The 102278-nt window shown below is 42.1% G+C and overlaps 8 protein-coding genes across 20 annotated transcripts in view; 5 read left to right on the top strand and 3 right to left on the bottom strand.

The window, feature by feature from the left end:
• Positions 1–891: 891 nt before the first annotated feature.
• habp2 (hyaluronan binding protein 2) lies at positions 892–7729 on the top strand (the record flags this gene model as incomplete). The annotated part of the gene is made up of 13 exons (XM_080479544.1): positions 892–942; positions 1060–1072; positions 1957–2043; positions 2120–2230; positions 2308–2427; positions 2608–2724; positions 3328–3496; positions 3767–3858; positions 4532–4763; positions 4842–4984; positions 5091–5228; positions 5351–5493; positions 6962–7729. 13 exons carry the CDS (start codon positions 892–894, stop codon positions 7115–7117), a joined length of 1572 nt encoding a protein of 523 aa, XP_080335670.1. The 3' UTR covers positions 7118–7729.
• nrap (nebulin-related anchoring protein) lies at positions 7225–25536 on the bottom strand. 2 transcript variants are annotated; one of them, XM_080475832.1, is made up of 43 exons: positions 25226–25465; positions 24805–24899; positions 24577–24664; positions 23260–23364; positions 22580–22687; positions 22340–22447; positions 22154–22258; positions 21965–22072; positions 21783–21890; positions 21071–21178; positions 19969–20085; positions 19263–19367; positions 18972–19079; positions 18672–18776; positions 18384–18482; positions 18148–18252; positions 17960–18067; positions 17769–17876; positions 17473–17670; positions 16620–16724; positions 16426–16524; positions 16208–16312; positions 16019–16126; positions 15780–15937; positions 15147–15300; positions 14939–15043; positions 12801–12899; positions 12516–12620; positions 12319–12426; positions 12100–12213; positions 11743–11940; positions 11461–11565; positions 11151–11249; positions 10926–11030; positions 10730–10837; positions 10337–10648; positions 10139–10243; positions 9827–9925; positions 9610–9714; positions 9386–9493; positions 8950–9261; positions 8412–8567; positions 7225–8330 (listed from the first exon to the last, which is right to left on the bottom strand). In XM_080475832.1, the coding sequence occupies exons 1-43, from the start codon at positions 25289–25291 to the stop codon at positions 8028–8030; spliced, it is 5427 nt and encodes a 1808-aa protein (XP_080331958.1). In that variant the 5' UTR covers positions 25292–25465; the 3' UTR covers positions 7225–8027. The 2 variants fall into 2 exon arrangements, with proteins under 2 accessions (XP_080331958.1, XP_080331959.1); XM_080475833.1 differs by lacking the exon at positions 23260–23364 and having other exon boundaries at positions 25226–25536.
• A 1820-nt stretch (positions 25537–27356) lies between these two features.
• On the top strand, positions 27357–34920 carry casp7 (caspase 7, apoptosis-related cysteine peptidase). Of its 5 annotated transcripts, none has more exons than XM_080484858.1 (7): positions 27357–27499; positions 27835–27947; positions 30536–30687; positions 30779–30907; positions 31866–32041; positions 32230–32368; positions 33238–34920. In XM_080484858.1, exons 2-7 carry the CDS (start codon positions 27835–27837, stop codon positions 33462–33464), a joined length of 936 nt encoding a protein of 311 aa, XP_080340984.1. In that variant the 5' UTR covers positions 27357–27499; the 3' UTR covers positions 33465–34920. The 5 variants fall into 5 exon arrangements, with proteins under 5 accessions (XP_080340984.1, XP_080340982.1, XP_080340983.1 ...); XM_080484856.1 differs by having other exon boundaries at positions 27357–27505; XM_080484857.1 differs by having other exon boundaries at positions 27381–27505; positions 27835–27951; positions 30540–30687.
• Positions 34921–36761: 1841 nt separating this feature from the next.
• Positions 36762–40466, bottom strand: LOC308119498 (putative E3 ubiquitin-protein ligase TRIML1; the record flags this gene model as incomplete). Its single annotated transcript, XM_080479533.1, has 6 exons — positions 36762–37752; positions 37916–38058; positions 38626–38645; positions 38742–38942; positions 40129–40242; positions 40314–40466. 6 exons carry the CDS (start codon positions 40464–40466, stop codon positions 37169–37171), a joined length of 1215 nt encoding a protein of 404 aa, XP_080335659.1. The 3' UTR covers positions 36762–37168.
• Positions 40467–42394: 1928 nt separating this feature from the next.
• Positions 42395–55589, top strand: LOC308117314 (pleckstrin homology domain-containing family S member 1-like). 8 transcript variants are annotated; one of them, XM_080476094.1, is made up of 16 exons: positions 42395–42427; positions 42697–42734; positions 42998–43092; positions 43167–43285; positions 48616–48750; positions 49164–49239; positions 49607–49657; positions 49944–50012; positions 50090–50167; positions 50768–50811; positions 50922–50960; positions 51044–51169; positions 52123–52215; positions 53166–53261; positions 54000–54135; positions 54239–55589. In XM_080476094.1, the coding sequence occupies exons 2-16, from the start codon at positions 42710–42712 to the stop codon at positions 54314–54316; spliced, it is 1260 nt and encodes a 419-aa protein (XP_080332220.1). In that variant the 5' UTR covers positions 42395–42427; positions 42697–42709; the 3' UTR covers positions 54317–55589. The 8 variants fall into 8 exon arrangements, with proteins under 8 accessions (XP_080332220.1, XP_080332222.1, XP_080332226.1 ...); XM_080476096.1 differs by having other exon boundaries at positions 42399–42427; positions 52126–52215; XM_080476100.1 differs by having other exon boundaries at positions 42399–42427; positions 42819–43092; positions 52126–52215.
• A 1889-nt stretch (positions 55590–57478) lies between these two features.
• dclre1a (DNA cross-link repair 1A (PSO2 homolog, S. cerevisiae)) lies at positions 57479–68030 on the bottom strand. Its single transcript, XM_080472493.1, has 9 exons — positions 67408–68030; positions 63934–65226; positions 63713–63846; positions 62442–62560; positions 61929–62072; positions 61695–61840; positions 60393–60547; positions 59709–59850; positions 57479–57859 (listed from the first exon to the last, which is right to left on the bottom strand). Exons 1-9 carry the CDS (start codon positions 67748–67750, stop codon positions 57687–57689), a joined length of 2649 nt encoding a protein of 882 aa, XP_080328619.1. The 5' UTR covers positions 67751–68030; the 3' UTR covers positions 57479–57686.
• A 220-nt stretch (positions 68031–68250) lies between these two features.
• nhlrc2 (NHL repeat containing 2) lies at positions 68251–95024 on the top strand. The gene is made up of 12 exons (XM_080472481.1): positions 68251–68433; positions 71282–71434; positions 75724–75773; positions 76835–77240; positions 78737–78858; positions 78939–79068; positions 84160–84253; positions 84623–84854; positions 89001–89123; positions 89224–89433; positions 89514–89727; positions 93458–95024. Exons 1-12 carry the CDS (start codon positions 68271–68273, stop codon positions 93721–93723), a joined length of 2163 nt encoding a protein of 720 aa, XP_080328607.1. The 5' UTR covers positions 68251–68270; the 3' UTR covers positions 93724–95024.
• Positions 95025–100862: 5838 nt separating this feature from the next.
• Positions 100863–102278, top strand: part of adrb1 (adrenoceptor beta 1) — a 2883-nt gene continuing 1467 nt past the window's right edge. Inside the window, exon 1 of the mRNA XM_080485146.1 lies at positions 100863–102278. This exon is cut by the window's right edge and continues 1467 nt beyond it. Coding sequence (XP_080341272.1) covers positions 100992–102191 — 1200 coding nt within the window. The 5' untranslated portion in view covers positions 100863–100991 and the 3' untranslated portion in view covers positions 102192–102278.

The raw sequence follows: 102278 nt of genomic DNA, 5'->3' as shown, positions 1-102278 counted from the left end.
CCCAAAACCACAGTAATTTTTATAATCAATATATATATAGAGAGAAATTATATATCAATATATATGATTATAACATTATATACATTATATATGCTGCTTGCTTTTAATTTGAGATATCTTATTTTCTGTTTGTATTAAAGTTGTATTGCCAGAAAAATGTTTTTAAAAATTTTTAAACCTTTTTTGTAGAAGTAAATATATATGGCTCAAAATTGACCTGAAACTTCATAGATGTTACGAGAGTTATACATTAATACATTAACATGAAAATAATAGTAATACTAAAACATTCCTTTAAGAGAAGTGTTCTAATACCCCTCGGTAATAGTAGATTAACACAACAACCTTTAAATGATCCATCTGACTCCAGTGTTTTCATTGAAATCGAGCACAGGAGGAGGATTAGTTGAGGACAGGTTTCAGTCCGCGCGCCGTTGACGTGACCTCTGGAGCTGCTGGGGTCAAAGTGCACGTGTCCACATCAAAAAGAGATTTCACAAACTTGAGCCGATTGATGAAACACACACTCTTTGAAAACTGACCATGTTATTGCAAAAAATATATATTCCTGCAACTTGAATCCTTGTTTGTAGTTCTTGTTTGTCATCCGCTCTGAGGCGAGTGCAAAGCCCAGCACTTGACGTTGGCCTCCGGAGTTTCAAGTTAGACTTTAATTTAATGGTAAACAAGACGAGGTTAAGTAAATGAAACTGGGGTGACGGAAGAAAAAAAAAAAAAAAGGAAGCACAGGCCAAAAAAAATACTCCCACAAAATCGATGCAGCTGGCTAAAGATTGACCGGTGAGTGGGGTGTCTTGAGCTTTTCGGGGTTTAAAAGTGAACAGTGGACCTTGGGATGTCTAAGTTGTGTTGAGAATCCCTCTCTGCACCATGTTGGCTGCCGGAGCTCTGCTGCTTCTCCTCAGCGTGCAAACTGCTCATGTAAGTCTGCTTCGCCCTGGAAAGTCTTTCTCAGGAACATTTCATGCAGGTTTTTACTCATAAGCGACGAGTTTTTGTTGCCTGATTTGTTCTTGGTTGCGATTTTTGTCATTTCAGCTCTTTGATTACTGTAAGAGTTCCTCCTCCGCTCATCGCTGCCGACACGCTCCGCTTCAGTATTTGTGCCACTTTTGCTGAGTATGATTGTGATGTTAAGAAGTGTGATGGAGAAGCAGGAACATTTCATGTGAGGCAAACGAGTGGGTGTGATTTCAGCGCTAAAGACAAAATCGTATTTATTTGCATAATTCTGATGAAGGTTAACGACGGGAAAAAACCCCAAATATAATATCTTTCTGAATTTAGGTTCATTAACTTGCTTGTATTTCTGTATTTTTTTTATTAGATTTTTTTTTTTTTTTTTTTTTTTCTGATTTCTTTTTCCGTTCTTTTTTTAAACTTTCATTTAATCATCATTATTTTGTGAATATCTTAAAAGATATTAAAACAATTTTCTTAATACAAAACTTTTTAAATTAAGCCATCACGCTTTACATTTATAATTGTAAATTTTTCATTTTTTTGCAAATTTGGAATTTTCTTTTAAGCATTGCCATTTTTCCTATATGTTTTATATATATATATATATGTATGTCAGCCTCTCCAGTCTGGTAAATACAATAATCCGGTGAGAGGTCAGTTGTTGTGACGTTTTGTAATGTGTCTGGCATGAAAACTCGCCGAGTCCACAGTGCAAGTGGCATTGATTTGCTGTGGCGACTCCAATAACAGGAAGCAGCCAGTCAGACAACAGGAGAAGGAAGGGCAGGTTGAATCATAAACACAACAGCAGAACCCGGAGACGTCAGAAGTTACTAACTCAAAAGAGCTTGTCGAAAGATGGGAGACTCACTACTGACACCAAAGAGGCCAAACATGCAAATATTCCCCTCCTCACCTGGAATGAGAACAGACCGTCAGGTTGCAAAACTCCTGTTGTGAAACTGTTCACAGATGATTACGGCGCCCTCCCCACCGAGACCTCCACCGTCTTTACGTGGGACTTAAACGACTGGCTCTTTGACCTCCTGGACCTGGCCAGTAAGTTTCCAGACTTTGCGCCATTGGGCCACCTGTAAGATCTCTCTGATTGTTTTTTTTTTTTTTTTGTCCTCAGATGCTTGTGATCCGAACCCTTGCTTCAATGGGGCTTCTTGCGTGACGAAGTCTCCTACAGACTTCACATGCGTCTGTCCCGAGCCTTATATGGGCAAAAGGTGCCAGAAAGGTTAGACGCCCCCGTCCGTCGACTGTCGTGAATCTTAAGCTGGGCTCAGTCTCAACATGTCGTCTTTTGTTCCGCAGTGAGAAACGTGTGTGAGAACGTGAGTTGTGGCGCTGGCGACTGCATGGTCAACATGAACAAACCTCCATATTACGAGTGCAAGTGCAAACCCCCTTTCCAGGGTCCACAGTGCAACACGCGTGAGTTTTTTACACTTCCTGACGCCTCATATTTGAAGAAAACTACAGTGAAAATATTATGAGACTTTGGATTTATTTATTTTTTTTATCTACAAAATGTTGAAAACAGAATTCTCTGCGCCACAAGCTTTCAGTGAGTGATTCTGAGCGGCGGCCGGGTGTTTGTGTTGTGTCCATCAGTGCCAGAATCTCCCTGTGAACCCAACCCTTGCAAAAATGGAGGCTCCTGCGTCAAAGGAAACCGCCGCTTCCGTTGTGCCTGTGCCAACGGGTTCACTGGGAAGTTATGTGGAATTGGTAAAAGTCTTACGCGCGATTGAAATATCATAGGTTTTTTTTTTTTTCTTAATAAGAATATGCAAGCAAAATGTTCACTTTGCAATTTTTGTGTGTGTGTGTGTGTGTGTTTCTCCTGCTTCGTATATACATTTCTTTTATAAAAAAAAAGAAAGAAACCCAGCTACAGTAGTATAATTTTCATATTCTTCAATGTACTTCAAATAAATGTCACATCAAGATATTTTTATAAAATTTTAATTGAACGTCTCTTATTGATTTTGTAATTTCATGTGATCTAAGAGTAGCTGTACTTCACTACAAACATTTGAATATATTTGACTCTGGACACTTTTGGATTAGAAAAAACAACAAACTGTCTTAGTGTTTTTTATGTGTATTAAATTCTATATTGTTGCTAAACAACACATTTTTGCACACGTTTTCTACTCCACTGTAGGATCTGCTCCTCTGAATAATATTTGTACACTTTAATTTCACGTAAACTAAAACCTAAAAAAGCTCCTGAGTGTTATCCCTGTGAGCAGGAGTGAAACATATTATTGTTATTGTGTCTGATGTCCAGTTAGATTCCTGTTGAACATGAACTTTAATATGTTCCAGCTCCAACTGACTGCTACGATGGGAACGGAGAGACGTACAGAGGTATGGTCGGTACGACAGAGGAAGGGCAGGACTGTCTGGACTGGCATTCATTTTTCATTACTCAAAACGGGGAGGATCCTTTCGTTACCTATTCAGACTTTGATGGTCTGAAGGAGAACTACTGCAGGTATCTGCCTGGTTACTAATCACATTTGTACATTTCATTTTCAATACAAGTCGTGTATTATTCAGTCTCCGGATTCAATTTTATTTATAAAAGTGAGCAAAGTCAGAGAAAGTCTATCGGTTGGGTTTTTTATTTTTTCTTTTCTTTTCAAAGCATATAGACTTAAACTGTATATAACATTAGCGTGACAATATCATATACAGGCTTTATTCAGTTCTTAATATTTTTTTTATTTTTTTTTTTCATGAGAAATGTCTGTTTTCTTTCCAGGAATCCCGATGGTGATGAAAGGCCTTGGTGCTTCATTAAAAAGGATGGCCAGCTGAGCTGGGACCACTGCAGTGTCAGGAAATGCTCCACAGGTGATCGCTTTCAGGACTCTGAATTGTCTGAGTATTTTCAGAATTCATGACTTCTAAACACCGTCTCCCTCCACAGACCGTGTTTCTTTACTCCACCAAGTCTATTACTGTTCTTTACCAAACTGGAGACTTACTGAATAATAAATGTCTACACGTGTGCAGCCTTATATGACATATTGCAGGGAAATATAGGGAAATATATATCAAACTAACTTGCTCTAATAATCAAATTGCAGAAAAGAGCGATTAGGATCCTAAATGGAGCAGGATACCGGGATTCCACCAATCAGCTTTTCATACAATCATTCACATTAAAACTTTTGGAAATGATGTATTTAAAAACATTAGAAATGATGTATTTAAAAACATTAGAAATTAAGTGAGGCGTTAATGTTTGAAACCTGTAAAGTAAGGAACTGTGTGTTTTCCAAAAGAGTTTAAGATGTAAACTAATTAAAGTTATGCTGTGACTTGTTAGTTTGATATTTACTTATTATCCAAAAACTGACTTCTAACTTAAACTGTCATTTCGTTTTGTATTTGATGACTGATCTTTGCTTGCAGTCCTTTGATGGTACAAAATCGGCAACATTTTAGTAATGATGTCCTTGTTTGCCGCTTTGATTGAAAACACAACCGAAATAAAACTAACTAACTATCTGACCTACGGCAGCTCCAGTCCCTACCCCCGCGCCCGTCAATCCAGGCACCCAGTTCTCCCAGTGCGGCAAATCCCAGCCTGTCCGTACCTCCAGGATTCACGGGGGCAGCAAGTCTTTTCCAGGCGCCCACCCCTGGCAAGTGTCACTGCAGGACAGAATCAGGGGCTCCAACGGACTCTACGGACACGTATGCGGCGGCATCCTCATCGCTTCCTGCTGGGTTCTCACCGCCGCCCACTGCATGTGGGTTTGCCACTTTCATGATGTTCCAATGTCGTCGTGCTTTACGCTCACGCCGTGGATCCGTGCCTGTTGTTTCAGTCTTCCAAGCAAGGAATACCAGGTGGTGCTGGGAGGGGTGAACATTCAGAAGCAGGAGGAAATGGACCAGACCATCCCGGTGATTCAGACGATTGTTCATGAGAACTACAGGTCGACTCCCTCTGCGGTTTACAATGATGTTGGTACGTCACGTGTATCAGACGTGTTTGGCTTTTCTTCTGTGATTAAACTATTTGTTGGCTACTAATATCAATAAATCAATAAAAAAGTTGCTGATTTTCTTTGCAGCTCTGCTGAAGCTCCAGGTCACAGACAGTCCGTACTGCGCGAAGGAAACTCGCTTTGTGAGGACAGCCTGTCTGCCGGAGCGGCCTTTCCCCGCAGGGAAGGAATGCGTGATCTCTGGATGGGGAGCAACTGAAAGCAGTAATGCTTTTCATGCTTTCTCCACTAAACACTTGTCACACGTTGTTTGATACCCCCCCCCCCCCCCCAAAAAAAAAAAAACGTGCGCGTCTTCATATTTTCATCACCTTCCCACTTTTCAGAGAGCTACAGCCCACAGCTGTTGAACGCTCGCGTTTTCCTGATCGCTGAAGACCGATGCAAATCCTCTCAGATCTACGGGAGTGTGGTGGACGGCAGCATGTTGTGTGCAGGCATCTTACAGGGGGGGGTCGACTCCTGCCAGGTGAGTGTGTTTTTACTGTTTTCGCCAGCAAAGGCAGTTAATACATCAGCTCCTGGAAGGCTAAGATAAATCCAGCATGGAGGGAAGCCTGGCGGCTGAACGGGAACCTGATGAGTGTAAACTTGAAACTAATAAACAGACGCTAATGGCTGCAGCCACTTGGTAAAGAGAAAAGCGGTAGAAGTGAGGTTCACCTTCAACGGCAGCAGGTCAGACTCACCAAGTGCTGAGATGGAAACATACTGGAAACTTGTATGGGAAAGAGAAGCAGCCTACAACAGTAATGCCAATGGAGTGTGAACCTGAGAACCGTAACCTCCGAGTGCAAGTTCAACGAGTGAACGTCCCTGTGGCTGATATCCAAGAAACAGTGTCAACCGCCCGGCCCGATATGATCCGTACATACTGGCTGAAGAAGCTGACTTCACACAGTGGTGAACCCAGGCCAGAACAGTCATGAGAGGAACCATCTCATCCAAAAACCAACCAATAACCTGTCTCTGTCCAACACAGACGCTCCTGTCAAGCACCATAGCAGCTAAGTTCAACCGGCGTAAGGCCCAACAGATGAGTGGGGCACTGAAAGGAATTGGTACTCACACTAGAAGAGCCAAACGTCAACTACTGGTTGACAGAGACTGCAAGAATAGACCGACCAAACTGTACACCGCCTGGATTGAGTACATTACACATCGCAACGACATTACAAGGTCACGGGATTGTGGAAGACGACCTTGGAAGCCAACTCAAGTTGACATCAAGTGTGTCACGTACCAAGGAGATGTAATGTCATCACTGCTGCATCAGGCTGAACCCCCTCAGTCAGATCGTCACACTGTGGATGTTAGTTCCAGAGTGAATCAACAATCAGCCACATTCTCTACATGGATGACATCAAGCTGTACGCCAAGAAAGAGCCTGAAATTAGCTCAATATGTCCACAACACCAACTTAGGGACGTTATTCAGGCTGGACCAGTGTGTGGTTGGATGGTATCAAAGAGAGGCAGGATAATCAGAACCGAGTCAACCTACCAAGGGGCAACATGGGAAACATCCAGGAAACCGTGGGGGAGGCCGCAAGGAAGTGGACCACAACCTCCAAAGAGTGCGACACGTCCTGGGATTAGTTGAATGGTACGAACAAGGTCCAGGCCGTCAACGTGTCCACACTGCCTGTCATCAGACACCCAGCTGGGATCATAAGCTGGAGAAGGAGGAGATGGAAGCCACAGACATCTCCATGTTGAAGGTTAACCCAACAGCTCCAGGTTGATTTTATTTGCTGTCAAGTGGGAATAACCTGCTTTTTGGTCAACGAATGTTGCAGATCCCTGAACTAGAGGAAGTCGTCCACACTTAAACAAATTATTATTATTTTTTTTAATCGCTGTATTGGAGCAAACAAATGGCCACTTTCACTGACAAATGTATTGTGATTTAGTCTTTTGTTGTCTGTGATCCTGCAGGGTGATTCCGGTGGTCCACTGGTATGTGAGCAGGACGAGACGCACTACGTCAGCGGGGTGGTGAGCTGGGGCCAGGGCTGTGGTCAGAGGAATAAGCCCGGGGTCTATGCCAATATTCATACGTTCCTCAACTGGATCAAAACCAAGATGAACTGAATGTCTGCCAACTGAGATGCAATCGAGTCCTACGTGTGGTGGCCTTTTGTACTTAGATATCAGGGTTTTGTTTTTCTTTGTAGGGTAAGAACGGAGGACGACAGCTTAGCGTGCTTTGAAAAAAAAAAAAAAAAAAAATCAACAAAAAAGTTTATTTTATCAGCAATGAAATCAAGCATTTACTCCCAGCCCAGCTTTGAGTCACAAGAGGCACCGTCACAAACTGACAAAGCTGAACCTGCCAGACAAAAGTAGATCACACATCATTTCAGTTTCTCCCACTGAGCCTGGCTCAGCGTGAACGAGACGATCAGACCCGTTCGGCCGCAACACGGTTTTGCTTGTTCCTTGTTTGTTTTAACCGCATCGTGTTGTTCAGTAAAAATTAAAAAAAGAAGTGAAAATTATTTGCATCTGGCATTGCTGGTCATCTTATGAACACACCCAGTATACAGATTAAAAAAACCAAACAACAGCAGGTAACTTTCATTTTCAGTATTTGTTTTCCTCACTGTCATCAAATCGATGTTATTTCTTGAACTGCGGTTGAAACTGGTCCTTCACTGGCGCATCAACCCGCTCACAAGTGATAAAATCTACGTATGAAAATAACATTCTTCTGGAGTCCCTTCTTTTTAGCACATGCACATACCTCAGCAGTCCCTCAAACAAATACTCCCATCCTCGTTCAACATACTTTATCCCCTCCTCGATCAAACCAACGTCACATCATAGCTCATTACTGCAACAGCGGCCACTCACTCAGACTGTGGCGTTCCACATAACTACACGATAGCTTCAAAGTAGTAAAATAAATCTCTCGGTAAAAGTTAACCACACTTTCCAAAAGTGCCCGTCTTTGTGTCTAAACAGCGTCGTTTCTAAAAACAAAAACAAAAAGCCCCCTTGTCTATGCGTCTTCTATCGCGGCGGCTTTATTCGACAGAGACATTTTAACGGAGTTCTGCAGCGCGGAGGACGAGGAGGATGAGGTGCTGCTGGACTTCTTCTCCATCGACGTGAACGAAGTCGTGGTGGTGGAGGATTTCTTCTGGACGGTCTGGGAGGTCTTCTTCCTCTTCACGTGGAGGACCTCCATGGCGTCCATGTTGACGCCTCGCTGGATCTCCTCGGTGGTCTCCACCTGTTCAGACGCCTGCTGCTGCTGCTGCTGCTGCTGCTGCTGCTGCTCCATCCGCTGCTGGTGATGCAGCTGAGAGATGACAGGAGAAGATTGCAATTGAAAGATCAGGGATATTTGTAGGTATGAATCTAGTTTTCTGTATCCTCTTACCATCATCATGTGTTGATACTTTGCAATGGCCTCCTCGGTGCTGACACCCTCCGCCAGACCCAACTCTGCAGCCCGACGGGCGAGCTCGGCCTTATGGGAGCCAGGAGGGGTCCAGCCCACTCCTCTGATCCAGTTCAGGTCCGACTTGTAGTTCACCTGCAATAATTCACAGTGATTCACTATCTTCTCTGCGTAGCTCAACAACAACATGTATTGTGCAGCGTTAACGACATTTAATTTGAAGGTTAAATGTTAAATGGAAAAACAATATTCTTGGTAACAGTAGAAAATCCTCCTTAAAGCATAAAATTACATTTGAATATAGTGATTTATTTATCATTTGTCTTTACATGTAATATTATCATATGTATGTGTGCGTGTTATTATTTTTTATCATTATTGCTATTATTATTATTAGTATTAGTTTTTGTGTTTATTTCTTTTTTGTTGTTACGTATTATTTTATATTTGATTTAATAAAATTTTATTATTATTAAAACCTCTGTTGTTGACACTCTAGAAATCCAAGTAGACTCACATCACTCTGCAGCTTGTAGGCTTGCTTGGCGTGCTTGACGTTGAGCTGCTCGGGGTCGCAGGTGTAATCGTGGAGCTTGTGTCGGTAGCTGAGGTCGCTGGCCTGGGCCTGGCTCTTCTTGGCCTGCAGGAACTCCGGCTGGTCGGCGTGCATCTTGTAGTGGCCGTGATCCTCCTTGGATTGCCGTTTGTATTCCAGGCTGCTCTGGAGTTTGGAGGCCGCCAGCGAGTGCACCATCTTGGGATCGTCCTCCACACAGCGCAGCCCCACCTGCTGGCCTTTCTCCTTCAGGTGCGACTCCTTATAGCGGACCTGTCAGAGCGAGGAAGAGGTTTTATTTTTTTTTTTTATAGGCGCTTTCATTTGACAGTACAAAAGATGATGTGCTTGCTTGAAAAAAACAAAACAAACTACGACATAACAAACATGAACTCACATCACTGGCTATTTCTCTGGAGGCCTTGGCCGTCTGGAAGGGAATAGCGTCCAGCCTCAGGTCATAGCCGGATGACTTCACCTGCTCCCCGGAGGCCTTGTAAACTTTCTTCATGGGAAAACAGGGTTGAAGATGAAAATATTACCAAAATGACATTTAAAAAAATAAAAATAAAAAATGTACTCAACATAAGTTTTGCAAGAAACGTTTGATCTGAGTCTTACGTCGCTGATCTGCAGGGCGTTAACCTTGGCTCTCACGAAGTCAGGATCGTCTGGGTGTAAGGTGTACTTGTGCATGTCGTCATTCTTTCCGGATTTGTAGAGCCTCTGACGTTGACGAAAGACAAAAAAACGTGTGCATGATTTCCCTGTCAAGCCTTGTGTGGGGAGGGAGTAACAATCCAATTACTTCTTCAGCAGATTTCATTCTGGATCTTACCTCGCTGCACTGCTGGTAGCTCGTCTTAGCATGGATGATATCGGGAGAGTCCGTGACTGAGGTGAACTTCAGGCTATCTGGCAGCTGGCGATACTTTTTCTGCACGGAGAGGGAGAGCAACGTAGGCTTCAACACAAGTGTCTTGAGAGTTGCAAACCAAAAACCAGAACTTAGCTCAGCAGAATGGAACCGCATTAGAAACACGAGACTAAGTTGTGGTGACCTGCAAAAGATTTGACCTGAACTGACCTGTGGATAAATTGATGAAACCTGAATAAACCATGTGCTCAGTTTTGACTAACATCCACTCACATCGCTCAGTAGTTGTCCAGCCTTCATTGCAGACTCCAGCTGCGGAGCACCGACTCCATCCCAGGCCGCGCCTCTCATGTAATTCAGATCTGACTTGTACAGTTTCTAGACATTGATTAAAAAAACAAAAAAAAACATGTCGGTTAAGCTGCATCATTTCACACTTTCCGGTCACTTCATCCCCCCTCCTCCTCTCACCTCGCTCTGCAGGTTATAAGCCTTCTTGGCCCACTTGACCTTCATGTCATCGGGGAGCACGGTGTACTCGTGCAGCTTCTTCCTGTAGTCCTGCTCGCTGGCCAGCGCCTGGGCCTTCTTCGCCTCCACCAGGTGAATCATGTCTTGGGTGAGGTGGTACTGCCCACTGGCCATCAGCGCGTCCTTGCGGTACTCCTGGTTGCTGGCGAGCCGGCCGGCTTGCAGGCAGTGTAGGAGACGCGGGTCCTCCGAAACACTCTTGACCCCGATGTGTTTGCCCTTGTCCAGCAGATGGTTGTGTTTGTACTTGTACTGTGGAGACAGCGGAGGCCAGTTAGTTCACTGTCATGATGTCTTCGGGGAAGCGTTTGCTTTTCTCCATTATGATCTTACGTCGCTGGCGATGCCTGTGGAGCTCTTGGCGGCCTGGAAGGGGATGTCCTGCATGGTGAGCTTGTAGCCCTGAGCCCTCAGAGTGTGCCAGGATTCTTTGTATTTGATCTGCAGCAGAAAGCATGAAAATCTCCCTCAGAACGACACACAAAATATATCATTTCTTTCTTTTTGCACAGGGCATGGATTACATTACCTCACTGAAGTTAGCCGCGTTGATCTTCGCTTGCGTGATCTCGGGCCTCTCGGCCGTGATGGTGTAGTTGTGTTGGTCATGCACTCCTTTCTCTTTGTACAGGCGCTGGATGAGAGAGATCGATGGAATCGATCAGCGAAGTTTCATGTAGATGGTGAACGCGCAGTAATGGCACATGTGCCAAACGATGACAGGGGAATTACTGCGTTCATTACCAGCGCTCACCTCATTTGTGATCTGTCCACTGAGTCTGGCGTGGACGATATCTGGAGAGTCGGCGACAGACGTGTGTCTGAAGTTGTACGGCTGCTGACGGTACTTTTTCTGCAGAAGAGGTAAAAAACATTGTGCGTGAGAGTTTGACAGTGATATCAAATCAAGTATAAAGCATGATAAATACACTGTTTTGTCCGCAAAAGACCTCAAAGATACAAGAAATAAGCTCAGAAAAATATTTCTATGTATCCCTGTGTGGACATGTTATGTTACCCACAATCGAAATGAAATAAAAACGAATGAAACAAGAATAACGTACATCGCTGATGAGGTCCGTGGCCCTCTTGGAGCCTTCAATCTGCAGAGCTCCAGTGGCGATCCAGGCTGCGCCGCGCAGGTAGTTCAAGTCAGAGCGGTACACTTTCTATCAGCAGAGAGAGAAAACGGGAATTTATTTTTGAATTCTTCAACACATTCTTATTTGGACAAACATTTACAGACGTGTTTGTTGGGTGTTTTGCATTTCACATCAGTCTCGATTTCAAATGTCACAGCAAAGTAAAAACTGGTATAAAGTGACTGTAAGAAGTGTCCCTGTCACCTCGCTCTGCAGAGCGTACGCCCTCTTGGCCGCCTGCACCTTCATGTCGTCGGGCAGCGAGGTGTACTGATGCAGGGACAGTCTGTAGTCCTGGTCACTGACCAGCAGCTGGGCCTTCTTAGCGTGTGCCACCTCCATCATGTCCATGGGAAGATGGAACTTGGAGAGCTGCTTTGCAGAATCCTTCTTATACTTAATCTGGAAGGAAATACGTGGATTTAAATAATAAAAAAGGTAGTGTTACAGTGTTTTTTGCAGGTTTGATGGGATATAAACCGTCTTTGGTTTACACAAACTCCTTTTAAACTCAATCGATTACTCTTGTCAAATTTCTCATCAACGCTGGGAATCACTCACGTCGCTCTGAAGCTTGCTGGCGTTCACCGAGTGGGCGATGTTCATGTCGTCCTGCAGGCCCTTCAGCCCGATCATCTTCCCTTTGGTCTTCTCAAATTCTTCCTTGTACTTTTGCTGAAAATGGCACAGCAGAAGCGGCGCTGAGTGACGCAACAAGTTCAATTATCAAAGCTGTCACCGCGGTGGCGTGTGTGTCAATGCGAAGTCGTGCATTCTCACATCGCTGAGGATGTCTGCAGAGGCCTTGGCGGACTGGAAGGGAATGGCGTCCAGTCGCAGTTTGTATCCTCCGTCGCGGACTTTCGTCCAAGATTCTTTGTAGCGGCTCTGGAAATACACAAGGGGTAAATCTGAACTCCACACGAGAAAGAGTCTGCTGAATGGGAAGTCTGATCAGCATTTCTTTTTGTTTTTACCTCGCTGATGTTGAAGGCGTTGAGCTTGGCCTGCACCAGCTCTGGAAGCTCTCCGCTCAGCGTGAAGTTGTGCTTCATGTTTTCACCTTTCTCTCTGTACAACCTCTGCAAAGGAGAGCGAGCGGCATCGAGACGATCAACTAATGCAAGGATTTTAAAGGCTTAGTGCATGAACGTCTGCCCCAGCTCATATATGTCTCACTTTACCTGCAAGTTCAACCTATTATACACATATTGAGTGAAAATGAATTAACCCTGCTTTCCTAATGGCAGGTGTTTACTTACATCAATAGCCAGTTTGTTGCTTTGTTTGGCCTGCATCATTTCTGGAGTGTCCTCGACACTGGTGAACTTCAGAGAGCTCACATCCTGCCGGTACTTTTTCTAGAGAGAAAGACACAAAGCCGACGTTACTATGAACCGTGAGAAGACGGAGACGCTGGCACATTGCTTCCAAGTAGGTTTCACTCGTTATTCCCTTTTCTGATCTGAAGAAAATCAGCAAGAAATGGTGGAACTGCTTCAGCTCAGCTTTAAAACGACAAGGTTTTCACGTCTTATTAATTCTAATCAGGGTTTTTTTCATCTTTCATCAAGTTCTTTTGTGTTAGAATTTTTAACGTTTTATTCCTCTTATCACATTGGACCTTTAATAACATGTTCTTTCCATTTTTAAACGTAGTTTTATCCCCGTTCTCTGGATTTTAAATAAAATTATTATTATTGTTATTATTATTATTAGTAGCAGTAGTAGTAGTAGTAGTAGTAGTAGTAGTAGTAGTATAAGTATTAGTATTATTAGTATTAGTATTATTTTCTGTTCTTTATTTTTATTTATTGTCTATTTTTTTGTAACTTTTTTCATTATTATTATATGGCTATACAGCGCTACCTAAAAACTTCATTCATGCCAAATCAACGGTTTCACTCTCTGATGTACACCAAACCCCACTGCACCACGTTACTACATGCACAGGTGTATATATATTTATATATAAATAATAAAGCAGGAAATAAAGCAGGCAAAATTAAAACGAAAACACAAACGAAAACACATAAAAAAGTAAAGCCCAGCTCAGATGGAGCTTGTGTCTATTTGCGTTAAGTATTCCATTTCATAGTCTAACGTTGGCCCCGCTGAATGGAATGACCCTTTAAATATGTGGCTGCTTATCGTGTGGTTATGAATAGAGTACAGAGATTCCAGTCTGCAGTAAATGTGACTCATCAAGACTTTAATATCTCTTATGATTGTACCTCCTCACTGTAGAACGTTTCAGTCAGTCTTCCACACAACTACACCTAAATAGCAATGGGGGTCTGGTTAAATTAGTTATAATAAACGTTTCATGCAGGGAATTTACTCCATATTGAGGGTAAAATGCCTGTCCCCTACAGGCTAAAGCCCACGTGTATAAATAGAAAACAAACAATAAAATGTGGAGCCCTGGTTTGTGTATCTGGATACACTTGACATGTAATGGGTCCGGTTACTATACGCAAACAGCGGCCCAGTATAGTCCGCGTACTTAACCCAGTTTGTAGGGCGCAGCAATGATCCGCCGCTCTTTAAATATGTTCTGACCTCAGCCTTAAACCCAGTTATGTGCCTTCCAGTCACAAGTTGCACAATCACAGTTACAACTTTCCCATGCACTGTGCTCGCTCACCAACATACTTCACACATATACACTGATAGCAGTTAGAAATGGTTAAACACCATGAGAGGGAATAAAACTGGCTTCATGAGCTAAACCAGGGGTCTGCAACCTGCGGCTCTGGATCAGCTCCTCTATAGCGGCTCCATGAAGCTTTCAGAAAATTTGTTGTAAATAAATGTTCTCTTATCATTTCTATTTTATTTGCATTCCAAATTGTCAAATAGTAGAAAAGCTAAAACAGCCAGGATAAACAGAACGAATGAAAAAAATACCTAAAACTACGACAATAATACAGGAGAAAATGATAAAAAATAAATGAATAAACTTATTGTTATGGCTTTTTTTGAAGAAAAGAAAAAAGGGGGAAAAGGAAGAAAAAAGATAGAAAACCAGAAAAGATAAGAAAAGGGGAAAATTAAAATAAGGAAAAACAAAAAAATAAAAATTTATATTTTAATTATAAGAAGAAAAAATAATTAAAAATGCTCCTATTGCAAAAATTGCTCTACTCATTAAGAAACTCACAGTGGCTATAAATAGCTAAAGCAGCTAAAATGGCCCAGATATATAAAACGCCTAAAGCGGGTATATCCATGCAAAAAATATATATATATATATATTTTTCTGAATTTGAGATAATAAACATATGACAAATGTTTAATTTGTGGAAAAACGTTTCTTTTGGTAATAAAAGCTGCAGACCCCTGATCTAAATGTTTGTTTGTTTTAAATCTCTTGCTGAATCTGGTTTGCAGACGTTACCTCGCTGACGAGGTCTCCGGCTCTTTTGGCCTGTTGAACATCCAGAGACTTGGACGCCTCCCAGCCGACCCCCTTCATCCAGTTCAGATCGGACCTGTACTGCTTCTACAATTCAACGCACATACAAACACGTATTTCAATATCAAATCACATCCCCTCCACGTTGCTGCTGTCTTAATCACATCAGTGAATACAAGCTGGGCCGTACGTCACTCTGCAGCCCGTAGGCCTTCTTGGCCCAGGCCACCTTCATGTCGGTTGGAAGGGTGGTGTATGCGTGGAGGAAAGTCCTGTAGTTGGTGTCTGTTGCCAGGTCTTGAGCCTTCTTAGCGTGGCTGATGTTCAGCATGTCCAGAGAAACGCTGCGGGCAAGATTCATTTCAAGGAGTTAGAAAGGAGAAACACCAGGGTGCTGTTTAACAGTCCATCATATTAAATTCGGTCAATAATTACCTCTCATAATGAGCCTAAATATAATACTATCTGACTCTTATTGATAAATTCTGATGCATGATTATCACAAAAAAACTCTCAGCACAGCTGTTTAATCCACAACATGAGCTGCATGTCATCTGTTATCAGCTTGTCCTTCACAGTAAATGATTTAAAGAGAACATGGTCGAGGCTGTGGTGAATAAATTCTTAAACCTTCCAGCTACACAACTACACACAACTCCCTTCCTATGACTTGGTCATTTAACACATCAAACACGAGGGCCCAAAAGCTCGGCCACATACAGTCATATGGAAATACAGACCTTCTCACTTTTGTGATATCATTCGAATCCTTTTAGTAAAAAAAAAAAGAATTGATGATTTTGATGAAAGTAGACGCCCTCACCTGTATTTGGCCTTGTTGTCCTCGTACTTCTTCTTGTAGTGGCGGTCACTCTGCAGCTTGGTGGCCAGGGCCGAATGGGCCATCTGAGAGTCGTCGCTGACCGATTTGATGCCGATCACCTTGCCTTTGTTTTTCTCGTAACTCTCTCTGTATTTGACCTGCACAAGAACAAGAAGTAACAACTCAGTATTCGGTCGGGAGTGTTGAGGCTGCTGCTCTAACGCCATTCGCTGACTCACGTCGCTGGCCAGGTCTCTCTTGGCTTTGGCTGTGAGGATAGATAAAGAGTCCAAACGGAGCTCGAAGCCCTTCTCCCTCTGCTTCTCCCAGTTACTCTTATACACTTTCTGCAGAAACAAATGAAGAAACAAACATGACATCCGTGTCAAGAGAAATAAAAGCCAGGTGGGTTCGGTCAGTGAACTCACCGCGCTGAGGAGGTCGGCGTTGGCCTTCGCTTGTCTGAACAGCGGCTCATCCTTGGTCATGGTGTACCGGTGTATCATCTGCTCCGTGTTTGCTTTGTACGTCAACTGGATCATCAAACACAAGCAATATATGTGTATAAATATATATATATATATATATGTATACTGTAAGACTCACGACACTGAATCGTCTCCTGCTTCACAAGTGATAATCTTACGTCACTCTGCAGTTCCTGGCTTTTCTTGGCGTGTTTGATGGAGAGATCGTCCGCCACCTGCGTGAACTTCATCCTGTCTGCTTTCTGACGGTATTTGTTCTGAAATTGAAAAAAAAAAAAAAAAAAAAGATAATAAAGTACAACAGTTTAAACCGTGTGCTGAGTTTTCCCCGTGTTTGTATGTTTCCACTGACGTCACTGAGCAGCTCTCCAGCCTTCTTGGCCTGCGTCATGTTGAGGCATCCTTCAGCCTCCCAGCCGACTCCCTTCATCCAGTTCAGGTCCGAGCGATACTGGTTCTGTGCAGCCGAGGACAAAAATGGACCAAAGCGTTATTTCATATCGTTTCTATTTCTGTGCATTTGAATTGAGACTCTAAACCTGAAGCCCTGGAGCCACTTCAACTTCTCTCTGTTGAAGCCTTCAGACAATTCTTCGTAAATAGACGTTCTCTTTTTAATTTTATTTTTGTTTGCATTCCACAAGGATTTTCAAATATGGTTTAATCTTCAGACTGTGAAATAAAGTTAAACAGCTAAAATAGACCGAATATTTGGCAAAAAAAAAAAGAGGATAAAATACATGAAACTGAACAAAGTGAAATGATACAGGGGAAAAACTAAAGTGATTAAAATTGTTAGAATAGGTAAGAAAAAAAGAAAAATAAGGAAAGGGAAAGACAAGAATAAAATTGAAAAAGTCCATTCATCTTCTCCCACTTATCCGTGTCCGGGGGTGGCAGTCTGAGCACTGTCACCCAGGTCACATTGGAAAATGAAAAAGGAAAAATATATTTTTTTAAGAAGAAAAATTATCTTTTTAAAAATTGCTGATTTAGCTAAAACTGCTCTCACCATTAGGAAACTCACAGTGGCTATAAATAGCTGAATCAGCTAAAATAGCCCAGATGCGTCAAATATCTTAAGTGAGAAAGTGCATTTATAAAATTTAAAAAAACAAAAAAACGATTATTTTGGTCATGAAAACTGCAGACGCCTGATCTAAACCCTCCATCGAAGGTGTTTTTTTTTAGTTTTTCCTCCTCACCTCACTCTGCAGGGAGTACGCCTTCTTGGCCTGCTGGACCTTGATGTCGTCAGGCATGACGGTGTAGTCGTGGAGCTTGGTGCGATACTCCAGGTCGCTGGCGAGCGCCTGAGCCTTCTTGGCGTGGCTCAGGTTGATCATGTCCAGAGGAAGGCTGAACTGGGCCTGCTTCTCCTTGGAGCCCTTCCTGTACTCAATCTGAAGATGTAAATAAACAAGAAGCGTGTATTCATGTGATCGGAATCCTCATTCTAAATAACTTAGATTTCTTTAATAGAGAACTCATTTCTGCTCACGTCGCTGCTCATCTTGGCCACTTGAAGCGAGTGCAGCGTCTTGGAGTCGCTCACGTTCATGCCCACCGCCTTCTCCTTGTTTTTCAAGTAATTCTCCTTGTATTTAATCTGAAACACACGGGCGACCGCTTGCATTAGGTTTGCAGACCCTGCAGCCAGTTGTGGAGGATTTTTATCCTGGGTTTGCTCACGTCACTCGCAAGGTCCCGGGAAGCTTTGGCTGCTTTAACACTCAGGTCGTTCACGCCGATGTCGCATGCTTTAGACTTGGTCTTTTCCCACTCCTCTTTATATTTAATCTGGAGCAATGGATAAAATGGTGGAATATTACCTAAAGATAAAAAAAAAAAAAAAGCTCAGTGTTTATGTGTAAACTTACATCACTACACAAGGTGGCGTTCTCTTTGGCTTTTTGGATCTGGGGCAGGTCCTGGGACAGTGTGTACTGATGCTTCGTCTTTTCATAGCCAGATTTGTAATTCAACTGAGAGGGACACATGGAAAACACGAATCAGGAAACTTTTCATTCAATCATTCAGTGATCATAAGTCCAACTTGTGGCCATGAAGTCCAGATGAAGTGAATCAAAGTGCCGTGTTTGTGCTGTTTACTCACATTGCTGACAAGCTGAGCGTTTTTCTTGGCCAAAAGGATCTCGGGTGTGTCGGTCACCGACTTGTACTTGACCTGGTCGATGTGCTGCCTGTAGTTTTTCTGCAGCCAGAAAAAAAAAAGTCATTTTGAATAAATAATAATAAGAGGACATTGTATAATCATGAGTGTGCACAGCAAGGGTTAATAAATGTCGTGTGTGTGTGTGTGTGTGTGTGTGTGTGTGTGTGTGTGTGTGTGTGTGTGTGTGTGTGTGTGTGTGTGTGTGTGTGTGTGTGTGTGTGTGTATACATCTTTCAGTGGATCCAGTTTCCTTTGGCTCTGGTAGCCGGGAGTGATGGTGGCTGGGTAGTTGTATTCACCCTGTTCCTGCTCGCAACCTTGTTTATATGTAATCTGAAATACAAAGCACATTATTTTTTGGTCAAATTACAAAATGATGTCTTCAATGTCCATCTTTGGTAACTAAAATTTCAAACAGCTATATGGAGACATTTCATTGACTTCTATGAATTACAGGACGTTATTGTCAAGAGGGAGAATATAAATGAGAAAGACAGTTTAGTTGAAATACAAAAACAAACCACTTACATCACTGGCCAGGTTCCTTGCTTTCATGGCGTGCATGGTCCTCTTATCGATACCCGAGTCTTCATAATGGCCTTTCATATCGGTGATGTATTTCTCTTTATACTTGTTCTATCCAAAATATATAAAAAAAAAATGAATAAATAAAAGCCTGGATGAATCCTTACGAAAACCATAGTAACAATACATAAAAATAAAAAACAGTTTGATTATAAATATTTTAACTTCATACCATCACCAAGATCTAAGACTTCAGGTTTATCTGTGAATTGATGTAGAAACGTTTGGACTCACATCACTGGTGAACTTGGCAACTTTGGCAGCATTTTGAAACTGTGGCGTCTCGCAGAAATTGATGCTGTGTCCTTTGGTGTTCTCTAAGTCTTTTTTATATTCCACCTGTGAGTGAACATGCAAAAAAAAAAAGCTGTTAGATTAGATCAGCTCAGACACTTTGAGATGCCGGAAGACTGACCTCCCATGTTAGTGTTAAATAAACAACACGGTGACGTGCCTGCTTCTAATCAGTCGCCACAAATGATAACTTATAATAATAATAATTACTCATAAAACACGGCACAGAAAACTAAATGTAACTTAAAAATAAATGCGTTTGTTATTTTTTTGTCTTAATGGGCTTCAGATTTCTGTGTCACAGTGTCCCCGGGGTGGCGGAACATTCGTTCGATGGGTCGCCCCCCCACGGCCTTGGAGCCAAGCCGTAACCTCACCACACGGGCATGCTACAAATGCTGGAAATGCACGTTGGGTGGCTTCATGTCTGCTTGGAAAGTGACACAGTACCTCCATTATTTCAAGCATTCGGCAGCCAGCGGCGGCGGTATATATTTATCATGAAAACGCTTCGCAAATGACGGTGGATCTTCTTCCACACACAGACGACACTCGAGCGTCTCGCCCATCCAGGCAGCTTGTTGTGTCACGTGGATTTTGGAAAGTCACACAACAAAGCACAGGAGTGCCACATGAAGTGTCTCACCTCACTGACGAGCTTGTTGATTTTTCGGGCGTTCATCAATGTCAGGTTGTCCTCTGAGGTCAGACTGTGGAAGTGTGACGTGCCCTTCATCTTCTTCAAATCCTTCTTGTATTTCAGCTGCAGGGTGGATAAGAGGTGGGTCAGTGTGTTTAGGACGGGGGGCTCTGCAGCCTTTATGACCAAAAGAGACGCAATTTCGTACATTTTTCTTTTTACACCAAATTAAAATTTGTCTGGAGCCACGAAACCTGTTAATAATTTGGAATAAAGAAAAAGGAAATAGCAGGTTGCACTAATGGAGTGAAGCTACAATTTAGTAATTTTGTTTTAATTTAATTTTAACTGATTTAATTTAATAGAATTTTTCTTTTCATTGATTTTCCTGCTTTAGCTTTTTTTTCTTCATTTTTTTCTTCATTTTTCCTTTTTTTATTTTTTTCCCCTTTTTTTTCTTTTGCTGGAAATTTTTTTTTAATCATTTCGCTGTCACCATTTTTCCTGTATTTTTTTGTTTATTTTTTAATAGTTTTAGCTATTTTATCCAGTTTTAGCAATTGCTGTTATACCGGTCGTTTCCGGTATTTTATCTTATTTAGCTGGAGATTAGACCATTTTGAAAAAAAATCAGTGTGGGGTGCACATGAAAGGGAAAATGACAAAATAAAAATGTGTATTCACGTGACATATTGTGAAAGCTTCAGGGACCAAAGAGCCACATGTGGCTCCGGGGTTGCTTTAGGAGAACCGCGGTTTACGTGGAATTAGAGGCGCATTAAAACACTGGTCTAATTCAGTCGGGGTGTGGAGTTAAAAGAATAACGTCACCGGCACGTCGCCTCACTGTTGTTTGTCACTGACAAGGCCACATGACGGATGGAGCCGGGCGTCTTACACACGGTCCTCTGCAATGTTGCGATAGCGTTTTACAACACGGCTGAACAAACAAGTACAAGATCCTGTTTTAACTCCACAACATACATCATTTTGCAGCGGCGACACGTTAGACTGTCGGGTCAGTGTTTGTTTGTCAAAGATGTTTACAGCTTTGAAAAGTACATAGCATGTTTGTTTTTTTCTTTTCTATTGTCTCTATTGTACTCACATCACTGAAATGCTCCTGAGCCTTCTTGGCGTGATGATAACCAGGTGTGATCATGGCGGGGAAACTCCCTTTACCTCGCTGCTGCTCATATTCTTCAGTGTAGGCAATCTGTTTTTAAGACACAGACGAAAAAAAAGGATTGCAAACAACAGTTCATCTTCAATTAGGAACGATGGAAGTCATCAAAACCATAAAACTGCATTCATGTCGGACTTTTGGGTTAATTAGGTTTTATTTTACTCATACGAAGATAAAATTTAGAACATGCAATATACTTTGTAATGTTTAAAATCAAATTGATTATTATATCCATACAATATCCAAACGGTTTGATCTACATTCTGTAGCCAATATCTTTAAATGTTTTAACAGAGAAGATCCCTACTTTATCTTTGTTTATGATAGTGATTTGCCTGAGAATATATATATTTATACATATTTAAAAAATGTAAACTGAATTGAATATCTACTAATGACACAATTGAATGTGAAGGGTCGATTGTGAAACGACGACTTTGTGCTTGATTACGTGGTTGTTTTTAAAAACTGAACTGTAAATGAGAACAAATGAAGCAGGTACTTTATTACATTTATTCTGTCCTGCTTTCACGTCTCTCTGGGTTGTTGACGATCCACAAATACACAAATACCTATTAAATCCTTTAGATAGAACTTAGGTTCAGTTCCATCCAAACGGCGTCACTTTTCCTACCTGGCTGAAGTTCTCTGCATTTTCTCTGGCGTGAGCAAACTCTGCTGCTCCTGCCTCGGCGCTGGCTTTCCCCCTCAACTCCTGCTCGTACATCTGGCGGTACTTTATCTGGTGCGACATAATCAAAAACGTGGTCACGCGGGGATTTGCGTTAGTGTTTTTAAACGCACGTGTCCACTCACATCACTGGCTTGTTCAGAGGCCTTCTTGGACATTTGGTATCCGGGCGTGAGGTGAGCTGGGAAGCTGCCTTTTCCTCGCTGCTGCTCATATTCCTCAGTGTAGGCGTACTGGAGGAGGACAAATGCAGGTCAAAGGTCGAGTAAAACAGAAACGAGAGTTTCTGTGACGGGCTGAAGGAAACGGCGTACGTCGCTGACGATCTGTCCCTGCTTCTTGGCCAGTAGCACCTCCGGCGGGTCGACGAACGTGGTGTACTTCGAAACTCTTTCCTCGTGTCCTTTTTTATACTCCAGCTGAGGAGGAAAGGAAAAACCTCCTGTGATCAAACGTCCGTCGCCTCGGCGACGTGGTGAAGAGAAAACACTGTGACTCACGCTGCTGGCCAAAGTGTTGGCGTTCTTGGCAGCTTGGTATCCCGGCGTGATCATCGCAGGGAAGCTGCCTTTTCCTTTGGACTGCTCGTGGCTTTCAGAGTAGTTGACCTGCAGACGCACAGAATCGGTGACCGTTGAGATTTGAGGTCGATGTGTTTCCTGTTTATTTTACGTTTTTTTTGTCCATTTGAAGACACTTTATATCGCCAGACGTTTTATTAATGGAGTTAATGAACTTACATCACTGATGGTCTTCTGTGACTGAGACATTGTCACTACCTCCTGGCTGGCCGACATCCCCGAACACCAGCTCTGCTGTTGGGAGAACTCGGACTGAGACTGAAAGGCCTGTTTTCACAGAAACGACAAACTCATTTCAGATTGTTCTGTAACTTGTTTTGTTCGCGTGAACGTCCAAATCCATGTTACACACCAAAGAGAGGAGAGAAAATGAGGTTTAGTTGCTTTCTTCAGTGATGCAATTTCTGATTAGATCAGACACACACACACACACACACACACACACACACACACACACACACACACACACACACACACACAAAACACCTTTAATGCCTGTAAAGAACCTGAAAGTCGCTTTGCACCAAAAATCACATTAAATGTTCATGCCACATGCACATCTGCAAAAGTGGAAACGTGTCTTTTTACAAACGTTTTTTTCTTTAACATTTTCAGACGATAAACTTTTCGCTTTCCAGAGTTGTCGGCCACAATGATCAAATAGTGCTGCAGAGGTGAGATTAATGGGTTGAAGAATGTTAAAATGCCCACTTCAATGATCACTTGTGAGATACACGACTATCCACACGTCACCAACCAAGACAAAAGCAAAGGTTTTAGTTTGAGTTGGAACTCCCTCTGACTGGCCGCGCTGGCCAGCTGCCCGTCTGGGAGCTCACCTGGCTGGCCATGTGACTGGCGAGGCGAGCCTTCTCCAGCTCCGCCGACGTCATGGCGCAGTGGAAGGTGGACATAAAGCGCTCGCCATCTTCGCGATACTTCAGCTACAGAGTGCACACGGACGACAAGCATTAAGCCAAGGCCACACAACACACACACACACACTAACACACTGGGCGCGTGCACAACGCAGGACGAGGACGGGTGGGACGGGTGGGACGGTTCACATCGACGTAGGAAGCAGGATGAGGATGAGCGCTCTAACTTTAGCAATCATCCTATTTTTGAATTGCCGGAGAACTTGATCTCAAATGCTTAATAATAAAACGGTGAAATTTGGCTGCTATTTATAATTGAGATCCTGCAATCAGCAGGAAACAAGATCTGGAGAGAAAGATCCGGTTTGTTAATCTCTCTTCGGCCAAAACTAATATTAGAGCGAAGATCGGGCAAATAAGTGACTTGGATTGTTCCGGAGTTGTTTTTAATCTTTCAGCATGAAGGTGAAAATAAACCGTGTCTGTGTTTAGACTAAGAAAAGGCTTTCAAGGGTCACTCAGCATTAAATTCAAGTCGACCCCAGAGATCACATATCGCCGTCTCACCCCGGTCGGCAACGGCAGCGGCGAACTCATCAGCCTCCTGCTCATATGAGCACACGGAGCGTTTGGATTAACTGTGTAGACACAGGCAACCTCAGACAGACAGAAACAGGTGGCGGGCAGCGGAGAGGAAAAGGGATGTGAGGCTGCTTTTCTCGCCGTACATTTTTAGCCCCTCCGGAGGCACAAAGTGGGCTAAGCCGAGGGGTTGTCTTGCCTCCGTGAGGCGAACAGAAATAACCACGGGGCCCACTCTCCATTCCAAACCGCCACCGTCACCACAGACGACCGTCGGCCGGCCACTTCTCTGCACGCCGCTCTCAGAGAAAGAGCTTGTTGATCCAGACGTGTTTGAGGTGATCTGAGTAATAAAGTAGTCCGTGTCACGTTGGGGTTCGTTTGCACCAATGTGGTGACGAGAAAAACATCTAAAAACACTTTTAAAACTTCTTTTAACAGAAGCCTTCTGGAAAATAGCAACCGAATGTTTCATTTGTCTGTTCCACTTTCTAGAAAATCTCCATTTCAGAGACGCCAAAGCCTCAAATCCCATAATCTCTGGCACCCCAGGCCGATAATCCGGGACATGGACAAGTGACTAATATGTCAACAACACACACTGAGTCATCGGGGGGGGGGGGGGGGGGGGGGGGGCCCAGATATTTCACGTCTCTGCCGCCGTTGTGTCTGTTGAACCACCGGACGTCGTCTCACCTCACTGCTCGCCTTGCTTTGCTTCTTTGCGTTGATGTTGACGGGCGTCTGGTACACGCTGGTGAACGTGTTGTTTCTGGGGTTGTGCCTAAAGGGACGAGGTAAATCCAGCTGAGGGTTAGCGAGCGCCAACGCTTGAAATTACGAGAGACGGACGTAATAATACCAACAGATGAGTCTTTTAATCCATTATTATTCTTATTCTTATTGTTCCAATATGGTGCTTACACAGAGCAGTAGGGCCTCTTCTTGTGGCTGACGAAGTTATTAGCGGTGAGGACCATCTTGCAGACGTCACAATGAAAACACGCTTTGTGCCAGTTCTGGGCGAACGAGAGACAAATGACATCATCTTAGAATCTGAACCGTGACTCCAATTGAATTCATGTGCATTCCTCCTATTTTACAATCCAAGGGTTAGTAAAGGTTAGTTAGTTGTCTCATGTAATTCTATGGTAGAAAAATGTAAACTATGTTGAATTCGGGATATTTAACTGGAAGAGATGGTTCATACAAACATGTGCTCATTGTGGCACATTAAAGATTTCAAGGGTAATGTGCATTAATTCATTATATACTCCTTTCTCAAACAATAAATGTGTCATGTTGAGAAGGTTGAAAATAACCAAAACTAACAGTTTCGTCTCACCTGATCAATACAGTTGATCTTCTCTGCTGGGTAGACCACAAACCCACACCTGGCGCAGGACTGCATGGTGAGCCGCTCGTCCTTTTCCCCACAAGACCTTCAGGGACAAAACGATGGACCTGGCGTGGGATCGTCAGCCAAACGTCGAGTCGAGCAGCCGGGGCGACAGTTCAATCGAGTAAATGACAGGCAGCGGTGATCTTTAGTGTCTCTGCTGGCGGCAAACTTATCTCTGTGGCTGCGGAGCTCTGAAACTGTGTCTTACTTGACACCAGGTCCCAGGTTGGCTCTGCCCCCCTTCCATGCCCCCCGTCAGAGGAGTGGCTGAGTCCGGCCGTCCATCAGCAGAGAGAGAGAGAGAGAGAGAGAGTTCAGATGTCACTGTGGATGTGTAATACTCCGGAGTTGGATGGCGAGTTCAACTTTTGGCATGCGTGCATGACGTTAAGACTTTAAAGGGTTCCTCGGTGTGTAATAGTTTTTACTTGTTAACGTCATCAGACGTTGTTACAGACAAAACCATGGATGCTTGAAGAGGCTCCTAATAAATGTATAAAAAGAACAAGCACTGGAGCAGAGAAACCTCTATAGTCAATAAACATTTGTCTTGTCTGAGCAGCATATTCTTTTATTATCCGTTAGGTCAGAGAGACAAATCATTTTGATCATCAGATAAACTGAGCTGGATCTTCTGAAAGAAAATGTGCTGAGTCAGTGTTATTGTAGGAGCATCTTCTTCACACAGAAACCTTCCTACTTCCCCTCATGTAACGGTGATGTAGTGATTTGTATGCTTCCCCGTTAAAAAAAGTTTAATTATCAGGTGTTATAATGAAAACAGTACATCTACTTTCATGGCATCCCATCTGACGACAAAGTGACTTTTTCTAAACATAAAATTGGTTGTTGGTTGTTTTTTAAAAGGGTTTTATTTTTCATTTGGAAGCATAATCATTGAGAGTCAGTGTGCGCGATCAACGTTGCTTTTGAATAAAGTTATTCAGTGCTCTTAAAATGGATAATTTAAAATGGGACATTGGTAATTTATTGATCCTTAGGAACAGTTTATCCCAGTTAGGCCATCGTCAAACTAAGTCTGAGGTGAAGCTGCATCCTGAAAAGGTCTAAAGTCATCACAGAACAGTCGCACCCAATTTAAGGTGCATTTGTGAGACTCATGGGGAGAAAATGTCCACACAGAAAGGCCCAGCCGGTATTTGAACCCGTGACCTTCTCACTGCAAGCCTTAACCACTGCGCCACCGTGTGGCCCAGTGCGAGAGGGGTCTTTGACAAATATGAACGTGATCCCTACGTCACCTTGAAAATGAAAACTCACCAATTCACCTTTTCTGGGAATGTTCACAGTCTTTATCGGGAAGGTGTATGTTCTCAACTTAATTTGTTAAATTTCACACACACGCCAGTAAATTAAATAATAATAATAATAAAAAAAATAACCTCAATCAAACTGTGTTCAAATCTTCTCAGTCCCTTTGTCTAAACATAATTTTAGTTTGGAATGATTTGTGATTTATGCTGCTTATTATTCGGTATTTTTTGTTTGTTTGATTAATATTCCATTTATATATTCTATTTAACATTTATTTGAAACAAAGGACTGTCACCTGTTGTGTTTGCACTTAGTAAATAGTTTATTTATATTTTTTCAGTGAACTACAACAATCTTATATGAACAGTACAAGGAATAAAATGGAAAAAAATAAAAGAAAGAAAGAAAGAAAGACTTGAATTTGATTTGAAAAACACTTAAAGCAAATAAGACATTTATCTATCCAGAAATAAAATATAGACAAAATCACAGTATGAAACATCATTGGTGATTGTGACATTTTCCAATTAGAATCATAAAATTGACTATGACTTTATTTTTGCAATCATAACATACACTTTTACAACCAGTTTTAACATTATTTTGCAGTTTTTCCACAGTATATAATTCTCAATCCCATAGGGTACTTGAATAAAAACAGTAAAGGCAAACAAATGACCTAAGGGGTATTTTTTTGTGGTTACAAAAGCTATATTTATTTTATTTATTTTCAATCTATTATATAGTATGTTTATGACTTTTACGTCTACGTACGACCAGCTGTGACGTCATTACGCACGCCGGACTGAACGACATACTTTCGTCTTCTCGGATCTTGGAGGAACTGAAACAAAAACTTTTTTGTTCTCTTCTCCAGCGGGTGAAAAAAACCAGAAGAACTGCGGTCAAGTTTTGTTCAAAGTTTTTGTTCCTCTTAAAGAAGTCAGTGTGAGTTGAAACCAAAACACCTGAACTCGAAGTTTCTTTCGGTTTGTTTCTCACGAGCACAAACTAGCTCATTTACCGCCTCAAACACGCTAATAACAACAAAATAAAACAGATTTAAATTAATATTTAAACACGTATGTGTTATAATACGATTTTAATATTCAATCGGTGTGAGTAAAAAGCCTGCAGGAGTCATCTGTGAGCATTTTTCTTTTTTATTTAAATTCTTTTAATGTTTGTAGTGAATTGAGGTAATGATTGAAAGTATCATCCAGTTGTTGTAAACAGTGAGACGCTCACGGTGTTTTACATCCAGGTGTTCTTTGCAGATGTCTGCAGGAGAACCTGGAGGACTTGGAGGTGAAGCCGAGGAAATGAAGCAGGCGGGAGACGAGGCAGACGCCAAACCTGACCGCAGAGGAAGGTTCCTGCTGTTCGGGAGGCGAGTGGCTTCCTTTTCTGTTTTCTTTTCTTTAAAGGAAGGTCGTGGACACACCTGAACTTACTGTAGCTTTCACTTACAGTCAAATCCAGTGTCAGAAACAGAGTTTATTCAAACTCAGTTCAGCCAGAAATAGACTGTATTCAAACTCTCTTGGAAACAACTAAAAATTCGTCAGTGTAAATTGACTAAATACAAACTGTAACAGGGGTTGGGGGTCCTTTTTAAAATGAAACTGACCTTGTCTGGACCAGACGTGTCAAACATAAGGAACGTGGGCCAAAACCAGCCCGTAAGAGGCTCCAATCAGGCCCGCCAAACTTTCAGGCAAAGTTTTTATTAAAAACAGATTTCCTAATGGACACAACACAACCAAACCTACAGCCTGCAAACCGACGTGGTCGCTAGAAATTAGCAGGATTAATTCAGTTACATAAGCCTAGATAATACCGGCTTTTAACCCTCTAGATCAGTGGCGGCTGGTGGCAAATTTCATCATTATTATTCAAATTCAGCCAGTGTAAAAACTAATTTAATTTAAATACAGTGCAGTTTATAAACCACATTACAACAATCTTGTCTTTTTTTTTTTTTTTCTTAGAATGGAAACAAATACAAGTCTCATTAGTCCTTGTTAGAAAATGTATGTTTTGATGTTGGTTTACTTGAAATGACAGTCTGAGTTTAGGGAAAACAAAAGTTATATCGGGTGTATTTTCACACAACACATCAATTTATCTTTCAAGCATTTTAGAAATGTACCTAAAAAATAATTTAAAAAAACACTTGCAAGATAAACTGTGCTTTTTTTTTCACACTCTTATATATGAGCACATCTAAACATTTATAAACATGAACAAACCTGGACACATTTGCAAAATTCTGAACACATTTGTGTTTGTGTGAATTTAAAAATAACTATGATGGAGAACCGGAACTGAAGCTTTTCAGCCAAACTTCTCATTTCAAACGAGTAAATTAGAAGAGTAAATGTGACAGAGTTAATAATCAGAGACTCACCCCTTTTCCTCTTTATCTCTGACTTTAAGCCAGATCACCGAGCACGTCTGGCGTTGGGCAATTTTAACCCAAGTCTCGGACATCAAATGATTGGTTGAATTGTATGTCATTCACTCATAGTGTTAATCAGTAATTGGTGAAACCGCTACTAAACCCCGCCTCCTCTGCGCCCAAGCTGCTCACACACACGACTACTAGAGAGAGAGAAATCAAGAAATCCTCTCTTTTATTCAAGATTATCTTGTGAAAATGAAGCGCATACCTTTCAAGGCCCATCGTTAGTTTATTACCATAAACATATATCGACATTTTCACCGTTTGTTATCTTACTTTTGTCAATACGGAATGTTTTGTGGATAAATGCTTGTAGTTTTTGAGGTTTTCTTGGAGGGTTTCCTGTGCGCTCAGAAGTAGATCAGCCTGTCCAGGTGGATTCTGTACCTGTCAGCAGACGAGCAACCTGTTGCCCCGTCTGACCTCAGCAGGGAGCGAAGCACAGGACCCACGTGTGAATAGGCCTTTAGAAAGAGCTGGTGCGATGGCGAGGCTGCTGACTCAGGGGGCTCACAGTGCGCTGCCCCCCGTCCTCAGCACCCGCTGGCCCAGTCAGGTCTCCATCTCCCATCCAGTACAGAGCATGTTAGTATCCTAGCACTCAACCCAAAAAATTAGGCTACCAGCTCTGGAGAAACAAGAATTTCCTCTTTTTTTTTTTTTTTGCGTGGCGAAAAAAATAAATAAATAAAACAACACGACCGAACCAAGGCATTTCAGATGCAGAGTGGCGTAGCGCTTAATGACGAACCCAGGTAAGACGGACACATCGGCCTCCTGTACCTGCTCCTCTTTCTGGCCATGCCCGGCCCACAGCAAAACGGGGTCGCAGCCTCATGCGCTTGTTTGGTACAGTATGTTGGCACACTTTGGAAAGGGGGGGTGGGGGGGGGTTTCCAGAAAAAGTTCTGGATCACATGTTTATTAGACTATGGCCGGGCAGCCTGTGTGTGTGTGTGTATGGGTGTGTGTGTGTGGATTGCATTGCTATGTATTGTTCCAGTGCTTGAGTAACATGATGACTGGGCTCTTCTGGAACAAGCCTGGATTCTGTGAGCCCCCAATGGGCCACTTCGGCTTTAGCTATCTGGATGGATCTTTTAAAGAATGGAAATATCGCACGTCTGTGGGAATTGCCACTTCGCGGAAGATTTTCCTCTCTCTCGATCCACACTCCAGTGGTTATGATTTTTTTGATATCTGCGCTGAAGATGTTCTAGTTTCTTCTCTGACCCAGCGGTGGATTACTGCCCCAAGTTTGGCCGTCAAATTAATGCCTTATTTGAAAAAGTATGTGCTCTTTGGTTTTATGAATGCTTTCCGTCGGCTTTTTATCTCCAATATGGACGTTTCTTTGTCGCTTATTTGCACTCAAGGTGCTCATGTTTGTTGCAGTTATTACTTTCTATTTCGACCCACACGAGTCGCTGTCTTCCCACGGAGCGGCCGAACCTAAATATGATTTAAACAATCTGTAAGTACTACAATACTTTTCTTGATGTGCTTTGTCTTAGTAAGAAGAATAAGGATGGCCAGACGCGGGAGCAGGACTACTCTTCTGAAAGCCATTACAGAATTGTTTCACCAACATTCCAGTATAAGATGAGCTACCAGCGAGTGGGGAAGTGCATCATCATCAACAACAAAAACTTTGATGAAAAGACAGGTACGGCAAACATGCTTTCCTACACATTGTACTCCTGTTTTAAATCAACTTTATCGGAGGGAAAGAGCCTTCTAACGGCGCTGCCTGGCAGGGATGAATGTACGGAACGGCACGGACCGAGACGCCGGCGAGCTTTTCAAATGCTTCAAGAGCCTGGGCTTCGACGTTTGCATCTACAACGACCAGACGTGTGAGAAGATGGAGCGTCTTCTCAGAGAGGGTGAGTCGTGCCGTCCGCTTTTGTGGCTTGTGGACGCTTTTAAGTTTATTTTACACGTTTCTTCTTTGTCTATGTTTAAATACAGTGAGGGTACAGTCTGTATATTACAAAATCAAGAAAAGTGGCAGTAGTTAAATCAGGTAAAACGTAAAGAAAAATAAAGGTAAAGAGTAAGTTAAGTTGTGCTTTCGGTGTAAAATGCCATAATATGGCAGTTTATAGTTTTCTTCACATCCCAACTCCAGACAGCAGGTGGGGCTGATGTTAAAGTAATTTCCAGCATATTTCATTTTTGGAACCAGATCTAATTTAGATTTTTACTCTTTAACTTGTAGAATGCCCTCAATTTTAAACATTTTACTCATACTCTGTCACTACAGACAAGAATAGACTCTTTTATCCTTTATATCCTAAAATTAAACAATGACTAGAATACAGGGGAATTAAGGTTTTTGTCCTTATATAAATTAGATAAACAGAGACTCAATCGCAAACCAAATTCACCAAGATGTTTCACAGCAAACTGTAAAAAAACAACAACTGCCTGATATTGAAATCTGAAGTTATCTTAGAAAAGGAGCAGATTCACATCACACATTATTTGAGTGTTCTACATTAATAAAATCTAAATAAATCCTGCCAGTCGAGTTGTAAAAGGGTTGATCCCTTCAACTTTATTGATATAGCAGAATTTGAAATATCTTGAGTTTGTATATAGAAGTTATAGTATCGTGTTATTTTTTCCTATTTCTGCCTCAAGATGATCATTATCTAAAGCCTTCTGAAGTATCACACAATTATTCTTATCATCTTACATTCAGCGGTCACTTCAGTCTGCGTGTATCTGCGGTCACACTGCAGTTAAAATGAGCTGTTTTACCTGCTGTTGGCTCGGTTTGACGCTTCCCGATCCGAGCTAAGAGTCCAGTGTTTGTTTGTTTGTGTGTGCGCGGGTCAGCCTCGGAGGAAGACCATAGTGACAGCTCGTGTTTCGCCTGTATCCTGCTAAGCCACGGCGAGGAGGGCATGATCTACGGCACGGACGGCGCCATGCCCATCAAGACCATGACCTCGCTGTTCAGGGGGGACATGTGCAAAAGTTTAGTCGGGAAGCCTAAACTCTTCTTCATCCAGGTACGCCGATGAAAAACGCCTCCATTTCCTGCCGTGTGTTTATGGGACTGTGATGCCAGAGCTGCTATGTTGAGAGATCTGTGGAGACTTTCTCTGTAAATACAGCTAATTCTCAATTGCTCCACCAGGTCAACGTTGAGAAAGCTACTCAGGATCACAATGAAATTTCATTTCATTTACTCCACCAGGCTTGTCGGGGTTCTGAATTTGATGATGGTATTCAGACAGATTCGGGACCGCCGAACGACACCCTGGAGACGGACGCAAACCCGAGACATAAGATCCCTGTAGAGGCAGACTTCCTCTATGCCTACTCCACCGTGCCAGGTAAACCACCGCTGCGTTTTAAGGTCTTTGCATCACATCAAATCTAAACGCAGAAGCCTCCTAAAAACATTAAGAGAACTACTGATAATGTGTAACGTTGCAAACAAGGTATCATCAAATGAACAAATTGAAACCGAAACCCTCTATATCTTAATTAACGTTCCCACAAATCGTACCACACCAGCAGCAATACAAGCTGAATAACAGTTTCATTGAGGAACTATCACATTCTGTTAACTGACGTGTTATAACAGACGGGTGTGAAAACTTTTCATTTCAAGCCTCACACAGTGAGGCTGCAAAAAGCTCAAATTATTATATCTCAGGTCCTTAGATGTAAATTTAAAAGTAAATAGTTTCAGTTGGAATGATGTTAAACCATCTTTTGTTGTCGAATGAATGAATATTTAAAGTGTTTTGTTCTATGCATGATATAAGAAGCACCTCAGAACGTACGTGTGTGTGTGGGGGTGTGGGTGTGGGTGTGGATGTGTGTGTGGATGTGTGTGTGTGTGGGTGTGTGTACCCACATTCCACTCCTGCACACACCTCATGTCATGTTTGTCTGAAGAAATTCAGGGGGAGTGAAAACTTAATTATTTCTTCTTATAAAATCCATAATTACTATTAAACACCAACAAAGGTATTTTAAACAGCTCTTCAACTCACACAGACACTCCTGTATATTCCTACATGTATACATAGCAATACAGAAACTTAAGTCACTTAGATCATTTATATGTATTTGTTTCAAACCTCCACATTACTGGCTGAAATGCTGCTTTTGTTTTCATGCTTGAATTAAGTTCTCCCTGACGTCTCTGTGAATAAATGTTGGCCACTGAGCCCCGTTGTTATCGCCCTTCCAGGATATTACTCTTGGAGGAACCCCGGCCGCGGCTCCTGGTTCGTCCAGGCGCTGTGCAACGTCCTCAACGAGTTCGGCAAGCAGCTGGAGATAATGCAGATCCTGACGCGGGTCAACTACATGGTGGCCACCAGCTTCGAGTCCTGGTCCGAAGACCCGCGCTTCAGCGAGAAGAAGCAGATCCCCTGCGTGGTCTCCATGCTGACGAAAGAACTGTATTTCAACTGACCGCCCCACCTCCGGCACCAGACCGAGTGATTGACTGACGACACACGACTTGACCGACGGTTTCAGGTACTGACTAAGCGGTCAAAGCATTCAGGGATGATTCAGGCCCGGCAGGACACTGCACTCTTTAGAGCACTGATGGCTTTTGCATGTGAAGTTGGGCCCGAAAACGAGCACTCCACGTGTAAAGTAAAAAAAACAAAAAACAAAAGAAAGGAAAAAAAAAAAAAATAGCAATAATAACTTACAGTGGCACTCTGCGTTCATGTGTTGATGGTGAAACTTCCTTCTCTTCTTCAGGTTCTTCCTACTTTTCAGAATAGTGGCGTCACATTTGATCTGATCTTTGTCGACAGGCGTCGTCAAATATCTATGTCATTCCTCCAACCCAGGAAAACTCGCTGCCAGTTTTTGTGGGTTTCGGTGAATCATATCTGAGTAATGGTCTCGCCATGTTCCAGCATGTGAGGTCAAGCCGGGCGTTAACCTGACAAACACACGCAAACAAAGAAGTGGCGAAAGCTGACTCGGCATTTATAGAATTTTGAGTTTGGGAATTTGTATTAAACCGTCCAATTAGTGTTTGGACTCATAAACAGTGACATTCATTAGAAAACCAATTAAGATATGATTGTTTGAAATAATGCCTTTTTTTTTTGGGCATCATCTAGTCAAAGTCGAGTTTAAGACAAAGGGAAGAAATGGAAGGTATAAAACTTGTTTAATTTTGAGTCAAACATGCACTTTAGAGCAAAATGTTTTAAACTAGTTGTAACAGAAGAGCTATCAGCTGACGGGAGCAGTTAAATATAAAGATTTGACAGAGATTTCAACTTTGAAACATTTAACTTGCAGTAGAATACCTTTTCTTGAATATTGATCTCGACAATATCATATTTAAATGTGAAAACTTGTGTATTCAGCCACAGGTTACTACTTGCTCTGTGGCGAAGGCTCGTACTCCTTCCTCCTCAGACTCAGTGGGGGCGGACAGCGGCTGGAAAATGGTTCAGGTCATTCTCGGCTATTCACGTTGCACGTTTTCAGCCGTCAGCTCTTTGGAAACAAACCAAAAAAAAAAAGAAAAAAAGACAACACTCCTCCGGGCAGGAACATGTCGCAGCGCTCTTTGCCCCCGGCTCGGTGTCTCAGCCTTCCCGGCGAGTTCACGTTGGTCGCAGCACGCCGACATCCTCAGGTTCTTTCATGTTCCCATGAAGCGGGTAAATGTCGCCTTGTACAATTTTAATTTCTGTAGTGGCTGGGAAGGTTTGATCCTTTGCTGTGTAGTGATTAGTACATTGAGATCATATTTAGTCTGCTGCCGTTTGGAAAAACATAAAGAGCTATTTGCAATTTTGCAGGTACTCTCAGCATCATGTAGAGAACTTTGCTTGCTTGTTGCCCTACCAAAAAAAAACAAAAAAAAAACCGAACCCACTGTCATTGCATAAAATACAGTATGCACTATTTCTATAATCAGGGTCAAACCAGATATATGTATTTCCCTATTTTATCTTTATCTAGGATTGTTGTCAAGTGGGAAAATAAATGCTGGGCAACTTCAGAAATAAATAAATGTGGGAAATATATACTAAAGCTTGACTGGGGCCCGAAGCACACACGCCACATCATTTCGCTGTATATTAGTGTTGTACATTGTCTGAAAATACATCACAGTGTTTTTAAACCTGCTCCCACACAGCGCTTTACAATCTTTATTGAAAAATTGCTTTAGAAATGATTTGATAATCCAAATTATTCGAAAAACACTCTAGACACGTTTTTTATTGAAAAATGAAATGCAGAATTGCATGCTTTCCGCAGTTAATTTGTAATATTTTGGTGAAATCCAAAGCTATAGTTCTATTTTTCGTAGCGATATTTATAAATGACGTTTTTGCTGATGGTCATCAGAAGTGTTATTGATCCCAAGTCTGTCATTCACAGAGGCAGCTATTACTGGCAGTGACAAGTCTGAACATTCACAATTCACGTGTCCTCAATACGCACTCTCACTGTTCCTGCTATGTTTTTACACGATCCACAGTTTTTGCATTTGTAAGAAAATCTTCGGGGGGCGAAAGTTCAACTGTAGATTGCATCTGTTGCCACTCTTTCCCCATTTTGTATTTTCTATCAGTCGTTTTTAATTATTCCAATCACTGTTACACGATGAAGACGGTGCACATAGGTGACAGGAGTGTGAATCCGCTGGCTCCCGCCACTTTTGTCCAGTGCGGCCACAACTCTTGAGTCCTCTCGACACAAGGATCTGTGATCAGTGATGTGGTGCCCGACCTGTGCTGAAAGGAGTGTTTGCTCCACTTGTTTTGGAATGGAATTGAAGGAGGGAATTTATTTTTTATTGGGAGGAAAAAAAACAAAACTTTAAATGCTTTATGGTGTTAGATGCTGTTGTCCTCAGGAATAATTTTAAAAAAGATTTGGAAAAATGTATGAATGATTTATATTGAATATAATCTGGCCTGTTTTTTTTTTTTTTTTTTTAAACTGGGGCAAAATGTTGTTTATTGTATCAAACATAAAGAATTTATTGTGTACGTTTTGTGTGTGTTGTCTTTCTTGCACATGGGATTTTCTTTGTTTTCACAAATACAACCTGAATATTTGAAAATATTTCAACTGAAATGAAGGAGAAGTTACTGACTTAAGCCAAAGTAGCAGCACTTAAGAACTTAACTGTTAAACCGACACAATGCACCTTCACTAATGTCCTTGAAATTTACGTTATCACATTTAAAATGTACATAATTGGTGACCAACGCCATAAGTCAGAACTGAAACTTGAATATATCTTACTAATGCAGCTACTACGGTGGCCCAGAAAGGTCAACGCAAATGCGGAAGTTAACCTGGTGTTCTTTCCGGGGGACAATATTTTCTGACAGTCGGGATTAATTACGGGAGAGTTTAATGAAACGTAAATAAAACGCTCATGCTCAGTGATTGTTATTAATGTCATTATGTGTTTTCACAAATCGACAATGTTGTTATCCGTGTTGAAATTGTAATTTTCCAGTAATGAAAATAGTCCGTCAGAAAATATTGTCCCCCGGAAATGAAGTCTATTTGTCCCACCGCTGCGCTCCGTTGTGGCGTCTGCTAAATTCTGCAGTTGCGTCGACCCTTCTGGGCCGCCTCAAACAACTGAATTTATCTTTTAGTACACTGCGGTACATCATAAGAGTAATCATCAGTAATCTGGCATTGTTTAGTTTTTTTTAAATTCCTCCACTGACTTGCATTTCAAGTAACATTTGATAAAAACAAAATGACATGTCGGATTATTTTATTCTATATTTCAAATATGAAATGACATTTTTGACATTTCAGAGGGACTGAAAGACAGACACAAACAAGAATACAAATTAATGCAAAAAAAAGACCTTACAAAGGTAGTTTCCTATTCTTTATCTTTGCATCTGCCTTTCCACACATGGATATTGTGAAGCCTTTTCTGTCACCCCGTTCATGAAATAAAGTCTGCGTGACAGCAGATGATTTACGTGATCCGTAAATCTAAAATAGATCCACTTTTGAAATTCCTCCAGGCAAATTTAGACTTGCTGGACATGTGCCGTACCCAGAGCCGAAGTCGTGTCACATGAGAAGGATGTCAGAGCTGCCAATCCTGCACACGCCCCTCAACACACCACGACCCCCTTCGGCCCTCCACCGTGTCAGAGAACAGGAGCCGATCTGGAAGCATCACAGATTTGAAGGGGTTTCCAGTTTGTGCCGTCGTTGTCGTGTCCGGGACACAGGGCTTGGTGTATCGTGTCGGTGAAGGTCCCGGCGCAGAAGCAGTGGATGGGTGTCATGGTGTCGGCTCCCAGGAAGCACACCAGGCCCCCGGGGAAGCTGCAGTACACCCCAATTCGGGTGAACCTCCTCTCTGCCAGCAGTGGCAGCTCGTGTTGAACGCCGCAATGCCATGCGTTGTAGTCTCCGTTGAAGTACTCCACGCACCACGACTCCCTGCCGCGTCCGAGCCAGCAGGCCTCCTCGCCCTCGCTGCCCTTGCGGGGGATGCTTGGGTAGGTGAGCCCCAGCTCCCAGTAGGTCTTCCCGCCCACGTCCACCTCCCAGTAGTGACGGCCCTCACTCAGGGGCCGCCGGCTGATCACGTTCAATGTGTTGTCGAAGCGGCAGGGGGTCTCAGGTACTTCCTGCCAGGCGTCGGTGTAAGTAGCCGAGTCGCCATTGGGAGAGATGATCAGCTTCGGGTGGGCGGTGTCGGCGTCCAGGACAACATCTGCAGCATCTGTGCAGGACGGAACCAATCGGTCCTGAGTACAAATGATCATTGAGACAAACACAACCGACACCATTGCTTCACCTAAAGTGTGTGCCCTCGGACTAAAGAGTGAATACAGTCTACCTGTACAGATCCTCCACATCCTCCACCTGCCCCGTCTTGAACTTACAGCTCTGAAACAGCTTCTTGGTGACGGGGACCTGAGATCTGATGAACAGCAGCAGGTTGATGGTGAGACTCAGCAGCTGATCGTTCTTGAACTCATCCATGTGGATCAGATCCGGGTCGCTCAGCTTCAGCGTCTCAGAAACTCTAATGGCACATCAAAGACTAATGAAGCAATAAAAAAAAAGAAATGCACATATGCAAAGCTGGAAGTGACGAATTAAACATTGACATTAATGTAGTAAAAAAGCTTTTTTCCCCCCAATGATAATAATAATATTGATAATTTTGCCGGTAAAATGAATCTAATGGATACTAGTGACAATTATCTTTACAACATAGTACTTGTACAGTACTTGTAATTGAGTACCATAACAGTAGTTGAGCAGACCTTTACAGTACTCGTTCCGTCTCCAACCAAAAGTATTAAATCTCTCCTTTTGTTTTGAGCACAATCAGATTTCAGTTCAAGATAACCATCTTGAATGGATGAGGAAGTCAAACACACATTTACTGGAGGGGAATTTGAAAGAGCGATAAATAAAAGTTGATTTCATTTTTCAGAAATGACACAAAATGTTTTTTTTACCATTATGGACTTTCCTCCTAACCACAGAAATATGCTTGCATCTGCTGGTAGGATGTGGGCTGACATTACATCTCACTTCGAGTAAGTTATGCAGCAGGGGATCATTTCTGGAAATATGATCGTACCTTTGTTCCGTCTCGGAATTCTGTAAAAGATTGAAACAAAGGAAGTATAGTTTGACTGTTATTTGACCACTGATGAGGAAACAGCTCATACTTGACTTTTCCTGATGCATATTCACCTCAGCGATGGGATTGTGTATCTCCTGGTCCAGATCCTGAGTGAGATGGTAGCAGTCCTCTATTTTCTGCTCCACCAGCTTCTCCATGGCCTCATGTTCCGTCTCCAGCTGGGTCAGTGTGATCCGGAGGTCCTCATCCAGAACCCGTCGCATGTCCTCGTACTTCTTCTTGATTTTCTCCTTCACTTCACTGGTCTTTTTCTGAAGTGAGCATAAAAATGAGTGAAACAAGACATTTGGTCTTGCTGGTCGGTCTGCAGCCTGCGACTCTGGAGCCACATGTGGCTCTTCAGCTCCCCTGTAGCGGCCTCCTGAAGCTTTCATAGGATTATTTCTAAATTGAAAAAAATGTGTCCTCATTTTTATTTTTTTGCACACCATGTATTTTTTTTAAGTGGTCAAATCTCCAGGCTAAAAACAGTTAAATAAGGTAAAACTGCTGAAAGAGGATAGCTGGACTTGTTAAATAAATAAATAAATAATAGCTAAAACTACTCAAAAATAATGCAGGAAAACCAGTCAAATGAAAATTATTAAACTTGCTGGAACAGCTTTTTTTTCCCAGGAAAAGAAGAAGAAAAGAAAAAGATGAAAAAAAACAAAATGGGGAAAAAAAGAAAGAATAGTCAAACTGAAATCATCAAACTTGCAAGTGCAGCTTTTTTCAGAAAAAAAGAAAAACAAACAATTGAAAGAAAGTAAAAAACTTAGAAATTGAAAAAAATATATCAAAAGAGAAAGAAAGAAAAGGGGGGGGGGGGGTGAAGAAAGAAAAAATGGAAAACTGAAAAAAAGAGAACGAAAGAAGAAAGAACAGAAGAAAAGGAAAATAGGGGGAAATAAAAGGAAATGCTTGTTACAGTAAATTAGGAAACAGATAAATACAGGTAAAGTGGCTAAAGTAGCCAAGATGCATGAAATAGATAAAGCAGGAAAATTCATGAATAAAGAGGAAAAATCTGTAAATGGCGACAAAAAATAAAACTGTAATGAAGTACAAATAAAGCGACGACATTTCATGAATGCAACCTCATTTTGTATATGTAAAGCCATAACCTTCATGTCTTTTTTATTTTTCTTCATTTCAGATAATTATCTTGTTTTGTGGCTCCAGACAAATTCTATTTGTTGGAAAAATCACCAAAGTGTCTCTTTTGTTCATAAAGGCTGCAGACCCCTGGCGCTGTGGTAAGAATGCATGCTCACCAAATGATATTAGGAAAAACTAAAAAGATAGAAAATATACATAATAAGCAAAAAAAAAATTGCTACTGCACATTAAACATGTATTTCAAAAGAAACAACCTTTTGACCTTCAGGTGAATTTCAACCCATTTGTGCACTGTTGGCACGCAGACACACACGTATGACCTTCAAACAGACTTACTGTTATCTCCACCTGCTTCGCCGCCAATTTCTTCATCCTGTAGGCGACAGCGTCTCTCTGCCTCTGCAGCTGCTGCTGCTGCTGCTGCTGCTGCTGTCGTCTCAGAATCGTCTCCTTTCAAAACAAAAGCAAAAGTCAAGCGGTGAGAAACACGAACGTTCTGTCTCAACAAAGTGGACGCTCACGTTGTTTGCGGTCTTCCCTTCAACTTTGCCACTCATTTTGTGTAGAGAAGTGCAGATGAGGCTCCACAGGTGAGCCACCAGCGCATTTATAGGCCCGATGTGGGGGTGGGAGTGAGTGTGGGAGTGGGGCGGGGGAATATCCGCCACCCACATAGCCCCCCCGCTGTGATTCTACCAGGACAACCGTGTTATATTAGGAAGAGACTGTGCATCTAAATATTGTAGACAAGAGGAAAGGAAGAGGGCTCCTCGTCTGGCAGGATGTCAGTTATTTCATGTCCTATTAGACATAAAGCCCACAAGACCTCTATTAATACCGGTGTCACGCTGACCTTGATTCTTGATTTATGCCTGTGTGTGTGTGTGTGTGTGTGTGTGTGTGTGTGTGTGTGGTGTGTGTGTGTGTGTGTGTGTGTGTGTGTGTGTGTGTGTGTGTGTGTGTGTGTGTGTGTGTGTGTGTGTGTGTGTGTGTGTGTGTGTGTGTGTGTGTGTGTGTGTGTGTGTGTGTGTGTGTGTGACCCACATATGAAGCAGCTTGTATGAAGACAGTGCCTCGTGGCTCCTGGACAATCCATCACAGACTTTTTTTTTTCCAAGTATTTATTGAGCAGGACTGTCGGTTGGATAGTTTCTCCTTGAGATGGCTAAATGAGTTTGGCTGAAGCCTGCTTGACGTGCTCTCCATGACCCCGGACCTTTCACATGCATTGCTCAGATAGTCCATGTCCAAGACGGCACGTTGACGGCCCCTGTTCTTTTACTATTTTTTTCTTCTTTGACTTATTTCCCCGGTGGTTTCCCGGTGTTCCTGTGGGTTCATGCTGTAGTATTTGAGCCTTATTGTGTGTGTGTGTGTGTGTGTGTGTGTGTGTGTGTGTGTGTGTGTGTGTGTGTGTGTGTGTGTGTGTGTGTGTGTGTGTGTGTGTGTATATACATATCGTTGTGGATAGACTTTATTCCTCATAGTTAGAATACCGTGGGTCTGAGTCCAAGATAAGTAGCCATTAATGTGTAGTTTGCATGATGCCCGTCTGCATGCAGGGGTTTTCCCTGTAAAATGGTAAATGAGCCCCACAAAGCGCTTTACATGGTTCATCACATTCACCCATTCACACACACATTCACACACCATTGGGCGCTGCAGCCATGCAAGGTGCTGCCACTCCAATGGGAGCCATTTTGGGGTTCAGTGTCTTGCTCAAGGACACTGCGGCACGTAGGGAGCGATGGGAATCGAAACTGCAACCTTCCGATTGGGAGACGACTTACCAACGGAGCTGTGCTTCCCCTGCATGTTCTGGTTCCCTCTCACAGTTCAACCACTTGTATTTGAGGCTAATGACTCTAACCTGGTGATAGTGTATGACTGATCTATGGTGGATGGTTTTATCCTCGACTCACCGGTGTTTAGTTTAGTTTTATCATGATTTCTTCTCATATATTGAAGACTATAATAAGACATACAGACTGTAGGACACGAGGAAAGACTGGACCTGTTGCAATAATTTCATCATCTCATTCATTACGAATGAGAATTTGGCATAAAACCCTGGTCGGTATTTCATCTTGAGCCTCCGTCTGCTTTGAAGCTGTTTACGTGAGATGTCCTCCTCATGCCAATCATCCAGTGTAATAAACTCAAAGTGTTTGACACACCTACCAATCTTTTAGGTCACATCGTCATCATGACCTAATTTTCCTTTGTCTGCAAAGTTCATATTCATGGTTCACCTTAATTTTCTTTCCCAGTAACTTCCAGTTCACGAACCTTAAATTCACGACAAAGTGTCGTGTCTAATTGTTTGTTTTCCTGTCCTTGTTAATTGTGGAACGTTAAGAGGGGAAGACATTTGTCATCATTGCGTTTCACTTGGACGTTTCTTTTTCTTTTCTTTTTTCTTTCTTTTTTGATGATTTCTGTATAAATGCTCAAAGAAATGGTCTTTTGTCCAGAAACTACTGAAAATTAGTTAAACAACAGAGTAGGTAGACCTTAGATATCCACTGAAGGGAAAAACCTGAAAGTCCGGTTCTCATTATAATGTGCAGCCAGTTAAAAACATTCTGCTTCCTCACGCAGCCTCCACTGCAGTCTGAGGCAGCCAGGCGAACAGGTGAGCTGCTCCACAGGTGAGACTCTAAAGCTGCATTTATTTTACACGTGTTGGTCAAACTACTTCTGTTTGAAATGTGGTGACATGAGGACTTTGTTTTGATGCTGCGAGACTCTGTTCAAAATGCACAATTGCACTTTTAGTGCTTTGCCTTACGAGCTGTGCTCACATGTGTTTAGAGCCTCGATGGTTTGTTTGATAAAAATGTGCTTTGCTTTATTTTGATCCACAGAGGTTGAACTGTGTTGTTGTTGTTGTTTTTTGTTTAGGTGTGGCGTCACGATGTCAAAGAATCAGAAGAACACAGGTATCTCTTCTGGAATCCGATCTACTGTTTGATTTGGGTCTCTTCAGGAATCTGTTACTTCAGCTAGAAAACCTGTTTTCACAGACCATCCTGTCAACACACAAAGGAAACTGGAATGTCTTAATGGTCCAGGGCTGATTTAACACACTCACATGTTGCAAGGGGCGAGATTGTCCTAAACTGTGGTTTTAACTCACTTGTTCATTTGTAAATGTATAAATAATAATAAGGCGATCAATGAATGACATGTACTCCCTCCAAAGGGCCGATGTCCATGTTCTACAAGTCTGTCAAAGCTGCCAGAGAAATCAGACGAGGATATCTCTATAAGTCTCCGCCAAGGGGGATCATGACAGAGGTGACGATGCCTTTCACGTGTTTTACCTGAAGGACCAAATGTCGCCAATTCACTTCGTTATCTTTGCCGAGCAGAGGTCGTGGAAGAGGCGATATTTTGTGCTGTTCCAAGTCGACGAGCAAGAACATCACCTGAAGTATTTCCGGAGTCCAGAAGAGATGGAGCGGCCGCTTGGACAAATCGACCTGGCACAGTATGTTCACTTATACATGCAGGGATGGAAACCTTCTCAGTTTTTATCCTCATCTTTTTCATTTCTTGTCATTCGAACCCTTTTGGAAATGGAAAAATGTAGAGGCTTTGTTTGTTACTTTTTAAAGCCCGTCTTTAAAAATACGTCTGAACTTTTTGGAAAGCGTCAAAGTGACTGAAACACCATCGGAATTCACAAGTTATAGTTAAAAAGAGTCTGCAAACAGGGTCGAATTTCCACTTGATGTCTTCCAAAAGTGTTCACAAGTGTTCTGTCATCATTTTTTAACCAGTAATAGGTGAGCTCAGAGCAGGTGAGCAGGTGAGCTCAGAGCAGGTGAGCAGGTGAGCTGCTTAACCCAACTACTGGACGAAAAGAACCGCACGGAAAGAACCGGATTCCTAAACCGAAAAGGTGATTGCCTTCCAGTTTCTCTGTTTTTGCTTTGTTTTAGCTGTTTTAGCTCCTATCAGCACCTGTTTAGCCATGGCTTCCCCCTCCTCTCCTCCTATTTTTTCCTGCTCCAAATGTCAGATGTTTAGCTACACCTCGACCTCAGTTACTGACACAGGGACCTGTGAAAAGTGTAGCTTTATTGTAGCACTTGAGACGAGGCTGAGTCAGCTTGAGGAACGTCTCCTCTCTGTCGAGCTTAGGGCTAGCCCTGTAGCTAGTAAACAGCCGCCAGGTTTAGCTGGAGCGGAGCGTTCTAGCTTAGCAGCGCAGGTAGCTGCTAACTTTAACCCCCCCTCAGTGGCCCCCGAGCAGCCGGGGGAACAGGGCGGTTGGGTGACTGCCAGGGGTAAACGTAGCAGCAAGAAGTCTACCGGACACCCCCGCTACACCCCGCAGGCCTCCGTCAGTGTCTCCAATATGTTTGCCCCACTCAGCAGCACGCTGGCTGAGAAGGACACGCTGGTTATTGGCTCCTCAATAGTGAGACACGTTAACCTAGGACAACCAGCGGCCACAGTTAGCTGCCTGCCTGGGGCCAGAGCAGGCGACATTGAGTCCCAGCTAAAGCTAATGACCAAGAGTAAACGGAGATTTAAACGGATTGTAATCCACTGCGGTGGAAACGACGTTCGCCTGAAGAAGTCTGAGGTCCTCAAAGCTAACGTAGAGTCAGTGTGCACATACGCGCGGACCATTTCAGACGAAGTAGTTTTCTCTGGCCCCCTCCCAAACCTCATCAGTGACGAGATGTTTAGCCGCACGTCATCTTTTAACCGCTGGCTGTCAGGGTGGTGTCCCAGTAACTCGGTAGGCTTCATTAATAATTGGAAGTCCTTCTGGGGCAAGCCTGGTCTCATCAGGAGGGACGGCATCCATCCCACGTTGGATGGAGCGTACCTCTTATCTAGAAACATAGCTAAAAGCTTAGCTCCTCCATCCTGACGCACCAGAGTGGGGACCAGGCAACAGAGTCGCAGTCCTACACGCCTCTCTGAGTTTCCCTCTGGGCAGTCACCAACCATAGCTAACTTAGTTAAACATCCCATAGAGACTGTGTCTATCCCTCGGACCACCACAAGTATAAAACTATCTAAACCTAGGAAAATAACTTCTAATGACTACAAAAACTTCATCCGTATCAAGTGTGAAACTAGACAAAATCAAGACAAAAAAATTAAATGTGGTTTCCTAAACATTAGATCTTTATCATCCAAAGCTCTTCTAGTCAATGATCTGATAACCGAACACAACATTGATCTCTTTGGATTAACAGAAACCTGGCTACGTAAAGATGAGTATGTTAGTCTAAATGAAGCCTCCCCTCCAAGTCATATTAACACTCAAATAGCTCGTGAAAGTGGTCGAGGAGGGGGCGTGGCAGCCATCTATAACTCTCAGTTACTAATTAACATGAACCCAAAACCCAACTTTAGTTCTTTTGAGAGTCTGAGCATGACCATGCGACACCCGTCAAATAAAATAGTAAATTCTGTAGAATTTGTAATCATTTATCGTCCTCCTGGACCTTATTCAACTTTTCTAACTGAATTCTCTGAATTTTTGTCAGATCTAGCCCTGACTAAAGATAAGGTTATCATGGTAGGAGACTTCAATGTTCATGTTGACGTAGAAAATGATAGTTTCAGTGCCAGCTTTAAATCTACACTTGACTCTCTAGGTTTCTCTCAGGTAGTAGACGGGCCTACCCATAAACATCTACACACCTTAGACCTTATTCTAACTTATGGTTTGAATATAGAGCATCTGACCATCTCTCCTCACAATGATTTCCTGTCAGATCACTTCTTAATAACCTTTGACTTTGTTCTAAATAGTTATAAACCTCCGGCTAAAGCCGTGTTAACCAGGTCTCTCTCTGATAACATAGTAACTAAATTCAAGGAAAGAATTCCCTCTGCTATAGAATCAGTAGTGAATCTTCCTGACCCGTATACTGTTGCTAGCTCAGACATTGAATACCTAACAAACAGTCTGACAGATATGCTAAAAACAACGCTAGACGACATAGCTCCTCAAAAAATGAAAATGAAAAAACAGGAAAAGTCATCCCCATGGTTTAACTCATCAACCCGCGAGCTTAAACAACGCTCCCGTAGATTAGAAAGAACTTGGCGTTCAACAAAAACAGACCTAGATTATATAGCCTGGAAGGATAGCTTCAAAACTTATAAGAAAGCTCTGAGTAGAAGTAGAACTAATTACTACTCATCCTTAATAGAGGAAAACAAAAACAACCCTCGGTTTCTTTTCAGTACTGTAGCCAAACTGACCAAGAACCAAAATAGCGTTGAGCCCACCATTCCTAACAATATATGTAGTGAGGACTTCATGAAGTTCTTTCAAAATAAAATTACAACGCTTAGGGATAACATCCATCAAACCCTACCGTCCGTTAGCCCCATAACAGAGGAACTGGTTAAACCTAACAGTCATCTGGAATGCTTTCAGCAAATACAACTAGTCGAACTAAATTCCCTTATTTCTTCTGCTAAACCAACTACTAGCCTGTTGGACCCAATTCCTACTAGAATTCTGAAAGAGGCACTGCCACTAATTAATAATTCTATACTCGCAATTATTAACCAGTCTCTATCAATAGGCTATGTGCCCCAATCCTTTAAACTAGCAGTTATTAAACCTCTCATTAAGAAGCCAAACTTAGACACAAGCCTTCTCTCAAACTACAGGCCCATCTCCAACCTTCCTTTCCTGTCAAAGGTTCTGGAGAAAGTAGTGGCTAAACAACTCCAGGATTATCTGCAGGAGAATAATCTGTTAGAGGACCTTCAGTCCGGCTTCAGAATGAACCACAGTACAGAGACTGCACTGCTAAAAGTTACTAATGACCTTCTAACGGCCTCAGATAGAGGTCTTCTATCGGTTTTAGTTCTTCTGGACCTTAGTGCCGCATTTGATACTGTCGATCATAATATACTTTTAAGGAGATTAGAAGATGCCGTCGGCATTAAAAACTTAGCCTTAAACTGGTTTAAATCATATTTATCTGACCGCTTTCAATTTGTTCATGTAAATAACAAATCTTCAATGCATGAACGGGTCCGGTGTGGAGTACCACAAGGCTCCGTCCTCGGACCGATATTGTTTAATCTCTATATGTTACCACTCGGAAATATTATTAGGAAACACAGCATTAACTTTCATTGTTATGCAGATGATACTCAGCTATATTTATCAATTAAAGCCAATCAGGCCGACCAACTTGTTAAACTAGAGTCCTGCCTCAGGGACGTTAAGTCCTGGATGTCTATCAACTTCTTAATGCTCAACACATCCAAGACTGAGGTTCTAATCCTAGGTCCTAAAAAGCTCAGGGATAACTTTTCAGACAGTCTGATTAGGTTAGATAATATTACCTTAACCTCTAACAGTGATATTAGGAACCTGGGTGTTATTTTTGATCAGGATCTGTCCTTTATTTCCCATGTTAAACATGTCTCCAGGACAGCCTTCTTCCATCTAAGGAATATTGCAAAAATTAGAAACTTCTTGTCCTTCAAAGATGCAGAAAAAATTATTCATGCCTTTGTGACTTCAAGATTAGATTATTGTAACTCCCTAATGTCAGGATGTCCAAACTCCTCTGTTAGGACCTTACAGCTAGTGCAGAACGCTGCTGCACGTTTACTAACCAGAACTGGAAGAAGAGAGCACATCTCCCCAGTCTTAGCATCCTTACACTGGCTTCCAATTAAATCTAGAATAGAATTCAAGATCCTTCTGATCACATATAAAACTCTTCATCAGAAGGCTCCGTCCTATATCGAGAAACTTCTAGAAGTTTATCACCCTCCACGAGCCCTTCGCTCTGAGGATGCAGGACTGTTGGTAATCCCTAAAGTCCATAAAAGTAAAACAGGAGGCAGGAGTTTCAGCCATATGGCTCCTTTACTCTGGAATCAACTACCAGCCTCGGTCCGAAAGGCCGACACCATTAGTTTATTTAAGAGTAGACTAAAAACATTCCTATTTGATAAAGCTTATCCTTAGGAATAAAATAGGAATAAAATAGGAGCACTAAGTCGAGCTGCTATAGGCCTAGACTGCTGAGGGGATTTTTTCTCTCCCGTTAAAGGGAGGAACTCTACATTTGGAGGTTCTGTTTCTTGTCTTTCTTTCTTTCTCTCTGTGTAACAACATTACTGTAGACACCAGACACTGCCGCCGTCTTTTTTTATCCCTGACAGGAGGAGAGCAGGATCCAGGGGATCAGACCCAAGACTCACAGAGTGGAGTTACGACGGTCCTACTACCCGACCCCCCCCACAGCACCGGGACCCCACCGCAACGGCACGGCCCTTAAACTCCAGACTGAGATTGGCTCATCATCAGACCAACGCTCATCATAGACTTTTCTTAGTATTTGTACTTATCTGGCCTGTCTGCCACTCTCTCTCTCCCTCTTCTTTTCCTCTCTCTCCCTGTCCTATCCCATGTACTTCTCCCCCCAACCGGTCAAGGCGGATGGCCGTCCTTCCAGAGTCTAGGGTCCGCCCCACGGTTTCTTCCTGAAGAGGGAGTTCTTGAACTTCTCTCCATGCGAGGGAGTTTTTCCTGGCCACTGTTGCTTGTTACACCTGCTTGCTTTGGAAGGGTTTAGTTGGGTCCTGTTGTACTCTATCATTGTAAGAGCGCTTTGAGATGTTTGTTGATGTGATTTAGCGCTTTACAAATAAAATTGAATTGAATTGAATTGAATAAATGAGCTCAGTTTTATCTTGTCAGCTTTGCTTCTCATTTCTTCGTCACGATGCACCAAATTACTGAATTCAAGAGAGATCTCATGTATTTAACGGTTGCTGATGTTGATGCAGTTTTCTTATCCCCTCAATCAGCCTCTCACTCTTGAATCAAAGTCCTCAAGATCACCCCAAGTGGTCTTGGATCCAGAAGAACTTCAAGTGTCCCCCATCCTGCGTTCTCTTCATCAAGTCCGGAGAGCGGGACTACTTTCTCATTGGGGAGTCCAGGTCAGGTTTTTTATTTGCTTCTTTCACACTTAAGATAAACACACAGGAATGTTTTACACCTCTCTCTCTCTCTCTCTCTCTCTCTCTCTCTCTCTCTCTCTCTCTCTCCACAACGTTTTACACCGGTGATACGTTGTTTTTTTTTTTCTGTAAATGTGCAGAAATGCTTCAGATTGAAATGTGGAGGCCGAGGTTTAGTCTACGATCAGGTGGACGAGTCCTCATGTCAATACCCATCCCATCAAACGCTCCCCTCACCCTGCGCGCCACGCAATCAAACGGAAATCAAATCTGTACCTCCGACGATTGCTCTGTTCCCACTAAATTGCCGTTAAATGTTTCTATTTCCTCTTCATATTTGAATTTTAACTGCCGTCGTCAGGAAGGTTAAAAATGACTTGTCCTTTGCGTAGGGAGGAAGTGAACAGCTGGTTTTCTGACCTGTGTGATGCCCTGAAAGACCGACCGCATAGAGTTCACCATTCAGAGGTACGGGAATCTACAGCGCGTCTCTTTCTTTGTGCTTTTCCTAAAGGAAATATCTAATGAGAAGACAGTTGAGGTAAATGTTTGAATTGTTTGCTTTCTTTCTTTTTCTTTTGGTGGCAAACAAATCTGTCAACAAGCAGCAGCTGCAGGAAAACTAACCAAGGCTTTAGACATGCAAAGACTCAATGGAATTTATCGTCTTTTTACACAGATTTCTGTAACTAACTTCAGCTCCTCAATGACCGTCGTTGGTGAAATGATCGCTGTCGTACATAATAACCAAATGTCTGTTGTTTGACTTTTATCATCTTATCAACAAGCTCTCAGTTTGACTTGAGAAATGTGATTTGTGTTCTCGTCTTTCAAGGTAACCTCCAAACATCTCGCGAGAAGCACTTCTGATTGTACGGCACTGAAGGTCTGTGATGTTTAAATAAACAAAAACAAAAAAAATAAACTTGTGTCAGTTTCCTAAATCAGGATTTGCTGAACTGTTCAATCACAAAGGCCTTTTTTTTATTTTACTCTTCGATTTATTCTCCAAATCCAGGCTTTCTGTGCAGAGTTTGCATGTTCTGGATGTTTTTTTGTTTTTTATCAACCACCTAATTCACCTTGCCCAGCATGAGTTACATAAAGTGACAAGAAGATAAACGGGCATAAAACGAAATAATCGTAACAATTTTGTTTTTTTGTTCTTTTAGGCACCAAAAATTCGATCCGTGTCGGATCCGTCCCCCAACAATTTGGAGAGTGACTATGAAAAAGCCAAGGTGTGAGAACAATCTACAAAGGGGAATGTTTACTTTTCTTTAAATCGTGATTAATATACTTCCCGACTTATTGGCAGGATGAAGACGCCAGAAGACGTGCGTCGGAGCCGGTTGAATCGCACTACGTTTACCCAAGACCTTTCATCGGGCGAACTGTGAGGCTGTCACCGAAACTTTACATTCATTTTTAGGACTTGATTTTTGTTTCTACCCGCTGAGCAAAAAGTCCAAAACACCTCTAAGAGACGTCGTCTCTGTACATCCAGAAGACGTCCTCAGAGGGGCCAGAATGAACGTTTTTTTTTATTCGTCTTTCTTGGACGTTTTGTATTCACGTCTTGTCTGGACAAAAGAAAAAGGACCGGTCATCAGCCTTACACAGGCAGTTCATTTAGCATTACCAATTACAAAGTTATGACCAAAACAACTGGTCATAACTTGACATTGTTCATTAAACTTCCCACGCTGTCTCCTCTTGCCTGTCATGATCTACTTCCCTCGTTATTTTAATGACAAATCAATAATTAGACAGGCAGTTGGACTGAACACACAGCTTGTGGCCTTTCAACTGAATCTGGCTAATCTTAGACGTCCATCTGTCAGCTAGTTCTGGCTGTCAAATAGACGTCCAGATTACGGCCTGGACGGACGGACGTCTATGGACGGTTCTTGCTCAGTGGGTATAGTCAGAAAAACATTTTTATTTATTTAAACACTAATGCAATTTTTTTTCCTTCTTTCCATATAATTTACAGGGGGATGTAAAGAATGATGAGGCGGATGCCAGCAGAGAGCCACTGTAAGTTAATCTTTTTAATTATTATTTCTAATTGTCTTTTGCAGCTGGAAACACTGCAGTGCTACTATAAATACATGTGTTTGCTGCGTGTTGATCGGATTGTCTTGTAGGTATATAACAATGAGACGACACAGCGATCTGACTGGCATGTGAGTGCTTCTTACCTGCGACAGATGTTGATTTCTCGCTTGTTTACATATGGAAGCAGTTAATTGTGTGAAACGTTTTGCAGGGACCAAGAGGTGGAGGAGGTCAACTCAGGCACGCTGATGAAGACGGTCACCGACGTCTTCGATCGAATGAGGAAGCAGATCTCCCCGCTGTCGTCGTGCACTGAGGAGCGGGCCACCGGCGACAGGTGGACCTGTGTGATAACAACACAGTTTTGATGTCACCAATTTTTATTTCCCGACCTTTGTTGCTCTGGTGACGGCGCTTCGGGACCTCTCTCGCGCTCTCTGTGTCTCTTTGTGCTTCGTCAACGCCCTGAATGCAGAAACAACTCAGTCAATCGGAGGTTAGGTTATTTATACAGCACGACACAAAGGTGGCGCGTGGATCCAGCCTGACCACTTCTGCCAAAATGTGTTTTCGTCATCTTGTAAATATAAAAACACACAAAAAAAACATTGAACCTTTAACCCTAACCCTACCTCTTTTTAAGCTTTGGCTTACAGATTAACTGGGACCGATTTTAACATGCCAGCAGCACTAAATAATCACTAATTATAGTTGCTGTGCTGCACGTTTTCACATCAACAAACAACATTTCATCATCGAAAGTGGCTTTTGTTCCGACAAAGGATCGCTTGTTCCTGCCACTTTCTCCTCCTAAACTGCTGCAGGTCGTTTGGCTGGCGAGCCTCAGCACGACGCCAGATTGTGTGACACGTCCCGATTTCTAATCCCGGCCAAATACGAGCCCCCTCCTGTGCCCCCACACTGAAGAGCAGCTTTGTGATCACACCAGGCAATATGGGTCAAAGGAGTGTCGCTGGTAAAAAGAGCCTGTTAATTAGAAAATCTCAAGACAACTGATCCCCTTTTTTTATGTGACAGATTAAAACAAAATTTGGCATGTAAAATGTTCTCTCAGTCAAGCATTTCTTCCTTCTTTTTTTTTTTTAATCATATGCCACAAGGACACATCTGTTCTTATGTCTATCCAGAGTTTATTATAGTGCCAAGATCTGTTTTTACATCTTCTGTCTGTCTGACTCCTCCTCTTCCTCATCAGCATATAGTTTCTTTCCCTTTGTTTCCTCAAATTGTGCCATTTTTATTTAATTTATTTAACTTCCTGGCTTTCAGCAGGAGCTCCAGTGACAGCGGCGCCACGTCACCAGTGGAGATTCTAGATAGGCGAAATGTGGACAAACTGGATAAACACAGGGCAATTGAGAGGTGAGATCAAATAAAAAAAAAAGCATTCATTTGTGTTGCCTTCCTACTTTGTTCCAGTTAACAATCAGCTTCTTCTTAACGTGCAGTTCTGGTGCGTTCTCTTTGTCTTGTAACTGGGAATTCCCAGACTGGATGGACGTCACCTGCTCAGTGAAGTGTTGATGAAAGCTCAGCATATGTAAAGAAAAGCTTGCTTCATTCATGAGGTGTCAAAAAGTTCGCAGGAAACAACAAACTGCAGGCAAACTTCGTCTTCTTCTTTCTTTCTTTTTTTTTTTTTTTTTTTAACTCAGTGGCATTCAAATTACCACCACGTAGAAAAAAACAAGAACTCATAACTGCAAAGAATCATGCAAGTCCTTAATAGAAATCTTCCAAACCTAAATCACAAAATAACTAACAAATGTTTAAATGATTTTACAGTATAATCTACCTTTAAAAAGTGTTATTTCAACATTTCTTATCCAGTTAATTTCACTGGTTTTCTTCTCAGATTGTTTTTTGTCTTATAGTTCTTTGGAGGGTGAGATAAAACGTGAGTTCCTCTTAAGTAGAAACAACTTTGTAATAGTTACAGAGGGGGGAAAAAAAACAAACATCCTTTTGTAATGACTCAATATAAAAACAAGGCAGAGGAATGTAAACGTGCTGCTGGACTCGTTCGGTCAGTTTCTAGAAGATTTCAACAAGACAACTTAAGCAACATCAGGTTAAGAGTAGGGAGCGCTCCCACGTGTCGTATTTATAACCCAGAAAGTGGATAAGATTTGTAATCACTGAAATCTGTAATGATGATCCATGAAAGGAACAATGGTTATCACTTTTCGTTTTTGTTAACAAATCTGAGTGAGTCTCTGAACTCGTGTTAAGCGAGCAGTTAGTTTACTGTACTTTCTCTAAAACATCAAAAATAACCAAAGCCTGTTTTCCTTTTCTTCTCTACTTTCCAGCATTGATCCTGTTCACCCACAGGAGAGAGACTTCAAGGTGAAGCAGGCGGATCTGAAAAAACATCTGACACTAACAGAAGTCGATGGGAAACCGAGGTAAGCCTGTCAAAAAACAACAAAAAAAACAAACAAAGCAGGAACACATAATTGTAAAACAGGAGTCATTTTCAAAGTTACTCTCATTACTTGGATTTTAAAAAAAAGGCTTTTAAAAGACACTAAACCTTTTTTTTTTTTTTTTTTTAATTCTAAGATTGCAAGAATTTCTAGGGTAAAAAAAAAGAAAGATTAAAATGGTAACAAAAACAAGCAATTTAATTTAATTTAATTTAATTTAATTTAATTTAATTTAATTTAATTTAATTTAATTTAATTTAAAAAAAAAGTATTTTATTTTATCTTATCTTATCTTATCTTATCTTATCTTATCTTATCTTATCTTATCTTATTTTATTTTATTTTATATATTGATTTTTTTCAAATGATCAATTAGTACATTATTTAATGGGAGCCTTCTGCTGAATGAGCAAAGTAACACAACTGAAACACGTCCAGCGTGCACAATTCATGCTATAACCATAACTCGATGAGCACATGGACTCATAATGCAGCTGCTCAGTTGCTATAAACTAAGATAACCACATCCAACACTAGTGATCGTTTCTATTTTCCATCTTTATTTCTTTGAGCGACTCTACTGCCTTTTTTATTTAAAAAAAAAAAAAAAAGGACTATTAGAGTAATTCAGCAACACTTCTTCAATCAGTAACATTACCTGTGTCTGTGTGTGTGTGTGTGTGTGTGTGTGTGTGTGTGTGTGTGTGTGTGTGACAGTGTGAGTGGCTGGACGGGACAGCATCACACCGCCTGCCTCTTCCACAAGGGAGACCAGATCCTGGCCATCAATGACATACACGCCAGCAACCTGGAGGATGTCAACATGTATCTGAGCAAATCGCTCAAGAAAGAGGTGATTTCATCTTAACGTGCATTAAAAGTTTTTTTTTTTTTTTAAAAAGTCAAAGAACTTTGCTGTTCATTGCTGTTTGTGATGGGACTCACTGTGTCTCCAGGTGAAAGTGACCATCCTGCGTCTACCTGGATGCCAGCCGCTGCATCTGGGCCATTGTTTCTGCGGTGACTCTTTGTAAACTGCTCATTCAGGACAAGAAATGTACTTTAAAGGACTCTGCGATTTAACCATGCATTAGACGCTCGATGGAGCGGACAGCATTCCTCCTATTACTGCGGTCACTTTTTAATTGGCTGTTACCAGTTCGCTCAAATTCAGGGTCACGAAAGTGATTCTGAAAAGAGAGTGGTAGCAATGAGCTCACATCTTCTGCAACGATAGAGTTATTGCCACACGACTCTCTCGTAGTACCTGTACACAAGCTGCTGCTTCTCCAGAGACAGAAAACAAACAAAGCAAATACTTTACTGAGATAGATTTCCTCATTCCACCTGCATGGCGCCAAGAGCCAAGACATGCTGCCTACACAAGGCCCGACAAACACAAGTACGCAATATGTAAATAAATCTGAATCATCTAATGCTATTTTATAAGATGTGATGTAAGAAAATGGTGTAAATGTACAGGAGGCAACTCGTTTACACTATATCTTGATCTTACTTGTACTGAAAACTTTTCGACACTTTAAATACACACAATGTACTTCAAAACTTGTACATACGTAACCTCATTATTCGAGTGTAAATACTTTGTGACTTTTAAGACTCAACAATGGGCGATGGGCGGTCGTTTTCCCAGAATAGCGTCAGCTTGACGGGTGTGAGATGAATCATATCAAAACATGAAATTCCACGAAGCGGCAGAGACGATTCGTTTCCAGTTGGTTCAGTGTTTGTCACCGATGATGACATTCCTGGAGAAGCCGGTCAACAACAGCTCAACAGAGCACGAATAGGCAGGTGTTTTTACTGTGCGCGTCGCCCACGTGTTTCTTAAGTCCCTCTTTCTGAGTGTTTTTCTCTTCCTTTTGTTAAACCTTTTAAAGTGGATGAATAGGAAAAGTTCATCGGTCAAACGAAGAGTGCGGCGAGTATTTCCTCACTCAGTCAACACGATGTGCAAACTCGCACATGACTTAACCTGATTGAACGCGACGTGTTGGGATCTGGAAAGCTCTGCGCTTTGACTCGAGGTACACCGACTCACAGCGGCTGTAATATTATCAAACACTGATGACATTCTTATGGAGCTTTTTAATATCTTAATGGAGCTTCTAAACTTATTATGGCATGTACATTAAAGGTCATTCTTCCACTGTGATGTTCAAGCCATCCTGTATTGTAAAAATAAATAAATCATTTGCATCTTGTGCAATAAATAATAGCTTGTATCGGGACATTGAATGTGACTTGTACAGCTGACTTGTATATTAATAAATGTAACTAAACTGTAAAATGGCCTGACTCTTCTTTCACCGATCGAATTACTGCCTAATATTGCTCAGGTTAGAAATATTACACCTCAAAGTAGAAAGTAGCACTTCTACTTGTAAATACCTGATAAATCTTCATATATAGTCTGCTACTGTCACTTATGGTTTTTGGCTTAGGTTCAAACTGTCTCTACGATTCTAACTGAGTTTCATATGAATAACTCATCACTAATTACACATATTAGTTTACTCAGAGGGAGAGCCAAAGGAGGCTTCATTGAGATAAGGTTGTCAATGGAATAACACATTCATATTAATTTATACATTTTTGTCTTGTTTAATACACATATATATAAACTAAATTAAATGCTTGGAAACATGTCAGATAAATACAATGTAAGGTGGCATATTTATCTACAGAGCACAATTCATGATGCTTTACAGAGAAATAGAAGAAATACATTAAAACAAAGAGATTAAAAACGGCATATAATTACATATACATACAAATAAGCTTGATTTGCTAACAAAAAAAGGATATTTGCTAAAAAATGTGAATTAAAGTTTAAAAAAAAAAAACGGAAAATGAAAAAAGGCAGTAGAGTAAATGAGGCCATTATCACAGAACTAGCGTCCATTCATTTCTATACAAGTTAAAAAAAGGTTGTCCAGTAACAGTGAAATTGCAGTTTTCAGGTCTTTTCCATCGTTTTAAACTTGCTGGGAGTTTTTACAAAACCAAATCTCTTGCTCAGTGATTTGACATGCATGCCGTGTTCATTTCCATTAATCTTAAAGTTAAACTGAATTGATCCTCAATGAGTGCTTCACTCTTTTCATATCAACACGTACAAGCAAGGAAACAGCCGCTTTGCATTGCGACACTAGAATCGAAAGAAAAATATTCCTGAAGGAAAATCTTTCATGAATGGAGGGTCGCTATGAAAGACAAACAAAGAGTCTAAAGATAGAAGTGTTTATGTGGGTAAAAGAAGAAAGGGTTAAGGTTTGTTGGCAAGCGTTGAAAGAGGCAGCTTTGTTCTCAGCAGGCTGCCAGAACCGAGATTTCCAGTTTTCCCTTTTCAAATCTTGTGGCACCGTCGACACATTTGGAGTTTCACCGCCGGTCGCAGAGCGAAACGACTCCAGCTTGTTTTTTTAATAACGCGTAACACCCCTCAATGTCCACAGGTACATTTCTCCTCTGGGTCTTGCATGTTCTCCCTGAGCGTGGTACGAATGTCGTCTGTGGATGTTCTGGTTTCCTTCGCTGGTTGAGAGTAAATGAATGGATTTCACACAAATACATCGTCTTATTAAACACCACTCCTGCCTAAGCAAAAGAATATTTTTCTCCAGGAAAAGTAGACGATAAGCGTTTTAATGCATAAATCACTGAAAAAAAAAAAAAAGTAAAATTACATAAGAGTGAGGTGCAGGGGGTAATGAACTGCCCAGGGGTTCTCAAAAAGCAATTTCCAGGGCAACGCATTAAAAAAACATTTACAAATCCATTAAAGAAAAAATCCTCATATGTGATTAAAACATATATTCCCCAACAACCTCCTGCAAAAATTATGTGCGATATATGTACCACTGTATGGTAGAGTGACATTTCCTGAAGGTTTCCTCACTTTACACGGAGCTCAGACTTGAAACGCTCCGGCCTGCCAGCAAACGTCATGCCGAGACTCTGAGGAACCAGTTTAACAGAGTCTGATGTTCAGGGCTGCTGCACTGAAGATAAACTCCTGAAAAACGCCTCACAGCACACCTCAAACCAAGTGCGTATTATTAAAAGGTGGATTATTATCATTATTTCCCCCCCCCCCGTACATTTTTATGTGCATAAAGCTTGATATGTGTATTTGCATTTGGCCGTTTTAGAAAAAACATTGTGAGGAATGTCAACGTTAAAATCATTTATTTCTTCAAATTGAAAAAAATAAACAAAACACTGAGGTGAGAACAGAGAGACACTTACATTCTGGGACAAATACAAAATCATCTTCTACAGAAGGTTAAATCCTCTATATTGTATATATATTAATTAAAAGGCAATTAATGCGCCCTCATTACTGTAATAGCAGGTTGAGTCACCACATTCCTGAGACGTTTAGTGTTGAGCTGGAGCTTTGGTCTGGCCGAGCCACTCGCAGAAACACTTCTCCATGGCCTTCCTGCTGGTCCAGCTGCCCACGTTCACCGTGGGGATGATCTTCAGGGGCTTCAGCCACCGGACGAACCGCTTCAACTCCGCAAAGCTGCTGTGCTCGCTGTACGGGACTCCTGTTGGACAGACGGGACGTATACACATTTACCGGTCCACAACTGGAAAAACTGAAACATTTACCATTTGGAAAAGTTGTTGAAACTAATGCTGAACTATATTTTTTGAAAAGGCAACAGCCCATTCTGAACCATCGTGGAGAGCCGAGCGGCGGGAAATCATCTGCTCACATCAAATACAACCTGCAATAAAAGGCGTGTCACGTCAAAAACAAACCCCGGTACGGCTGCCACGTTGTGGCTCCATAGATGAGAAATTAAAAATGACATTCTCCTGCATCCCGACACAAAACGTTTCCTCGCAGTGGCGATTCTTCCACAGTGAGATCCCAACCAGCTGAAGAAATCATGATGAAAACTCTTTGAAAGCCTGAACATCACTCAGTGTTGTTTTTTTTTCCTTCTCTCCACACAGCAGGAGTGCGTAAGCTGCAATTATCTCAAGCTTCCTTTTTATCAAGAAGCCAAGTCCTGCGGGGAAGGAAGCCAGCAGTGCTGAAGAGCTGAAGTCGAAGGACTTTGGAGACATTTCCACTTCCCCATCTGCTCATTTCCTGCAATAGATTCCTTACAAAGTCCCTGCTTCAGGAAAACAAGAACTATGTCTTCCACGTCTACAAGTATGACAAAAAAAAAAAAAAAAATCATTCAGATGAGCCTTACAGACGTGGCAGATGCTTATTGAAGTGACCCACTGGCTCAGACTGTTTCCCTCCACAACAAAACGAGGGCTGCGTTTGTTTTAGCTTTAATTTTAATGTCCTTGCTTTACCCCTCTACAAGTCTGATCAGCGCCTCGGCTTTAAACAGATCTTGAAGTTCAGGGTCAGTCCTCCCACATGCAGGGAGTAATATTAGTGGTAGCATATGGCAGGAGGTCAGAGAGTGAGAGAGCAAGAGAGCGAGAGAGCGAGCAAGAGTGGGATTGGCTTCCACCTGAGCAACACGGTTACTGAGAAGGAAGAAGTAATTATACGAGTGAGTTTTGCAAAAAGGCCAGAGCCGGTGATTGAAGGTTACGAGCCAGATGGCTGCCGCAGTTGACGGGTCTATTCCCAAAATGAAACTGGAGACAGGAAGGGGGTAAAAAAACCGGCCAATTCTGCAAATCAATTCACGACCCACTTCAGTTGTGTGTGTGTGTGTGTGTGTGTGTGTGTGTGTGTGTGTGTGTGAGAGAGATGAAGATGACGACACTCCAGTAAATCAACAAAACACCCGCAGCAGTAAAAATACAGAATAACACAATTAAACTCTGATTTTCAACTGCCGGTGTTTTGAGAAGCCATTTAATATTTTTAAAATAAATCATATTGTGCTCGTCTTTCTCCAATGACTTCTTGTACTTTAAGATTTATTTTAATCTTGTTTTTGCAAAGAGGTACAATACTAAAAAAAATTTAATATTTTAAATTTACCCGCTCATGTTTAATTTTTATGGAGAATTAGTACAATATTAACATCTTGCCAGTTGTAATGTTTACTGTATTTCCAAAAATATAAAATGTTAAGGGAGAATCTCTACTATGATCTGATTCTACAAACATTTGAGTCACGAAGGCAAAGAGCTGAACTCATTATCCGGATTAGAAGTAGTGTTTGAGGAACCTTCTACTTTGTCCGCCGAACTACCAAAAGATGGCGCTGTAGGCCAATTTCAACAACGTGAGCGTTCATGAAGTCCTGGGCAAAGAAAGAGACTGATCTTTGTTTATGTTTAGGAGTTAGAAGATCCCATTACTGCACATTTCTGTCAAATTCGGAAAAATTTGCGTTTTGCTCCGGCTCTCCTTTCAGCAACAATCTAAATTCCTGCTTCTGAAAAGTCCGGTAAATGATGTGTGCGCACCGTAGATGGAGATGTTGCCGCTGATCTGAGGCTGAATGTCCTCCACCGATTCCACCTGCTGGCTGAAGGTCCAGCCGGTGGGCTTGAAGGCCACCAGCTGATCGTACTGCTGGGAAAAGCGAGCCAGGTGATCCTGCAGCTTCTGCACAGAGGAAGAACACACAGAGAAGAAAAACTAAAATAGATATTTGAGAGTAAAGGAAAGAAAGTGAGATGAAAAGATTTGCCACATTTGGTGTTTGAACTAAACCACAGTTCAATTTCCTTTTTTCTCTCTGCACTTCTCAGTCTCACGAATATAATCAGGGTTTTGTCCCTCATTATTACTGTAACAGCTCTTCTTGCTTAAACTGCAGACGTCAGTGCTTATATGAGACACACACACACACACACACACACACGCACGCACGCCTTTCTGTGCCAAACGGAGCGTGAATTATACCGACTTATCTGTGGTCACACAGACGGGAGTTTTTAAGACGTCTCTTCTCAAGCCACAGTGAGATTTTTCTCATGACGATGAGCGCTGAAGTTATTCTAAACCCGGTTCTCGTCGACGCTGCTCGTTGGGAGTACACTAGAAACATGCGGCACGAGGAAATACGACTGTCCCGTCTCCGATTGCCGACGTGATTACAGTGGAGCCAGAGGAAAATTCAAACCACCAAGCGAGTGAAAACCTACGCTGAAGGTGAGCTGCATCATGGGAAGCACGTGGACCTGCGCCGCTTTCCAGTCTGTGGTGATGCGCTCCTTGATTCGATCCGACTCCAGGCAGCACATGGTGTTGTATTTGTCCCTCGACAGGCACACCTTGGACCCCAGGACCTCGGCCAGGGCTACAGATGGAGGAAAATAAACCGGTTTATTGTGCATCATCTCCACTGGAACATTCTGTACAACAAGCCACTGAAGGGTTAATAAGCAAAGAGGGACCCGAACCCACTGCATTATTTTTAATGCCTAATAAAGTGCTCTCAATGTAAAAAAAACAACAACAACATTATATCAGGACAACAAATGCACAGCTTGTTGAAACGGGGCCGATGTACGCCGTGTACTTTCTGGGTAAAATGGAGCAAATCTTGTGCGTCACTTGAGGACCGTGTGCCTCTTGGTGAGGACAACACTCAATCTGTGAATTGGGTTAAACCTCAGGCTCCCCGAGCCGCCCTGGTTCACTTCTCCATAAAGACACACTATCAGACGACCTTTCAGAGGGAGGCGAGGTGAGCCGGGGATACAAGAGCACAGAAACTTTCACTTTTCAATTGGCAGCGACTTGGTCAGTGACGGGCTTTGATAAAATCATGTTCGATATCTTTAGTTGCTTCATTACAGCTGATAAATTCAGGAACGCACCGCGCCGATGTTTTAACAATGTGCAAATCTGGTGATTGTCGTTGTGAAAGGTTAAAAAGGTAAATGGACTTTACATACAACATATGTAATGTTAAACATTCGACTGGTTTAGCAGTCAAACGTGCTTCATGTGATCGGCCATAATGACGCACACCGACGGCGGCAGCAGCTATACAATGTGATCAATCATCACCGAGAGCAACTTCATTTATTTTAAAAGACGCGTCGAAGCACCAGCTCTCCCCCAGCATGTTGAGCCTCAACACTGACCATTTTAGTTTGATTTAATTTAAATTGCTTTCTTGAAGATCCAGTTTTGTAGAGATGCCTGAAGGAGAGGTACTTTAACTAAGAGTGTTTAAAATGTTTTACCTGTCCTCTACGCTCTGAACTAAAAAAAGCCGGGGACGTTTTAAGTTAGCAATTTCCACGTCTCACATTCTGTTGAATTGGACTGAACCATCTTCCTCTTTTTGGCAGCCATTTCAGCTGTGACCGTATGTTGTCTTAAGATGTCCGTTTTCAAAGACAACACTTGACAGTTGGGTGACAGTACCAAGTATTAAGTCTCATTTGAGGTGCAAGTATCTTGAGTGTGAACCCACCGCCCTCCCCCACACGTACCCAGAAAGACCTTCTCCTTTCCCACCGAGTAGGAGCCACACACCACCAGCGTACGCGCGTTGAGCGTCACCGATTCGAAGGCCGCGCTCGCCGCGAAGCTGATGGCCTCTTGCTGATTTGGGAAGCTGTACTCTGGACTGCAGTATCTGTTGGTGTAGCGCAGCGCAAATGAATAGATTCATGTTAATCTGGTTTGTCTCCAGGAATCGCGTGATCGAGAATGGAGCTGCGTACGTGGTGTCCAGGTAGAGCGTTTGCACCCGGCAGCCCAGCAGCTCGGGGTAGGCCTCCATGGAGGGGTCGGCCCGGAAGTCGCCGGTGTGAAGGACCGTCTGTCCGTCGGGCAGGAAGAACAGCAGCATGGCGGCGCCCGGACAACTGAAAGCAGACGAGACGACAAGAGGTGAAGCCGAGGACGTGGGGATCGTCTGAATTCTCTCAATGGCTTTCAAGAATAAGTTCAAATATTTAGTGCAGCAGGTAGGATTCAACAAGCGCCGAGTGAGTTTCTGTTTGGCGTCTTGAGGGTGGAGGCTCTTAAAAGTTTGATGTAGATTTTATAAAGGTTTCTGTTTCTTTAAGTTATAGTTACTTTATGTAACACTATTTCCGTTTTTTCTCTCCCATTAATAAGTCGAAACTTGTTATTGTAGATTCTATCTTTGCAAAGTCTCAACAAAATAAGTGGCTCGTTCATTTGTTTTTCTTTATTTCCTTCCACACACAAACCCGCCGGGAGCGACTCACTGGTTGGCGTCCAGAAGGACGACCTTGACTCCGTCCACAGTGACCTCGGCGTTCATGGGCAGGATGTGGACGTACTGCTCCGCCACCTTCAGTTTGCTCTTCACCAGGTTACCTGTGATCTGAAGACGAGGCGTTCCATTAATCGGGAGCGGAGAAGCAGTGAACAACGACCCGGCTCAATCGCGTCAACAAATAAAAGCACGCACAATTGCTCCGATGAGAAACGCTGGCACTGCCGTGGAACGACTAGTTCAGCGTCATTTCGGTCAAAAACGAGACTTAACCTTTGTTTCCCTCGCCGTTTTCTTCCTCCTGTATGATGTCAATTGTTAATACAGAAAACACACGGGCAGGGAGTCACCAGAAAACCAAAAGAACCAACCATCACCAATTTATTCATCTAGAAAACACTTATCAAGTTTGATCAATTCTCTGACTTAAAAGGCTTTTATCTTTGTATTTTAGCTGCTTACTACACGTAATGGCATGTTTTTGGACTGTGGGAGAAAATCAGAGTACACCCCACCACTACCAATGCACTACAATTTGCAATTTTTTCTTCTAATTTAGGTAACCTACAAAATAAAAGTATTATTAATTTAATCCCAATGAAAGGAACATTCTACTCCGACTCATTTCAAAAAGGAATAGTCCAGCTAATTATAAGAGTGCACACATGAACTGAACACCTATTAGGATGCACACTCGAGTCCATTTATTCTCAATTTACACACTTCAATTGGTGCAACATTTACACAAACAAAAAAAACTTAATGTTCTTGCAGAGCAGGTCTTTTTTTTTTTTTTTTTTAAAGTCGGACTGTTTAAAAAAAAAAAAAAAAGACAGGTCTTCAAATTCTCATTAACGCCAACGTGATCACAGCAATTGGGGAATTGGTATTCATAACAAGCCGTTTTATTTTTTTCCATTAGAGACTCAATGCGGCGCAGAGAGATAACGAAATGGATCAGGTGGCTCGTTTCTGAATTGTGCGAAAAAGAGCAACCAGGAAGCATTTTAATGTGACGCAAATTAATTGGATTGAGATTTTCCAGGGAGGAAAAGTTTGTAAGGCTTCCAAACATGTCGACCTTTTTGATGGCAGTGAAGCAGTGACAAGCCTTTGAAGGGAAACTTAATTTACTTACAACATAGCAGACACACTACCTGCGGTATTCAGAGGAATGTGGATTGAATGTAGATTGTGACATTTGTGTTTGAAATTCAACAGTACAGCTTCAAAATGCTGACACTACGAAGTTTTACTCACTCTGTTGCAGTAGATTGGGAACGTGGCGCTCCTGGTCAACCCTCCATAATGATCGGAGTGGAAATGTGTGAGGAAGTAGCCAGTGATGCCCTCGATCTCGCCGTACCGGAAGGCATCGATGGCAAACTTTGTTCCTGAGCGAGATTTGACATTTGGAGTTGAATCACGAGACGACTGACCTTTGAATTTAAGCAACACGCGTCTCAAACTCGTTCACAAACCTGGAATCTTCTTATAGAAGGGGCAGCGTGGCGACTGCACTTCTCCATCGGCGTTGGTTCGGCTCCAGCGCCCTCTCCTCCACCCTCTGCCGCCACCTCTCGCCGCTTTGCCCGGGACGTCCACCGAATCGCCGTTATTAGCAGCGTCCATGGCGGTTCTGTCAGCCCGAGGCTTCCTCTGCCATTCCCCCCTCGGCCTTTTCCGGCCGGAGCTTTCGCCAACTGCCGGAGAGACGGCGGCATTTTGTTCCTTTGGTCCCGCCGCAGCCTCCTTCTCCTTCTCCTTGAGCGGCTTGAGGCCGAAAAACACCCCGATGTCCGTCTGTCTGAGTCCCGCCGCCGCCGCCGCCGCCTTGTGAGGCGGCATGCTTTGAGCTTGTGTGCTGGTAGAGGGAAGCACTGCAGGAGTTGCACACTGGCGCTCTGGTTGAATACTGCTGGTGTTCAAGTTGTCTCTGAGGCGCTCTAAAACAATACTCTGCGGCGACCCAACACTTGTTTTGCCGAGTGTTTCTCCTCCGGCTCTGTTTGCCGCGGCTGTGGAGGCTGCTGCCTGATTACCGGGCGCTGACGAGGAAACTGAAGCCAGCTGGGTGTTTGGGGACGGCCGCTCCTTTTTTTCTCCCAAATTATTTTCTACGTATTCGGCAAAGAGTTCGTCGTCACTTGAAAAGCCGTCGCTGAACAAAGTCATTGAGTTTTCGTCCTTGTTTTCAACCACACCGTTGTTAAAAAGGGCTTTCCTACACTCAGCGTTAATGAGTTCCGCCTCTGCCGGGAGATCAGACAGAGGAGAGTAGGATATTGCCTCATCATCTTCAGGAAGGTTTTCAGTTTTGGGTAAACTTTCCCAAGTCTGTCCTCTTTCTTCCTTGACAGGGGGGGTTAAAAGTTCCTTTTTACTTTCTTGGGAACTAGTAATTGACTTTTGGCTCTGTGGAGATGAAAGCCAGCCTTTCTTTTTCTTGAAATCCTCTGGGCCGGGGGAGCGAAGTAACAGAAGGCCGTTTGGAAGTTTAGTTGGAGGCGTTCCACTGTGACAATGATCCGGGGCAATGCTCTGACTAGATGAGGCAGGAAGATTGAGAGTGGCATCCTGGAAGGTTTCTGAAATGCAGCCGTCCGAGTCGGAGTTCACGTGTCCCGGGAGACGACGGCCGGCGTCCTCAGCATGCTGGGTCACGCTGACCGCTGGTGCTTCACCATGCGCTCGGCTTTGTGCCAGGAGCGTGTGATTGAACCTCTTGTAATGATTTGGGATGGTGGAGGAGCACCGGAGGCCGTCTGGACATTCTGCAGGAACACAGGAAAACATTCACAATCAGTCGACTCATCAGAATGAGATCCGATCATGTTTAAATCCACTTTCAGGTGCAATTCTCTCAATCCCCCCCCCCCCCCCCCCCCCCCCCCCCCCCTCCAAAAAGACCCATTCTGCACAAAAATATTGATTCTTACATCCATTACTTTCATGGTTTCCTTCCCAAACCAAAGAGAATTTTTAAAAAGAACATTTTATTACAATGACCTGTTCTGTACAGTGTGAGACGAACTAAAACAAAATAGCAGGAGAAACACAAAAAGGCACGATGTGCTACTTCGTCTGGTATCTAAACTAAACACTTACAACGAGAGTTTTCAGGTCATTTTAGATTTTTTTTCTCAATGTACTTAGAAATGACTGTAGATATCAGATATATTGTCAAAAGAGCAACTTTATTGCTGTGATCGTCCTCAGAGTTAAAATGCATAAAAACAAAATAAAAAGTAAATGAGGCTCCGTCATTCAACAAATTCAGGCTTTAAGCAAAAGTGCAACAGCAACTACGGAAACTCACAAGGAATGGTAGAACGGAATGTGAAAAATTACAAAAAAATGCCTCTAATTTGCAATATAAAAACCTTTTTTAGCTACAAATTGGATTAATTGATTAAATCGATTTTCAGCCCGACTTACAACTAAGGGGCTTGTAACTACGAGTCTTTCTTTTATATTGACTGTGGTTTATTTAATTAATGCTCACCTGCTATTTCAAAATGTCCCCATCCATGAACAATCCCAACAAAATATAAGATATTATGGAATTGCATTTTAGGGAAGGCAGGTCGTGGCGCTTTTTGGACCTTGAGGACGTTTATGAAGTTTCAAACACAATTTAGGATGGTGAACAATTTATTACATTTTTAGCCGAATACCTGATTTTTGCGGTTTCATCTTTCTTGTCTAGCATTTTTCAAACATGTTTTTTTTTTTAAATTTACAATAGAATAGAACTGAATCAAAATACTTTATTGATCCCAGAGAGAATGTCCTTTAAGCATTGCTCCACACAGAATAAATAGGAAGAACGTTGAATATTAAATAAGGGAGGATAAAAATTAAATAAGTAATTTCAAATACTAATGAGTAAAAGACTTAACAATGACTAATATAAGTAGGAAGGATGAACCAAAACACAGCAAACATAATCTACAGGGAGGAGTTATAGAGGCTTATGACCACAAGAAAGAAGAACATTTTAGCCATTTTATCTTTTTTCTAAGCAGTTTTGCTTGATTTTATTTATTTATTTTTTTCATTTTGGAGCTTTATTCCTCTTTTAGAAACTCTAGTCATTTTAGCTATTTCGCTTTTTTAGTATTTTTAAGGTTGTTTTTTTTTAAATCCAAGATGTAATTTTGTCATTTTGAAAAAGGCTCTGATGGGCAAATAAAATCAAAAGAAGATTATCAAATGTTCACTGAGGTTTAATTTAGTGGAAGCTTCAGGGAGCCACACGTGGCTGCAGCGCTGCATGTTTCAGAACCCAAGGTGTGAACAACTCATGTGGGATTCCATATCTGGATGTTAAATTATTATATACTCACTTGTATTGTATCAGTTGTATTGGTGTTGTTTGGACTTGGAGATGCTTCCGTTTGCATGTTCTCTCTGAGCAGGTGTCCAAATTCTACCCCAGTTTTCTCCCATGATCCAGAAACACGTGTTTGAATCTCAGGCTTGCAAAAATGTGTTAAGGTGAGTGTGTGTTCCTTTGTCTTTCTGTGTTTGCCCTGTGACAGAGTGGTGATATATCCAGGGTGAACTCTGCCTTTCTCCATCATCATCAGCTGGGATCTGAGTTATCAAAGCAATAAAGCAGATGATGGATGGACATTTTGTCCAACTAATGCAAAGGTTAGACATGGTGAATGTGTCTTCCAGCATAGATGGTGGAACTCTGGACACCACCCTGCAGGCCTTAGACGTCTCCTTCAAGTTGAAGCAGTTCAAGTCCAAACCATAAACCAGTGACATTATATGATGTAATACAATTATTACAATATTGGGAGGGGGGATTTTTGCATGCACCATAATGTAATATTAAACGTTTTTAAATATTAATTACACGTTTGTTACATTATCAAGCCGTTATTACATTCCAGGTTTTATTACATTATAGCTGAAGCGGTGGTAATAATACACGGTTGTACCTGTACATTCGTCCCTGGGGGAGTCAAGACACTCAGAAACGTGCCATCGCTGGGACTGGACCAGCAGGATGAAGAAAGGCATCTGACAGACGGGACAGAAATCCCCGGGGGATGAGGATGAGCCTGTGGTTCCATCTTCTCTTGTCTTTGGGTCCGAGTCTCTGCAGGATTCAACCCTGCAGCCACTTTCTGCAGCTTTGCCACGATCGTCCAGTGACTTGGAAGTCTTCCTGCTCGTGCACTTTCGCCTGGTCACGGATGCAGATGCTTGGCGTCCCTTCTTTTTCTTCTCCAGAGGTTTGTACTCCCATATGTCGTTTTCCGAGTCGGTCTGTTGAGACATCTGAAGCAGAGGCAAAATAAAAACGAGCCTGTTGTTGCTCCTCTTGTTGTTATGACACAGTCACTGATGTTTAGTAACATTCCGCGGCGATGAGACAAGTTACAGTAATGTAGACAACTGCGGATGGGTTAATATATTATCAGGGTAGCGGTAGCGATAATAACTGTTTTTTTTTTAATTCTAAATCTAGTCCGAAAAGAGCTTTTTCCCGTGATTGAACCGTTTTGGACTGAATGGACATGCCAGGACTTCTTGCCGCCTCAACATACAACACTGCAACGAAGAAACGCAGCGACACATTCGTCACTTTTTCTAATTATTAAACTCTTTTATTCGACAACAATTCTAGCCGAAATAAAAATCACAAAAGACTCAATTAATCTCCAAGATATTCTTTTCTTTTTTTACTGTAGTCTGGGATAAAAAATTATGCGATGTTGCCATTACTTCCGTGTCGGAAGTGCGGATACGAATCTGCGTAGTTGGTTTACCTTAGTGAGTGGGTGTTGTTGTTGGAAACATGGCGTCCCAGTGCAGCCTCTCCACTCTGTTTCCTCTCCAAAGTCAGCTGGATTACTCTCTAGACGACGCTACCACAGAGCAAGAAAAGCAGAATCTGGTCGACGAATATTTGAAAAATCTGGACGAGCGAGGGGACTTGAAGATACCTGATTTCCAGAAAGGTTAGGGGATGTTCCAGCTCCAACTTCCTCAGGTCGAAGTCAGGACAGGACTCAACTTGTCCACACATTATCAGACAAAGCTGTCTCATTTCCTACGATTTTATTTATTTTTTTAACCTTTCCTGTCGTTTTATCGACGTTTACTTCTTTATCAATTACAATAGCTTCCTTGTGAAGAGCTTATTTTTGAAAAGTTAGTCAAAAGTCATTGAAACAAATGGATTAAGAAAGATATACCAAAGACAACATATAAAGTAAAACCTTTATAAAAAATAAACATTATAGACTAAGTAAAATAATTTTTTTAATCAAAGCCTGAGTAGATAATGATTTAAGATCTGATTTAAAAGAGGTGTGTATCAGCAGGGACTTTGTTCCACCGGTGAGGAGAGTAGGAACTAAAAGCTGCTTCACCTTGTTTCTCATGACTATGAAACACTTATTAAACTTGTGTAATATGTTTGCTGGCAGGGGGAGTATTTAAAGAAAAATCTTATGTGGGTCTTTTTCAGCAGCAATACAATAACTATGAATGGATGAATTAATGGTTTATTTCTGGTCACAGGTCAATACACAGAAAATGCAAACACAAGCAATATATTGTTCATTTTAAATGACGAATAAGAAAAATAGGTTGTGGCTTATTTATGCCTATATTGTAAATTCTATGAATAACCTACAATATGTGCAACTTAAAAACAAAATCCCCAAAACAACAAAGGGCAAAAAGACCTAAAGGACTTAACAATAACATGATTATTGACATTACCTTTCTCTCATCTCATCTTATTTATTCTCTATTTTACAGGTTTTTTGTAAGTTACTTTTACGTTCATCACAGAAAATCTAACTCCACACAACAGAAACACATCTGAGTTCTCACTTTACATGACGCGAACATAAACATTCCTCAGAAATTATATCTTCTTCCTCTCAATTTAAAAAACAAAAAAAACAACAACTCTTGAATACAAACAAGTAGGCTTTTATTCTTCTTGTTCATCTCTCAACACTACAAAGGCACATGAGACAAACAAGCCTTTGTTTGTTCCGGTCATTCTTCAAACGGTAGAGTCCTACTTTTCCAGAAAAAAAAGGCTTGAGTGTCTCATTTGTACCTGCTATGTAACTGTGATCGATCATGTCTGGTGTGTACAGACCCTCTCATCCCTTAAATATTTTGGTAGAAACCTCTTTTAGTGCTACTCCTGAGAAATACACCGTGATGGTAATATCTTTTCACACCAGTAGATGGTGATCTGCAGTAGAACATCAAATAATGAAATAAATAGAGCTGTAGGTTACCATAACTAGGTCGACAACCGAGATACTTAAAAAAATAAAAAAATGTTGACCCAAAATGTATATACATGGTTGATTTTTAAAGCTATGCAAAACTGCTCAATAATTAATGACATGAGCTTGTATGCCACGTCTCTGTATACTGAAGGAGGAACTCAGCTGGGTATTGTATTTAATTAAAATATTTTTTGCTTCCCCTATAGAATGGAGTATAGCCTTATTAATTCTTTCACTTTACTGAGTTAGACTGGTGAATAAATCAGAATTCCTGCCATTTGCTGTGCTATCCATGAGTACTGATCTGTGCTTGATGCAGATTGAAGCTTGAAATCTGTGCTATTATCTATACAAGTTATAAGAGCTCTGCTTCTTTCAAAATATTGCTTGCGGCATTCTGTGGAAAGTTATGAAGCGCTGTGTGTGTGGAAACTTTTTTAAACACATTTTAGAGAAATTATTTTTACTTGTTTTTGTTATTTCATGACTTGAAGCAGAGCAGTGGTGTTCAAGGTGGGGGATGGCTTCCTCTGAGGGGCATCAGTTAGGTTTAGAGGGCGGCAGGAAAGATCTGAGAGGTCAGGGGGAAAACATTTTAAAACATTTTTTGAGAAGGAATCATGGTATAAAGAAATAAATGGAGGGTAAAGCTTCTTCTGTACTGCTATCACATGCAGTATTTTCATAAAACACACTAATTTCCAAAACCAATACTATAATAAAATACTATATTTTGCTGATGTGTCCAGGGAGTCCATGAAGCATTGATGGAGCTTTGACACCCATTGGTGTCAAACATAAGTCCCGTGGGCCAAAACCAGCCAACAAGAGGCTCCAATCCGGCCAAAACACCAAACAAATTGTGAAAATATATAAGTAAACATTAAAAAAATAGAATAAAATTTAAGAGTAGCAAACACAACACAACACTGAGACCTGAGCTGAGAGATCAATGATGCCGGGGTAAGATTGTAAATGGACCCCGGGGTCCATTTTCCACTGCGCAATATGAACATTTTACTGTATTTTACACCAGAAAGTTTAATTTAAATTAAAATTTATGTTGAAACTGTAGTTATTTTCCACATTAGTTCTTTGATTTTTGCAAAATATATGGATTTTTTTCATCACACTTCCTCGTATAAAGTTTCAATTTAAAGGTTGTTATGCCACTATTTTACTGGTCCGGCACGCTCACCATGAAAGTGGGCAGCTTGTTGCCTCTGAACGTAAATGTGTCTGACATTCCTGCTCAGACTACTTTGAAAAACGCTCATCTAATGTGTAAGTGAGGCAAGCGCGTAAAAAAAAAAGCTTATTAGATGTGATGTACATCTATTAAAATTGATTTTGTTGTATTTTATAGTGAAAAGTGAGAGTCACTGCTTTAATCAGTTGAGCATGTGGCATGACAGCTCTGTGAGGAAAAGCTCAGACGTCCCTGTGAGGTGACAAGCGAGCATTGTGAAACATTGCCTGCATAGTGACTTAACATAATTAAGAGGATGACAACGACATTTTATTTTCCCCAATCTGCACGTGTCTGCAGGCTTGGAGTGGCTGAACACGGAGGGGCCTTTATCTCTAAACAAGGAGCTGGATGGTAAAGTGGTGTTGCTGGACTTCTTCACTTACTGCTGCATCAACTGCATGCACATCCTGCCCAGCCTGCACCGGCTAGAGGACAGACACTCCGTCCAAGGTTTGTACTGGTGATTACATGAAAGAGAAAAAAAAAAAACCTTAGCGGGGATGACTTGATCTTGAGCGGTAACAAGATGAAATGACAGTGCAGGGTCACAGTGTTCTGTTCATCCAGAACATTGAACATGTTGTTCGTAAAGACAATGTATAAAAAATACTTGTGTCGTGCTGTGCTGCACAGATCAGTGAATTCTCATAACCTGGAAGAACAAAAGACGGGGAGAACAAGTGCTGTGACTGCTGCCAAAGCCAAATTTACATCCTAATCTTCAAGTTTAGAAAGTCAAAGTCCAGAACAAATGACTTAGAATTCACTGGTTTAAGTTGTTCTGAATCAACCACAGATGGCTATTCTCTGCACGTTTTATCTGAAAATAAAGAAAAAAACAGTGACTTTTTTTAACACGTGTCAACGAGGGTCCATTGGGGTCAAATTAATGTGAATTGTGTAACGAGAAAGCCTGTTTTATAAGGAGCGTGCGACTGTTGTCAGTGACGTCTCTACGACGGCAATGAAACAATACAAGAACAAACAAAACAGCCGTGTGTTATTCTGTCTCTCTGTGCTGGCTCCTTTCTCCACACTCAGCCCTCCTGAGGATGTACATCTTGGCAAATGACTCTGCCATTTATAGGAAATGCTTAAAAACATAGACACACACACACACACACACACACGCACGCACCAGCGTAGATTCCATCGGCAGCCTTGGATGATTCCTGGATGGTTCATCGTTCCCCTGCTCTATTTCCCCACATTTCCTCTCTGCTGCTTTTATCCAATAAAGGCAAAACCACAACACACACGCACACACGTCGCACGTCGCACTTTAAAAAACAAGAGCAGTAAACAGTGCATTTGTCGAGGGGGTTTTCAGCAATGGATTAGTGCATATTTGGGCCTCTTGTGTAAAATGACGGTTCCAGGGCTGCGTCTGTACTGATGGCCTGAGCCTGGCGTTGCTTACAGCTTTCTGTAACAATTTGAACCAGTCATATTGACCAATCCAGTCTGTTTAAGTTCAGGACTTATGCGACTTAATAGGACAGGTTCAGTATTTCTTTTGAACGGCTCATGTGATTTATCGACGGCGGTAAAGAACATATACATTGAAAGCCTTATTCTTTAAGGTACAGCAGTAACCCACCACATTCAATCTGAATTAGCCAAGTGTTGTTTGAGTTGGTGTAATTACAAAATGTGTCCCGTCGTTACAGAGATAAGCACTGAATATGTAAATAAATAAAAACATGATATATTCAATCTACAATCAAATGAAATCTAATATTGTGTATCATATAAGTGTTTAGATATACCTCCAAAAGCAGCCTTGGCATGCCGGAGATCATTTTTCTAATGCACTTCCTGAGAGTAAGACTGCCCCTGGTCCTTGAGGAAACTAAAACCTGGCAGGTCCCACAGAGGGAACACAAATCAAAAAGCAATACTGTCTTATGTGTCATGTTGCATCACAGGAACAGGCAGAAGTTCACTGGGGCAGAGAGGCTGTAGTACATCACTTTACCTCCCCTGCAAGAGCAGAAGGCCACTTATCTCAGCCATGAAGAGACCACAACTAAAAATACTTCATGCTGCAGCTTAGGTGAGTACAGGGCCAATAATCTCACCCCTATGCAAGTTCATTGCGTCGTGCTTCACATATCCACTCCATCTCCAGCGTGATCTCTGGCATCCTGCTGCCTCTTCAAAGGGAAACTCTGTTTTGGATACTGAAGTTTTTTTTCAAGGAGTATATAAGACAACATGTGAGTTCAGTATGAATAAACACATGCACCGGCTAAAATTATACGGAAATGTTACTGAAATGTATTCAAACTGAATTAATTTCAAAATAGGTGTCAGGTTAAATTCAAGTTAAAAGCCTTTTATTGGATGTTTTCAGTGTGACTTGATGAATATTGACTGACCGGCTTCCAAAGGATCATCTGAGGAAACTGTGCAGTTTGAAATTCAATTGCCAAACACACACACACACACACACACACACACACACACACACACACACACACACACACACACACACACACACACACACACACACACACACACACACACACACACACACACACACACACACACACACACATATGGAAACACTGCATTGCCATCACACGTTATCGTGCTGGCCTTATCTTTGGCTCCGCTGTGGGTACATTCTGTTTGCTGCTCTGGTCAGCGAGGTGTGGGAGCCACCCTGTCCAGTCACTCCCACAGTCCACCACCCACCCACCCATCGTCACTACAATCTGTGCTATCGTTGCACCGCTTGGCGGAGGACTCGGGCGATGAAATCCGCTGCAGACTGTGTCGAGTCAGAGCGTTTTGGGGTTGTGTGTGTGTGTACGTGTGTGTGTGTGAGCTGCAGTAACTTAACAGAAGCAGTTTTGTTGAGGTGTTGTTGTTCCCGCCACCGCTTGTGATTAATACATAAATCGGGGAAACTGCTCGTGTGAAAGCACGTTTCAGATTAACAATCCACGTGGAACAAATTAGCAGACAATAGTTATGGGCTGAGTGAATTCCTTAAAATGAGCACTTATTCATTATATTTCATTCTTTAAGCCTCTTCTCCCTACACTGGAGCTTAGTATTTCTTTGGACTTTATTCAAAATGAAGAAGGTACCCAATTGTAATCAATTATCTGTCCTCGGAGCTTATGCTGCCTAAATTTCCGATGCACCCATGAGCGTTTAATGAGGCTTTGTCAGGCACATTGGTAGAGCTCAGCTCAGGGTGAAAGAAACCAACAGAACAGGACGAACTGATAAAAGAAAAATGGTGCAATGTAATGTTATTTTGGCAGCACATAACTTTTCTTTGGAGTTAATTAAATATTTGAAGCAGGATCTTTGCACACAGTTACACATGAGTCGGCAGCAATGATCCAACAAAACCACCCTCATAATAACATTGAGGCACATTTGATGCACGCCAAAGTTTTTTAATTGACGACAAGGTGGCACTTTAATTACTTTAAATACTCCCAAACAAGTTCAATTAGACTTCAACTCATGAATATACACAAAAAAAATCCTCAAATATAGACCGTGTGGCTTAATCTGTTAAATGAGTGCTCCCAGTTTTACATTCTTCATGTTTATTAAACAAGTTACCAACAGTCTTGAAAAAAATGAGCTTCGCATCTGTCACAGCTGGAATGAAACTGTTCAGAAAAAACATAAAAAGTCCATCAACAACAGTTTTTGTGTCCAGAAATGAAAAGAACAAAAAATGCAGAATAGATTTGGTCTATTAAGCTATGATACCTCAATTACAGGCCGTGTTGTCTTGATGAGTGGGAGTGTTACAAACAGGAATGCACACAGTCACACTTGATCTCACTTTCAATTGATTGTAAAAATGTACATTTGTTGTGGTATGAAAATGCTCCCATGACACTGAGCCGGATCACTGAAGTATTCTGAGGCCGTCTCGGGCGGGTCGTCTTTCCCGCTGCCATGCTCTCACTCTGTTTACACGCAGTACAGGGAATAAAAACAACAGTCGCATGCTACTTTGAAAACAGGAAAGAAATTTATTCATCTGCAGTGCCGAGCTGCTCTGGTTAAACATTTCAGCGTCACAACAAGCTCCGTTCAGAGGAGCATCGCAAACGTGTATTTTTCACAGATTTCTTTATTATACATTTTTTTTCCAATTGCGCAGCAGCAGAACATCCATGTTTCCCGTCAGAAGTCGTGATTATTACTCAATCGCTTTCATTGTCTGCACAATAATCATATTGTCTTTGATGCCTCCTAGGATTCTACTAAAATAGTCTTTTTATTGCCCCGAGGCACTTAAATATTTTCCAGGCTCTACATGTACGAAACGTCCGGCTTGAGGGGAAGAAGGTGGTTTCAAAGGATGACCCGTAAAGCTCGCGGTGGAAAATCTAATCTTTTCATCCGCGTCTCTGTGTTTGTGTGCAGCATTTGTGCTGCTATTGATGAAGCTTATGAAACCTTGGACACAGCAAATTAGAGCCAAGGACTTGCAGAGATGTGAAGATTGAGGCCTTTTGACTGGACACAAGTTCAACTCATTTGTTTATCTTTCGTGCCGTTACGTAACAAACAGACGGACACAAATTATAAAACAAGGTCGATTCGTGTTATTTCGTCCTTTTCTTTGCAGCCCACGAAAATGTATTTGTTAAAGACCTTTTAAATCTGTGGTATTGTTTGCAGTTTGCAGCCACTAATAGTTATTATATTTGCAATTGTTAACTGTCTCCTCATGTTTTTTTTATTCTTCCTGCCAGATGGGTTGGTTATAATTGGCGTGCATTCGGCAAAATTTCCCAATGAAAAGGTAAGTGCTTTCATTGTGTGGGTGGTTTGGGTTGTTCGGCCCCGGCATGGCTTTGTCTCTGCACTTATGCAACTTTAGTGTTGACAAATATGATGGTTTCATTTGAGAATGCTTTTGAATTCAAATAACAATAAAAAAAATTCTTTCTGAAAAGCGAAAACATGCATTTGGAGGTAATTGGCCAAAGAGATTTGGATGGACGAATGGATGGATCTATTGATTGAAGTATAGGCCTTTGACAGAATTTAAATGAATAATCTAAAAGAGCCTTGAACAAGCAATAAGAAATATATTCTAAAATATACAGAAAAAAACCCCCAAATACATTTAAAAAAAATAAAAATAGTTTTTTTTAATTAGCATAATATGGGAAGAGCAGAATAAATATCTTAATAAATAAAAACAATTTCATAACTCAGTAGTTCAACAAACCTGTGAAGTTTCAAGTGAAATCGTAGCAAAAGATTGGAAATACTCAACATTAGAAACATGAGACAACAGAAAAGATCTTAAAATCTAAGAAAAAAGATTCTTTAAAAAGTTGATCGAACAAAAAAAATGAACCAGGAAAGAAACGAGCGAAGGAGCAAGAAAGTTGAGAATATTTGACGGAATAAATTACACTTAGTATATATAAAAAAAATATATTATTTAGATACCCCCCAAAAAAATCTAAAAATGTACAAAACTATATAAATACATTAACAAAACCAGAAAGCTGAAATAAACTTTGAGTAAATAAGAAAATAGAAATGATGCTTCATTTCTTCCTTAGGATAAATTATTTAAATTGTTATGTGCTCTTCAGCGAAAACCATGTCTTTTTAGTTTATAATGAAGCTGAAAGAAAAATACTTCAAACTATATACAAAAATCCTCCCATGAAAAATACATTAATTCGTTTTTTTAAGTTAAAAATGTTTGTATTACAACATTAATTCTAACCACGAATAACAGTGAAGAGCTTACATCATGCAACCCTCTTGAAAAAAAACCCGTTTTAATTTAATCATCAGATTTTGTTCTAATTACGCCTCTTTTTGTCCCACAAACTCTGGAAGGTCCTGGACAACATTCGCAGCGCGGTGCTGCGGTACGACATCTGTCACCCGGTGGTGAACGACAGCGAGGCGAGTCTCTGGCATGAGCTGGAGGTCTCCTGCTGGCCCACTCTGGTCCTCCTCGGCCCTCGTGGCAACCTGCTCTTCTCCCTGGTGGGCGAGGGCCACGGCGACAGGCTGGTGCTGTTTGCGGACAGCGCCCTCCGGCATTATGGGGCGCGGGGCCTGCTGAAGCCCCACGCTGTCGGCATCAAGCTGTACAGAGACTCGCTGCCGCCCGGCGTCCTCTCCTTCCCCGGGAAAGTTGCTGTCGACGAGAGCGGCGGCAGACTGGCCATCGCGGACAGCGGGCATCACAGAGTACTGATCGCCTCGTCTGCCGGACACCTGCTGCACGTCGTAGGAGGTAAGAGATGAAAAAATGCTGCGATTTGAAAGGAAATGGTAAGAGCTGAAACTGTTTTCATTATTTGATAATTATCAGAATCTATTGTGAACAGTAATTATGTATTAACAAGACATTTTTACTGTGTGGTCATGGAGTGAACTAAAGAAAGCAAAACATAAAAAAAAACATCATTGTAATTATACTACTTTATTATAATATCATATATGGTCTTAATACTGAGTTTTTTGGGGTTCCCTCTAAAATGACCTCCTATCAAGTTCCTAACTGAAGAATTGTTTTGTCCATTTCTTACACATAACCACATTCATTGTTTATTCCAACACATGGTAGTTCAGCTCAACTTCACCTTGATTGGGTCCAACTAGTAAAGTAGTGCCATAATAACCTTTAAATTTAAACTTTAAAGTTTTTTTAATTTTGTGGCGCAGAGTTCGCGTGATGACATTTTTATTTGCAAAATATAGACATTACTATAGAAAATGACTTCAATGTCAACATTAGGGCAATTTTAATTTTAACAGTCCACAGTGTAGTCCACAGTCCACAGTGTAGTCTACAGTCCACAGTGTAGTCCACAGTCCACAGTGTAGTCCACAGTGTAGTCCACATTCCACAGTGTAGTCTACAGTCCACAGTGTAGTCCACAGTCCACAGTGTAGTCTACAGTCCACAGTGTAGTCCACAATGTAGTCCACAGTCCACAGTGTAGTCCACAGTCCACAGTGTAGTCTACAGTCCACAGTGTAGTCCACAATGTAGTCCACAGTCCACAGTGTAGTCCACAGTGTAGTCTACAGTCCACAGTGTAGTCCACAGTGTAGTCCACAGTCCACAGTGTAGTCCACAATGTAGTCCACAGTCCACAGTGTAGTCCACAGTCCACAGTGTAGTCCACAATGTAGTCCACAGTCCACAATATAGTCCACAGTCCACAGTGTAGTCCACAGTCCACAGTGTAGTCCGCGCTGCCCGTCCACCAGCAGGGAGGTTGGCAGCCACAGGGAGCGGTGCATGCTGGGAACTGGCACCGACCTAACAGAGGACGAATGATGGAAAACCAATGTTTCTATTTTGATGTGTTCCATGTCACCACCGTGTACTCGGATTAAAAGAAGCATCATTATGAAATGACAAAGTCCAGAAGAGACATAAAGGTGACTTTGTTTTGTTCTGGTGTGACCGACCATCAGGAAAGTTATAAATATCAACAACTGTTCACTTAATGGAATAAACACGCCACATTCAGTGCCTCAGGGTCTTTCTCATGAGAGGTCCTACAAGTTCTGCGTTGCACATAAATCAAGTGATAAATACAAGAACACAAATAAAACTCCCCGCTTAAGTAATGTGGCGGTGACGATGGAAAGAATCTGTCCTTTTGTCTTAACAGAAGAGGCAAACACTTTAAATGTGCCTGGATTATTTATGATGAGGAACAAAACGATGAAGCAACACCCGGCAGGCATGATGTCGTGTGATCTCCTCTGTCGCAGGGCCTGAAAGTGGCAGGCAAGATGGCGACTTGAGCGAAGCGTCCTTTAACTGCCCTCAGGGCGTCGCCATGAAAGGGGACAGCGTGTACGTGGCCGACACCGAAAACCACCTGATCCGAAAGGTAGAGCGAAAAATAAATGTTTTCAAAATTCATTTCTACGGTCAGTGTTTGATTGATTCACGCGCCCGAGGTCTCTCCAGATTGACCTGCTGCTGGGAAGAGTCAGCACTCTGGCCGGAGTCGGTACTCAGGGCACCGACAGAGAGGGCGGGGCTCTGGGGCCTCAGCAGCCAATCAGCTCCCCTTGGGATGTGACGCTCGGCACCATGGGTGAGTTATTTATTCATGCTGATAGCAAAGATGTTGTAATAATATTGTGTTAAAAATGTGGAAATGGAAATATGGAGTCAATGATCAGAGTGTGTAGAGCGCAGTTTGATCTCAGGTGGACCGGACCTGCATCTGTGTCTTTGTTTTAGTGCAATAAAGTATTAACATGTCATTAAGAAATTCACATCTAATTCACATTCGCATTTAATGAACTACCCTGAAACTGACATTTTAACAATATTATGCCTCAGTTCACCAACCTATAGATCACAGTGGATTTCTATTACACTATTTACATCTTCAAAGGCAGAAAACATTTGGCCACATGTAGCTGGAACTCAAAAATATAGTCGCTCGGTTCATATTATGATCAGAACAACTTGTCAAATTCAAGAAATTATCTTTAATGTCAACACTATTCCCCTTCCGCGTCTTGATCCTGATCACCTGAACTGACTCGGCACGTGATACAAACCAAAGTGCGCCCCTGGTGGTCAAATAAATATGTTGCCGTTAATGTTCGAATTTCTCCCAGCTGGTAAGTTCGATTTCATAAATTGTGTGATACAATCGAATTAAGTTTCTGTCGATATTGTGAGATTTGTTGGCCATGACGTACAGAGGTGAGAGAGGAGTAAACCAATTTGTGAACTACTTATTCAATGTTGTCAGCGTTTCCATGGAGAGAGCGTTTACAAAACCTGCACCATAATTCCTACTTTTAAGCAATCTTGACTCTTCCCCTTTTGGTCAATTTGAGGTGCGTATCTCTACTGAACAGTATCAGGCTTCCTGTATTTTTCCAATGATTGACGGACTAAACTACGAAACATGACGTGGACGACAAAGGGTTAAAGTTTACATCCAGAATGGACTGAATCGCCAAAACATCTCTGTTTCTTGGGAATTTGGGTTATTTTTGAAATCCAAACAAACTCTGTCAAACGCGACGGAGTTCCTCGGGGTATCTCAGAGGGAGGGGCTATCTGTCAGTGTGTCTGGACGCTGTCCACCATCAAACCTGACACGATCTGTCAAAACCAATGTTTCATTCTACGGAACATGATGACACCTTAATATCTCATGGAAACTTCCCTGCCCCCCCCCCCCCCCGCACATATTTTCCACGCTTCCGCCGAGATATTCAGTCATTCCCTTCATCCAAGGATTTCCTCACTTCAAGTCTCTTTGCCAAATGCCTCGTCCATAATGTGGCTGCACCCACAGAAAGGATGGATTTAAGTAACCTACATACACTAAATTAGAAATAATAAAAAATAAAATAAAGCTCCTGTAAACGACCTGACAAAGCCTTTCATAAAAGCTCCACTTTACTTCTCAGCTTCATCCCTCTTAATGCCTGCCTTTCATTGTTTGGCCGTGAGCATTCAGGCTCTTTTTATCGTTTAATTTCTTCTGATACGTGACGCATCTTGAGATTTCTAACTTTTCAATCTCGAAGTCCTGTTGAAGCATTTTTATCTTGAGGAAGCATATTTGACATATTTAGTGCTTCAGCCTTTGGTTTGAATGACTTGAGCACTTCTGCTCGTCACTTCTCCCTCTGACGTGGTTTTAATCCAGTTTGGTGACTTTTAGTTTAGTTTTGTAGCCGGGGCTTTTCTCTTTGGTGCAGATCAGCTGGCTCTTCTATTATTTCAGGATTTCCAGCTTTAAGGAACTGCGTTTCGCCGTGTGACTGTCAGTATTGTACGATGTAAAACATTGGGGCTAATTGGGTGGTGGTGATGGTGTTGTAGAAGATGGGGGAAAAGCCCTCAAACCTTAATGCTTCCTCTTCCGCATACGTTGAGCAGTGTTCTTTTTTCCCCCAAATGGCTCTTTGCCGTTTTTATATAGTGCCGCAGAATATTTGTAATTCATGAGATATTCTATAAAAAAAAACTCGTAAAAGATTAAAGGCTCTTCAACATCATATAGTCTTCATTTTAGGAGTCTAATCCCAAAGCATTATGTATGTATACAACAATCAATATTCCCTATATAAACCAAGGATTAAATAATTCTGTTCAAGTTTTTTTTTTTGTTTTATATAGATTTGGCTTCTCGGTGTATGGAAATACATGTCAGATCATTTGAGATTTTTTTTTTCTAGTTTCAGTGGAATTTTTCCCACTTCCCAGTTATTCATGAACACACTAAAAGCATAACATTTCAAGTCGGTATAACTTTCCATCGCCAGCGTTTCAACAGTTAATGACACACCAAATAACATCAAATACTTATGCGCTTGTTGGTATAACACCAATAACTTCAGTGTTTTGGAAACGTAAGCGTAAAAGGTGACGTAGCAGTGAGCAGAAGCACAGCCACACTGTTAAAGACAACAGTTCCTCTCATGTCAGTAGTTTGTGTCGCTCCATGTTCCGGGCGTTTCATCGGTCAGTAATGAGCAGCTCCTGCCCACCGACACGGCGCCATACGCTTTGAATTCTTTTCCCCTCTCCGTGCACAATAAATGAAAACATACAGAGAAATGCTCATGTTTGCAATTAAAGACCTTTACAGTCATTTGCAAAAGTTGTTTGATCACGCTTCTCCGTCGTAAGAGGGAAACGATCCAAATTGCATCCAGTTGGTGAAAACGCTACCGAAGAAGGACATTTCATCCGGGGACCAGAGGACAGGCTGCTGGGTGATGGAGCCACTTCACTGGAGGGGAGGAGGTTATTGAAATACTTTAGTAATTGCTTCCAATGAGACTGGAATCTCCAGGAGCAGCCGCAAAGACCGCACTTAATCTTCTCGAGCTTGAGCAGACACAAAAACGTCCTGTAGCCAGACCTTAAAGGAAGTGCTGTTTGAATGATTTCCATAGAAGGAGAATTCATTTATTTTTCTCTGTGCAGAAGCAGATGGACAATAACAACAACGGGCAACCTTGAAACGTGACCAAAACATGACTTTTGTTTGGTTAGAGTTAGAAAAATATCTCTTCGCTATAATGTATTCTTAAAAAGTACCTGCGTATCGCTCTTCTAAAAACACATTTCTATAGACTCACTTTTAATTGAAGCTTACCTTTTGTTTTACTTGTTTTTTATTCCATTGATCTATTTTGGCTCAAAATTATGCCCCGTTAATTTTTTTAACACGCTCTCTTTTTAACGCGCTCTCTTTTTAACGCTCTCTCTTTTTAGCCACCCAGGCCGGTGGTGTTTTGTCGCCAATTATTTCCTTCAGTTTAATGTTTGCTTGTCTCCTCTGTCTCGCCTGACTTTTTTGGTTTGTTTTTACTGTAAAACAACTGTTCTTAAAAGTGCGATTTAAATAAAAGTTATTACAAGTTCTAATTATGTGTAAACGCAGCATTAGGTCAAGTTTCAGCCTGGAGCACTGAGGGGTTCAACTTCTGTCCGTTTTATTCTGGTGGGGATGAATGGTTATTGCATGGAGGTGTTGCTCGGGGGCAGAGTCATTTTAATCCAATTGTTTGTAGTTTGATTACAACGTTTTTAGATGTGAAGTCCTTAGAGTTCTACACACCAGTGGAGCAGCTCGCCCCCGCCAGGTACCAACTAGTTTGTTATTTTTACTCCTCAAAGAATTAATTGCCTTTAACTTGTAAAGTCAAAGTGTTTACCCTGAAAGCATGTGCAGAAGCAAAACAATTTGTTGTTTTGATCATCTTTATTATTATTTTTTCCTTTTTTGACTTCTGCCCTGTGGCCACCAGGAATAAAATAATCTGGGCTGTCAACTATTAGGATTTATTTTTGATGAATTAATCGCACTTCTGTTCATTCACATTTGAAATCTCGTCACTTCGATGCACAGTACAGGCAAACATAATTAATCACAGCTCAGTCTGCATTTTCCCGCGTGTGACATGCAACTGTTGAAGTCCCGTTCATGAATAATTTGTGGTATATTGTGCAGCTTTAGAATAGAATAGAATAGAAAACACTTTACTAACCCCAGAGGGAAATTCTTTAAATGTTTAATGTCGCGATATTGTTTAATTAAAACAACTAATTGATTTTTCTAATTTCAGGCCATAATCTTACGCACTTTCTAAGTATGTTTAGAAGTAAACAACCATTCTCTTGAACACTAAATACACAAGACCTTTTATTTACACAAAAATTCTGTGACCCTGTTTTGTTTCCTTTTGTGAAGGAATTGAAATTTAAATACGGGATAACCTGTGTATTGAATACACTGTGTTCATTCCTCCACTGAGTTGTTTATTACATATTTAGCAGCTACTCCACATGGAGGTGGTAATTTAACACCGCCAAGGTCCATCCATTCATCGTCTGTGTGGCTTAATCCAATTCAGGGAGCCAACACAGAGAGAAACACACACACACACACACACACACACACACACACACACACACACACACACACACACACACACACACACACACACACACACACACACACACACACACACACACACACACACACACACACACACACACACACACACACACACACTCACTTCGATTTATAGCGGCCAATCAGATGAATTGCATGTTTTGGGACTGTGGGAGAAAACCCAAGTCCTCACAGAAAAAATAATCACGCACAGGGAGAACATGCTTACTCCTAATAGAAGTAGAAAGACCCTGATTCCGGGGATATCCTCCCGTCCGCCGACGGTACATCCCAGCACTCGTCACTTATTCATGACGTCTCCACCAAGCAGATGAATAAATGATTCCCACAGAATCAGGAGGACCCAGCACCTACGTTATGTTTTGAACTAGAAAGCGTTGCGCTGTCAGGTGTGTTCGTTGTCGGCAGTCTCCGCCCCATGTGATCTAGGAATACTGAACTCTTCACCGCATTAGAAATACAGCTGGTGGGTTGTGGATCCATCGGGACGGTGTTATCTCGGCTGAGTGTATTCGAGGTGGCATATGGCCTTTGTGAGACAGACTTCTGTCACTTCCACCTGCATTCTGACTCCCCAGCCTCTAACGAATAAAGCTTCTTTGGCCTCCTTAACTTCTTTTTAATAACCATATTGAAAAAGTTGGCTGTTTCAGAGATATTGACCACAGGTCTTCTTCGACTGTATTTGTTTTATGTCCTCATTTTGTGTTTGGTTTGTCTCTGTAGGCGGTGTGGAAGACAACGTGCTGTGGATCGCCATGGCAGGGACCCACCAGATCTGGGCTTTGTTCCTGGCAGATGGAAAACTGCCCAGAGGAAGGTGAGAGACTGCTGCATGACCACCGTGACCGCTTGGGAGCGGCGGCCCTTCAAAGCCACTCCTAATAGTTTTCTAAGAGTTTGAGAGCGTGACTGTGATGCTGCTTTTTTTGTTTGAAGCCTCGAGAGAACAGCATACCTCCTTCTCATTTCTGTTTTTAGCCACATCGCCGCGAATATCAGTGGAAATCAATAAACAAAATTATGTAATGATGTCTTCCTATTTAACGCGAATAACCCTTCCTCGCCCCAGGGACATGCATCATGAAATTTAAGGGAACGTCTTCACATATAAAAGATGAAATTGAAACTTTACAATTGGAATCCCAGATCAACACATTTATTCTCTTCTATTCCGATACTCAAACAGTGACTCCAAAGCGGGGATCTGTGTGCGATGGGCCGGCAGCGGCAACGAGGAGAACAGGAACAACTCCTACCCTCACAAGGCGGCCTTTGCTCAGCCTTCGGGTTTGGCCTCGGCACCGGAGGAGCCGTGGAGCTGCCTGTACGTGGCCGACAGCGAGAGCAGCTCGGTCCGCACGCTGGCGCTGAAGGACGGCGCCGTCAAGCTGCTGGTGGGGGGAGAGAGGGACCCGCTGGTAGGTCGACGTATGGATGAGTCGGGTTTGGAAACAGTTGTGCTCTTCTCTTGTGATGGACCCTTTGTTGTTTGTGATCAAATAGAAAAAGGGGGAACCCCACCGAGTGAGCCCATATCGGCCCGTCCCAGCTGAGTGAAGGCAGACACCTATGAGCATTTAAGTCATGTTCGACGACTCTTCACTGCAAAAACTCAAAATACTACCAAGTTTAATGATCCTGCTTTTAGTCAAAATGTTTCATCCCGCTTGATTTAAGACAAAATCCACCTCACAACTAATATTTCATCCAGATAGAGGGACTTGTTTTAAGGCTCCATCTTAAATATCTTGAAATTATCTTGTTTTTGAGTCGAATTTTAGGAGAAACCAGGTTTATTTACATTGCATACATTTTTCAAGCTGAGCTGTTATTTGTATAAGATGGATCATCCTGATTTTACTGTTTGTGGCTCGTTGAAAGATAACACTCCTAAACTATCGCTTAAAATGAGTTTCCCCTGCTAATTTTAAGATCTCAATATTCCAACTATCACGTCTTATTTCAAGAAATCTTACCAAGACAATTTTCTCTTGTTCTTTTGGCAGATTCTTTCTCTTATTTTAAGGTAAAAGTCCCGTGAAAAAGTCTTTTTGTTCTTGTTTTGAGGGAGGCATTATTTTTCCAGTCTTGTCCTGGAAGTCCTGAATCTAATACGATTTGAAAAGCCAATATGAACGCCTCAGTTCCGTCTAAAGCATGCACAACCTGGGTTGGAGAGTGTGTATATTAAATTCTATATATTGAATATAAATATATTGATTTATGGAATGCATATTTTTGAAGGAGGAGATCAGAGCTCGTGGAACATGAAAACTGAATCCGCTTTACGACAAACCAGACAAAAGTAAAAAAAACAACCTGCTGCGACACGGTCTGTAAGAAGCGATTAACCTTGTGACACAGTCTCAATGATAATATGTCCCGTACCGTACGTCAACAGACGGCATGCGTCGTGGAACCCCCGCGTTAATCTCCCCACGTTTCCAGTCTTGAGAAAACACTTATGACAGTTATGAAGAGTTAAGTTAGGAAGTTATGAAGCCGGGCTCACGGCTATTTGTGTATCGATAGAAAAAAAAAAAAAGAAGATTAATCAGCCACAAAGACGCACACAGCATCCCTTGTTTGTTGTCCAACCGAAGCCCGAGGAACAATTTCTGTTTTCAACTACTGTAGTTCTTTCTTTATTGTCACGTTGATTTATTCTGACAAAGTTCAAAGAGTTTAAAAGCCTCTAGTTCCCCCGGCGGGCTATTAGAGGTACCTTGAGATTCATTCGTTTGCTTTAAAATACAAATATATAATCTGCTGCACATCAGGCAGAGACGGTTTAATCTGTGACACTTGGATGTTTATCCTTTTTTCTTTGTTGTTTTTTTTTGTCTATTTTAATCAGCGCATCAGATCTTGAAGTTACTTGAAAACTCTTCAGCTAATTGAATATGTTTGTGTCTTTTTCAGCCTCCTCACATTGATTTTTTTTTTTTTTTAGATCCCTGAGATGATTTGATTGTTACGGAAGAGTTTTAGGGCCACTGAAAAAAATAAATAATTCGGAGGCTAAAAAAAAAAAACCTTCGTGGCCCCAGAAAAAGTCGAAAATCAAATTCGAGATTTTTTTTTTTTTCAAGGTGGAAAAAAAAGTCCGTCCATCCACATGCCAGCAAGTGTGACTGCTTCCTCAAAATGCATATCAGGCGGTTTAATGAAGTGATGAAAAGAGGCTTCAGGACAGAATCTAGCTCATAAACACGGTGCAGTTATCATCAGTATCAGGACCAGAAGACACGGAAGTCGCGGAAGTTCGTCGAGTACGAAGGACAAAGTCACGGATCCCCGGCTGCTTATTTAAATGTTCTTATTAATCAAGGAAATCCTGTGTAAAATCACACGTCCATAAGCAGTAAGCAACCCGATATAGTCAGAATTAAGTGATTTAATGTGAATTCACATCTACGGGCAAATGATGAGGGATGGATTGACGTCTCTCCGTGAAAAACAAAAAATTTCGAATATGATTTTCGACTTTTTTGGGGCCACGAAGGTTTTTTGTTTTATTTGCCTCAGATTTTTTTTTTTTTCTTCAGTGGTCCTAAAACTCTTCCGTAGATTGTTTGCCGTTGCTTCAAAAAAAAAAAAAAGACAGGAATTATTTGCTTTTATTGACAGTGAAGTCTCTGTAATCCTCCATATAACACAGAGTTTTGATGAGTAAAGTAAAAATGTTCTCCAGTGAGTGTCGCTCCTGCTGATCTGTCGCTGCGGTCGATTGGTTATTGATGGTTATTGATTTTCTCATCAGTTCTATTCACCAGGAATATAGTTGGAACTGTTTGGTTGCATCAAATCACATCAAGTCATTGTAACTCACAGCCTGGACGAGGCCAGTGTTGACGAGGAATCAATTTCAGTGTGTATAATGTTGAAGTTATGAATGCGTTATGTCCATGACACCTGGATCAACATTCGTATGAAACCCTTCAAGAGTACACGAGGCCGTTTCAGCCGTTTCAGCCGTTTCTCTGCATATGACGACCAGATGGGATGCAGTTCGTTAGTCTTTGGGCGTAAAAAAAAATCTCGCAAACACAAAGAGGCTCCAATCTACGGAAGAGTTTTAGGGCCACTGAAGAAGAAAAAAAATTTGGAGGCTAAAAAAAGAAAAAAAACCTTCGTGGCCCCAAAAAAAGTCGAAAATCATATTAAAGATTTCTTTTTTTTTCACGGAGAGACGTCTATCCATCCCTCATCATTTGCCCGTAGATGTGAATTCACATTAAATCACTTAATTGTGACTATATCGGCTTGCTTACTGCTTATGGACGTGTGATTTTACACAGGACTTCCTTAATTAATAAAAACACATTTAAATAAGCAGCCGGGGATCCGTGCCTTTGTCCTTCGTATTTGACGAACTTCCGCGACGGAAGCAGGCAGCAGGCTGCTCTGTCTCTTCTGGTCCTGATACTGATGATAACTGCTCCGTGTTTATGAGCTCCATTCTGTCCTGAAGCATCTTTTCATCACTTCATTAAACCGCCTGATTTGCATTTTGAGGAAGCAGTCACACGCGCTGGCAAGTGGATGGACGGACTTTTTTTTCCACCGTGGAGAAAAAAAAAAATCTCGAATTTGATTTTCGACTTTTTTTGAAGCCACGAAAGTGGTTTTTTTTTTAGCCTCCGAATTTATTTTTTTCTTCAGTGGCCCTAAAACTCTTCCGTACCAATCCGACCCGACATAACAGCAGGAAAATTGTAAAATAGAAAAAAAAATTTTTAATTTTTTTTTAAACTAATATCTTAAGAATGGTGGAAACGCCACCTTGAAACCTTTTGGCTAAGATATCAGTTATGCTACCATGAAAGCGCCGCCGTTGCTCAAAGTCACTTTGTCAGAGTGAGTTTGTTTCAAAAAAACACCCATAATGCAACAGTCCATCTTGATCCCTCTCACACTGTCCTGTTCCAGCGACACCGTGTCCTCCTGCTGCTTTTTCATTCACCTCTTCTCTGTCCGAGGTTTTCCTTCGTTCGCGGTTCAGCTCGGTGTCTGTGGCCTCCGAGGTCGAACCGCTGCAGCGAAGGTGAACCAGCTGATCTGGTGCCCAAAGCTTTTGTTTCCGTTACAGCCGCTATTTTTGACGAGTCGCTGCAGGGAGGCGGTGAGCCACACAGGATCATGGGGCTTTTTTTTTCTTTTTTCTTCCTCTTCCAAAAGACATTAATTTTTTTGTTCGCTGAGCAGAGTGAAAAGAAGCGACACTGCAGTTCTTCTTCAATCTGGATGAGCAGTTTTTTTTTGAATTTGCCTTAATCGTGTTTGAGAGTCTTCACCTGAAATTAGTCCGAAAAGCAAAACAAGAAGAGAAAAACACTAAAAGTAGTTAATATATTAATTGTAGTCACTGTTTGATTCATGCTACCGTGTGTGTTGTTCCCATTGTGACGTTTCTCTCGTATGAACAACAGCCTTCTTCTTCCATCATGTGTTGGATTTAGTTGGAGGCAGATCGCAGGTTCACGCTCTGTTCCTGCTGATTTCGGAGCCATTTGGGTGTTTCTGTCTAATCTTTGATCTCTCGTGAATGTTTTTGGAACCAGAACCTTTTCGCCTTCGGGGACGTCGACGGGAAAGGCGTGGACGCCAAACTGCAGCATCCGCTCGGCGTGGCCTGGGCTCCCGAGCAGAGCCTGCTCTACGTGGCCGACTCCTACAACCACAAGGTGACGCCATGCAACGCTTCTGCTCTCCTGCCGTCGTCGTTAAATACCTGAAGGGAACTTTCTCAACACAGACTTTTCTCGTCCCTGTGATGGAGTTCAGATCAAGGTGGTGGATCCAAAGACGAAGCTGTGCAGCACGTTAGCGGGGACGGGAGAGGCCGGAGACGCCCTGGGCCCAGAGTTTAGCAAATCCCGCTTCAATGAACCCGGAGGGATCTGCGTGGCTGACGGAGGGAAGCGGCTTTACGTCGCCGATACCAACAACCACCAGGTCAAAGTGTTGGACCTGGTCTCCAAGACCGTCTCACCGGTGAGGGGAGACGTTTTCGGTTCCTCACCCTTTGTCCTCGCTCCTCTTTAACACCAAGATGAAATGTCTCCCCTGTCCAGTTCCACATCTCCACCGTGTGCACAGACTCGGCGGTTACGAAGCCGCCGCCGCCGACCAAAGTCCCGAAGCTGCCCAAGTCGGCTGCCAGGAAAGAAATGCCGCCGGTGTCTGTGTCTGCCGGTCAGACGGTCGTCATGTCGCTCACGCTGTCGCTTCCCGACGGGGCCAAACTCACCGAAGAGGCTCCCAGCTCCTGGGTGCTTTCAGCCGAGGGTGAGGCTGAAGTTCTCGTGTTGATGGAGAGTAATGAAGTAGAAATACTTTGGGATTATTTGTGTTTTCAACACTCATTTCATTTCAATTATTTATTTTTTTTTCGATAAGGTTCAAAATCTCGTCTCACCAGCAACTGAATCTGCTTCTACAAAACTAAATTCAGATAAAACAAATTTGATTTCACGTTGATCGTTCCAAACATTTTAAAATTTCATTCCTACACGTTCTCTGGAAGCGTGCATCATCCTGCAGCCGGTGAAACGTCCATCCATCCATGCCTTACACCTCGAGCCGATTCCAAGTGACTGTGAATCAAGGCACACACACTCACCGTCACCTACAAACATCGAGGAGTCACCAATTATCCTCAAATGCTTGTTTTTTGGGGGGGAGAAGATCAGAGAAAATCCAGCGATGCAACAGATTCTGACGGGGATTTTTGAGCTGTGTGGCGAGCAGAATAACCACCTACGGGGGGCGCCAAAGAGTCAAGGAGGGTCGTGAAGCGCTCTTGATTTTAAGGGATGTAGCAGTTCTATGTTTTAAAACAAGACGAGTTTGCATTTACTTCACTTATGTCACAAAACTACTACGTTTTAGTCTTAAGAGTCGATCATTCATTTGAAAATATAAAAAAAAAAACGTGAAAACGTGTGTAAAGATTGAGAATAATGATATTTTTTTAATGATTCAGCAAACCATTTCCACAAACATCCCCCCCTAAAAACTCTAGTAAACAGAAAGTGGTTTGCCCTTCACCACCTATTAATGGTTTATTCCACATTGGAATAAACCAACGTGGAAAATGAGGCTTTGATTGTTTCCCACTAATTTTCATTTTGGTTTTTCATCCCTGCGTCTGTCACAATAACACCAGTGAAGGATTGTAATCCTCCGTCTCATCCCAGCAGCCCACGTTAAAGATTTATAGTTCCCAGCGTCTCCATTAAACCACCTGGGAGGTTACACGTGGCCCTGATCGTCTTTTTGTAATTCATTGTCGTTCAAACGTCTCTCCTTTGTTTTTATGAAGTTGATGGAGAAGTGATTCCACGTGTCACGTCAGTCGACGGTCCCCTCATTAGGTTTGGAGCTAAAGTGTTTCCATCATTCAGAGCGAAGCGGCGCGCAGCCGGCGCTATCAGCGGGCTATTTTTAGAACATTTTGATAAGACGACATGCCTTGGTTCACATAATTAGCCACCCTGCTATGTTACGTGATCCTCCGCTCCTCCATTATATCCAGTCTAGACTTATGCTGATCAGATCAGAGCGGAGGCAGGAATTTTAATGGATCAAGTTGGAAGTGCGCGTCTGATCTAAATTGTTTTTGTTTAACTGGCTTTTCAGAAATGGCTTCCATGGGACCTCATGTTAGACATCAGCTTCATTAATCACCGTGGATTTCTGCCGTGTTATTTTCTCACAGTCGGAAAAAATCAGGCCCCTTTTCTTTTCTTTTTTCCTTTTATTTCGGACTTTTTGACTTTCATTTATCTTTCAGTCGCAGCGTCTCTCTCGTTCTCTTCTGAAGTGTATTTGCTTCTAAAAATAGACGTCCCGGGTTTCATAAAACGGATGTCCTCACTCTCATTTCAATCTAATTCAGTGAGGTTATGTGGGTTTGGGCTAATATTTCAAAGGACTGAATTTTAGCTGTGCACAACCTGGAGCCCGCCGGCTGCAGCATGCCACAATAAATCTCCGTCCCAGATAGACGCTCCGGTGCAGAGGTGATATGGTTACCAATATAAATGTGTGTATTTTGGAGCTTTTTTTTTTTTTTACTTCCAAGGAGAGCAGTATAACACCGGAGAAAACGGTCCTATTCTTTTAAAAAAAAAACTCATAAATGTCTCCATAAAAGTATAAAGTGACCCACCAAGTAAAAACAAAAAAACACAAACAAAAAACTATAATAATAATAATAATAATAATAATAATAATAATAATAATAATAATAATAATAGATAACATAAAATGAAATAATACATTTATCATCATAATAAATATATAGATGGATAAAAAATAGAAAAGAAAAATAATAAAAGTATAAGAAATATGATAGAAATGAATGAATAGATAGGAGAAGAGAAGGGTGGGATTAGTTAATTAATTAATTATTTTTCTAATAAATCTGCCAACAAAGGTTTCTTAATCCGAGGACTGTGTTTCCGCTCATCGACCACGAGATGTTTGTGTCAGAACCTCGTTCACTTCTTCATGAACCGTTAACACGCCTGCTTAACAAGCAGTTTCCTGAGTTTGTATATAAACAGGAAGAGAGGCGTTATACATTTTGTCATCTGGATCCCAACAACCGTTAACAATAATGTCTTATATTGTGGAAATTTTTTTTTTTTAAATGCATAAAATGTCTCCTCCCACGTAGGTGAGCCATTCTCAAAAAACAATTGAACGAGGCAGTTTGTGAATAAGGAAATCATTGCATCTATTGTGATTTTATTCAATGTTGTTGTTTGTTTTTTTGCTGTGGTTTGGTAATAACTCTTATGTAAAACTGATAAGTTGTTATAGTGAGAACTTACAAAATTTGCACAGAGAAGGCGGGACATAAAGCAGAGTTGAAAATGCAAGATTGCAATATATCGACTTCTTTGTACGCGCCTGTCAGCGGCGATGCATGCAGTTAACATGAGATTACCCAAAGACAAAGGTTTGGTCTACAATTACTGCGTCGTGACGGTCTCGTCCCCAGAGGGAGCGTCCCGGCGACTTTGATGCGGTTGACTTTTCACCCAGTGCCGCAGACGGCTTGAATTTTAAATATCTTCACATCATTTGACTCGGATGCTTAATTCCCCCCCTCGGGGTGTGTAGCGCCGCATTATGTAATAATAGTGCAATATGTAATGATGTCATAAATTTTAGTTATGTAATATTGCCACATTTTGTAATAACTTGTTCCATATTGCAACAGTTATTACAAAATGTGGATTAAATGATAAAATACATTTACAATGGTTTCATTTCGTCAAGAAAAAAGAAATGGCTGGTGGAATACTGAACTAGCTACGCTTGTAACTAAAAACAACTAAAAATCGACCAGCCACAATGGCAAGAGATCTTAGAAGTTCAACCTGAGGCCACATTTACACGCACCTGGGTTTTTACAAAAACATTTCCCCCTCTACCTTTAAAACATAAAATCTTCATTTACTCTGACCCGCATATCCACCTGGTTCAGAGCTGCTATGAGCAGCCAAACCTGTAGGGGGCAGTGTATCGAGAAGCCTGAAGCCATGACAGCCAATCAGAATCCTGCTAAAGAAACACCACGTCGCGAATTGTGACATAAATACCCGCCCACCCCCCCCTTTGGAAGCACCCAGAGACACGGATTTTATCCAGATCTCCACTGTGGGCTGAGTTTTCAGGAATCATCGTTTGTGGTGAGCCGTTGCTGCGTTTATGTGTAAATCGCGGCCCAAACGCAGAGAAATATCACCGTTCTTTCAAATACCTGGGTACGTGGAAACGTGGCCTGATTTCGAGCTGCGTTCCACCATCGCGTAAACATGGAACACCCACATTGTGTAATAACTGTTGCAATATGTAACAAGTTATTACACAATGTTGCAAAGTTTATTACAAAATGCGGCGTCACCACATAATGAGTTGAACGTCTATGAGATTATTACGTAACGCGGCGCTGTGGCGATCCCCTCCAAACGTCCCTTTCTCACGGCGTTTCCTGTTTCCTCAGGTGGCGAGTGGCTCCTCGGCGGTCAGGTGCTCGCCGGCGACATCCTCGACGTGTCGCAGCCCGTCCGCGTGGCGGCCGAACTCCCGGCCGTCGTGGAGGAGTCGGGCGGCGGCGGCCCACGCTTCACCCTGAGCGTGTGGTTGTACTTCTGTTTGGACGCGGGTCACGCCTGTACGATGAGAGCCGCCTCGTTCTCGCTGCCGCTGCAAGTGAACGCCAGTCCAGGCGAGGGGGAGGTCGAGGTGGCGTTGGCTCACGCCTTCTAACGGAGCCGCTTCACAATCGTGGCGCGTGTGTCTGTGTATTTATGTCTCTTTTTTTTTTTTCTGCATTCAAGTGTTATTAATATAAGAATTAAAAAGAGAGTTTTATAGATGACGCTACACTCCCAAGTCACCCTCCTCAAAGGAAATGGACTCACAAGAATAAGAAAACGAACTATATTCCGTGGCTTTAATGAGAAAACTTGAGATTATCTGCTGGTTGTTGATGGACAGATCAACCAGTTTTTGTTATTTAAGTATTAACGAGTGACTTGAAATGCCAAAACCTTTGATCAGCTTTCAGAATCATATTCAAATATTGCGGGCAAAGTATCCCCAAGAAGTAGTTATTGAACTGTTTGTGCTTCTGAAAAGCGTGTTATCATTAAAACGTCTTATTTTAGTCCCACGGGTGATTTACACAGCAGAAATCAATGAGGGGGGATATTTAATTGAGCAGATATAGAATTCAGTTTTATTTTTTGCCTTTGGTTTTTGGAGAGCTACTATTGAGGTTTTTTTTCCATGCATGTGGTTTCACAGGAGGGATTATAAGGACAGAAAAGTAAAAAGCTGTAATTGGTTTACAAGAGGTTATCTATGCCGAGAGACCAGCATGATTATTATGTTAATACTGTCTTTTTCTTTTTTCTCAGTAATATATTTTTTTATTTATACCATCTGTGGGATCGATGCCTCCAGGCAGAATATAATCAAGCTCCCTTAAATGTGTGTTTACAGAGTTTCACTCTTTCAAAGATTAAACTCGCAGCCCCAAAGTCTTTTTCTCCCACTGATTCTGCTTTTCAGTTGTGATTATTCGTGGCACAAGTAGCATTTCTTTTATATTATTAACTCCATTCAGACCATGTAGTATCGCTCTGATCTGAGGAATGAATAAAGTGCCTGTTCAGGATGGGCCTCCTCTGAACTTGTGACCCCGACCGGCTGCCGCTCGCCCCGCACGCCGCGGGACGTCGCATTAAAGGCACCAACACGCTCATTAAAACCTCCATTTATGTACTTTAAAACTGGCAACATAATAGGAAAGCCGTGATCCACTAATCTTGTGGATGTGCAAATTGTTATTTTCTCCTTATTGGTTTTCGTGACATCTCATAACGTTGATTGTGTTTTTTTTTTATTTGGCCCAAGTGCCTTTGGTTCGAGGCGTCGCTGCTAATCGATGACACTTTAACGGTATGAGAAGCAATAACAATAGTGACAAGACTGGTTCTGTAATTTGGAGGAGTGTTTTACTCCCACCAGTTATTATCTGAATAAACTACAAAGATCTTGCCTGTATTTTCTTTTTTTTTTTTTTAATCATCTTGAGCTGGTGGGCGTTAAAATCTAGCAGTTTGAGAGAAAAGCTCATAAAACCTTTTTTTTTTTTTTAATCTGGTTTTGTGTGTGAACTGAGTGAAAGGTCGGCCCTCAGACGCTCCATATAATCCTTCCCGGTTTCTTTATTTACATATTTCCAGCCTTTGAGAGCGAGGTGATTCGGCGTCGTTTCAGTAGATAAGGTTATGAAGCTGAAAGCGCCGACGTTATCAGAAGCAGCACTTAATGAGCTTTCTCAGGCCCTGTTTACACGACAACGTTTCACGTGACAACACCTAATCCGCTTAAAAAAAAGGAGTGTGTTTACACTGCAGCAGCGGACACAGAGACAACGATGTAGTTAATATGCCCGGCCACTGGAGGGTGCTGTTGCTTGATTTTGTAATAAAATTACACAAACGTGTGCAGAGAACAAAACACTATAAATGAAGAAAATGGAGAGAACCTGACATCCGCATGGACTGATGACAGATCGGATGCTATCAGGGGTGAGTCTTAACTAGTTAACTACTGATCTGGACGATAAAACTAGAATATGGATGACTAGTCAAACCACTACAGGGCCGCCATGTTTGTTTACAATTTGATGAGCAGGAGGGAGGGGGAGAGATGCGCATGCGCAGTAACAGGCTCTGGCAGTCTCTGCAGACCGTGAAAGAATCTTTCCACCTTGGGAGCCGGATTAAAAACTTATGGTAACCAGATTTCGGTCATAACAAGAACCTTTTATTCAGATTCACACAATCGGCCAAATGAAGTGGATAGAGTCTCTTGTTGAGTCTGAACCTGATTTGGGAAAATCAAATTATTAAAAAATCCACTGCGATGAGACGGCTTTTAAATCAATTGAAAAAGTGAGCGAGCCATCACTGCCAATTATTGCTAACCTATTTATTATCTTAGTAATGAGAAGGAATGAACTAAAAAGAGACTGAAACTCTTGATTGTGATTAAATTAAATGAACAAACCAGAAGAAAAGCAACTCATTGTTTTTAGACTGTGGGAGGAAACACACACACACACACACACACACACACACACACACACACACACACACACACACACACACTTAGTGAGAACATGCAAACTCCATAGAAAGTCCTGCCCAGTGTTTACTGATAGAATAGAATAGAATAGAGTCTGGACTTGTTGGACGTCTTCTTGATTCAAGCTTTTGCACTAAATTAGCAGCAGTTGTCAGACTAATTCTTTTTAAGCATTCTTTTGAAATTCATGCTGATTGACATTTTCTTCTTTTTCACACAAAAACTCACAGGAATGACAATTATTTTCCTGAATGCAATAAAAAAGAGCTTTTCACATCTTGGCATGCCGCAGACTTCAATATGAAAAAAAAAATACTGCAAAATTCAACCTGAAGCCGCAATTCTAGTTGTTATTTTTCCTTTTTTTTATGTAGGAAATGTCTTTTTATAATGTCTTTTATCAGCGTTCGAACAGAATGTCAATCTCATGCCAAGATCATGTGTTTAATCCATAAAGAAAAACTTTATCCGTTTTATAATGGGGAGATTATCGTGTTGCACAATAACACAGTAAGATAAAATATAATCTGATTAATATAGACACATAATCCATATACAGTTCTGTACATAATACATACAGATGATTACAGATACAAGGAAGTCGCATCTGTAATGATGCCTGCCATATTATTATTATTATTATTATTATTATTATTATTATTATTATTATTATTATGGTGTTCAATCAGCACATATTAATATTCTCGTAAATGCAATGTAAACACACATCCTATTCTCATCTGCTGCATAAAAGTTCTAGAAACCCAGAAACCAGGAGGACACGCCAAACCCACACAATGAGGCTTCGTAAACTAGGAGATAAAAAGAGTCTAATTCACGCTCATCAACAATGTTGACTGCTGCCATGCGAGGTCCTCGACCTCCGAGGTCAAACTGATAACCTCCATCCAGAGCTGGGCCACAAGGTTAACTACTCTTTGTTTATCAGCGTTTTAAATACGTGACATTCTTGCCACATCACTCGGGGTTGGACAAATGGTTTAAAATCAAAAAAAAAAAAATGAGTGTTGAGCTATTTTGGGACTCCCGTCACCTTGCTCTTGTGTGGTCACTCAGTGTTGCATCTCTTCATTCAGCCTCCCACTCGGCGCCATTAACCCCGTGTGCATCTTAATGCCGCCTTTGTTTCCAGAAGCCTTTCACACACACACACACACACACACACACACACACACACACACACACACACACACACACACACACACACACACACACACACACACACACACACACACACACACACACACACACACACACACACACACACTTCAATTCAAATGTGCCACACACACCTAAAATACTAAAAGCTTTTCTAAATTACAGGCTTACGGGCAGCTTGTGTGGTGATATAACAGATCACAATGAATATTTATGTGAAATTAAGCCAATCCCTCACGTAGGACCGTGAAGATTCAGATACTGAACTCCGGCGAGCGCACGGAAATTTAAAAAAAGAAAAAAAAAAAAAACCTTTAAAAGCTGTTCTCTCACGGATTCATAGAAGCTCCGTGTCTCTCATGACACTCGTATGACGCTCGATGGGATGGAGTGATGGGATCATATTGGATCAACGCTGAAGCCATATCGAGGACGTGACGGAGAAAATCAACAGTTTGGATTGCGGAGACATTCATTTGTCATTTCTTTTTGCCTGACTTGAGTTCTGAGATTTTACCGATGTGACACATAAAGAATTATCAGGATGCCAAACTGTCTGAAAACAACCGTTAGTACAGAACAAGGCAGCTCTTCCTGCCTCGGACACTTCAAACCATCAAACTTTGACCTTTTGACTCCGTGTTGCTCTCGTTCCTTCCAGACCCGCAAAAAATATTGACTGTAGAAAAACAACATGTACGTCCAACTGCTTTCAACTACACGAGGAGAAGGTCTTTAATAGCTGCAGGGCAGTTCCGTGAGTTATCAGCTTCTGAAAGGAATTAGTACTAAATAAATAAATAAAAAGCTGTTAAAACCTTCTCTCAGTCACCCTTTTATTGAAAATATAAACGTATATGTTGTTTATCTTGGACATCAGAGATGAATATTAATCAATCTGCTGGTATATTGTGACATTTTGAGGATTTCAAACTCTCGTTACTGTATTTTGAAAAAGCAGTATGTATTTTATGACGCTCCAACAGAAACGAGTGTCTTCAAGGATCCTGCCACAGTGAAGGAAAATATATTAACGCATGAGGTTTTATTATTACGTTTTAGACTGTATGTTGCAGTTAGAAAATTCTTACATTTAAGTAAATTTGATAAATAAAAGGATTGAGGGTTGCATAGTGATGTAGTGGTGAGCTCTCTCGCCTCACCGTGAGAAAACCCCCGGTTCAAGTCCTTCCTAAGACGAGTTCACCTGTCCTCTGTGTGCATGCATGAGGTTTTTTTTTTAATTTTACTCTAGATATTCTGGTTTTATACCACAACTTGTCAGACCAGCACCTCCTCCCAGGATTAGTTCAGCCACACACATCTGAAGTCCCAATAAGACTATTACATATTGATGGATTGATAGATATTGTTTTCAATCTGTCATTGTCCCGCTTTGTTATTGGTGCATCAGAATTCCACAGAAAAAGTTATATTCATTTCCTGTTACTGCAGATATGTTTGGTTTGAGCTGAATACTTTCGGAGGAAGCTGCCGCCATGACGTGACAAGGTGGAGAGGAATTCAGTCTGAGATCGGGCAGATCGTCGGGTTAAGATCTCGCAAAAAAATGAGCAAATAAACCAGGATCATGAAAAGTTGGTGTTAATCCCTAGAACAGGTTGATTCCTCGAGTTGAATGGACCTTTTTGCAGTTGATTTAAGCAAACGTATAAGTGAAATATTAATGTTAAATCTGTTTATCAAACATTTCGTTCCTCTGGGAAATTGTCCAGAAACACAGAACATGACCTTTGACCCACAGCTCCTAACTTTAGTTTATTTTGTTTGGAGCTTGGAGACGCCCCTCGATGCGAAGGATTTCATTCGGGCTCCCGCCTCAAACGAGGAGCAAAGTATCTGCTCGTCTCAATGTGTACATGCTAACATATGGTGGCTGTGGGTGCCTGAGGTCTATAAATCCACGAGGCCATACGCTGACACTGGGAATGGGGGGTGGGGGTGGTGGGGGTTATCACGAGGACTTTAGGGTTAGTGATGATGGATGTTGGATCTGTCCTCGTGTTCATTGTGCTCAAGTGGAGCTTTCAGTGGAAGCTCACTGAATGCGCTCCAGCACATCAGCGTATCCTCACTAATGAGCAAAGCAGCATTGATAGAAATGATGTTGAGTAAAATCTGCGGTGCTTCAGTGGAAACAGCATTTCTTCCCTCCTGTCTTGTTTCTGTTGCTTCTCCGGTGACGCTTTGTTTTAGTTTGAACCACCGGCGGTGCGGGCCGCCGGTCCTGTTCGCCAGGCCGTTTACACCTGATGTGCTTCGCCGGCTGCTTTGATCACCCTGTTGACGTTTTGACTGTTTGATATTTTGGGTGTTTTGATGAACTGTGACTGACCGGGGAATCTTTGCCTCGGCAGCGTCAGGACTCAGCGGCAGCGTGGCTCAGAATCAAAGCCCCGTCCAATTCTGCGTCCTCGACTGTTTCTCGTAACGCAGCTGCTCGTAAGCAAAGAGAAAATCTTTGGCTCGGGTCGGTGGAATGTATTTACAGAGACGGAAATATAAAACAGACGAGTGAAAAGGACAAATCTTGTTTGTGATGGCAAGTGATGAAAAGACGGAAATCCCTGTAGCTTCAAAGTTCTGTGTGGATCCTGGACTTCCATATTTGGGCCATAATGGTCCGACTGATTGAAGTCAAGCCCGAGTCTTCGACACTGACCGTCATCGATCATATTGACAAACATAGACCATCAAACTGGGGAACATGCATCGAATTAGCTATAAAAATTACCTAAAACTCAAAAGTGATAAAATCGATTGAAACTTGTGTGTCTTTGAGACGAATGAGGGAAGAAACCGGATGCAAAGGGAGAACATGGAAAGTCAGTTTGGACTTTAACCCAGCGTGAAGCCTTATTGATGTAGACATTCAGAAGTCATGTAATAAATTGTGATTAATTACATTTTTTTCCATGTAAGACTGATGCTTGTAATGGATGTTCATTTGTGGATATTCATGGAATTAATGCCGACTCAATACACAGAAAGTATATTTAACTTCAAAGAACATTTTTATATTTATTTTCATATTTGAGTGAAAACTTCTCTCCTTTCTTATATCCACTTAGAGATAATATAACAAAACCTTCACTGTGTTAAAGTGCGGGTCCAACACTTTGAGAATTTGAATATTTTTACAAATTTGTATATAAAAACACGTTATTGTGATGTGCAGAATGTGTTTGGATCAATGACGTTCAGGGTGATTTTGCTCGCTCTTTACGATGACAAATATTTAACTTAGGCAATAAAAGATGAATAAATAAGCGAACAAAGTAGCTTCATTCCTGTTTATCTCTGTCTGACCGAGATTTCTGTGACTCCTGTGCTTGATTATGAACCACACGTCTCCTTCTCTGGTCCATTCATTCGTTACCTCACCAGAGCTGAATGGGGCGTAAAGCCTGATGTTTCGGCTGTTTCTTTTTTTCTGCTCGGCCCCGTTGGGAGCGGTGGTCCTTCGAGCTGTGTGATTGGTGCTGAGGAGCAGTGATGTCACCACCGGCTCCGCATCCCGGTCGGTGCGGCAGCCAGAGCGCGCTGAGCGGCCACACGGAGCTCCAGATGGACCCGGAGAGCGACCGGAGCAGAGCTGCAGCTCCTCGCCCGGACCGGCTGCTCAGCACTGCCTGGATGACCCGGACCTGGTCCCGCACACAGCGCAGCAGCCCGTCATGGGGGACGGCGGCGCGTCTCCGCTGCTGAAATTCCAGAATGGCACCGGGAGCGACGCGGCGGCGGCGGACGCACCGGGCTCGGCTGCGGCGGCGTCCGAGCAGTGGATGGCCGGGATGAGCCTGCTCATGGGCTTGATCGTCCTGTTCATCGTGTTCGGGAATATCCTGGTGATCGTGGCCATCGCCAAGACGCAGCGGCTGCAGACGCTCACCAACGTGTTCATCGTGTCTCTGGCGAGCGCGGACCTTATCATGGGGCTGCTGGTGGTCCCGTTCGGCGCTGCGCTGGAGGTACGCGGCTCCTGGCTGTACGGATCCTTTTTCTGCGAGTTCTGGATCTCGGTGGACGTCCTGTGCGTCACCGCCAGCATCGAGACCCTGTGCGTAATCGCCATAGACAGGTACGTGGCCATCACCTCGCCGTTCCGCTACCAGAGCTTGTTGACTAAAGCCCGGGCCAAAGCGGTGGTGTGCGTCGTGTGGGCCATCTCCGCGCTGGTCTCCTTCCTCCCCATCCTCATGCACTGGTCCCGGGACAGTGTGGACACTGCCTGCTACGACGACCCCGAGTGCTGCGACTTTGTCACGAACAGGGCATATGCCATCTCCTCATCCGTCATATCTTTTTACATTCCCCTGCTGGTCATGATATTTGTTTACGCGCGCGTCTACAGGGAGGCGAAGAAGCAGGTGAGGAAGATCGACCAGTGCGAGGGCCGTTTCCACAACACCCTGACTGGACTGACCTCCAAGTGCAAGAAGAGGCCATCCAAGATCCTGGCGCTCAGGGAGCAGAAGGCGCTGAAGACCCTGGGCATCATCATGGGGACCTTCACCCTGTGCTGGCTGCCCTTCTTCATCGTCAACGTGGTGCGCGCGTTCAGCGCGGAGGTGGTGGACAAGGACCTGTTCGTCTTCCTCAACTGGCTGGGCTACGTCAACTCCGCCTTCAACCCCATCATCTACTGCCGGAGCCCGGACTTCAGGAAGGCTTTCAAGCGGCTGCTGTGCTGCCCAAGGCAAGCCGACCGGCGGCTGCACATCAGCTCCTGCGACCTGACGCGCTGTTCCGGAGGCTTCGTGTCCGCGCTGGAGCCAGGGACGCTGGGCATGTGGACCGACTGCGCAGGCTTGGACAACAGCGACAGCAGCCTGGCGGGGACGGCCAAGCTGTCCCACTCGGAATCTCAGCTGTGATGGTGGGGGGAAAGTGCACATTTTGTCGGAAGGAAAAACACACTGATCACATCTGCTGAGTTCTTGAGCGCGCACCCGTTTTGCAGC

This window comes from Lipophrys pholis (genome assembly GCF_963383615.2).
Source record: "Lipophrys pholis genome assembly, chromosome: 1".
NCBI lineage: Eukaryota > Metazoa > Chordata > Actinopteri > Blenniiformes > Blenniidae > Lipophrys > Lipophrys pholis.
The sequence above is the reverse complement of the archived record's forward strand: the minus strand, read 5'-3'. Positions and strand labels throughout refer to the sequence as shown.

What these genes read in the sequence shown, in the direction of transcription:
- nrap (XM_080475832.1), bottom strand. Translation starts at nt 25,291, where the DNA reads ATGCAGTCCTGCGCCAGGTGTGGGTTTGTGGTCTACCCAGCAGAGAAG. An exon ending in CCTCTGAACAAGCCAGTGAT is followed by an intron (nt 21,891 to 21,964) that starts GTGAGTGGACAC and finishes ATGTCGCACCAG; the next exon opens with ATAAAGTACCGCCAGATGTA. An exon ending in CCTACGGGCTGCAGAGTGAC is followed by an intron (nt 15,044 to 15,146) that starts GTACGGCCCAGC and finishes GTTGAATTGTAG; the next exon opens with AAGCAGTACAGGTCCGATCT.
- casp7 (XM_080484858.1), top strand. Translation starts at nt 27,835, where the DNA reads ATGTCTGCAGGAGAACCTGGAGGACTTGGAGGTGAAGCCGAGGAAATG. An exon ending in CTAAACTCTTCTTCATCCAG is followed by an intron (nt 32,042 to 32,229) that starts GTACGCCGATGA and finishes TTACTCCACCAG; the next exon opens with GCTTGTCGGGGTTCTGAATT. An exon ending in TGCCTACTCCACCGTGCCAG is followed by an intron (nt 32,369 to 33,237) that starts GTAAACCACCGC and finishes TCGCCCTTCCAG; the next exon opens with GATATTACTCTTGGAGGAAC.
- LOC308117314 (XM_080476094.1), top strand. Translation starts at nt 42,710, where the DNA reads ATGTCAAAGAATCAGAAGAACACAG. An exon ending in TTTCTCATTGGGGAGTCCAG is followed by an intron (nt 48,751 to 49,163) that starts GTCAGGTTTTTT and finishes TCCTTTGCGTAG; the next exon opens with GGAGGAAGTGAACAGCTGGT. An exon ending in CACAGCGATCTGACTGGCAT is followed by an intron (nt 50,961 to 51,043) that starts GTGAGTGCTTCT and finishes AACGTTTTGCAG; the next exon opens with GGACCAAGAGGTGGAGGAGG.
- dclre1a (XM_080472493.1), bottom strand. Translation starts at nt 67,750, where the DNA reads ATGTCTCAACAGACCGACTCGGAAAACGACATATGGGAGTACAAACCT. An exon ending in CCCCAGGGACGAATGTACAG is followed by an intron (nt 65,227 to 67,407) that starts GTACAACCGTGT and finishes GTGTTCCTGCAG; the next exon opens with AATGTCCAGACGGCCTCCGG. An exon ending in AAAGGAGAAGGTCTTTCTGG is followed by an intron (nt 60,548 to 61,694) that starts GTACGTGTGGGG and finishes CTCCATCTGTAG; the next exon opens with CCCTGGCCGAGGTCCTGGGG.
- nhlrc2 (XM_080472481.1), top strand. Translation starts at nt 68,271, where the DNA reads ATGGCGTCCCAGTGCAGCCTCTCCACTCTGTTTCCTCTCCAAAGTCAG. An exon ending in GATACCTGATTTCCAGAAAG is followed by an intron (nt 68,434 to 71,281) that starts GTTAGGGGATGT and finishes ACGTGTCTGCAG; the next exon opens with GCTTGGAGTGGCTGAACACG. An exon ending in CAAAATTTCCCAATGAAAAG is followed by an intron (nt 75,774 to 76,834) that starts GTAAGTGCTTTC and finishes AAACTCTGGAAG; the next exon opens with GTCCTGGACAACATTCGCAG.